General features: G+C 39.6%; 2 protein-coding genes and 1 long non-coding RNA gene across 7 annotated transcripts; 2 read left to right on the plus strand and 1 right to left on the minus strand.

Annotated features, from left to right (window-relative positions):
- The first annotated feature begins 9,453 nt into the window (after positions 1-9,453).
- On the plus strand, positions 9,454-50,562 carry LOC149802928 (renalase-like). Of its 5 annotated transcripts, none has more exons than XM_089952419.1 (7): positions 9,454-9,642; positions 11,166-11,271; positions 14,456-14,601; positions 23,477-23,650; positions 25,722-25,895; positions 48,637-48,812; positions 50,253-50,562. In XM_089952419.1, the coding sequence occupies exons 1-7, from the start codon at positions 9,510-9,512 to the stop codon at positions 50,421-50,423; spliced, it is 1,080 nt and encodes a 359-aa protein (XP_089808545.1). In that variant the 5' UTR covers positions 9,454-9,509; the 3' UTR covers positions 50,424-50,562. The 5 variants fall into 5 exon arrangements, with proteins under 5 accessions (XP_089808545.1, XP_089808546.1, XP_089808547.1 ...); XM_089952420.1 differs by having other exon boundaries at positions 9,500-9,681; XM_089952421.1 differs by lacking the exon at positions 9,454-9,642 and adding an exon at positions 9,712-9,837.
- Positions 50,563-51,641: 1,079 nt separating this feature from the next.
- On the minus strand, positions 51,642-108,092 carry LOC149802929 (marginal zone B- and B1-cell-specific protein-like). Its single transcript, XM_089952424.1, has 4 exons — positions 107,697-108,092; positions 80,139-80,248; positions 56,419-56,523; positions 51,642-54,542 (listed from the first exon to the last, which is right to left on the minus strand). The coding sequence occupies exons 1-4, from the start codon at positions 107,889-107,891 to the stop codon at positions 54,305-54,307; spliced, it is 648 nt and encodes a 215-aa protein (XP_089808550.1). The 5' UTR covers positions 107,892-108,092; the 3' UTR covers positions 51,642-54,304.
- On the plus strand, positions 58,769-105,319 carry LOC149802930 (uncharacterized). The gene is made up of 2 exons (XR_016420108.1): positions 58,769-59,496; positions 105,116-105,319. It is a non-coding gene; the product is annotated as an uncharacterized LOC149802930 (long non-coding RNA).
- Positions 108,093-142,530: the final 34,438 nt, after the last annotated feature.

Genomic DNA, 142,530 nt, shown 5'->3' on the forward strand with positions numbered 1-142,530 from the left:
GCTAGCCAAGGTTCCGATATTTTAACGCTATCTACACCTTGGCGGATCGAGCAGATTTTTATGTGCGTCTAGAAGTCAATTGCTTCCACCATTTTCGGCTGATGTACAATGCACAACTGTAAAAACGTTATTGGTTAGTTGGCATTACATACCAAGGAGGCAACTTATGAAATCCAATAGATGTCGCTAGGACAAAGTACTAAAATATCTGCTCGATCCGCCAAGGTGTAGACAGGGTTAGCACATCGGAACCTTGGCTAGCGAAGATGCCCGCTGCCTCAAAGAGACATTCGTATATAACAACCATGGTTGGTTGGTCCAGAAAAGATTTTCGTACTTCTATGTTATTTAAGTCCCATATAATAGCAATATCGCTTAAGTTCATTATAGTTATAACTTTGTATAAATTATTCTCACCAACTAATCCCTAACTCAAATATAGGTATATGTGTCAGGTGGTTATCATTTACTGATAAATTGGGGGATAAAATTATTACGGCTGAACTACCTTGGAAACGAATTATATAAAGAAGCGTGCTTTCTTCAGAGTGATTGAGATATATGTATAGAGGCGTATTGTCCTAAAATAAAAATAATTTTCACATGTGTTTCATCTTAAGAGTATTTTAATGAAATGACCATCACGTGGTGCTTCATCTTAAGAGTATTTTAATGAAATGACCATCACGTGTGCTTCATCTTAAGATAATTTGTAATGGAGTCACCTGACTATCGGGTATGCTTCTTCTTAAGAGTATTTTAATGGCGTCAGATGACCATCACGTGTGCTTCATTTTAAGGGTATTTTTAATGGAGTCAGCTGACTATCGTGTATGCTTCATCTTAAGAGTATTTTAATGGCGTCAGATGATCATCACGTGTGCTTCATTTTAAGGGTATTTTTAATGGAGTCAGCTGACTATCGCGTGTGCTACATTTTATCTTAAGAGTATTTTAATGGAGTGACCATCACGTATACTTCATCTTAAGGTTATTTTTATTGGAGTCTGCTGACCATCACGTGTACTTCAGCTTCTCTTAAGAGTATGGTGAATGGTGCGTACAGAGGAATCATGTTACATTATCCAAGCACATGTCAACAAAAACAATATATATCCACACAATCTGCACAGGACCTGCGTTTGTATTAACAGTGCCAAATCTGTGAAAAAGTTTTGCATAAAAAGACTTCTCGCTGTAATGTGACATATATTCGGTATGTGAACAATGAGAAAAACAAGCAGCATAAAAATGCCAAATAGCAAGGTAATATCAGTGTCTATATACAATCTATGGAGTATCACTTACAAACGTTGCCGATGTATTTTTTAATCCAGTCAATGTATTTATCATGGAATTAATACGATAGTAACATGGTAATATATTAACCCGGAGTATGGCATACAATTAGAAAGTGATATTAATTTTCGATTTTGTTTAGATTATAAAGTTTGCGGATTCTTTAATATCTATTTTTGTTTTCAGATCCTCCAAACTCAATTTCAACTTGATACGATACTCATCTAGATCTGGCGAGGACCAGTCTATATCTTTCTCCAAAAGAATACAAGCAATGTATTTTTCAAATCTGAAATAAGTTTTGAATATTCTACACACATCAAGTTTTGATGAAACTGCTACGCCAGAACGCCAAAATTTCATCTACTACTACTCCAGTCATTGCTTCCAATGACAGATTTACTCAACCATTAATTTGTCTCTCCCATACTTCGTGTCACAGCCTGCATTGGTATATTTACCCCATCAGTAAGCTCTCTCCAAAACGTCTGGAAAATTTAGACCATAAAACCAGCCCTTTCACATTCGGAAAACCAAAATTTATCTTGTACATTTGTAAAATATTTAGTAAAAAATGTTAAGACTATTTGGTGAATTTATAATTTCATGCCATTATATTGAAAATATTATGCTGCCTTTTCCCTTTTAAAAGATAACGCTGAAGCGCACCGTATGAGACTGCAGTTGAAGTCTATAGTTTGTCACCTAATACATTTGTCAGAAATTTCATATGGACATTTTCGACATCCTTGCACTATAGAACCACCATATCTCAAAACTAATTGTAAGTATTGGCAAAACCATAAATTAAAATAAATATAACTTTCCTCACTTTTTCGCCCTCCATTATCATGTAATTGCCTTTGTTGCATGGCTGACTAATTTCCCTTGTGCGACCTTACATTTTTCATCAGAACCCAGAGAAACACATAAGAGTGTAAACTCATTTACTAGTAATAAAGGATGATCGCCTTGAATATTTGGAAATTAATGTTCAAAAACATTACTTTGGTTTTGTTACTTTTTCCTCAAAGCCCCGATTTCACGATGATTCTTCAATTTATAAAGCAAGAATTGTCAGCCTTGACTTTTAAATCAATAAATTGGTAAATAATGCAAGAAAAGATTATGTCGTGCGTTTCAATGGTATCAGCAGTTTCAGTCTGTAAAAATGTAGCTAAATAGTTTATAAATAAAATAAAAAGCAAGTGTAATATTGGTCAAACAATGGCATGCACTAACTACAGAATGCATATATATTGACTCGATTCACTCTTGTAATTCCTTGCTTAAACAATAACCAAATTTATCACTGCTATGGTACTCTAATTTCTATCCAATACCCTACTCAGCCTCTGTCACTCACACCTTTCAAATTAATCACAGACGATAGACCCCACTTTGCAACGTCGCCGTCTTAGTAAGAGGGGTGGTTAATTGGATTTAGCTGGCGTTATCTAGAGGACGATCTCCCTCGATAATATAGTCCGGCGGGAGTGAAAAAAGAATGGAATTTCAACAGTGAACTGAGCGAGAATACTGGGAAGAAATAAAGCAATACGAGACCCTTTGAAAAGAAAATAACAAATTTAATCAGAACAAATTAATAACGGCAACTCCAATTCAAGTTAGATTATATCAATATAATTTAACAGGTGTCTAATTTGGATTTATTTCATCATCATAACGAGAGGTGAAAAGAGCGCAATGTCCACTACCTATTTGCATCACCTTCCTGTCTGGACAATATATCAACGTCTCCTAGTTCATCCTTCCTAGGTCTGTGCTTTGCCCCTTCATGAACTTCCTGGTCCTTTTATTCTGACCTCATCCTTCTTTCTCGGACTTCTTCTTCAGACTGTCCCGTCTCTCTCTCAGAAAGCTGTTCCTTAAAGGACAACATTACCCCATATTTCTGTATACCCACTCTCAAAGACGTGCATAAAATTCACTTACGTTATTCAGAGCATGTTGCTATCCACGCACTGCGTAAATTCTGACTTAGTACGGTAGGACACTGACCTCGCTTTCAGCGGCAGGTCTTAAATTACCAAACGAGCATCTATCGAATATTACCGCGTTCTTTTACATGCCACTACATGTTCGATTACTATTGCATGAAATTCACAAATTGTAACTTAGGTGAGTATCGTTAACTCATATAGTCTGTAACGTCCTAACAAGCAAAGGAAGTTATTTCACATAACCCCATGAAATCCTACACATATGAACATTTGGATCGCATGCAATCAATTCTACCAACGAAATAATAACTGTATAATTAAAAGGTAAATTGCATAACAATTCCTGCATCAACACTTTTCATGAAATTGAATAAAATAAATTGCATAATAACTCCTGCATCAACACATTTCCATGAAATTGAATAAAATAAACTGCATAACAACTCTAGCATCAACACATTTCAAAGAATTGAAGAAACGATACATAATATGGAAACCTAGCCATAGCAAACACATTTGCATAAAACAAACAATTAGATAATAGAATATTACGTGAAACTAAAATTGCGTACCTTCTGGCTGTTCCCTTTCAGATCTTCCTTATTGCTGTTCTCTTTCAGAACTTGTGCGTCCTAGCACTAAACCTGTCTTTCTTTTTACAAGACGACCACCTGGTCCCTTTCTTGTTTCACGAGGAAAGCACTACTCTCTTTATGCTTCCAGGGAGTCGAGACTAAGTTTCCTCTTCCAGGAAATTTTTAGACTAAAGAATTTCGACTAAGGTCGTCATTTTAAATTCTGATTGTTCTAAAGTGTACGCCCAAATTTAGTCTGCCCAATCGCAGGCAGCGGTCCCTAATTTTTCCCCAAAGAAATAATTCCTTTCATCAGGTTTAGATAGCTCGGAATCTGTGAACGACAGTGTGTGACAATTTCCCTTTGAAAAGATAAGTGGATATAGGTTCCTACTAAGCGGTTAGGGTTGGTAGCTCAAATGTTTACTTTGCAAGGACCGTGTTAGGATACCCCGGTCAATTTCAATGAGTTGGAATGCTGCCCCTTTGAAGTTTACACTGACATGGGTGGAGACGAAAGAAGAATGGTCGAAGTGACCCTTCACAAAGACTTTCTGGCTTAAATGCGATAAAATTTAATACTCAGTACATTCAACTTCAAAGTCTGCTGCAATTCAAAATTCGACACTTCACAACGCCATACTAAATAATGATGACTTCAGTAAGTTTAAAGATTGTTTATATATGCAAATTTATAGTGTTAATTCGGAAATGGATCCATGTTAAAAGAAACACACGAGATTCGTCGTCTTGATACTGTCTAACCAAAATGTTTAAGTTTCAAGTTTATATACAAACTTTGCTAATCGACACATTGATAATATTTGTCCGTTTCCTTTTACGTACCGCTTTATATATGACGAACGTTGCCTAAACCATAATACTGGAACTGAACTTTTATAATTTTATTAAAGGTGGCAACCCCAGCAGTCAAAAAACCATACAAACTATACAAGATAGTCTAAATAACAGGAAAATGGGCTGACAAATGGGGGTTCAAATTATCACAGGAGAAAACAGAAGTCATAATTTTTTCACCCACACGTAAAATAAATAAACCACAACCGACCTTTACAATAAACAACCAAGTAATTAAATATGTCAAATTTAAGAAGTTTCTGGGTATGTACTTCGACGAACACCTAAATTGGGGAAAACACATACAGGAAGTAGTTCAAAGATGCGATAAAGACATCAATCTAATAAGAAGCCTTAAAGGATCGAACTGGGGATCCAATCAGGAAACATTGCTAGCAATATATCGGGCACTGATAAGATCCAAACTTGATTATGGGTGCCAAGTTTACAACCTAGCACCAACAAAACAACTAAAAAAAATTAGAGCAAGTACAACGAAAAGCCCTAATTACAATCACCGGAGCATTACCATCAACTTCACTAGCAGAGCTCCAAGTACAAACAGGTGAGCTACCGCTCTATCTCAGAAGACAGGAATTAATACTGAGATATGCAGCCCGATTACGAACACAAACACTCACCCCACCCTACTAGCAATAGAGAAATGCAACATCTCCTTCAATAACACCCAAAAGCACCACGTACCAGCAGGAAAAATAGTGCACGAACTAACAAAACTACTTCCCATAGACATAAACCAAAAAGAAAAAATACAATAACTTCGATCCTGAACCTTGGTATAACGAAGATCCAAACATCAATACCTCTATTACCAAACATGGAAATAAATTAAATCAAGAACTGCAGCTGCACACTATAACATCAGAAATTTAAGCAACTAAGTATACAAACCATCTACAAATATACACAGATGGTTCAAAAACCACTAAACCCGCAAAAACGGCAGCTGCATATGTAATCCCCAAACTTAAAATACAAGTTGGTCACCGACTACCGGACCACTGTTCAATCTACACAGCAGAATTCTGGGCAATACTACAAGCACTAGAATGGGTGGAGGAAAACAAACCACCCCTAACAGTAATAATAAGCTACTTGCTAAGCGTCCTTACAACTATTAAAAATAACAATACAAACAGTAGAGGAAATTTCCTAAATCGAACCAATCTAATACTAAAACAACTGAAAAAAACAAACAAACAACAAGTAGAATTCCTATGGGTCCCATCCCACATAAACATAATAGGAAACAACCTAGCAGACGAATTAGCCAAATTAAAGCTAAGCGAACTAAACCACGTACCACTGGCATACATTGTTAGTGAAATATATAACCAAATAACAATCACGATCAATCAGAAATGGCAGGATTTTTTGGACAATACCAAGACAGGTAAAAAACTACATAACACACTTAAAGAAACCATCCGAAATAGAAAACCACCATTACTTAAAGGGAAAGAACAAAAAGTAATAAATAGAATTTACACAGGAAAAACCAAGTTGGCTAACAGCTACGGAAAACACATAGGACCAAAACCTCACAACCCAAATTGCTTCTACTGCCGGGAGCCTGAAGACCTGCACCACATATTCAACATATGTTACAAATTACGGAAAGAAAGGGAAATTTTCAAAACGGAACAGAATAAAATAGGATCGCCGAGTACATATCCAGAATTCCTCAATAGCACAAACCCCAATTTAAACACCACTCACAACAATATCATTACTTTCCTTAAAAAAACTGAAACATATACGAAAATTTAAATACAAACCATAAATAATTATTTAAGCGATATACCCTTTTAGACCAATAGCAGGGACTAGGATTCGGTTCTCTCGATCTCTCCAGTTATGAGAGGCGAGTGTGATCGACGAGAGAATCTAATCCGAAACCAGCTAAACAACGAAATTATTTAAATTACACTAATAAATACTTACATAAAATATATATATATAAAATTTGGACCAATGGCGAAGACAAGGATTCGGTCTCCCCGAACTCTCCATTTATGAGAGGCGAGTGTGATCGACGAGGGAATCTAATCCGAATCTAGCCAAAAGTATTACAAAATAGATACACTCAAAAAACAAGTACCAAATTCTGAACAATAGAAAAACTCATTCTATCAAAACTAGCCCACTGACTGATAAAACTATACAAACAAATATCATTAAATTAAAAAACACCTAGTTCAAATACCAGGAAGAAATATACAGGGGGTGGGTGGTGGGAAAAACAAAACAATCCTTCTCCACTTCTCCTAACTTAATACTCACCTAACACCCTAACTAACAGCTCCAAAAGTCTATCTTCTACATAGGTGACAGCTAAGACAAAAACTAGATATAACCATATAATCCCAAAATAGAACGTATAAGGTGGTCGCAAGAATAGACCATCAGGGATCCCCGTATTAAGACCCTAAACTTACACATATAAGGTAGTCGAAAAAACCCAACGACTATCAGGCCCGGCGGCACAATGCTGCAAATATAACAAATATATAGAACATATATTACTTGTATAAGGTAGTCAAAAAAACCCAATGACTATCAGGGCCAGCAGCACAAGGCTGCAACCAAAATTTACAACTAGATAATTAGGACCCAAAAATAATTACTCAATAAGATGGAAAAAACACCAACTCCATCCAGGGCCAGCAGCACAAGGCTGCAAAACCAATCGACAAATGCTGTCACCTAAAAGCTAACATCAACCTCAATTGACTCTATCTCTCTTAAAAACAGCACAGAGTTTTTATGATTCAAATTCCAAAGACGGAAATTTAGAACAAAAATACCCTGGATCGGAAAAACCCTGCTAACCTGTGGCAAGACAACTCCGCCCGAGCCTGACCACTTTCGCCTTTTGCCACGGACAGACATCAAAACACATACGTGCAGTGCACGCATCATAAATTAAAAATACGAACTAGATCGGGTCCAATCCCACTAGTCGCTAATCAATGCAAATGAATGACAGAGAGTGTGCTGGGTCCAATCCCACTCAAACAAAACATATGCCTTACAATCACATCGATGTGTACACAAAAGTACCTCGACCTGACGGCCCAATCAATTAGTGTTCTGTGAACACAGAAATGCCTGGAGGAAGTGACTCCATTCCTTCCTCCAAAGAGTAATCAATTAGGTGCCTGTGGCATCATAAACCAGTGGTACATGCTCAATGCGAAACGCACGCCACTATAATTCAACTCAACAACAACAAACAAATAATTTTATTTGTTGTTTGTGGAAAACTTACAAAAAATATAAATACAAAAATTATTGTGCAATGAAATTAATATTTTCTTCTCTATAACCGTTCATTTCAGTATTTGTTTACCAAATTAATAAAAGAAAAACGTTTCAACGATGTTATTTCTTACTTTAAAGTCGAATATTATAAAGTTTACAATCACAAAATCTTTGTACAAATATTTTGTACAAAAGCACAATAATTCTAATTATAGTTCTCAAAATAACTGTTTGGATACTGTTGTATCTAAAAGTTTTAACTATAGTTCTCGAAATCACTGTTTGGATAGTGTTTTATCTAAAAGCTCTAATTATAGTTCTTTAAATCACTGTTTGGATACTGTTGTATCTAAAAGTTGTAACGATAGTTCTTGAAATCACTGTTTGGATAGTGTTTTATCTAAAAGTTTTAACTATAGTTCCTTAAATCACTGTTTGGATACTGATGTATCTAAAAGTTTTAATTATAGTTCTTTAAATCACTGTTTGGATACTGTTGTATCTAAAAGTTCTAATTATAGTCCTTGAAATCACTGCTTAGATACTGTTGTATCTAAAAGTTTTAATTATAATATTATTTATAGTTTCATTAATTGATAATTTCAGGATAAATGAAACTAGTCGTTTATACGTGTTCAACTGTGAGAATATATGGAAGGTCTACATTTGGATAGCTCTGTTTTTTTACCCTAGTGCTTTATTAGTATAGATGACGTTCTAAAGTTGCGTATTTTGCATTAGTTAGATTTTTTATATTAAAAAATCGCTAGTTTTCCTCACTGGTTATACTGGCTATTTTAAAAAGACCTTGTAAACCTTATGTATTGTTCAAAGAACGTTTGATTTCGCTTTTTTTTGGTGCATGATTGATGTGTGTAATATCGGTTACAAAGTATTCAGCTTGGTCTTGCTTCAATGTACACCTTTAAACAAAAACAAAATATAAAACAACAAAAAAAACCAAAAAAAACAACAACAACAAACAAACAAACAAACAAACAACAATGCTAGCTCCGCTTGGTCATTTTCACTTTCTTGGACCTCGTACGACTAATAAAAAATGAGCCGTTAACTTATTTTATATTTTATATTTTTGGTAATCCATTCATTGCACTTTCAAAATCTGGCATTGTCCAGTTTGGCAAAATTCCTTTTCCCTATCTTAATAACTGCTGAAGATAGTGTCCTCTAGACTAATTTAGACTGATTGTTTTAGCACCAGTTAACTGTCATTTTAGTTAGCTGTGTGCTTTGATCATGCACAGTGTTCACAAGTACAATATCCGCAGAAATTTCAGCCACAGTACGTGAAAGTAACATAGAGGTATACCAACATTCTCTCCATCGTGCATGTTGCAAATGTTAATAACATCACTTTACACCCGTCACTCTCGCAGAAGTTCATATGATATCTGTAGAGCGCCCCCATATCACTTCTTGGCATATATGTTATTCTCGCAGAAATAGATGAGGTGGTCCGAATGAAATCGCTCAATGCTTATATCCCTTACGATATCAGTTAACTAATATGTTGAAGAGGATGGTGGACAATATACTTGTAGCCGGCGCTGGGATGACCGGTGCTTCTGTTGCCTCTTTTCTAAAAGAGGATTTTAAGCAAACTTTGAAACTGACAATATGGGATAAGGCCAAAGGAACTGGTACTGCGTAGAGTTACCCCTGACCTTTCCCACCCTTATGTAATGTATTTCGTCATTAATTAAACCCAAAGTGGAGTGGGAAATTTAGAAACTTAAGCAAATTTGAACAGTACTTGTATGTTTGTGAAGTCGTTTTGTTTTAGGTTGCAAACTGTATTGTTCTGTATATTTATGGTCCTTCTGCTTTCCTACTAGGTAGTGTAAATCACACAGTTATCGCCACAGGGGTTCGTTACAAAGAAAATGAGTATTCCATGAATGAAGGGATGGGGGTGGGTGGGGGTGGGCTAACCTGTAATAATATTGTTACAGGTTAGACCCCCCCCCCCCACATCCATTGATTCATGGACGGATACTCCTCATTTTCTTTGTAACGAACCCCTGTGGTTATCGCCAGCTTGCAATTCATTCAAATGACTGGAAACGACATTCACATAACTTGTGATCATATTAATTACGGGAAAATAATGTTACTGAACAGTATGCCGACTGCAAAATGTTATAGATGCTCAACTTTGCCAAATTCGCGAATATTTAATTTTAAAAAAATCTTAAATATTCTTATTTGCAGTATTTTAAGTAATGCACCATTGCAGTTGTTTTATATTTGATCAGTCTTATTGTTAACGTTTATCTCCATTGTGTGTGCAGCGTGTGTGTGTGTTTTGGGGGTGGGTATCCTCTATACTCTATACTAGTCTAGTGAGAGATGGGTGACCTTCCCAGTAAGAGATATTTACATTCTGTGAAGCAATGCCTCATTTGGCAGTGGTGTAAACATGATCTTTGTCATTTATGCAGCACTGACCATATTATACACTTAAATAATAATATAATGGTATTATTGTTTGGCAAACTGAGCTACCATGGCATTGTAGATTAGACTAATCCTTTATGAAATTGAATCAAGTCTAATTACACTTATTAGATAAATCAGTACATTCAAATGCTAACAATAAAAGTTAGTACTCTTATCTGAATTTATTTTCAAGACTAAAGTCATTTTTGTTTATCATTGGTTTGCAACTCTGAATAGCTTCCAGTTTATTAGTTTTACCACAATTTCTTTTATACTTATAACCTAAATTTGATTATAAACAAGTTTTACAATTAATTCATATGGGCATATAAATTAGAGGAGGTACTAATTGGCATTTACTGAAAGCAGCTTCCGTATCTGGACAATTTATTAACACAAGCTGGTCACTTAATTTGTTATTCAGTGGATAAACTCCACCCATGTTCTTAGTTTTGCATAAGCTAAGCTAAATTTATCACACTGGTCAATCAGTTGTGTAAACTGATGTACACAGCCAATATACTTGGTAAATTGAAACATTTTTGTACTTTGGGTTGCAAATTAAGTGCATCTGAAAAAATGCATAGACTGGAATTATAAGAGTTGAAAATGAGTTAGATCAGTATTAAAGCTATGTTTCCATGCTGGGTTGATTTGTTAGATATGGTAGAAGAGATAATAAATTCTTTTATTTATTGATTGTAATATGAACTTTATTTTTCAGGAGGTCGCATGTCCACGAGTCGTTGCAGTAAGGATGGAAAGTGCACTGTAGATCTTGGAGCTCAGTACATATCAGCTACATCAGAGTACTCACAAAAGCATGCCAGGTGATATTTCTGTATTTGAATAATTAGATTAACTGAATTCCTCTACCATTATATACTTGTTAATTGGTGAAATGTTTCAATATAGGACGTAAGTATCATTAATAGTGGTGAAGTCTGACTTCATGACTGATTCTTGATAATCTTGAACAGTTTGATACATTTTGTCATGAAATGTGTATGCTTTTGGAAACTTTATATATATATATATATATATATATATATATATATATATATATATATATATATATACAGTTTCCATTAAAGGCACTATAGATTAATTGGATAAATGTTTAAATGTTTTGATAATTTTTATAACGGTTTTCATTGCCAATAAATGTATGTGCATTAATTTCATCAGGGTATTAATTTCATCAGAGTGTACTAATTTCCTCAGAGTATATTGAGACACTACAAAACTGCATGTCCAGTCATTGGATTCAGGGCTGATCACAATTTTTCAACCACTTGTCCAGAACATTTGTTTGTCCCACCAGCATTTTCACTTGTCCCAGAATTTAAAATTCTTGCATAGCTTCGACGAGATGTATTTCTTACTCCGATATGGTATTACTCTGATATGGTAACATCTTTACCTCCTTCAGCAAGAATGGATAGGAATTTACTGGAATTCAGACCTTCTTTAACTTCTTCTCACAAGACTCAGTGAGTTGACAGAACAGAATATCTTGCTATAAGTTTGTTCTTATAATTAGCACTAAGTTTCAGTCTGTTCTTCTCCTGGAGTGCACACAGCATTTTCATTTTAGAAAAGGGTTTTTTATATTGGGCTAGAGTTAGTACTGTTCCGATTAATCAAGTTACTCAAGCATCATTCAACCAGTTTGATTGATTAATCGAGTGTGACTTTTCATGATCGATTTTCCTTGCAGTACCAGTAAATTTATTGAATTATTATTAACATTGGGTTGGAACAACCCCAAAATATGTAACTTTAATGATACATTTATAGAAATGATAGTATAGACTATGCTAAGTTAATGACAATATGGAGAATATTTTGTTTGATTCATGCTTTTTATCCATTTTTGAAACATAATGTAGCCATGATTTAAAAATAGCAAGAAAAAGTGAATGTGAACTTTTGAATTTCATGGAAGAAGCAATCAAAAGTATGGGCCAACTTTGGTTTCCAGAAAAAGGGAGATGGTCCAGCAAATAAAGACAATCAAAGCCTGACAAAAAATTAAACATGTTCATTGTTTATTAAGAGAGGAGTAGTTACTGAAGACTTAGTGGCACCCTTACATTTTATCCTTCCATTTTATGTAAATTTTCTTTCTCTGAATAACTCATTTTATCCAAATAGAAAAGATCACCTAAGTTGACAACTACTTCTACTAAAGTGATCATAGCATATTTTTTCATTTAAATGCAAGCACTTACAGCTCTCTGGCATGATTGTTTGCTTCAAGCACAATATCACATGTTGAAATCAATCAGTTAAGAAAAGACTCATTACTTTCATTTAATAAGTTTATAAACTGAATGAACATTTAAGCTGATTGATTAATTTCATTGCATTGACTCAGTGGATTGAAATCAAATTGGAGATAATGAATAAATAAATTGGAAAAATTTGAGTGGAGCAATACTTGATACAAGTTTCCCTTTGCTATAGTGGCACACTAGTTGTATGCTTTTAGCTCCATTGGTTTTAGACCAGAAGAGATAATGGGATGGCCAGTTGTCCATCATCTTGTGTCAACCAACATCCATCCTTCCATTAGCACAATTTAGTTGTTGTTACTCCTCCTAACCCACTTGGAGGATTACCATGAAATTTTACACACACAGTCCTTCCAAAGTTTAGTTAGTCCTAAATGAAAGTGGTGCAATTTTGACCTCCAGTATAGTTAACACAGTAGCCATCTTGAAAATCGTGTTGCTACTCCTGAATGGATGGTCATACCATTATGGGGGTTTACTGAAAGAGTTCTTTTAAAGTCTCGTTGGTCCTACATGAAAATCGTATCACTCAAAAATATCAGAGATGGTTTCAACATTGAGCAGTTCAGAACAAGAATCAGTCTTATCTTGAATTCCTCTAAATTCATTAGGCAGTAGAGCATCAGCCACTTCAAGGGATTCTTGTTGTTATACATTTGTACCTGTTTATATAGGGATAAACAAAGTAATGTATGAAAAAGTTAAATTTATAAAAGAAAAAATACTCCTTGAAAACTTCTGGAAGACCTTTATAAATTCTTTGGCCTTATAAACTTCTGGAAGGCCTTGCAAACTCCTTAAAGGCCTTATGAACTTTGGGAAGGCCTTATAAACTCCTTGAAGGCATTATAAAGGCCTTATGAACTTTTGGAAAGCCTTATAAACTTCATGATGGCCTTATAAACTCCATGAAGGCTTTATAAACTTCTAAAAAGACCTTATAAACTCCTTAAAAGCTATACTGTTTTACTGCAATACTTACAGCAAGATTTACAGTTCTACTTTTTACAAAACTTTTATCTTCAGGATGACCTATTATCTCGACAAAATCTCTGTCCCCCATTGTCTCTGAACAATCTCTATATATATATATATATATTCATGCAAATATACATACATACATGTGTGTTTTATACATAAAAATTTGCTGATTAGAAATTACTGTGGAATAAAAATATATTCATCCTGTTTATTTTAATAATATAGTTGACTGGTTCTATGTTCATATGAGTTTGCAGAAGTATGTGTGTGTGTTTATCCCAAACTGATTGCAGAATCATGAAAGAAATGGTTTGATTGTCGAGTTATTGGACTGTGTGTGTGTGTGTGTGTGTGTATTTGTGTGCATGTGTGAGAGAGAGAGAGAGAGAGAGAGAGGGAAAAAGTTGCTGTTTTGCAATCTTTTTGATAATATAGTGGTTATGATTGTATACACGTTGAAGTATGCTAATATCTTCTACAAAAGTGATGTTGACAAATCTTAGATCACAAGTCTTCAGTGTAAAAAAAAAGAATATACTGGTGTCTTTGAGGTGAATTAAGATTGCAGGTATCCAGTCAATTATGATTACAGGTATGCAGTAAATTAACAGATTATGAATCAGTTTTGTATATAAAATAAACAACAACTTCAATATTCAGACCTGTTGCCTTATTTTCAGTGTTTTTAAAAACAGATGAACAACACCTATATACAGAACTGTCGCTTCATTTTCAGCCATTATGAGGAGTTAATAGCAGCAGGATTACTAAAACCTATGACAGCAGTGATAGAGGGTCAAAAGGATGGAACCAAGGATGTGAAACACTATGTTACTCCAAATGGGGTTAGCTCTCTTGTCAAGCATTACTTACAAAAGGCTGGTATGATGCATTATTTTGTGGATGCTGTAACCTAATTTTTCATACTCTAATTTTCTTCAAACCAGCTATCGATGCAAATCTTAATTAATAAAATGCATCATATTTTTTTGTACATAGAACTTCGTATTTTACGTTAAATCCTTTTCCAAAACATGCTTTTATATTTTATATATATATATATATATATATATATATATATATATATATATATATATATATATATATATATATATATATACTGTATCAATGATATACCATGAGATGTATACATTTTTCATTAAAAGGAAATGAGGCTTGCCGAGTGGTTTATCATTGATACAGCAAACATACTATACATATATTTTATTTATATCACATACAAATACACATATTTGCATTTTGAATGGAGTTTGATATGCTCCGGGCAACTGTTTATTGACCGAGTGAATGAACTCCTCACATCACTGCAAGTGTGTCTGCTACAAAATGTAGTTCTATGATTTTTCTTGTTGTTTACAATCAAATATGCAAATTGATAAGTTGATTGTTTTCTTTTTGAGTTTCTATTTTTATTCACATTTATTAAATGAATATAAGACATATTCATGATTTAAACATGAAATATGTTTTTTTTTGAAGAAAGTAGTGCACTACAAACATGGTTACTTCTTGTACACTGAACCTGAACATGTCAGGCATTCATGCACTGACGTATGGAAATTAGGGTGATATAGAAACTAAGCGAAATTATGAACCAACAAGAGGTATTTAAAATATTTTAATATATTGACAGTTCATGTAAGTCATTATTCTGCTTTAATTAACATTTCTAAAGACTATTAATTTCTCTTTCTCTCTCTCTTCTCCTTTGGACGGTTTGACTAAACTTTGCTATCACTGATAGCTCCAGAGACATCATCGTATGACACAAGCAAAAATCCCCAACGCTCATATTTTCCTGGATTTTTGCCCATATCTAGCTACGATAATCCAGAGAGAGAAAGTGACCGGTGGAGGGGGCAACAATTTGGACATTTTAATATTAAATAATTAATAACCGATTTTTAGAACATTATTATTGGTTTAAGAAACACCAACAACAAATCATTAAATATGCTACAGTATGTGTGCTTCATAACCGACAAATTTAACATAAAGGCCTAGTGTCGACTGGCTATTGCAACTATGTATCATTGATATTATGAATACTGTAGATAGATCCCAAGGAAAGCGTAAACATACCATTACAATGAACCAGATTGCTGTAGGTTACTTGGTACAAGTTCAGTTTTAATGTTTTTTGACCAGCGTAATATGTTTTTCTCTCTCGCCCCAGAATTTAGTCCCTTACGCACGAGAGGGGAATGGGGAATAAAAAAAAATGATTCCAATGAAATTGTGTACCATTTTAATTCCATTTAGAAAACAGGGACTATTAATACATTTTATTGTTATTTTCATGTCATTTATGATTAATGAATGAGTAGAAATTCATCACTGCTCTGTAGGCCTGCATTTGAAAGAATGTTTATATATTCATATTATTGTGTCATGGGTGGATCACAATTTGATATACCAATAGTATTGGTATATCAAAATACTTTACACCAACACTTTAAATGCCATGTTATTTTTAATGAAAGGGTTATTGTTTTGTTAATTGAGAAGCTGTTCTAATTCCTCACCCCACACTTGTCACTTTTATCTTTATTAGTGAGAATTAATTATGATGTATTTGGGTTTTTGATGTTGTAATTACAACGTCTACCACTGTTCATGAACACTTGAACAGAGGCCTGTACAGCACGTAATAATTCAACAATATCAATAATAAGTGCCCTTCATTAAGTCAGTCACTGTGACAAAGACCCATGCCTGTTTAAAATGAGTATGGATGACATCTGATTTTTTTCTCAACCATGCAACAGCAAAATCTTGCTTTTTTGTTAACCTTTCTTTTCTTATCTCAGTCCGGTCGTCTCAGTCAGATCATCTCCGTCAGATCATCTTGGTCAGATCATCTCCATCATGGTGTCCACATGTTAGGAACTACTTTATCAGGGGATGCAACCGTTGTTGTCATCTGCTTGGCTCAGTGGAATTGTTTCCTTGTAATAAATATTAATTATTTATTGTTGATTTCATATAACACCAATCTGTTAAATGTAACAATACCTCATTACTCTCAAACATTTTATGATGTTATTTTCTGACACATATAAATTATGTGCCTTGGATGGACAGGTCATGCCACAGCCCCCATTAACATACTGCATTTTGGCTATTTATAGTGATGTCTAGCACTTGGGCATCATGCTGCAGACATGTTGCATCATGCCCCACCCAGTCACACCAGGCCAAACAGTCCTAACACTAACCTCTAAAAGCTGATCGCCAAGCAAAACAGTGGCTAATACTGTTTCTTTAAGCTTTTGGTATGACTTGGCCAGGTTTCAAACCAGCAAAATCCTGCATCTGAGGCAGACATTAACACCATTTAGGCCATCAGAACAGTTTCTACTGTTATTCTGCTTTTCTTAGCACATTATAAGACTGAATGACTTACATAATGAATGTGAAGAAATAATAGTGAGTAATGAATACTGTATGTGTGAAATATGCTAAACTATATTGCAAAAAATGAAAGGTTCTTTTAGCTTTAAAGGAAAATATTAGGTGAGAAAAATAATCTATGTTGGGGTTTGCACCAAGACAAGGAAATCTCAGTCACGGGGTTACATAATTTGTCTCCTCACTCAGCAAAGCCTCATGCATAGAGAAAATGTAACCCCTTGGCTGGGATTTCCTTGTCTTAGTGCAAACCCCACCATAGATTCTATTATTCTTGTCCAATACAAATTACATATTAGTACATGCTAAAGTAAATTATATATCAGTACATGTCAAAGTGAATTATATATCAGTACATGCCAATGTGAATTATATATCAGACCATACCAAAGTGAATTTTATATTAGTACATGCCAAAATGTATAACGTGTCAGTACATGCCAAAGTAAATTATATATTAGTACATGCCAAAGTGAATTATATATTAGAACATTATATTAGTACATGCCAAAATGCATTATGTACCAGTACATGCCAAAGTAAATTATATATCAGTACATGTCAAAGTGAAATTTATATCAGAATATGCCAGTGTGAATTATATATCAGTACATGCCAATGTGAATTATATATCAGACCATACCAAAGTGAATTTTATCTTAGTACATGCCAAAATGTATTATGTATCAGAATATGCCAGAGTGAATTTTATATTAGTACATGCCAAAATGAATTATATATCAGTACATTCCAAAGTGAATTATATATCAGAAAATGCCTGTGTGAATTAAATATCAGTACATGCCAAAGTGAATGTTATATCAGAACATGCCAAAGTGAATTTTATATTAGTACATGCCAATGTGAATTATATATCAGTATATGCCAACATAAATTATATATCAGAACATGCCAAAGTGAATTTTATATTAGTACATGCCAAAACGATTTATATATCAGTACATGCCAAAGTGAATGCTCATGCCAAAGTGAATGATGTATCAGCATGTGCCAAAGTGTGTTATATATCAGAATATGCCAAAGTGAATTATATATCAGTACATGCCAAAGTGAATTATATATCAGTACATGCCAAAGTGAATTATATATCAGAATATGCCAAAGTGAATTATATATCAGTGCATGCCAAAGTGAATTATATATCAGTACATGCCAAAGTGAATTATATATCAGAATATGCCAAAGTGAATTATATATCAGTACATGCCAAAGTGAATTATATATCAGAACATGCCAAAGTGAATTATATATCAGTACATGCCAAAGTGAATTTTATATTAGTACATGCCAAAATGTATTATGTATCAGTACATGCCAAAGTGAATTATGTATCAGAATATGCCAAAATGAAATATATATCAGTACATGCCAAAGTGAATTATATATCAGTATATGCCAAAGTGAATTATATATTGGTACATGCCAAAATGCTTTATATATCTGTACATGCCAATGTGAATTATATATTAGTACATGCCAAAAGTATTTATATATCAGTACATGCCAAAATGAAATATATATCAGTACATGCCAAAGTGAATTATATATCAGTATATGCCAAAGTGAATTTTATATTAGTACATGCCAAAGTGAATTTTATATTAGTACATGCCAAAATGCTTTATATATCAGTACATGCCAAAGTGAATTATGTATTATTATGTGCCAAAGTGAATTTTATATTAGTACATGCCAGAGTGAATTTTATATTAGTACATGCCAAAGTGAATTTTACATCTGTACATCCCAAAGTACACGCTAATATGAATTATATATTAGAACATGCCAACGTGAAGACCACAGATCATTGATCAAGTAATCAAATTGTTTCATTATACAATATAACCTGTCTTGAGGGACCTATGCTATTACTGACACCTTTCTTTTATGGCCATAATTGTCGTACTGATTTATTATGTTAGGTGCCACTTGCAGAATGTGACAACAATTTTTAGGGAACATATCCATTTCAATACTACTGTGATTGACCACATTGCAAAAGAAGAGATTGACAACCCTGACCGTTATTTAATCTTTTGTAACCACAACGACCCCTTGTCAGGGTCTGCAGGCAAAGTACCATTTGTTCCAAACTAAACTGCTATGAATGACTACATTGCAAAAACAGGTAAACACCAATGACCTGTATTGAATCCTTTTAACCATGATTGCTTAGGACGGTCTTCAGGTCAAGTTCAGATTGTTCTAATCAACACTGATTTGAATGACCTCATCTCAAAAACTGAAATAAACACCAATGTCCTTAATTTAATCCACTGTAAATACAACTGTTAAGGAAGGTTTGTTCTAAACAGAAAAAAAACTCTGTGTAAATATCAATTTTCTAAAACATACATGTAATACAGGCAACATTATATGCTACAGACTGTACACCAGACTAAAGTACATTTCAGTAACCACCATTTAAGTGCCAAGCTCATATAAATCACATGTTTAACCATTGCTTCTTCAAAAGGAGTAGTCAAGAACATGCATAGTCAGTTCAGGGGAAGCAGTCAAGGTCATACATAGTCAATTCAGGGAGAGTAGTCAAAGTCATACATTGTCAGTTCAAGGGAAGCAGTCAAGGTCATACATTGTCAATTCAAAAGGATTAGTCAAGGTCATATGTAGTCAATTTGTCAAGGGGAGTAGTCAATGTCATACATAGTCAATTCAAGGGAAGAAGTCAAGGTCATACATTGACAGTTCAAATGGAGTAGTCAAGGTCATATATATTCAATTCAAGGGAAGTATTCAAGGTCATACATAGTCACATCAAAGGGAGCAATCAAGGACATACATTGCCAATTCAAGGCAAACAGTCAAAGTTATACACTAAATTCAAAGGGAACAATCAAAGTCATACATTGTCAATTCAAGGAAAACAGTCAAGGTTATACATAGTCAATTCAAAGGGAGCAATCAAGTTATACATTTTCATTTGAAGGGAAACAGTCAAGGTCTTACAAAGTCAATTCAAAGGGAGCGGTCAAGGTCATACATAGTCATGTCAAAGGGAGCAATCAAGGTCATACATAGTCAATTCAGGGGGAGTAGTCAAAGTCATACATTGTCAGTTCAAGGGAAGCAGTCAAGGCCATACATTGTCAGTTCAAAAGGAGTAGTCAAGGTCATGTATAGTCAATTCAAAGGGAGCAGTCAAGGGAAGTTGTTGTTGTTGTTGTTGTGGGGTTTAATGCCATTTTTCAGCACACTATAGGCTATACATGGTGGTCAGTATTAATGGTAGAAGAAGAACCCAGGAAAACCCTGGAAAGAACCACTGACCCACGAGAAGTTACTGGCAAGCTTTCTCACATACCCACATTGGCCGGATCCGAGACTCGAACCCACAGAGACAGAGGTGAGATGGCAGTGATCCATGACAGAGAGCGCTTTAGACCATGCGGCAGCTCGGGGCCCCTCAATTCAAGGAAAGTAGTCATGGTCATACATAGTCAAATTAAAGGGAGCAATCAAGGACATACATTGTCAATTCAAGGGAAACAATCAAGGCCATACATTGTCATTTGAAGGGAAACAGTCAAGATCATACAAAGTCAATTCAAAGGGAGTAGTCAAGGTCATACATATTCAATTCAAGGGAAATAGTCAAGGTCATACATAGTCGATTGAAAGAGCAATCAAGGTCATACATAGTCATTTTAGAGGGAACAGTCAAGGTCATATATAGACAGTTCAAAGGGAGCAGTCAAGGACATGCATAGTTAGTTCAAGGGGAGCAATCAAAGTCATACATAGTGCAAGTGGAGCAATCAAGGTCATACATAGCCAATTTAGCGGGAGCAGTCAAGGTCATATATAGTCAGTTCAAATGGAGTAGTTGAAGACATGCATAGTAAAATCAAAGGGAGCAGTCAAGGTCATGCATAGTCAGTTCAGAGTTTCATATTGTTTATTTATCTTTTGTGAAGAACTGCACAAAGTCAGTAATTTCATTATGATACATCTTTTTAAAGAACTTCGCTCTAGAGGTGGAGCATGTCATATGTTTTTGGAGTCAATCCATAATGCATGGGGTGAATGAGATCTTTGTCTTTTAATTAGTGATTAGCAGTTTCCAGATTTAATCAACAGTGTAAAAGGTTCATGTTGCTTTTTTGTTGTTGCAGTTACAGCAATACCCACAGTATTATAAAGTAATCAATTACTACTAAATAACTGATTCCTTGAAATATAAAATTGTAATTGTGGTCAATTCCTGCACAAAAAGTAATCAATAATTGAAATTGATTTCAAATTCTGGAAAAGTGATGCAACGTTATAATTACTTAAATTACAATTACTAATTGTTATAATTACAATTAGGACCTTACAGTATAACAGCAGACAAAAAAGAACTGTTTACAGATTTTGTGAAATTAGTTAAACAATATTATATTGTGTTACATTGAACTCTTAGTGTGAAGAACATTGCTCAGTGCAAAATTTGAATTAATCAATGAGAAATGCGAGATGTGACAGACTGAACAGAAGTAAGGTAATTGTACTCCAGTATTCTGCATAAGAATACTAATTGTAATTGATTACTTCAGTGTGACATTGTAATTGTAACTGTAAGCAGCTACTACCATTTTTTATAGTAATTGTAATTTTAATTCATTACCATTACATCAATGAGTACGTCCCTCAAGACGAGGAGGACCACTTTAGTCATTCAGTGTTTGATTGAGATCGATAGGTCTCTTGGTGCACAGGTGGCTGAAGATTCCGATGTGTGCTCTGAAATGTTCTGTGGCATTGTGGACAGGGGATGGCAGCAATGCAGGTTGTGGGGTCACTGGCTTGGGCTTTCCTGGGCTGCCTCTGTTGTACTGCTTTGGCTGTGCTGTTGGCCTCGCAAGCTGCAGTGCCTTTTCCAATGGAAGAGTGCCACATGCCTCTGTCCTTAGCAGTCTGCTCCCTTCAGTAACATCAGTAATCTAAAAAAATGCTGCCCACAGACCAAGTTTTAATCTGTTATCCATAGTGCAGCCAGTTACACCCTTTGTTCATTGATTTACCAGTAACCTCTGTATGTCATCAGTGTATTAATCCTTTGGCTTTTTTCTCAGTAAATTTATTTTGTGTCTGGATGAGTTAATTTGGTTATTTGATCTGTTTTTTTTGTACATCTGTATTCCATATTTACTCAAAGCATGACCAAAGCCTCTACAATTCACCGAGTAAGAATTATCATACTTTACAGTTCTTATGCTACGCTTGAAATAGTTCTGATTTATGGACATGTGAAGTTAACTTATGGAAAGGATAAATTAATATTATGTTACTTAATTTTGCAAGTCATATGCTAATTCTATAAAATATCCATTGATAACGTTCTTGGTGTTGGTTAAAATTCAAGGCATATTTAATAATCATGAAATAACTCTCAATAGCTGTGTTGTATTTGGCTTAATTTGACAACGGCTATCATAATTGAAACAAAAATAAACTGTTTATTCAAAGGTTTCAATGATACATGGTAAATATCACAGTTGTCAGGTAACTGAACAGTGAAGATTACAATGTCTTGTAACCTGCCTGTCCATCTCCCTCCAACAGCTACAAAGAAATATCACTCTTATTACACATCATTTTAACAACACAATGCTCTTTCATCAATCTCTCTCACCCACACATCCACCCACCCACATATTTTAATTTCTTTTCCTTTTTATTAAAATTAATTGATTTTAATGTTGCAGTAACATTGCATTAAAAATGTCAGTTGCATGTAACCTCAACCATCTTAATCATGTTGCCAACACAACACACCATAACAGCTACAAAAAATAATGCTCTGAATGTTGCACACTAATACTTTGTTTCATGTCGTGCTTTCTAAGTATCACACACACACACATGCTATCACTAATGACAATAAAACCTATTTCAAATTCTTTAATTTTTTATTATAATTAGATTCATGAAGTTGATGTTGTAAGAGTGTAAGTTGTCAGTAACTTTGGCTGTCTTGATGACGTTATCAGACTTGTTGAACAGCGGAAGTATCTTTCTGCAATATGCAGAGGTTTCTTTGTCATTATTACTCATGATTGTTTACTTACTACACAAAACATGTTATCGGAAAGAATTGCATGTACAACCAAAATGAGATAAATTGTACCAGTTTAGCTTTGATTTTTTAAAGTTTTACTCTCAAGTCAGCAAGTATATTAGGTCAGTAACAAAAATTCTCTATTAGTCTCTATGAGAAATTCTAGTTAGAATCATTATGTAACTTTCTGAATGATTACAAAATTGTTGATGAAAAATCTTATCAAACTTCCTTTTACAGACCCAGAACTACATCTAGATCATCACATACAAAAGGTTGATATCGAGTCTGGTTCTCCATCAAAGATTTATGTCACCACTCAGACTGGTTCTTGTCAGGCGTTCTCTGCTCTTGTTTTGACTGTGCCAGTACCACAGGTATTGCAGCTGCAGGGCAATATACAGCATCTTATAGGTAACTCTTTCATTTTGTTTTTACATACCTTTATTCTTGGCTTGGATTACTCTAGATTAATTCTTGGCGTAGTTTTTTATGATTAGCATGACTGCTGGTGAAATATCACAGTGCTTCATATTTTATTTGCTTTTAAAAATGATAATTGAGAGTCTAATTTATCAACAACAGAAAATATTGATTGATGTTATTATTAAGTTCATGAAATTGAAACCAAATGTATACAGTGCTCAGTTGTCACAGTATATTGTGGTTTATTGTATTGAAGGGTATGTTCTTGGGTCCCATTACATTATGTAACCACTATGTATAATATAACTCAGTATATGATAACTTCACCTATAACATAATACATTTTATTACGCAGGTAAGACATAGGATCACATTACATTATGTCAGTACTAGTTTATATAAATTATCTCCCCTCACTATAAGGTACCACAGAATAATACGGTTTATTTTATATGGTTGGTATGGTCTTGTATCCCAATACATGATATAATAGTTACACTGTAATATATTTCAATATATGATGACCTCACCTATAACAATACATTTATAATACAGGTATGGCCTTGGATCGCATTACATTAAGTAATAGTACTACTGTGTATAAATCACCTCAGCATATAACAACCTCACCTATAACAATACCTTTTATAATACAGGTATGGCCTTGGATCGCATTACATTATGTAATAGTACTATTGTGTATAAATCACCTCACCATATAACAACCTCACCTATAACAATACCTTTTATAATACAGGTATGGCCTTGGATCGCATTACATTATGTAATAGTTGTTGTTGTTGTTGTTGTGGGGTTTAACGCCATTTTTCAGCACGATAGGCTATACATGGCGGCCAGTATTAATGGTGGAGGAAGAACCCGGAAAACCCCGGAAAGAACCACCGACCCACGAGAAGCTACTGGCAAGCTTTCTCACATGCCCACATTGGCTGAATCTTAGACTCGAACCGCCGCAGACAGAGGTGAGATGGCAGTGATCCGTAACGAAGAGCGCTTTAGACCACTCGGCCACTCGGGGCCCCCATTATGTAATAGTACTACTGTGTATAAATCACCTCAGCATATAACAACCTCACCTATAACAATACCTTTTATAATACAGGTATGGCCTTGGATCGCATTACATTATATAATAGTACTACTGTGTATAAATCACCTCAGAATATAACAACCTCACCTATAACAATACCTTTTATAATACAGGTATGGCCTTGGATCGCATTACATTATGTAATAGTACTATTGTGTATAAATCCCCTCAGCATATAACAACCTCACCTATAACAATACCTATAATAATGCAGTTGTGGTCTTTGATTCCCTTACATTATGTAATAGTACCACTGTGTACAAATTACTACAGTATATGACAACTTCACCTATAAAAATACTGTTAATAATACAGGTCTATCCCATTATATTATGTAATATTACTACAGTGTATACTGTACTCTTGTAGGGGTAGAAAAATTCTGACAGTTCATGCTTATTTCTGGACAACCAGCTTTGAAAATCTTGCTGCCTAGCAGATCTTTCTGGCTGCCTGGTAAATTGCAGTTGACCCCAAGATTGTTATAATCAAAATTGGTCAATAATGTCAAACAAGTTTACTTATTTATTTAATATACCAGTATTTCAGACCAGTAAATAAAGATAATAAAACAATTTCCCCTCTTTATGATGTCTTCTTGTCAATCAACATTCTACTAGTTGGCAACCCTTGACCACAAACTTATCCATATTTTTTGTTTACTTGTGTTTGCCTCATAGTTCACATTATCATTAATCCAATACTGTTCATACTGGGTCAAATCAGTCAGGGAGCTGTAAATTGTCTGCTTGTATTTTTTATTTAATCATTACCCACCTAGCCAGTATGTGGTGTTATGTGTGAGATCACGTTATACTGGGGTACATTATACAAATTATTACTCTTACACAATGTAGTAGGGTCTATGATATATTCAGCCATCTAAAAAGGATAGTGTTATACTGAAATTCATTATAGTGAGGGACCACTGTGCTTTCTAATTTTTAGCATCCCAAAAAGAAGTAAAACAGAATTTGGAAAATGTCACCTATTCCTCTAGATTTGCCTTAGGATTGTTCTACCAGCCAGGAGTTGAACTGAACTACCCATGGAGTGCTAAATATGTGACAGACAATTCCTGCATTCGTTTTGTCTCTATTGACAACAGAAAAAGAGGAGTTGGTAAGATATTAAAGTACAGGCTTCCATGTTACATTGTGTGATCATGTTATCAGTAAATCCGATTTTTTTTTACAATTCATATACTTGGTTGTTTCAGGAACAAAAAGTTTGTCATTGTTCACTCTGTAAACAATTCATAAGTCCTTGTAACAGATGAACTAATATCATGTAATTTCATAAACCCATAACATATTATTTATCTTGTTGTTGTTGTGGGTTTAATGCCATCATTTTAACATGATATATATGTTGGCCAGTATAACTGGTGGATGAACAACCTGGGAATACCCATAGAAGATTACTGGCATGCTTTCTGCGATACCCACAATGGCCAAGCCCAAGATTCAAACCCATATGGACATAGGTGAGAAGGTAGTGATCAGTAATGGTGAGACCACTCAGCTATTATTAATGTTGCAAGTGTCTTATATCAACTAAAAAGCTGTATGTAAAATAATGGGATCATACAAGGCTGAAGCTTGATGCCAGTGCAATGGATGTTGATTCCACAGCCTAACTACCTGGGGCAACATAAATCTTTATTGGACTTGTGAAGTTTAATGTTGGTAGCCCAAGTTTTATAATTGAAAAAAGACCCCCAGAAATTACATTTGAAGACTATACTCCTCACATCATCCTTGCTGGGCTGGTAGGTCAAAAATGGAATTGTCACCTACTGCTGAAGAACCAAAAGTGCTTTGTAGTCATTTCATTACAATTTCTGTCTTTTTGTTGTAAGTTCATTTAATTAGTCTTGTGATTAAAAGAATCTTGTACATGTTTTTGTGTTCTTGAAATACGTTACCGGATCATAATACCAAATGGTGAACTACTACTGTACTACCTTGCAAATCCAGCACTCCCAGGCTTAGCTGTTTTATCTAAAGAGTTAAAAGTTATCTACCCATCTAGGTGGCAGTAAGATAGAGGAATCTCTTCTTGATACAGGGACTGGTGCCAAATCTCTTGAGTACACCAGTTACTATTTCTGCTCATGCTGAGTGGCATGCTCTTCACAGACAGACAGGCCTTCAAATCCATGTGCTAGCCTTTTGGAAGTTTTCTACCTTAAAGCAAATTGAAGGCATGTTTTCTGCAAAGGGAAGTATACTCCATCTATAAATTTCCAACTTTTCTTTTCACTGTTTCTTCAATGACAGTTTCTGGCTTTTCAGGTCATCTCTTTGCCATTTTCCCACACTTTAGGTGGCCGTTGTGTGTACCAGCTCGGATCACAATTGCATCCCCTCACTGTTATAGCTGTATTTATTTAGGTGCAAGTCTGGTGTGTGAGATATGCCATAAAATTTCCACTATGGTTGGATACATACAGGTAAGGTTTTCTATATTAATCTAGTCTTAGCATCAGCTTCATAGTTATTTATGCAGCACTACTGATTAACTTGTATAGTCTGTCATCTGGCCTTTCCTACAGGTAATATTGCCTTACAATTGATATTGTAGCATCCACTTTGTAAGTATCAAGAATGATACCTCAGTGCAATTTTATGTGCATGCATGTTGTGCACTCTAAAAAACTCGATATTGCTATATATTTTCTGCCACAGTTGGATAGGTACAGATAAGTTTTTTTATGCATAGTTTAGTTATGTTACTGTAAGTGAAGCTTCATTGATTTTACTTGTATAGGCAGTCAATTGGCTTTTCCTACAGGTAACATTTCGTAGCATCATCTTCATAAGTATTAATGGTGATGCTCCGCTTTTATGGGCAGCCATGTGCACCCTTTTACAAGTAATTGTCATAGTGTCTGACTCTGCCCATACACCCTGAAGTTCATAAAGCAGGACACTTGCCACACTATGCCTGTATATGTGGTCTGCTCTGTTTTGTCTTTCAGATTTAGACAGTGGGCAATACCAGACTGACAGCCACTCTACTCTGGTTGGCAGTCTACAAATACATGTCAGATTTGCATATTATGTACAGAAGTCTATGGGGGGTACTAAAGGGGAAGGCACAGAAGCCCACCTTGCGGGACAAGGATGTCATCAGTTTGCACCATTGGGTTTGACACCATATCATTTATTAGGGAGCAACATAGAGAGCAAAAGTTTCAGTTATCATCTGACAGATCAGAATGACAGATTGGCTATGTGGATCAATATCCCGGGCCAAATACCAATCATAAGAACTGAACAACATCATGCCAACCAAGATGGCCATTTTCTGTCATAACTAGACTCTGCCGTATGACCACAATTGATCATACAGTTCCAGCCACCAGAACAACAAACTCTGTCCGGTTTCATGAACCCAGTTTATACAGGCACTCTCATGGATCAGTCTAACCCACATAATACTACTAGCCACTCCCTGTATATGATGCCCAGCTTTGCACCCAGTATCCAAGAACAATGGACTCACTTTGTTCTCAAGCCTTTGCCTCTCAAAGGGAGTCAGTACTTAGCAACAGCTTGGAGGTCATTGTACCTAGCTCAGGATGTTCTGTGAGTTAGTGAGCCACCATCATCTTGATTTTTCTCCAGCTGCCTTACAGGTAGCACAAGAGATGTTGGCTTCAATACCTTTATCCAAAGACGATGTACAAAGGCTTTGACTGAAAAAGTTTTCCATCTACTGTCTTTGGAGTTTTGTCCTTCTCCTTCCTCTACATCAACTGTTTGGTCTATATTCTAGCATCTGTTGATTATTGATTAAAAGGAAGAATCTACTTTTAAATTACTTCCCTGTTCTGGCAGAGTTACTGACATTTTGGGCTGCAAATATTATCAATTACAAAGACCCAAGTCAACTGACACTTTCTTACAAAGATGCAAGCCCTCAAACTTGAGTTGGTTGTTCTATAAGTCCCACACATCATTTTTCTATTTCAGCAGTCAGCCAAGATATCACAGCTTTGAGGATGACAAAGCCGTCCTCTGAACATATGGATTGGATGTCTTTTAATGACACACAGCAATTGGTGCACCACATCATAGCCAAGGACTCTGTGTTGGATCTGATATTTATTGTGATCTTTCAGCAGGTGGAACACATATCTTCTCCCACCCTGAGCCCCACATGACATGCATGGGAGTCAAAATGGTCCATGTCATATACAGAGCTTCCTAATGTACTGTAGCCAGTGCCTTAACAACAGCTATGAACTTACAACTGGAATGAGATGCAGTGATATTTCAATCTGAAAACCATGATAAAGTCAAGCTATGCTTACAACTTATATCATCTAATCTCTGTAATGGTCAGGTTGATGTAAAATTTGCAAACAAGCCACCAATGAGAAAAATTTCCCTACCTCACCATCTCCACTGTAGTGGAGGGATTTTCAAGGCAATCAACAAAAAGATCACAGGGACTTCCCTTGGACACAAGCCTCTGGGAAGCAGTTCTACTGATTATGCAACCACAGTTCTATTGAGCAAAAGTGGACAAGAGGCAGAGAGAGAGGGCATCATATTTGCCAGCATTCTCTCCACTAGAGCCCCCCTATCAGAATAAAATCATCTTCATGCTGACATTATTACAGATCCCAGCAGGGAAATGCTGCAATTCTTCACTGCAGTATGGGGCAAGATATGCCAAAATGACTTAAGGATTCAATGAATGGTTTCCAAGGGACTCACTATCACTTTCAATGGACCTCCTCCTTTGTCCATGGGTGCTTCATCTACATACATGGCACTCTTTGCCCTGTCATCTATTTATGTGAACTCAGTTCATTAATGCCCTTTGGTTCTCTATAAAAACACCATGACAGGTTTTAATTGCCATCCAGGAGGGAGACTACATGTCTGTGTGGATTTGGAAAATGGCATTACCTTTACATCCCCATTCACATGGCTTCTAGGAAGCTCCTGCATTTTACCCACAAAGGCACTGTTTACCAGTTCAGGGTACTCCCAGTTGGACTCAGCATTAGTCCCTAGTGTTTCACATGATTGATGGACCAGGAAATGGCTCATGTCTGGACCACCTCCATGGTGGCAACATAAACTACCTGGACTAAATTCTAGAAAAACATTGGGTGAGTTATATCTTGGAAAAGACATAATATCCCTTGAGCAGCAGAGGGGGCGAATCCGACATTTTGTCCAATCGTTATTTTGCTTAATTATTACTTTCTGCACTCAACGGATCCGGTGTAGTCAGCGCTGGTAAAAAAAAAACGACGACGTCGTTGGGGGATCGTCGCGTCGTCATTTGGTTTAATTAACACCTTCTGCGCGCCGATCCCCAGCGTCGTCAGCGTCCGGTAAGCACATCGACGACCGCGTCGATGTCATCGCCCCCTCTGCTGCTTACAATGATCTTACAAACAGAGTGATCACTAACTCCTCCTCCTGTAGATCAATTAGGTTATTTGACTGATCGGTGAGTTTAAAATTAATTCTCGTTAAAAACCGATCATGGCATCGCATATAGACCGGATTAATCGGATTCTCAACGATTAAAAATCCCGGAGGGGCTGTTGGTGAAAATGAATAAAGGATATATCCCTGTTGAGCTTGATTTGATTGATTGGTATCTACCTGGTAACTCCCTTCGATAACATCACACACTAGATTGATTGCTATCACCGATGCGATATTTACGTTGTATGGAGCAATATGCCTACCACCATCTCCGTTATCGTGTCTGAGGATATAAGTTGATGGATCGAGAAAATCATTAAGAGACTTTCTTAGTTCTGGCGCGTTGTATCCTGGAAACTTGAAATCGGGTAAATCGGCTTCTGTGATATTATACCCGGTTAGGAATTTTTGTTTATTATCATCGCTGCTATCGGATATTACTTTAACGATTCGTTCATTGATATATTCCATGTCTGATATAAGTTGATTTAACACCTCAACGTGTTTTTGTGCTTTTGTCTCTCGTAGCTGTTCTAGTTGTAATTGGTAATAATGATTAATCTCGGCAAACGCACCAGTGATATCATCTAAACGAACTGTGACCTTGGCTGACAATTCAGGAGTTTTCTTATACGGAAAAAACCATTGCATGGTATTCCTGTCTTGAAATATAAACTCGCTGGGTAATAACGTGTTTCTTATAATAGACAAATCATTCAGATAACTGGGATTAATCTCATGATACGATTGCACATTTGTGTGCAAATCCGCGGGTGGATTCTTAGGCCATCCTAGTATGGTTCTTATTGAACTGTTATAAATATCAACCATATACCCCGGTGTGCTTATTTCAATCGTCGATGATAACGTCGGTTCATGAACCGTAATAGCGATTTTTGATTCCTTTCCTGTGATCGATTTTATTCTGCGTTGAAATTCTTTATTGATTTGCTCTATTTGGTATGACCCAGTTGGTATTGTAACCTCCTCCCAGTCTGGGGTCCCATCGGGTTTATTTTTCCGTGCAAAAACCAGCGAGTTATTAGGTTGTTGTCCGTTAAATGCGTCCGCTCGAATATTAGGCCAACTGTGATATACTCGCAATTTTGCCAGCGCTATTTCCTTCACTGGAACCGGCGACGGGAAGTTCACACTGAATTCGGGTTTCGTTGACGTTATTGATATCATATTTGTTTGTACCGGAGTGGTGTTCTCCGCGATCCGCTGAAGTAATTGAAACCCTTCGGGGTTCAGCGACATTATTATTATTCGTTGTCTTTAGTGTCTAATTTCAGCAACCAGGTGGTTCCGGCTTCCAGTTGAAAATCCTCGATTTTTGACATCGCGGAGCTATACAACTGGACCATCGTGGAGAATTCAACATCGGATACGAACAAATTATCAATTGACAACGAGATCAACCCGGATAATTTCGAGTACGCGTCGGATACTATTTGATGTTTTACTGTATACTCGTTGAGTTTTTTCTGAAAACACGATGATATCTTCCTAGTGATTGCGTTGGCGACTCCAGCAACTGTTGTCATCGCGGAGACAGCGATTGGAACAGCGATCGGGGCTATCGTGGTCACCGTGGATAAAATAACACCGGTACCGGCCACTATACCCGACACCGAGTACACGACCGCGTCGATGGCGGTTATTTTTCGGCGGTATTTTTTTATTTTTGCACGGTATTGTTCGGAAAGCGTTTTCAAGTTCGCGGAGAATTCTTTTGCGGTATCGAATCGATATTGATGTGACGTCGGTGATACCTCTGATTCAATTTCCTTGGTGGTCATTTTTATTTTAAAAGAACTAGTGTTTTTAATTACTTAGATTCGCTACAAATTCCACATACCATGTAATGTTTGCCCCGGCTAGATTTCTATCAACGGCATAAATTGTAAACTTTTCAGTTGCGTTCTTGTCTATAATTGTTGATATTGTATTGTTAAACCCGGATGAACTCGACGATAATATATTAAACTGCATCATTGAAATCAGTGTCAATCGATAAATGCCCTTAACAGTTGCGGTGATATTTACTGTATTCTGTGTAGGAGTCCAATCGAATGATCCATGCCGAATTGTGTATACTGTGTTGATGATGTTCTCATGAGGGATTTTTATTTTTTCAAATTGCTCTGCTACTCTCGGTAGCCCGTCTTTAATCGCTTCAACATCAGTTCTGATTATTCCTACTTCCTGCCAATGCGCGTCTATATTATTCTTGTTCGCTGCAACATTAGTTTTGATTGTTTCTATTTCCCGTGTATTCTCGGTCATACTTTTTTTGTTTGCTGCAACATCAAGTTTGATTGTTCCTATTTCATATGTATGCACGTCTATACCTTTTTTGTTCGCTGCAACATCAGTTTTGATTAATCCTATTCCCCGCCAATACGCGTCTACATTTTTTTTGTTCGCTTCGACATCAGTTTTGATTGTTCCTATTTCCTGTGTATGCGCGTCCACACCCTTTTTGTTCGCTTCAATATCAGTTTTGATTGTTCCTATTTCCTGTGTATGCGCGTCCATATTATTTATGATCGTTGTAACATCAGTTTTGATTGTTTCTATTTTCCGTCCATGCGAGTCTACATTATTTATGATCGTTGCAACATTAGCGCCGATTATTTCTATTTCCCGTTCATGCGCGTCTACACTCCTTTTGTTTGTTGCAACATCAGTTTTGATTGTTTTTATTTCCTGTCCATACGCAGTGATATCATTTATAGTTATTGTAATCTCATCCGGCTTGGTATTTTTTTTACCAAAGAATTTATCAAAGTTGTCATCGATCCTGTTAACATTTTTTCGCAACGGGGGTAAATTGGCCGACATCTCCATAAGATCCGAAATAGCATTTTTTATTATTACAAGATTTGGTTCGTCTGCCGTCGGGGGTCCCCGAAAAAAACTATTGACAATGTCTCGCATTTCGCTGACGTGCGTTATCATCGACCTGAACTGTTCTCCATGAAAGTTAAATTCACCACGTAAACCCTTTAACGAATTTGACATGGTTATATAATTGTCGCCAAGTGTACTTATTTTTCCATTTATTGTCAAGATGGATTCACCCGGTTTGAGTCGTCCGTCGCCGGTATACAACGCGATAGTGCCCTCGGCGGCATCACGCTGTCGTATTAAAACGTCATTCAGCGACACATTACTGGATTTCAATTTACCCTGGCGGTCTTGAAATACAACTATTTCATCTGGGTCAACACTGGTTAAGTTCAACGTATCAGCGATTTCATCCTCAATTAGTTTTTTTATGTCATCGGTGGCGGGCGTTTCCGTGGGCTTTTTCAGCGCCGAAACCGGTCGTCCCCAGATATCAATCATCGTTATTGTAAAAAAAACCAGCGTTTCTAATTAACCCGCCGGGCCTCTACGACCCCACTAGTATATTCGTTTACAACCATATGAGGTGGTTTTCGCGATGATGAAATCGCCGCGAGTACGTTCAATACCTCACGGCCACATATCGGCGGGTCACTCAATTGCTGTGTTGGCAGCGTGGAATAAAAAACCCGGGCTGAACACGCCCGGGCTGAACACGCCCGGATATACCGCATAAACTCTTTCGGCGGAGCTAACCCGTATGAATCAAAATAGACGATCGCACGCGGATCAATCGCGTATGCAACCCAATGAGTTCCCGCTCCGGAGGACCCATCGAGGTTAATTATGCCGGTTTCAATATTTCTTGGTGCCGCCGGTAATTGATCCCTCATAAAAACACCTCTGAAGTTTTTTATCGCTAGCGCGTTTGCGGCGTCTATTAAATCAAAATTAGACATGGGAGTCATAGACTCCCGAGTCAATAAACGGTTCCCGGTAGTCTTAGACCCTTTCCCGAGTACCATGAATACGGGGTTCCCGGTAGTCTTAGACCCTTTCCGGCCACGGGTCGTTTATTTTTGTAGCCTTTCCCGGTTGCCTTCTTCAATGCCATCCCCGCCGCGGTACCAACGGCTCGTAACGCTGCCGCCTTAGCCACTGCTGGTGCGGCCGCGGCAATCAATGCCGGAATCGCAGCTAACAGCGGAAATATCCCACCGGTCTTTTCCATGTTTTTAATTGCTGCGGCTGAAAAATCTATTTGAACACCCTTTTTATTCTTCATCGCATCATTGAAATGTTTTATTTGACGCGCCGTCAACGATATCTTATGATTACCACCTGCCATCTGTGACGGCTTCAGCGTTATTGTGGTTCCGCATTGTTTAGCCGACTTTGATCGTAATTTCTTGACTTGACCATCAGTCAACTCTACACTGACGACACTATACGACATTTTATTGTAAACGCGTTTATGCTTTCAATTACATGTTTTCCACTGGCGCATCAACGATTCTCATTCGTCCACCAACACCTTCTAGCAGCATTGATTTATCGCTGAGAATGACAGCGACCGCTCTGTAATTAACACCAGCTGGGGCTATACGAGCTCGGAAGTGTATATCAACGACGGATTGTCTCGTTAAATCAAGATGTTCCAACGAAAAGTAATAAATCGGATACAGGTTTTTAAAATCAAGTTGTGATATTTGCAAACCAGTGTCGACGTTTTGATCACGACCCATATATGACAGCAATCGATGATACACACGTGCGACATGGTTGTCACCGTAATTAAGCTGTATATCCTCGGATGGTTCCTGTTGTCCGTTTATTCTCAGCGAAACCTCCATGACTCCTAATCGATCAAATATCATATGGCTGCGTTCTTGATTACCCAATCGTTCCCTATTCTGTAGCGCTATGAATATATGACGCGGGGCTGAAACACCCTGTTTTGATGCTAGGTGCCATGTAAACGTATCGGCGACGTTATCCTCTTTAGCATCAGTTGTTACCGCTAGCCAACTCAACAACGATTTCCCTCCCTGTTCCATAAATGCTAACAATCGTGCTTCCGTGGTAACTGATGGAGTCAGCACCGGCATCCACAATGCCATTTTAGTTAAAATGACTTTACCGGCAGCGACGCCATCAGCATGCCATATTGCATTGTTATCATCGCCCCTTCGCGTCAGCGCGATTGTATGCTTAGCCCCATAGACAACTTTTCTAACATTTCTGCAGAATCCAAATATGTGATGGAGTGGAATCGCGCATGAAAACTTTCGGCGTGGTCCTTGCAACATTCCTATTCGTGTTGCAAACCCTAGATTAAAATTATCGTTAGTACTTTTTATGATATTGAACTCAGCACCCGGTCTTGTTCTGCGGTCTGGGTTGGCTGCTTCAGCTTGATTAGGAACTGAAGTATCTCTTTCCACCAGCACGTTAATGTACTGAATATGATCAGCGTTATCGGTGGAGTCCTTTGCGAACATTATAGATGGGCCCGCCGATCTTGTATAATCATCCGAGTATCTCGCCAACCCAATTATCGTCGTTGCAACATCAACCTCGCGTTCTATTGATTCAATTTCTCGCCCGTCAATAAGATATCTGGCGCTCTCAAATAACGCCATGATACCGTTGTTGACGAAGCCAACTCGAACACGATGGTCATCTGCGTATGGTGCATTATCGGCAGCATTTGTCACGAGTTCTCCCTCGATTTCGATAAACGCTTCACACGGCAAAAAATATTTACTGGTATCTTGGACTTGAAGTTCAATTCGCGATCGTAGGTCAGGTTGCGCTGCATAATAAGAATAATATTGATAATCACGGACAGAATCATCCCTGCGTACTGGGGCGTCCATATCAAACGCGGGATCAGCGGTACGCGCAAACATTCTATTATTTATCATGTTGATGTTTTCAATTGCGATTTTTTCGTCGTAAATTCTTTGAATTTAAACCACTCCCCGCTATCGCGTTCATGAGCGCGTTGGTTGCCGCATCGGCGGATGGCGAAGTCGTCGCCAACGACTCTAATTTTTCTTCCACGGCGTTATTTATTACTTTACTGACATTTGCAGGCATCACTGTCGTTGATGGCATTACCGGTGGTTTCTGTTTTTTTCTCCTGAATTTCACCAATGACATTAGTTTGTCCCGCGCGGCTGAAAACGCCCTTCCGGCAACATCTCCAATGGCACTAATACCCTTATCACGAATAACATCAATAGCCTTCATTCCTAATTGTTTGGCTAACGGCGCTACTTTTGGAGCCATTCTTGTAAATAACCCCGCAATGGTGCTACCGAGACCATCTCCATAGTACGCGCGGTAAACAGGCAATCGCGAGTTTACCACGTAGACGAGTACTGGTTTATCATGGTTGTAGTGTATGATCATCCTTATTAAAAACACCAGTTTTCCAATTAATCATCCACGAGTTCGTCTATGAGCGTTCGATATGCATTAATGTCCATAATACCGCCTGCAAATAACCGCTTGCAAATATCAGCGGCCTCATTGATTATTTCCGTAGAGTTATTTCCGGCTCGTTTTCCTCCAATTAGTACTTCCAGCCGTGATATATCACTGAGAACACTATTAGGGCAGGTAACGCCGTAGGATTCTTTACCAACAGGGTATCCTTTTCCTTTTTTTGGTGTTCTACTCTTAACTTTCTCGAGGAATTTATCGTAATCGGGATCACCACGATGTGGTAATGCTTCTCTATGTTTACTCGCTAAATACACTATTCTTGCCCAGTTCTCCGTCGAGGTTATTTTTTTCTTGTAACCTTCATTGATATACTCATCTCGAATGCTCTTAGTTGATGTTGTAGCAACAAAATTAACTAATTCTTCATCGTCGTCGATGTCTCTAATTTGATCTATTGCGGACTTTTTAAGAACATTACGGGGTATATTTCCCTCTTTCTTTTTTTCTTTCGATGTTTCTTCGGGTGTTTCTTCGGGTATTTCTTCTTCTGGTTCTTTCGCAGTAGCACCTAATTCTTCCTCGTCGGCCATTGTAACATAAGGTTCTTGTGGTTCGGTTATAGCGAGTGGTGGTGGCCTCCGTGTTGTAGCAGCCGCTATTTTTGCAGGGAGTGTTTCTAAAGACCTTTTTGTTTGTTTTGTCTCTGCCGCTATCTTTTCAAGCGCACCAAGAACGGGTACAGTTGCCGCTGTAACATCCTTAGTCGCTTTAGTTACCGGGGCAAAGAGTTGTTCGCTTCCAACAGTAAAATCGGTTTGCATTTGTTGTCGCGTTTGAAGTTTCTCTCTCACCCTGTCTCGTAACGGTATAAACTTTTTAAGCGCTGCTAGCCGCTCTCTGGCTAGCCGAGTAGTAAGTGATTCACCTACCATTATTGTAAATTGATCCGCAATTTTCTAATTTTCCGCCGAGTGTACCATCGGGGGCTCCACGGAGTTTTCGTCTATAATCCTTCTAATGTTTTTGATCTTACTAGAAATCTCCCGGCGTCGTTCATAAACACGTCCGAGTTTTTTTCGTATTATTTCAACGGCAGTGAATAGTCCAATGAATGCATTTGCGTCATTGTGGTACAGGTTCTCATTAATCGTATGTTGTAATCGTTTTATAAAAAAGTACTCGCGGGCCAGGGTAAAACGCCCCCGTTTCGACTGTTCGTTAATAATCTCATAATCGGATAATATTTTTTCACTGTCGAGACCATCAGATAATTCAATTCCTTGATTTTTTAATTTTGAAATCTCAGTTAATATATTATTGATGTCTTCGATATTCATTATTCTTATAAAACATCTTATTTCTAATATCAAAAATTTTAATAAAATTTAATAAAATTATTGGGGGTCATTTTTGACCCCGTTTTTTGTATGGACGGTACAATGCCGTAAATCTCCACTCGAGTGTTGTGGCAGATTACAGGCATACATGGACGGTACAATGCCGTAAATCTCCACTCGAGTGTTGTGGCAGATTACAGGCATACATGGACGGTACAATGCCGTAAATCTCCACTCGAGTGTTGTGGCAGATTACAGGCATACACATATACTTAATTAAGGACATTCACATCTTGGAACCCTAAACATACATCTCCGGGGGGGAGGCCTAGGGTGACAAACGTCATCGTAGACCTCCCAGAAGATATGTTTAGGGACATCACTACATGGATGAATATATTTACAATGAAATGATTGATGGATGATGGGACGGCACAAGACAGCACAAACATAAAACGACGGGGCGGAACTCTACGGCCAATTCAACCAATCAAAAGCAACCCAATTAAATTAACCCGGTTGCATGATTGTAAACAAAAGACAACCACACGCACGGGTTAAGAGCGTGGGTTAGTTTTGATTAGTTGAATTGGCTTTCGAAAGCCCCAGGCTTATAACGAGTCATCTTATATATAAAGTGACTAATACAGCGGCGTCAGTCACAAGGTGTGTGTTAATTTGAATCCCCTTGAATCGTTAAACCCTTAAATACTTATTAATGGTGTTTCACGGCATTTAAATGAAACCAAATACTCAAATAAAACATTAAAAAAAAGAATACAGCTGTTAGATAATAGCGTGTATTTTATTAGTTTTCATCGTAAAATGATTAATTAATCGCAACATTAATTGGACTTCAAGGGACATAACTCTTGTCATGAGACGCTATCACAAAACGAGTTATCTCCCTTTGATGTTATATATGAAAATCGAATTCTGTGACCCGTCTTTTTTGAGATCGCTGTTTTAGTTATATTCTCCGCAACATCTAGAACTGATTTACTACAAATATCGAAGTATTTACCAGCCGCATTCATAGAGCGAAATATTTTTTCCTCGTGCGTTATTGTATCAAATGACTTTACGGGTTTTGCCTTTCTCATCCCTCCTGTTTTTCCAAATTTGGAATTTTGACTCGGTGTAACAGCTCTTAGATTACACAGTCTGTTATTTTGAGGACATCCATCAATGTGATCAATAACGAGACCGTCGTTGATCAGTCCGTTAAACGCTTCATACACCATCCTGTGAATAAGACAGATTTTTTTCCCAGCATTAAATCGCAAGTATCCGTGATTATTTACGGTACCAACCGGCTTCTTCAGTCTGCGGTTTCTAACAATACCGTCGCGAGATGCCTCGTAATTAACAAACACAGGGTGAGATCTGAACTCTTGGTCCATTTGTATAATAATACTACTTGTCTAATTTATTATTTGGTTTAATTATAAACCTTGCAATGTAGTCCTGAGGAGTTTTGATGACGAAGTCTGCGGTGGGGTCAATGACGGCGTTTTTAATTCGCTTGTCATAATAGCGTTTTAGTTCCCTGTATCGCTTTCCGCCACAATTGATACACAACTGCGATTTTCCTCTTACACCGACGTGGCAAACCAAGCACGGTAGGGGGCCAAGAGAGCCATTACGAACGCTTTGTAAATGATATCCGCAGAATTCACCTCTACATGATTTATTGCACGGGGTTGTCGACCCAATCATCAACCATTTGCATTTATTCATTATACTATATTCTTTCATTTAAATACTTGTTTTAATTATATGGATGAGTTCGAGAGATTAGCAGTAATTAAGCCCCGGAAAAATATTAAGTTCAATCTCGATAGAGTCCTCAAGGACACACCAAAAGCGTTAATAAACGATAGAACCCTGTTGAATAAAATACGCGATTGTATCGATGAATTCAAACGTGATGGTGCATCTCGTAGTTGGTCAACATTTCGAATTGATGGCGTTGTTGATGCTACCATGAACGACAACCGCGCAGCAATGATAATATCACAACTTGACGGTAAAAGGTATTTCTTCAGAGTAAAATTCATTGTCCGGGTGAAATCAGGCGATTGGATCATACGTGATAAATTTGAACCAGTTCTCAGCGACAAGAAAACAGTCATTGTCAGCCGCGACTCCAAGCCGGGGTTGTTAACCGGAATTGACAGACCATACTATGAACGAGCGTATCCTGAAACATCAGTTGTTTATGGAATATACCCGTTAAATAAGAAACCTGATATCGGAAAACTGAAACCGATGAAACAGTCAAAGGGGATAAATTGTGTAGCAGAACGAATAATAGAACATTTTACAAATGCATGTCGAGGAAACAAATTGACTGATTTACGACGTAGCAAAATCAACCAGTGGGAACTAACCGTAAAAGAGCGTGGAGCGACCATCAGCGACATAGCGAGATTAGAAACGTCGTTGAGATTTCCAATAACCGTTACAACGATAACCGGTGAAGTATTATACGAATCAAAGTACAAATCAAATGGGGCCCCAATCAAAATTATTGATCATAACGAACACGCATGGACGCCCGCGATCACAATATTTCCACGGGATAGAACAGTAAAGTATATCCCGGGGGAATTTTTAGGAGAGGACGGTTTTCTCGCGGAGAGGAAACTATTTGATGCTATTGCTTGCTTGTGTAAAAATGACCCTGTATCAGTGTGGTTACTTCGCAGCGCTGAAAACGACATGGATACCTTTGATCAGTTTGTAAGACCAAACGGCGAATTATATCGCACTGAAGCATTTCACAACAGGATGAAAAAAACCGCCATGGAATTTGAAGAGCATGATGAACAACTGCTAACAAATTGTTTTACGATTCCATCGGTTGTAGCTCATGTTGCAGCAAGGAAAAATGCGTGGAGACCAACGCGCAAGGAATTTCTACCGGATGTACAATCCAGTTGTTTGGAATACTATCACGGTGGACTATGGAACACTGAATACAACCGCGACGCTATGATTTCGGTTGATATGGTTGCCTGTTATCCAGCGAGTTTTCTCGGGTATGGATCCGCCGTTGAGTATTTCAAACGATTTGGACACCCCAGACATGAAATGACTCGTGTTGCTATTAATGGACCACTGCCTGATTTTGATTTAACCGGATTCGCTCGCATAGTATCATTTGAGTTCGCGGCAGGACTTCATCGCTGTTGTTATATTTGGATCGGTAGACACATGGCTGAAAAGAAGTGGTTGCCAATAGCGCTGCTACGGTATATGATTGATTGTAGCATGCTAGTTTCGTTGATTGTCAGTGACGCGATTATATCATACCGGGCGCAGACTGAAGTCTGGTTACCAGAACCGGAGCGTCTAGATAGCATAATTGACGAGTCCAGAAAAAACATTGATGCCGACGAGGAATATATCATCGAATGGTCCAGGAGGATATTTAACCAACGAAACAGAGAGGCAAAAGATCTCGGTAGAAGAATAATTGGTAAGTTTACACAAGGTGGAAAAAACTGCGATTACAAACGATATTGCTCACGGCTGATTATAGATGACGCAGAATATGATTTCGTAATCAAGGACGCAGTGGCAAAAAATAGATACGTGAACTGCAAAACAGCTTTCTTGTCCAATGGAACAAGGTTGGGTACAGTTGTTACTTACGCCGATGGAGACAGCCCGGCGTATCCACATTTGAGGGCGTCTATGCTGGGTTACGCCGCTATCAATTTATTCTCGATGATAAATAGATTTCCCGATACCGCGGTTAGAGTAGCCGTTGATTCATTTTATGTTGACGTAGCGTATAAGGGAAACGTAGCCGAGTTTACTAGTCCGGACGAGAGTTGGGGTACATGGAGAATTAAAAATGAAATACGACGCGATTATTCCCCGTCAGCAGATGTCACCGTTGAGAACAACTACTTACGCGGTGATAAATTGTCAGAATGGTCTAATGCACCATCGTGTTCTGATCCAATTTGTAGACACAAGACGGTTTATTTAAGCGGCTGTGGCGGGTCAGGAAAGACGACTTGGGCAATTGAATTATTTCGAACGCGGGCAAGTATAATCGTGCTTACACCGACCCATAGACTAGCGCGAGAGATAAAACAACGAAATGTTGACGCCGTTACTTATCACAGCTTTTTTCGATACAGCGGCGGTGAGTGGACTCCTGATCGAATGGGTGAAAAATTTATTCCCGACATTATCATCTGGGATGAGATATGTACTGTTTCGTTAGATACTTTACAAATGTTTCTTGAGTGGTTGCTGCGCGCGAATACAGCGGTAATCATGTGTGGAGATCATGGCCAACCACCACCATTTGTCGGCGAGGGTCCACATGATTGGTTAAGGGGTTTTGTGGACTATTATGAAGAAACCGATACTGATTACCGAGCACTTGATGAACAACTGCGCGAGGTTAAAAAACTAATCAGATTACAGCTGGATAGAGTTCAGTGTGAAATAATCCGCGAGGTAATTCCGGAAACGCCGTTGAATGAATTCTGGGAAACATGGAGACCAAACGATTTGATTGTAGCGAGTAGAAAGATAGTCAGAGACACACTTCAGCGGAAGTTGTTTACGTTGCATAAGGAAAAGTTTCCAACGCGTCCAGTGCCGTTATGTTATAGACCCGCGGACACACGGCGGCAGAACATTGAAGTTGAAATTCCAGGCCGGACAGAAAAACAAATTCTCGTGCTGAATGATATCGTGCTCGTTGATATCGGTGTCGTCGAGGACGCGCTACGTGCTGATAAATCCCCGTGGACGCTAGGATACGCAACAACAATACATTCCTCGCAGGGACTAACCATCACGGACACAATTGTTTGGATAGTTGATAATCGCATCGAATGGTCGAATCTAGTCTATCTTGCAGTGTCCAGAGTACGAAGGATAAATCAGCTTCGAAGAATTGTTATTGACGAAGCCGGTGACGGAGTCACTGACGAAGCCGGCGACAAAGTCACCATCGATGCAAGCGTCATTGATAGAAAACTCTCGGGTTACCGCCAACAGGATAAAAAAAAACAGCGGCGTTTTGATATTGATGCCGAATTAATAATCTCGCTACGACAACAACAGAATAATCACTGCGCGAGTTGCAATTGTATAATGAGTTGGCGTTATTCGGATAAAGACACTCGCCAATTTACCGTGGATAGGATCGATAACAGTCTCGGTCATGTCAAAAACAATGTGAGGTTGACCTGTCTTGAGTGCAATAGACGCAACGGCGCTAGTTAAGACCACGTGGTGGCAATTGAGTATCGTTAGGTATCACTTGTAGTTGCTCGCGTGTAAATCCGCGCTGAGGAGCAGTTGAATCCAGTCTATAGATCGGTGATCTACCAGTTGATCGTGTTATCGTTGATATGTTATGTGTGGTAACACTCCAAATAGGATCAGTAGCCCTTTTTTTACCGCCTTCAAGCTCTCCTGGTTCATACAGATATCTAACAGTGACATCGCCGAGAATCGGCTTGGAAACGCTATTTATTTTTGATTTTCCGGGTATATACTCGTATTTAATCGCGTCGCTGGGCTTCATGTTGATTGCTCGGGTAATCTCGTTATTTAACGCTGCAATTACACCTGGCAACCTTTTAACCCATTCACGAGATCGTTTTTCTTGGATGAATTCCTTCGCGTATTGATATCCAAATAACCGTTCAGCAAGAGTCCGATTGAATCGTTCAACAATTGCCTGATCACGATGTAGCGCAGTATGACCTCGTCGTATCGCGACGCTATGATGTTTCAGCGTTGATAAAACAACGCCGCGAAATTCACTACCGGGATCAACTTGTAATAGATTTGGCCAGCGCAGAGGGCCTCTTCGATAAATTCTTTCAAACGCAGCGGCTACTTCAGTTGCCGACTTTGTTTTTAACGGCTCCGCTTGTTTGTATCGACTCGCAACATCAACTACGGTTAGCGCGTATTTGTAACCGTTGTCATGCGGCAGAAATAGTATATCAGCCTGATGAACTTCATTAGGTACGCTGACATCAAAGCGCGAGAAGTTGATTTGTTTAGGCGGTGGTAGATAGATTTGCCATATAGCCTGTTTGGATAACCAATTAGCCGCAGTGGTCTTTGTTACCTTTGCAGCGCTTGCAAGCTTACCAATTGCGGCCTTCCCCTTCCAGTATCCTCTCGGAGAATAATAGATGGATTCCATGTTGTTATTATAAACGCTAGCGTTTTCAATTACCAGCGCGAGAAGCTCCGCTTCCAATCATTAATTTACCTTTCATAGCCGATTTTACCAACCATGAGACCAATTTTTCTTTGACGGATTTATCAGGAATAGCATTTAATGCGTGAATTAATTTTACATCCGCGATATGACGCTGTTGCAGATCGCTACTTTTGTAAGCAACATCATGAACATGACACGCCTTATCGATAGCGTTTATTGGATACTCACCGGGTTTGGGCTGATTTTGATCATCGAGTCTGATATCTAATCGTGTTCCGGGGCCACAGTAGTTATATCCTGGGAGGTGTTTTTCTCCTGGATACTTTGCCCACGGTGTTCCGGGGAGTTTTGCCAATTTGGCTGCAATATCACCTCCTCGCTTTTTTTTAAAGCGTCCCCGGGTTTAATAGAAATAAATCTAAATTTCTTTGTACCGCATTGTACACACTTACCAGTAAGCGCCGATCTGTTATTTCTTGTTGTAGCGGTTGTCATATCATTTGTGCCAGTACGCACTCTACACTTCACACAATATAGATCCATAATTTATGTATAGAAATATGAATATAATTGATTTTTCGGCGACTAAAACAAGAGAACCAGTTAAGCATGTTGCAGCGTTACCAAACTCGATCCGGATGATTATCATCGGACCATCTGGATCCGGCAAGACGCAATTGTTACTCAATTTAATAATGAGATGGATGAAGTGGGATAAGTTGTATTTGGTTGCTCCTAGCGTAGATGATCAACGATGCTACGAGGTGTTGAAAGATTTCAACGAGAATGCATCAGCGATCGCTAAAAAAAATGTTATTGAGTTTATTACGGATATCAATGATGCACCGGGTATTGATGATATTGATGGCGACGTTAACAATCTAGTCGTGTACGATGATGTTATGTTAGACAATCAAAAAAACCCAGCTAGGATATTTTCCAGAGGCAGGCATAAAAACACTGACGTGATATATGTCACTCAACGATACACTCAGATTCCAAAAGTAATTAGAGACAACTGTAATATTCTTGCTGTGTTCAACGGCGTTGATACACACACGCTACGAAATATTTGGCAGACATGGTGCGGCGGTGACATGGACTTTAATGTTTTTCGAAACTTTTTTAGTCATGCTCAGTCGACCCCACATGGATTCGTAACGATAAATTTACATGATCCTCGGACACGATATCGTATCGGACTTGACCAAATATTCGGTTAGTTGTAAATAATTTTCATTGTAAATAACCACTTAGCAGCAGAGGGGGCGATGACATCGACGCGGTCGTCGATGTGCTTACCGGACGCTGACGACGCTGGGGATCGGCGCGCAGAAGGTGTTAATTAAACCAAATGACGACGCGACGATCCCCCAACGACGTCGTCGTTTTTTTTTTACCAGCGCTGACTACACCGGATCCGTTGAGTGCAGAAAGTAATAATTAAGCAAAATAACGATTGGACAAAATGTCGGATTCGCCCCCTCTGCTGCTCCTTGTTACTCTACTCAATGTTGGTTTCCTTGTCAATCAACAGTGACAAATCCAACCTTGTACCATCTCAATATTTTGTTCCTCATGGAGTTCAACGCTCAGTAAACAGAGTATTTCTCAGGAATAAGCATTTTTTAGTAGTACAATGGTGGCTTCCTTGTTTATATGGTACAATCCTTCACCAGCTGGGTTTGTTCATTGTTGCAGTGGACCTCTTAGTGCTAGATCTCCATTTATGCACCCATTGCAGATGATTCTTTTGTCCAAATGGAGTCTGAAGCTTTGCCCATTGGACCAACTTATCACTATCTGCAGAAATATGAAGTTCTGTCTTAGAAGATGGGTCAACCCTCACTTGGCTCATATCGAGTAAACCTCTGCAGTACAACCCCTAAGGAAATAACTGTAGGGATGCAAGCACAGAGAGCTGGGGGGCACACATCATTCCATCATTCCAGGAAGACAGTGAAATGTTACCCACACAGGATCATCATTTACATACCCACATCTTTTGGGATGAAAACCATTTTGAAAGCATTACATTGTTGGCAGGAGGATCTACGTGGGAAGGGAGTTCTCATTCTGTCTGACAACTCTACTTTTGTTACATATCTCAAGCGGCAAGGTGGAACCATGTCCCGAGACCTTACATTTTTTGGGGGTATTTTCTAACGTGGTATCTTCAGTGACAATTCCTCATTCAGGTTCCTCATATTCCAGGCCGACAAGATGTATTAGTGGATTCATTGTCCCATCTGTTTTCACTCAGATATGTGTTGAATGGGGCTCGATCACTGGTCTCCCTACTAGCAACAATGTGGTATACTAGACTACCAACCTTTGTCTCACCAGTCCTGTGCAGTTAAAACTCTTTTTGTGGACTGGAATGACCTGGACACATATGCTTACCCTCCAACACCTCTTATTCTGAAGTGATACAGAAAGCAGGAGAAATGATTGGAAAAATTCTGGATCAATAACCTTATCAATCTTGCAATAAAAGTCTCTAGGAAAATTGAGATGGTCCCTCATCAGCTCAAGCAACCATAATGGCAGGTTATTCAACCCAACCCAGAGTTGCTGAACCTGTACATCTGGATCTTTTTAAACAAACCCTCAGGAACAAATTTGTCACAACCAGTGGTGGAGAAATTGCTCAAGTGGTATGGCCCTCCACTTTAAAAGTGTATGAAGGCAAATGAAAAATCTTCACACAATGGTGTGCCAAAGAACACATACCACTGCAGGCATCAATACCTCAAGCAGCTAACTTCCTGTTATGCAACTTTGATAAGAAATAGTTTGCACCAAAATCACAGGCTACCATTCCTCGATTACTGATACCCTGCATTAACATGGAAGAGAGGATATTGAACAACAACAAAAAATGGCCTATCCAACCCTCTATCCACTTTTGCTTGCACCCATCAAAAGACCTTGGCTCTTTGCCCAAAGTGCAATGTATTATGGGTACTAACCTGGCTGAACAAGACACCATTTTGAACTGCTCTCGGGAGCCTCATTGATTGACCTCTCATATAAGACCTGCCTCCTCTCTGTATTAGCAAATGGGAGGCAGAATCAGTGAAATGCATACTCTATCAGTGGACCCAAATTACATGCAGTTCTGACAAGATGGCCCTTGCTTTCACCCAGGAACAGGCTCCCTATTTATGGAGAATGAGACTTTTGTAATGAAACTCCTGTCTACTCAGGACACATCTCAAGGTCATCTATAGGACCCAGTGCAAGCTCTTAAGTGGTACATAAGATGGACAGAGCCATTGTGCCAAGGGAGATCACATTTCTTCTTAGTCCTCACAAAGGGAAAGGACAGCATATTAGCACAGACATTTTCATCCTGGATAAAGTACATTATTCATTACATATATCAGAAAATAACCCCGAACCATATGAATTTGTTTTGTATCTCACTTCACATCGTTAGGGCAGCTGCCACAAATATTGCATTTGAGCAAAAACCTTTCACTTTCATTATCCATGCTGTGGGATGGAGATCCAAGTCCATTTCTACATCTTTTATCTCAGAGATTTTTCGTTCTAAAGTCTCCACCCGATCTGGTGGGTACTATGGCAGTGACGCAAAAGGATCATTCAACAGCTTTGTAAGAACATGGCTTCACAACTTCCACTGGATTTGTGAGAGGAAGCTGCTCCCATACATATGGAGTCTATTTCCCAGTCAGGTTATCCAGAAGCTGTCTCACATACCTTAGGGGACCTAGAGATGGTCTCTCCAGGCTAAGGGGATGTATTTTCCTTCACCTCTTGCCTACTGTAAGGTATTTTGATCAGATTGGTGTATTTGAAGAAACCTATTGTTTCTGTTAAAATGTTTCTTCAATAATATTTACCTGATCATAATCCACATGCACACTCACCACAGTTACATCCGTATAGAGAGCATGTGTTCTGCTCCAGTAGTAACTGAAGTATTCACAGGATTTGGCACTTATCCCTATATCAAGGGGATATCACTTTAACTGACTCCAAGGTGGAAAGATAACTTTTAGCATTCTAGCTAAAATGTTTTAGCCTGGGAGGTCTGGCTTTGCAAGGTAGTAGTAGTTCTCCTTAGGTATTAAGATTTGGTATTATTTTTGTGAGAAAAATTTATATCATTCTTCAGTTGTTGGTACATTTTTTTACATTTAGAACTTTATTTTTATTGGCACAATATAGCCATTATTTGCTGACATGCTGTTAAATTCATACATGCATATACATTAAGGTAATATTGAAGAAACCCATGTTTTTCTTATTATGTCTTTAACTTTTATATGGAAACTGTTTTAAGGGACTTCAGAAATAAATTTTCAAACCATAATGCAAAACTTTGTTTGGTGAGGGGTAAGTCATCCAGTTGTTTAGGTTGCATTGGGGTAAGAGAGTGATGGAAGGGTGAGTGGAAGGATGATACCACACAATGTCCTGATATTTTTTAAAGGGTGAAATCAGTATTAGCACTTCCAATCAGCCTACATTTTAATTATTTTTTTCTCTTGCATTGATGTTTCATTTTCTTTCAGAGAGCCCTTACATTGGTCCTTCAATATGTGTCCACACTAGTGTTCCTTTTGGAATCCACAATGTGGAGGAGGACAAAGAGAAAGTTAAAACGGTTATAATTGAGCACCTTAAAGAGGTTTTACCTGACCTCTCTGACCCCATAGAGGTCAAAAGTCACAAGTGGAGGTATTCACAGGTAAGGAATTACAGGTGAAGGATCATACTTAAGTCATAATAGGAAAAGGAAGATATAGAAACTTTGTTGGTAGTCATAGGATTTAAATTGCCTCTCAAGTATTATCACTAAGAATTTAAATTAATGGATTTGAGATGAAGCTGTACACAGCTTGGTTCACGTCATACTTTGGTGTTGGACTAAGCTGTACACAGGTCAATGACATTCTTGTGGTTTGGGACTAAGCTATATACAGCTAGGTCAGTGACATGTGGTTTGGGATTAAGCTGTAGAGAGCTAGGTCAATGACGTGGTTTGGCACTAAACTGTAGACAGCTAGGTCAATGACATACTTGTGGTTTGGGATTAAGCTGTACACAGCTAGGTCAATGACATAACATCTAGTTTGAGACTATGCTATTCACAGCTAGGTCAATGACATATACATAGTTTGGGACTAAGCTGTACACAGCAAGGTTAATGATATGTGGTTTGGGATTAAGCTGTAGAGAGCTAGGTCAATGACGTGGTTTGGCACTAAACTGTAGACAGCTAGGTCAATGACATACTTGTGGTTTGGGATTAAGCTGTACACAGCTAGGTCAATGACATAACATCTAGTTTGAGACTATGCTATTCACAGCTAGGTCAATGACATATACATAGTTTGGGACTAAGCTGTACACAGCAAGGTTAATGATATGTGGTCTGGGATTAAGCTGTGCACAGCTAGGTCAATGACATGTGGTCTGGGACTAAGCTGTACACAGCTAGGTCAACGAAATATGGTCTAGGATTAAACTGTACATAGCATGGTTGATGACATGTGGTCTGGGATTAAGCTGTACGCAGCTAGGTAAATAATGTGGTCTGGGATTAAGCTGTACACAGCAAGGTCGATATCATGTGGTCTGGAATTAAGCTATGCACAGCTAGATCAATGACATGTGGTCTGGGATTAAGCTGTACATAGCATGGTCGATGACATGGTCTTGGATTAAGCTGTACACAGCATGGTCGATGACATGTGGTCTGGGATTAAGCTGTACAAAGCTAGGTTAATAATGTGGTCTGGGATTAAGCTGTGCACAGCTAGGTCAATGACATGTTGTCTGGGGTTAAATTGTACATGGCTAAGTACATGTCATACTGGTACATTTTTAATTATGGTAGTCATATTTATCTGTCCATGGAAAAATCTTATTTTTTAAGATTTCTCACTGCTCAGTGTTACAACTTAAAATATATTTGAGATAAAGTTAATGATCTGCAGATATAGGCAATGTGTGTTTACAGTTGGATGTAATTTTAAAGAGCTTTGCTCCACTTTTGGGAAGGTTTAATTGTCATTTAGAAACAATTTTAGTGTTTCATTCTGGTTACATAACTTGTCTATCTTTACCTTTCTTTTTGGAGGGATGGGTGTGAATCATAATCAGTACTTGTCAGAGTTTTTTGCAGGTGCAGAATTCATACCCAGGAAGTCCAGGATGTGTTGTGCTAAGTGAAAATCCACCACTGATTCTAGCAGGAGATGCCTTTACTCACTCCAATTTCGATGGCTGTATTGAATCTGCCATAGCTGTTCAGCAAGCATTGTGTGACCTTCTAAAGTCTAAGGTCAAGTTCTGAACAATCTTTAAGATAATAACAAAAGTGATATTCTACACAACCAATCTGCCAGGACAGATTTTTGCAGTAATTTTGTGTCAGTATTGTTTTATGCATATTTCAATATTTCTTCCGATTTATATTAAAACATAATATATGATTTGCTGCGTCAGTTTTCTTTACACAAACAGGTAATTAGTTCCTACTGAAATGTTCACATTTTAGTATCGTGAATCTGCAGTCCAAAGTAGGTAAACACTGTATGAAGAAGTAATATCAGTCCAGATAATTTTCAACGAAATGTTTGTATAAACGGAGAATTTGATACCATTTCATTTATATCTAATTTGTGTAACATTGGTCACCTCTTGTTATCAACATTTTTTATCACATTTAAATTACTGCCACATAACCAGGCTTCGTTTGCAGTTTTCTAGTAACAAAGTGTACTGACTGATCAAATTATGTCCCTTTATACATGGATGATTCAAACTACAGTTACCAAAGTGTTTGCCTATAACTTTGCTAGTTCTTTTTATATAGACGAAAGGAAAGGATCTTTTCCAATTTGTAAATTTTTGTAGAATTTTATGAACTTGATGGCTGTACAACAAGTATTTGCATTATACATTTTTAGTTGACCTGGCCTCGAGTTCTCCTGTGTTGGTCAACAATTGTAATTTTCCACTTCACTAAACCACTTGATATTCTTTTTACCAAATTCAGCAGAAAGCACACTGTTACGAAAGTCTTTCAAATTTATACAGATGAGGTTGATCTGTAATCAGATATGTCTGCCGTTACTAAATATAGCACAGACTGGTCTCTTGTTCAAAATCAAAATTGCATTTAGATAACATGTCTGGCTCAGAACAATTTAGCAGATTCAAGAAGAAAAACAACTGTATGCACATAAATGCATGAAATAAAAAGCCTGAATATTAGTTGATAGTGTAAATTAAACTCTGTAAATATCAGAACAAATTATATTAAGTTGCTCTTCCTGAACAATGTCTGAATATATTGAAAGTGAGACTGATATTCAAGCAGCTGCCCAGTAAATTATGATATAAAAAAACTATTTTGAAAACTCCACCTTACATGTAATAGGATTTCAATGTCATTATTAAGTGAATGAAAGTTACCATTTTTATCATGATACTTCAAAAAAAAAACTTTGAAATCATTGTTCTAAGTATCTAATCCTTAACTGCATGAGACCTGAATAAAAAGAAGAGAAAGGTTGGCACTTTTTATTGAACACACAAATATATAAAAGTAAAAACTTCTGTACAAGTATAAAATGTATTAAATTCAAGGAATGTGGACCAGGCCCATCAAAATATGCAAATAAACACTCAAACATGGAATTCTTAAAAACTTTAACATTAAAAAGCTCAACATATTTTCTCATGTACAAGTCCAACTGCAATCAACATAGACCCTGATCTGCCATCTCATAATGCACTACAGATCAGGGTCTAAGTTGTTTGTTCTACTGACTACTCCAAATAGACTCCATAGACCCAGATCTGCAGGTGTATTATGCAACAGCAGGTCTGTGTATATGCAGTTTGCACAGTGAGACTCAACATATAAGTAAGTACATATGGTAATAAAACACTGAAGGAAGATTATATGTAACTTGGATTTCAAATGTGTATTACCCAAGGATACACAATTAAGCATTTCAGAGAACAGATGATAATAAATAAAAGACAACACCAAAAAAATAACTTAAATGGTTATTAAAATTGAATTCTTGCACCAACATTTATTTGGTAACTGGAAAATTATTTCTTTGGAAAATATATCACTTGATAGTCATACCTCTAAAACAGTGTTACCTGTAGCCAAACATCAGTCACATTATGCATAATTCTAAATTTAATTTTCACTCAGTAAGGATTTCCTGGAAATATGTGTAAGGTTTTATGTTAAGAAGGCCAAGGTCAAATTTGATTTTTTACATTTTCTGACAAACTTATGGCCCTTTTTGGACTCGGAATTTTGCACTTCAACTTTGATTTCACTCATTAACTTTTGAAGGAATTAAAAAATTGAAATCAGATTTGGTACAATACTTTACATAAAGAAGACCCCTGTTAAGTTCAATTATCATGGTTTCCCAGGAAAGTTTTACAGTTATGACTTCAGCTTTTCTTGGAACTTGACCCTTAACCTTCTGCTCAGCAACATTTCAAGAACTTCATGGACTGTAACCATATCTGGAACAAAGCTTTTTATTAAACTGGCCTAGGTCATGTGTGACTTTTGTTGTTTTTCTACAAAATTTAAAAGTAACATGGCCCCATTTGATTAGGAACTTTGCCCTTAAGGATATCAAATTTGTTTAAACTCATTTCTAATTTGGGATATTGTCATGGCTTGATTCTATAACACATGAAAGACTGTATTATTTACATAAAATTTGTCAACAAGTTATTTCATCTTGCTGCATGTCATTTCTATTTGCACTAAAATATGTTTACCATAATTGAAATATGCATACCATAGCTGAAATATACATACCATCACTGAAATATGCATACCATAGCTTAAATATACATACCATCACTGAAATATGCATACCATAATTGAAATATGCATACCATAACTGAAATATAAATACCATAATTGAAACATTGCATACCATAGCCAAAATATGCATACCATCACTGAAATATGCATACCATAGCCAAAATATGCATACCATAATTGAAATATGGATACCATAGCCAAAATATGCATACCATCACTGAAATATGCATACCATAATTGAAATATGGATACCATAGCCAAAATATGCATACCATCACTGAAATATGCATACTATAGTCAACATATGCATATCTTCACTGAAATATGCATGCTATCACTGAAATATACATACCATAATTGAAATATGGATACCATAGCCAAAATATGCGTACTATCACTGAAATATGCATACCATCACTGAATTATATATGCCATCACTGAAATATGCACACCATAGCCAGAATATGCATAACATCACTGAAATATGCATGCAGTCACTGAAATATGCATACTATCAAATTATTTCTGAACAAGATGTTCTTTTTTTGGGTAAAATATTGCATCCAGAACAAAATTTTCAGAGGGGAGAGGTAAAATATTGCAAGTTTTCAGTTCTTGTCAATCTTTTTGATAGAAAATGCCACTTATATTTTCACATCTATCTATATCAACGAAAAATATATTACTAGTTTGATTGCAAATATCAGCTTGAATATTTAGACACTTTCTGCACAAACTATCTAGTTTCTGAGCTATACTGTAGTAAACTTTTTATGTTTCTTAAAAAAAACAAGGACACTATGAAACATTAAGAAAGAAAGTAACTAAAACTTTGTTTGGTGCATGAACACAACCATAAAACATGCATAAATTAATTCAACAGATGTACAAGTGGACCCTCTCTTTGACAATCACGGTCTTTTTCACAATGTATAATAGATTTATGTTTAAAAACAATAAGAACATTAAAAAATATATTTGTAGGTATTTTTTTGTTGAGAAGGCTGTTGAAAGTTTTTTAAAAGAAATACTGAGGATCATTTTCTGAAAGGGAGTTAGAAAGTACCTGATCGGCATATGATTAAGTACTGTTACAGACAAGAAACAATACAATGGCATTTTAATATGTGGGACTGAATTATACGGTACCTTGGATGTTTGACTTGATGAATATTTATATCATATTAATCTTCTCTAGAATCTAAGTTAAACTGTTTAGTTGAATTAAGTTTGTCTTTTTCTCTTCTTGCACTTAGATAAAAATTTTACTAGAAAGTATACACTTGGTAGACTTTGCAGTCTGTATAAAGGTGGAATAATCGGGGTCCTGATAAAGTGACATTCCATTGTGTTCGTTTCCATTAAAGTTCGTCTTTCATTTGATCCCCTTTGGTGTCTGCTTCAGCACTTTTATTTCTTCTCTTTTCATGTTCAGTTTTGTTTCTGGTCTTTTCATGTTCACTCAGGCAAACATCTGTCAGGCCAGGTTTTTTATTACTCTTGCAGAAAAATTGCCGCAGATTCTTATGTTTTAAATAATTCTTGTATATTGCCTCATCTCCAAATTCCTCCAAGTATTGGTAACACATTGTTCTCAACCTGTAATATAAAGTTCAACATTTATTTAAATACCAGTCACAACTTTCATACCCCTTCAACCTTGACATTAGGTACCTGCACCTTTGATCGTAACGCCCTTTATGACTTTAATATTTGACACTTCCTTCAGTTGATCAAGATCCACAGGTTGTCCCTGTAACCTTGAAGGCTGTCCCTGTAACATTGGTACTTGACATTTTAACCCAATCATCAAATCCACAAATGTTGTCCATCTTTGACCTATCTGCCTACTGATTGCAGATGTTCACTCTCACCTTGACAACTGACTGCTCCAGTGACCTAGTGGTTTGAGTGTCCATCTCGGATATGGGTTTGAATCCTGGCCAAGTCATACCAAAGAATTATAAAAATGGTACTAACAGCTGCCTCACTTGGCACTCAGCATTAGGAGGTTAGTGTAAGGACTGGTCAGCCTGGTGTCAGGATAATGTGACTGGGTGGGACATCATACTACATGTCTGCAACATGATGCCCCATCACTATAAACTGCCACACTGCAGACATCGTAGTGATATGACTGAAAAATTGTTAAAGATATGTTAAAAATCCAAATCACACACACACATCCCCCTCGGCAATTGGCAATTTTATCATTTAATCACTGGCTAAAAATGCTGCACTTGCATGACACTGAATTTATACATTTCACTATTGACTAATTGATCTGAAATCAAAACTGTTACCTCTATGTGGCCCTGGCAATTAAAAAGTTGGCCTTATATCTGAGTTTTAAATTGCCTGATAAACCTGTTTGATAAGTCTTAAAATAATCTGTCAAAGCAAGACAGGAGATGTAGTCAATATGGGAAGCAATATCATGATACTGGGTAAACACAGGATAATGATGTAACTGCTGTACCTTGTTTATCATTAACTTTATGACCATTAGATTTATGTTTTAAACAAGAGTCCCTCAAAGGGAATGAAGCTCCAATGTCCAAAATATTTCCAGATTCAAGATAAGATCAGTTATTTTTAACTGCCGAATGTTGAAACAATCTCGGATATTCTCGAATTATAACATTTTCAAGTTAGCAACTGTGGCAGCCATATTGGATGCCATGTCAGCAGCATTTTTATTTTGGACAAACAAGAAACCATTACAAAACGTAAGGTAATAACCATATGTTGATAGGACCATCCATTCAGGAGATTTGGTGATAAAATCTGCAGTATGTTCATTGTGGACAGCCATATTTGAGGCCAGACTGAAACCATATTCATTCTGGACAACTAGATTTAACTAGTCTTCCCCCTGTCGATATGACCTAAAATTTAGGAGCAGTATCCAGATTTTCAAGATGGCTGCCATGGTGACCATACTGGATTGTCAGATCAGCACCATTGCATTTAGTACCAACTGGACATTTTCTGGTAAAATTCCAATGTTGATAAGACTTTCCATCTAGGAAGAATATCAGTTTGATTTTCAAGATGGCCACTATTGTGGTCACATTGGGTATCAAATCAGCACTACTTTTTTAAGACAATTATAACACCAAAAGAAGTTGTCTCGTGAAAACCCCATGCTGATATGAGTTTCTGTTCATGAAAAGTAGCAGGAACAAGGTTTCCAAGATGACTGCTGTGCTGGCCATATTGCTGTCGGATTGGCATTGTTCTCATTTAGAACCTGAAAATTTGCTGACACTACATTAAAAATCCAAATCACACATACACACATACCTTTTGAACATGGTTCTTGTTATAAGTAGGTGTTTATCAGGAATCACATTTCATCAACTGCTAGTAATATTTAATATTTCCTACAACTTATTACAAGGCTGTCTCACTTTCTATTCCGTGGTCAGTATTAAAATGAGGAAGTACTGGACAAGCACATGGGATAACAAACCTCTGTGGCCACTTTCCTCCCCCCTGCATCACTCCAGGAACATCTTTGGTCTCTAATCCAGGTCCAGATAACCTCTTAACTTTGTTCACTTCTTTTACCCCATAGCTGAAAAAAAAATACAGTGCAAATTTTATGGATTTGTAAGTAATCAGTTGTAATGAAAATAAAGAACTCCAGAGTTTCTCCCTTACCCGAGCTGCCAGGTCTCAGAAGTATTATTTCTATATCAAAGGAACTTCTTTTAATAAAGTTTGTATTTGGAGTACACAGCAGGCACATATAAAGAGACAATACCATAGATTTAGAAGGGGGTTCAATTAAACATCCCTTTGCCAGTCAAAATAGTACATGTTTCACTCAAAAACAGAAAAAGATATTCATTTTAAACAAACCAAAGCAACCTCTTTTCAGAATCTGACCAGGTATTGAAAATTACACTTGTCTACTCATATTTACAAAAGATAGCTTTATAGTAAGGCCAAGTCTCTTTTTCAGGAGGCTCCTCTGATTGGACAAGTAAAATTATAGCCAGGTTAATCATCATGTACAGTGTAGGACGAGTCAAATTGATGCAAGTAACAGTTCCAAGGTCACATGCCCTGTAGGACCAGCAGCCAACTCAAGCTTATATAATCCCTGCCAACAGAAAAAGTCCTGGGTCCATTTGTGAGAAATGTAAGGACCTCAATCAAAGAATGAATGGAGAATGGCTTTTGGAATGTCTGTAATTAAATTATTTTATAAGACATATCACCCGAACATTTTATATTTATTTGATATAAATCAAGTCACTGAATCATTTCATATAAATGACTAAAAAGAATACAACAAACTCTAACAAGGTATATCTGGACATCAGCAGACCAAATTGAAGACAGTATATTAACGATATAAACGATGCTTGCTGATAAAATAGTGGATGTTTAACTTGGAAGAAATTATTATACAGTCGGCGCCACTTAAATGCATATCTCTTAATTGCATAGATCGCCTAAGCGCATAGCGAAAGTATGGTCCCATTTTATATTGTAAATATACATGAATTCCACTTAAATGCATACTCCATTTATATGCATACCTTGGGTCTGGTCCAGAGGCTATACATATAGGCGGAGTTGACTGTATTGTGTTTCATTTTTGTACCCTATTAGTGTTTTTGGTAATTGTAGTACACTATACTTTGATGAATGTAATTTTTGTACCCTTCTTGATGTTAGTTTTTGTACCCTGTAATTGTTGATGGCAATTTTTGTGCCTTATAATTGTTGATAGTATATTCTGAACCCTCTAATTGTTGATGGTGATTTTGAATCCTTTAATTTGTTAGTTTAATTTTTGTACCCCATGGTTTTTAATTTCCCAGAAACCTAGAAACCCAAATTATTGGTAGAGCACATTTTTTTTCACAAAGAATTTTATTCTTATCACAAATTTGCAATAAAAAGATGCACTTTAAAAAAGTAACCTGTTTTTATTCCATTAAATTTGGAACTAAAATTCTTTTATACTTTTAAACTGCTTCATCAATCTAAAATGAGAGGTTTTGGTGACAGTAGATGTTGCTGATCTGCACAGATTGAGATGGGAATTTATACTCTATGACCAAGGGAGATTTTGGTCTCTACATTTTTGTACATGGGAATCTCAAAATAATTTTTATTTTTACCAATGACAATTTTTAGACACTTATTAAAATGTGTAAAAATTGCATAAAATAATGTAATTACCAATGCAAGATCTGATTAGCTTGCCAGGATTAATTATTTGATTTTTACTACATTATTGGCCTGGTCCATCTACCATTATTACTCTAATAGAGGGTGCAGTTTCCAAATGGGGGTTGTTGAATATGTACAGTACATCACTGTCTGACTGAAAATGTTAAACATTAAGTTGTTTTGATTTTTCTAACAGCCATTGGATTACACATGTACTGTTTTAATTATCTTGACATGCCATAATGGATATATACAGATCTATAGGCTTTGATAAGGTAGGAATATCTTTTTTTGGGGGGGAAAGGGGGGATAATGGGTTAATATATTAGAAGGGGGACTTCTGTTAGAGCAGCTATGGTATTAAAAAATTGAATGGCTGCAAATTTATAAACTACAATGCAGCCAGACATTTCTATCTTGACTGCAAAGTTCTCTGACAATTAAGTGTGTGTCTCTGGAAAAGGCATATGGTACCAATTTCCCTGGCATTATATATATATATATATATATATATATATATATATATATATATATATATATATATATATATATATATATATATATATATATTATAATAATAATAATAATGTGTTTAAAGTGCAATTAAAATCAATTCATTCAACCAGCATCTATGTGCAAAATTAAACATGGTATTAAACTGCATTAAAATATGGAAATTTGCTTCATAAATTCTATACGATTCTGGAATCCCCGGAATGTTTTGCCTACATCACCAAGGAAGGTAAAAATGAACGGCACTCGTTATAAAATTGCAATTTCACAAATATAGTCAGCATATTTTTACTGGTCAACAAATAAAATGAGTCTTGCAGAAAAAGGCTTATTCTTACCGTGAGCACGTGACATCATATTTCGTTAAATGACTAACTCAAAACCGCGAGAAATACCGGCAAGTGTATAAAATGTACACCGATGTGTGCAAACAAAACTGTCTGCTGATATTTGCAGGTTTTCATAAATAGGCGATCTCATTCCCTAAACCGCTAGTCAATATCATTATAGGTGAGGGGCTAATTCATCGGCCTAAGGGGCTGGTTACAAAGAAAATTAGGAGTATCAATCAATGGGTACACGGCATGAGGGGGGCAACCAGTAACAAAGGAAGACACGAGTTTTCTTCCTGCTAGCTTGTCCTATTTTCGTCTTCTAATGTACAGCTTAACGCCAGCCGTGTTCAAGAGTAGAAAATTTTTCAAAACATCTCAACAGACCACTTTCAATTAATGATATATTGGAGAAAATTCAACATTTGTTGGGCTGATTATGAAGAATCAGTTGGTACTGGCCCGAACGTTGCTGATAGCATTCGGATACTCTTGGATTCACCTTTCAATGAAAGGTAGGTTTAGAACAGAACATTCCAAAACATATACTGAACATATTAAACATCAGGATGATTATCGTAATTTATGCTACCGTACTCATTTCAACATGGCACTTTAAAATTATCCATTTCTTCGCTATAGATCATCTGCTTGTAGTTAGCGCTGAATTTTATGAGGTGGTTCTGAACTTACCTTTCGGTAAGTCTTACGAGAAAACACAACGGGATGATAGTAAAGATTTCAAATACGTCACTGAGAAAAACGCAGTCTTATATTGTTTGTTTTGTTATTTTTGTACACTTGCTGTCTGTAATATACGTGGCATTTCTTTTACTGTGAGAATCTTAAATGTATGTTAGAATACAGCAAGAAAACAGATGTTATATTTCCCATCAAACAGATGGAATGTTACAATGTCACATTTCCAGCCGTACAGATACATCATTTGAAACTTATCAACACATTTTGAACTTTACATTGTCCCTATACGTCTCAACATGATAGTCTCAAGTTTACTGCCCTTATCGCCAGAATTGTTTCACCCTGTTTAACACAGCCCCCATTCCCTTTAGAGGCTGACGTGCCCTTCTATAAAAGTCGTATAACCAGATGACATTTTGAAGGTAGACCTGAGTGCCCCATAGCAAATACCTCTGAAAATAGTATAATGATTCATCAATATCATAAAATGTCGGCCCAGTGTGATTAGTTAGATGTTTAAGTTTAAATGTGCACGTGAATATTTTCCAAGGCCATGCAAAACTTCGTCAGTTTACATAATTCGCCAACAATAAGAATTGTCATTGTTCTACGTTGTCAGGTGAGTTTCTCTACGTTGTTTTTTTATATAAAATGTTGATTATTTCAAATTAACCAATTTTTGCGAAAGAAAAAAGTAAAATCAAACCGCCAGAATAACAAAGAGAGAGCAAATAGCGAAAGAGTAGGATTACAGTCAGGGAATAAATGAATGGGCGAATCCGAATCCCTCTCCTTACCCCAATAATCGCTGACAATTTCGGGTCTTGGGTACACCAAAGACCCGAGAGAGAGAGAGAGAGAGAGAGAGAGAGATTCACCCTTGAATCGTTAATTTTTTTCAGCATTATTATTCATTTCAGCAATAAGCTAAATACAATTTTTATGAACAATTATCGATCGTAATATTAAGGCCACCGTTCCCAAACAGAGATCTGAAATTATCAATTGTCCAGTTATCAAACTTTCGCTGCAAATTGCTGGGACACAAATGAGGCTGTTAAATATTAAAGCTTAGGTCATATGGCTTCTTGTACTATATATGACGCCTTTCCAAAAGGCGGGATCTGGATATGGCATTCTTTGCACTGAAGCCCGGTCCCTGTTACAGTACACACAATTACATTTGCATTGGACACTATTGCGTCAGAGCCTAGCTAACCATTACTGCTCAAGAATAAGCACGTGATTCGCGTTTCTGTGTTCGGTTCTTTTCTGTTATTTTCTTTATATTAAATAGCAGTGGTTGTCATTATGAATTTAACTGTCCATATCTAATCGGATTGCTTTTTCTTTGTAACAATAGGATAAATGTATGTCGTTCAGGATAAATCAGTGCATCTCGTCAAGTCTTATGCGTAGGTTAGTTCTGATATTTTTTTGGATAAACTGAAAACCTAAAATGCCTAGAAGTGTCAGTATCAACGATATCTACTTCACAGTATACTCTTTTCTGAACTTTTTTTTATAGTCAACTACATTTTAAACAGCTATGGTCCCTGACAATTAACTTCATGTTTTCGTATGTATGGAATCCTGACAGGGCCAGTCGTATTCTACGGTGCGATGTAGCGATGAAGCGATGGAATGGTGCAATGAAGTGATGCAATGAATCAATGAAGAGATGCAATGGTAGCACCATCACATCGCTTCATTGCTCCATCGCACTGTACAATACAACACGATGGAGTGAATGGCCCTAACAGGATTCCATGCATATGGGACGCTGTGTCTCTCACCACCTAACCTTTACATATGACAATACTATTTGGTACCTGAATTGCCTATTACCAGAAGATGTGCCATTTACAGTTTTTTGTTGTTTTCAGGTCCAGTTATTTTGCCATTTTTCCATCGATATTTTATCTCCACTACAGAGGATCCGATAACCAATATAGTTCAGGAACAAATCAACGTATTTTGATGCATATTTGTCATATGTATTGTCTCAATACACGGAAGTAGTGAATAGGGTCACTTTAGCCTCAATGGGAATTAGCATTACAGACCCCCTTGGGTCACTTTAGCCTCAATGGAAATTTAACATGGAGAAAAATCGTGGGTCACTTTAGCCTCAAGGGAAATTTAACATGGAGAAAAATCGTGGGTCACTTTAGCCTCAAGGGGAATTGAACATGGGAAAAAAATGGGATTTTTTTTTTAAAAAGAATTTTTTTTTTAAAAAAAGGGGTAGGCAATGGAAAGTCATTCTCTTTTCGAGAAATATGGGTGGCCCTGAAAAGGGCCTTTGGGTTTTTTCTTCTTCTAGTTCCTTAACTTCTTCCACCATCCTCTTATTTTTTCCATCATTCCTTTCTTCTTCTTTTCTGTTTCCGGCATCCAGTCCGGGTGACCCATGGCTCGGAACTTCTCTTGTATTTTCATCCAGTTAGCGTTTAGTTTCTCTAGTTCTTCCTTTTTCTTTCTATTTCTTCTTCTTTTCTTTCCTTTGACCACTTTTCTTTGATCTTCTTGACCTCTTCGGTCAGCACATTCCTCATTACTTCTTCCGCTTTCTTAAGCTTGTCTAAGCCCCATTTCACAAAAGACCAATCTGTCCATTCTACAATGTCTTCTAAAAAACACCTTACACTCGTCACATAAACTATCGCTTCTTTCAACTTACCCACTTTCACATACGGTGGGTTAATTAAACCTCTGATTCTCTTCTCCTCATCCTCTATCATTTCTTTTACAATATCGATGGCTAAGTGGAGGCTGGTTACTTGTCTTGAGACGAAGTCTTTTGTCACTGCGTGCCTCCATTCCTGTTTAAGCCTTTCTGCTACATTCAATCCATCCACCATCCAATACCAACTTCCCATAAGGTTGTTGTACAAAGCTGAAGCTGCTGGCATCTTCTTGCTTGCTTATTCCGTAGAATGAGCTCCAATGGCAAACACTGTTAATTTTATACTAAAAGAGCGGACGTGAATGAAAACATCCCCCTAAAAACATAAAATTGATTTTACCTAGATCATGACCAAAGAACGCGCGGACGTGAAGGAAAACATCCCCACTTTTCTCATTTCATATAATAAAACCCAAACTATACTCTCCATATACGCTAAGAAACAATAAAGAAACCCATAATCTACTATTCACACAAACTTACGTGAGCAGTTACAAACACAATCAATAACACACAAACACATACACCCTCATTATTTAAAAAAAGAGTTAGTGTTTATATTCACACTACTCTACCTACACACACACACACACACATTTGCAAATGTATAGTTATTTCTTTTCTAGAGTATTGGGTAGCCCTGAAAAGGGCTGTTGGTTTTTTTTTTTTTTGAACTCCAGATGCACCTATCTAATGATGGCACCTTCCTGGCCTGGCGCCACACACGCATCTTCTTCCCCAGTCTCCTTTCACCTTTCTTCTTGGGAGTGCAGAGGCGGGATGATTGGCTTCAGCACCCCAATCCTCTGTCTCTGGTATCTTGTAAGTCATCCTCTCTCCTATTTTCTTTTCCTCCTCTTCCCTCTCTCTTCTCTCCTCCTCTTCCTTCTTTATTCTTGCCTCTTCTACTATGGCTTCCGCGGATAGTTCATTTACTATGCGCCTGGCATATTCCAGGTGCATCTGGAGTTCTAGCAGTTTCACAATTCTGGTGTTCATTCTTCTGGTGGTGTTGATCAATCAACAAGGGTAGCTAGACTGCCGAGCGAGTTTCAATTTATACTGAAAGCGCGGACGTGATGGAAAACATCCCCTAAAAACATAAAATTGATCTTACCTAGATCATGACCAAAACAACGCGCGGACCTAAAAGAAACACTCACTCACTTTTTATGCTACTCATTCCTATTCTAAAAATTTTTTTTCATTAACCACTTCAATAGACTATCCACATACGCAAAGCAATCCAACCCCAAATATACTCTCCCACACCTCAAACACCAAAAAAATCATCTTAAGATTAATCTACTATCCACACCAACGTACGTGAGCTGTTACAAACACAAACACACAAACACATACACTCACACTATTAAAAAAGAGTTAGCGTTTATATTCACACTACTCTACCTACACACACTGGCAGATTGATGGTTATTTCTTTTCTAGAGTATTGGGGTAGCCCTGAAAAGGGCTGTTTTTTGTTTTTTTGTTTGCTATGGCAATCTTTTTTAGTTTCTAAGAATGCGATGTCCTCTGAGGATAGACCTTCTGGCGATAGGTCTGCTTCTTCGGAAAGAGAAGAAGAACTCTTTGGTGTCGATACGACAATCGACAAAGCCTCTGTCAGCTTCAGGTTGCTGCTGCTACTGCTGCTGCTGTTGTTGTTGTTGTTGCTGCTGTTGCTGCTGTTGCTGCTGTCTCTGAAGTCTGTACTTCTCTGTCCATTCTTCTTTCTCCCTGTTCACATCTTCTCTGAAGAGCTCTTCTATCAGGTCTTCAGTGACTTTTAACATTCTCACATTCTCTATTTCTTCTGGCTTCGGTATCAGACTGTGTCTGACCCTATGCAAATTCACGCAGGCTTCGTTGAGCTTAGCTAGTTTGGAGCACATCTTCGTAGGAGGATGAGTCGACAATGGATGGTTAGACTGGAAATAACCCGGTTCTTAAAGTCAAAGCGCGGACGTGAAGGAAAACATCCCCCACACGGTTTTCGAGCCGCAACGTTCAGTGAGTGTCATGAGAGGGATAGTAAGAAATTAAAGAGCATCAATCAAACATTCTTATAGCTAAACAAAAGACAAAGGCATTTTTTTCAAAACACAACATTTTTTATTCAAAAATCACTTAACACTAAACAACAACATTTCTAACATTTTTAACAATAATCCAACATGATAACATCAAACATTTTTTCTTCGAAAAAAAAAAAGACAAACATTTTTCTCAATTCACACTCTACTTTAAACAGGGCTGACAACGTTGTGATTTCCACTGTTGGAAATCATTAGGCCATTGATGGACACTACGTTTCCTGGCTTGAGACAAAAGATAAGCATAATGGTCACAAAACCATCGATCTACTTTCACATCGTTTCTTGAAGAAGAACGAGGCTCAAAATGAGTCACTAAATGTTCTAAGGAATAGTCCAGGCTGCGATGATGCAGAAAATACACACAATATTGTCCACACACCAAGGAATCTGTGCCTTGTAATTTCACATTATTGAATCAGGTGGTCTGAGCATTTCTTCTCATAAAGTCGATGATATCGTCTTCCACAGGGGGCAATCCGTACGAATCGAAATATTCCACACATCCTTCTTGAGGAAAGTAGACGGCTACCCAGTGGGTTCCTGGGAGATGACTGTCGTCCGTGTTGATCACGTAAGCTAGATGGTCTTTAGGTTTGCGATGAGGGAGTTCATCTTTAGCACAGACGACAGGATTGCAAGAAGCCGTATACGAACTGTGGTTCAAAAGGTAATAAAGTTCCCAGGTATCCATTTGTGTGTTGTTTTTTTTCTTCTTCACAGGTAATAATACGTTGTCAATTCGATCCTGACTTTTTGCTTGAAAATGTCTGACGAATAACCGTTTCTTGGTTTCGTCTCCTCACTTTGATTCAGGAGAGCTTCGATACAATGGATCTCTTGAGTGGTTAATGGTGGACAAGAATGTTCACGCAAGTCTTTATACCACTGGTGCAACACGTCTTCGTCCGAGATGAGACTCCAAGCTTCGTCCAGATACTCGTCCAATTTTTCTTCTTGACTCAGCATCAGGCATTTATCGTGTTGCATTTGACTGGGATGATCGTTTTGACATCCATAGCAATTTTTCTTGATCAATTCCGTCATTCTTTCCACCAAGTGTTTGGCAAAACAGCAGACTAAATGGGCTTCTTGTTCTGGCAATCTCGACTTCATCATTATATCTTCTTAGTCTTTGTCTTGGGATTCTTCTTCCACAGTTTCCTCACATTTCATCTCCAAAGTTTCTCCACTAGGTAAAGAGGGATAACAGTCTTCCATGGTTTCTAGTAATCTAGAATGACTTCTCTCAAACTGTTGATTTCTATGGTATTATCGAATTCTGCGTACAGGATGATGTTCACTGTCGCTGGCAGTGGATCTTTAAACTGAAGTTCCACACGAATCTGGCCGGATTTTATAGGGTGGAAATGTCCCTCGTCGCTGCCTTGGTCTGGAGTGAAATCAAAAGCCCACAAAGCATAGCCTCCTGCATAATCCTCGTACGTAATACCGTGACTTGTATTGGTTCCTAACTGTCCGGTGGCTTCGTACAAGGACAAGTACGATCTCAAGTAATTCTTCTTTTTAAAGTCAGGTTCGAAAGGTCTGGTACACAAGGTCTTGCCATCGCGACTGACTTCGATTTTGGACACGCCAAAGTGTTGAAAGTAGAAAGGATTTTTTTTCGGCAGCTCCGTTGAAGGATGTATTCTCGACGATACCAACGATCAAACGTTTGGGTAACTGTCCTTGGAACAGATGATCTTCGATCATGGATCGCTGTCCCTTGGGAATGGTGAAGGTTTTCACTTCCACGTGTCGTATGGGATACTTGGCGGTCGTTCTGCTCAACGTCTGACTGATGTCGTTTCCCACTTTAGGTAACACTTCCACACGGCGTACGTAGAGTCTGGCTTCTTGGAGTTTTGTTTTGTAATTATCGTCAGTATCAGCCAATAAATGGAAAGCGGTACTGCTGCGATTCAGTCTCAGGCGGACATTCACCGCGTTCAGCAAATATTTCTCTTGCAACCACATGTCCAAATGCAAACGATCCATCAGTTCTAAACTCTTTCCCTCTTTGATTTTGTCTCTTCGTTCTACAAATCCCGCATTGTGTTCTTTGGTTGGATCAGTTTTGAATGTTTCAAATTCGTCTGCATCGTCAGCTTCCCATACCACACAGGCATTGAGATGAGTGTTCTTGGCGTCTATTCCGTACGTCAAGAGATTTTCCAGGTACGCTCGATAAGGGTAAGTATCCATGCTGCTACTGACTAGTTTGTTATTCAAGTACAAGTCCACTCCGCTAAACAAGGAATGCATGAAATTGTTGACGGGAGCTACTGGTTCAGTGTCTATAGCATTTCCATCCTTATCTTGAACTTTGACTTTCAGGTACAAGCAACTGCTATTCAGATCGATGTAATCTTCGGGTTGTCCTTTAATTTCAAACTCGATGGGAGCGGAATCGGTCAATGAGGAGATGGGGTGAAATTCCACCCACTGGGATTCTTGCATCGTCATCATGGTGGGGGGCATGGCAAACAGATCCAGTTCCGACTTGGAACAAGCGCAAGATTCTCGGTGCATCATTTTTTTCTCTGTGTCTCAATAATCGAAAACGTCTAAGTCTCGAACGGTTCTTCTTTTCTTGGCCTTTCTAGCTTGAAGTCTGGTGAAAGGGTGTTTTCTTCGTCGTCTCTTTCTGCCTTGTCCTTGCTGAATGCCTGACTCGGTAGCGTGCAGGGCATTTATAGGTGTGTCTCGGCGGCCCAAAAGGTCTTTACCCGTTTGCAGCAAGACATTTTTGCCTGCCCTCATGAAAGCTTCTTTGGGGCTTTGTTTGTCGATGATGACATTTTGGAGAAATTCTTTGCCTTGTGTCAGTGCCGCGTCTTTCAAGGCGTGCAATCCGCGTGTCACTATCGGTTTCAACACTGGGGCCACCGAACGAAAGGCCGATTTCAGCATATCTCCTAAACCGTGTCCTCGCTGTCGAGCAACCCCTCGGTACACTGGATACATGACTTACGAGTCGTGAGAGAACCGTTTTCGAAAATGGAGTTTCACCGTGACTTTTCCTTTGGTGAATGGAATATTTTGTCCCAAATCTCCTTTTATAGTAATGTTGACCGTGTCCAAATACGACTTGCTGACAGGCAAATAGTGAGGATGGACAAATTCGCGGTGAACGTGGTAAGTGTTTCCACCTTCCTCGTCAGCGTTCGCGGCAGAATCCACTTTGAAAGGAATGACAAGCAGTAACGGTACGGAGGTGTGTCCCACCACGTTGTACTCCACCACATCGGAATACACGAACATCAAATTCAGTCCTTGATTCAGTTCTACTGGGGTACGAAATAACTTCCTAAAACTCTCGTTGTCGTAAACGATGGGTAATTCGTGTTTGTTCATTATGGTCATTCTCATGTTCATGTCTCCGCCCAACATGTCAAACAATTCTGGACAAAATAAGAAAGACATGATTTTACCCCCCTCAGGAAATTTTATCAGGAAGCGACGAGCTGTTTTGTGGTATTCCAGGGTGACGACACCTTTTCTGGCATCCTCCAAAGCTTTCAGAAACACGCCATTAAACCTGGTGGCTATGGTGTTGACCAAATGTTGACCACTAAAATAATAGCCTGGGGGAATGAACAAGTGATAGGTAGTGTACTTTTGATTTTATAAACGGGTTTTCTTGTCATATTTGCCATGGGTATCCAACCACTGTTGCACTCGCTCGTCATAAACTTCCACATCAAATATATTTTGATTGGGAAGGACATTGAGGACTTGGGTCGGGTGAATCATTTCTACTAAAGCCACTTCCCAATGGGCTTCGTGATCTAAGGGGATGGCCTGAGGTAATTTGGCCGTGTAACAGCACAACGTGTTGTTGGGAAACACCTCCATGGAACTGTCACTGGGTAAGGTTAAGTAAAATTGGTTTTCGTGACTCATAATTCCAGAGTTCTGTGGCTCTCCGAGAGGTTACTGGAAGTCAGAGGCGTGTCTCCGTCTAAAATGGGATTATGGTTGCTGTTGTTGGAGTGGTGACTGACACTGGCACTGGACACAAGGTTCCCGTTCGAGGAGAATTTCAGGGAGGGATTGGGAAGCAGGTAACCGATGCAACTGCTCAATAAAATGGTCCACAATTGTTTGTCTCCTTGTTGCAAACTCAAATTGGCGATGGCTGCCCCGATGACACAATACACCACGAAGATTTGGCAGAAAAAGACGATTTGCGTTTTAGGCACACGTTCTCCACACCACACGCACACGGGTTGTTTTTGTAAATCTTGCACAGAAGAACTAGGTGAAGAAGGAGTGGTCGACGTAGCTGCGTCTGTGTGAAAAGGCATGATGGTCACTTCTTTTTATAGTCGATGACTTGCGAAGCGTCGATCCAAGAATCAAAACTGGGTGGATATCCTTTCCAACGTACTTTGACTTCTTTGACACGTCGTTTGCCCACTTTACGGGTTCTGCGTTCGAGAATGCTTTCGATGTCGTACACGTCGTCTTCTTTTTTGGTGACACGTTGTAACTCGGGCAAATAAAACGTTCCTTTGAGCACTTCTCCGTTCATGTCTTCCAATTTATAGACGGTAGGATGACGGCCATGCATTCGTCCAGTGACGCGATCAATTCGGTCGTCCAGTTAGGTAAATAACCTTTGTCGAAAGTGCGTTTGGTTTTGCCAATGCGCACCCAATCTCCTACGGCCAACATTCCACTTTTCTTGGGGACAGCCCTCGTCGGGGACGTACCAAACAGACGCTCAAACACAGCACTTCGTTGTCGGGAGTCACGTCTTGCGGGGCACGTCCGATGCTTCGATGGTAAGATTGGTTGTACGCTTGCATCAGGTGCGGTAAGATGTCGATGTACTTCAGAGTGTGGTGATGCGTAAAATATTTCCACATGCGTTCTTTCAAAGTGCGTTGAAAACGTTCCACGATGCTGGCTTTGGTTTCGGGATTCTCGGTGGTAAAAAAATGAATGTCACGTTTCTTTAATTCTTTTTGGAAAGTTTGGTTCAGAAATTCGGTGCCTTTGTCCGTTTGCCATCGAAGAGGGTGACGACCGCTTTGTTTCAACACCCGTTGCAGGGCTCGTACTAACTCGCTGCTCGATTTGGAAGTCAAGGGCACGACCCAGGCAAATTTGAAAAAGACGTCGATGACACAGAACAAGTATTTGTAGCCACGATTATAGCTGGCCAAATGAGAGACATCGGCTAAGTCGGCTTGCCATTGATGATCGATGCCTTCCACTCGGGTGCGACTTCTGGCAAACTTGCGTCGAATGGGTTTGTGTAAAGTGTAGGTAGCTTGTTCTTGTAACCATCGTTGCACTTGAGATAAACGGAGACTTTTCAGTCGAGTTTTGGCAGCACGATACAATTTTTGAACTCCTGCGTAACCTGCAGGATGCGAGGGATCGTAGTAAATGCTGGTTAAGACTTTTTCCATTTTTTGTGTTGGTTGGTGTGTTAATAAGGCACCCACTCTTGGAGGATGCTACTCTTTTTCTCTTGGGGTATTTTCTTGGATTGCAATGCTTTGCGTGTGCGACCGGCAATAGGTGTTGAAGAGGAGGATGTCTGAGCGGGGGATATCGGTTCTTGTTTCACTTCTGTCTTCACTTCTGTCTTCACTTTCTTTTTCTCTTGTGATGAAGAAGGGGTGGCCATCATCTTTTTAATCCATCCAATTCTGGAGGTAGGTGGTGTTGTTAACTTGCGTACTTTTTCTGGTGGAGTTTGAAACCCTTCTTCTTCTTCTCCTTTTTCTGTCTTGGTCACGGGTAGTGGTGGTACTGGTATTGGTACTGGTACTGGTGATGGTGCTAGACTTTTCATCAAGGTCTTAAAATCTTTCAGAGTGGGTAGAGCTGTTTCGTCTAAAGCTTTCTGGTGAAAGAGTTGCAGTCGTTGCAAGAGTTGACCGTACTTTTGCGATTTTTCTGTTTCGGACAAATCTTGGCGATCCATCAAGGACTGCAATTCGTGTTGTAACTGGGACATCTCGCTCAAATGGGGATTGGGAGGTAAATGCGGGGTGCGTTGTTCTTGCCACCGATGGTATTCCATCCATCGTTTGTAAGGCACTAAAGCCAGTTTTCGTCCTTCCATGGGGTTGTCAGGGGTCGATTCTGAGATCTTGGGACTTCCGAGGGCCTTTTTATCTTGCTCCCACCAGTCCTCCCAACATGGTTCCCAAAACTCCTTTCAGTATGGGACCTAACAAGAAGGGTAAAATACCTCTATGTTGGACCAACATCTTCTTTTTTTGACGAATGGGAATTTTCTTTTGAACCATTTGGCGAAGAACGTGATGTTTGCTTAAGCATTGTTTCTGGTGTTTGGACAAAGGAATCGTGCCTTTCAAGACGTTCAAACAACATTCGCACACGGTATCGATGACCTCTTTGGAGGCCGATTGAATGAGTTTTTTTCGTAGGGGTGGAGAAGCTTTGGACAGGACAGATAACATGTCCCCATGTTTGACTAAACGTGGTGGCAGTCCTTTCCTTTTCTTTCCTTGGGGTTTTCTGGAGGGTGACATCTTTGAGTCTTCAGGAGCACCAAAAAACACTGATACCCTACTTGGTCACACACCTTTTTATACTGGAACGCGTCGCCACTGATTGTCTTTACGTCGTATCAGTTTGAGGACAGGCATGACACGTCGTGCAGGGGTACGTAACGGACTAAATCGAGCCAGTTCTTGCTTGGACAAATCCAGTAAACTTTGTAACATGCCCGATCTTTCTTGAACTTTGATTTTGGGAGAAGGTACTTTGTGAGCAGCAGCCACTGCCACTAAATTGGAAGGTCCTGCCACTGGGGAAGTTCTTTTGGGGGTCATCAACGGAGAAGTTCTTGGTGTGATCAACGTCTCCAAGTACTCTTCAGTTCTGGGTGTCATTAACGGAGAAGTGGACAAACGTGAAGCTGCCGCAGACGCAGTCACCGCCGTGGCAGGTCGTGGTTTGCGAGTGTAAGGTTGCGTCCTGGCCGAAGTGCCTCTCTTGCGACTAGTTTTCTGTGGACTTTTCTTTTTCTGGGGGCTTCTTTTCTTTTTCCGGGGTGGTGGTGGTGTCTGGTCAGAGGAGGGTCCTGCCACTGGAGAAGTTCTCCTTGGGGACCTGGTCTTTTTCTTCTTGGGGCTTCGTTGGACTTTTGTCTTGGGGATAACTTTGGGGGCATTAGGATCCCATGTTAAGAGTGAGCGAATGATGACCCCTCCTAGAGTACCGCTCCCTCCAGGTTTCAAAATGATTTGTTTTTTGGTTTGAGTGTCGATGCGGGGATCGGCCAGTTGGACCAAAGCGACTTTGTTTCGATCGAAAAAGCGTTTGGTTTGATGAGGAATCTGAATGATTCTTTGGAGTAATTGACGTGCCGTCACCGTGAACCATCGTAAGACTTCTTTGAGACTAGCTTCTAAGACACGAGCTCGTGTTTGTGGATCTTTTTCTCGACTGATGCCATACAAGGCACGAATCAATTTGACGGGAAGATGCGACTGAAGGGACGTCATGTTCGCACTGAGAGTGAGACAGACGAAAAAGGGTCTGAGGTTTTTATAGATTTTTTTATGGGGAGTGAAATGAAGTCGAGGACGGAGACGTGTACAGGACAGGCCCTCCGTCTTGGCACCAGTGGTGAAACAAGTGGGTACGAAATCGTAAATCCTCGGGAGTCGTAGGTTTCAAATCGACGAGTAAATAGGCGTGTGGCGTTTGAGTGGCATCGTCGTACGCCTGAGTCAACCAAGGCGTTCCTAACTGTTTGGCTAAGACTTGCACTTGCGATTTATCTCGAGGGCTTTTAAACATGACCACGTAATGCGCATTGAGGCTGATGGTGCGATGGGCTTTACTTTGTTGAAACAAATTTTGGGTGATGTAAACGACACTGGCATTACGGTGATGCCCTTTGCGCGTGAACCACAGTTTAATTTCTTCTTCGTCTTCTCCTAACATGTCGTCGAAATAACCAAATGGGTTAGACGGGAGTCAGAGACGATGCCATCGTCTTCTTTAGGAATGCCTTCCACAAACACGATGAAAACGCCTTGACTTTCTCGCAAGAGGCTGTACGCCGATTGCCACTCTTTGTAACACCACACGATTCGTTGAGGGGGTCGATCGATCAAATGATGTTTATGTTCGATCAAACATTTGACGAATTCGGTTTTGCCTGAACCGCTAGGTCCAGCAATGAGCATATTAAAGGGATGGCGAAGATACAAAGCCTCCCAACTGGCACGATCTAAGTGTTCGTCGATGACTTTCACAGTAGAGGAAGAGGGAGCAGAGACAGCAGAGGTAGCCATGGTGTGAGAAATGTCACTTGTGACACGAAAAACAAACAAGACAAGAGTTTATATACTTTTTCAGAACACGTTTATTGAATGTTTTTTTCAAACATGAATACGAAAGACAAAAATACATAAAAGCCAAAGGCTTAAGTACAAGAATAAAAGGCACATGATAACCATGAACGTGGAATAAACACAAGTGTCTGTACAACATGTTTTGGGTAAAGTTCTAACCAGTTCTATAGTAGGGGTAAGGTCACACAAGTGTCCTCCCGAAAGGGTCTTTCAGGCCTGTCCACGACAGTCCTGTCCTGGGTGACGGGTTCTTCTGGCACCGTCACTAACACAGGTTGAAAAGTAAGTTTTTTCCTTGAATAACTCTCGTGCATACTGGGCCATCTCTTGTGTCCAAGCCTCAAAACCCTGGTCTCGGTGATGTCCAACATTTGACTCTTAACCAATCTGGTTTCTTCTTCGTCAACGACATGGTAAGTTACTTCAATGAACAATGAACTATCGATCTTGCCTAGGGTTCCTTTTTATATACAGACCAATACCGACGTGACCGTACGGTAAGGTGAAGTGATTGGGAAGTCGCACTCGCTTCTGGTATACAATTTGATAGACTTTTTCCAAGGGTCGACTGACGATGTGGTGAGTGGGTAAACGTACAATCTTGTTCGGTTGATAGGTGGTCACTTTAAAGTTTCCATCCTCTCCCGATTGCAAGGCTTCTTTCAATACCCCAAAGTTGACCACTCGACTGGTACGATGATTCAGAGTCAGTCCTTTCACTTTGCACGTCGTGTGCACTTCTCCTTGTTTGTCCCGGTATTCGTAGCCGTAATTTTTGGGACCACCACTGACGAAACTTAGAATCTTGTCGTCGGGATGCTCGTCTGTCCAGGCTCCTAAACGGTCTCCTTCGATGTCAGGGTGCTGTTGACTCGGGTGATGGATGTAAATGCAACTGTCCGTGTCAAAGTACAGGACGCGTTCTTCTAACAGTTCTAAAGCTTCGTAAAATTTTAAGCGAGCATGAGCTGTCACGTAAGCCGCAATGATGACATTTCCAAAAGGGTCGTCTTGTACAAAGTCCAGATCTTCTTCGTAATTGACCAAGATCAAATTCTCTCGAACGACGTCCACGTGTTTCATGTATTTGGTTTTGTCGTGAATCATCTGAAAGTAGCGGGAAGGTTCTGTCAAATATTCCGTCTTGGGTAAACACGGTCGTTGTGCCATTTTTCCCCACAAGCAATTTAACATCACTTTGGCAAACGATCGCCTGCCTTCGTTTTTTTTATGTGGTCTAAAGAGATGCCTTCTTGTGCGTAGTATTTCTCTTTGAATTGTATTTGGTCTTCGGGAGTGTGACACCAGGACGGATAGCCGCTGGCTTCTTGCTTCAGTTTCAAAAAGGCATCCACGTAGTCGGCGAAAATGCCTTTCTGCGTGGGGTCACCCTTGTGGTATTGTTGTGTCTTGGGAAAGTGTCAAATTTCGTACACTTCTAACAGTTGGTATCCCATGTCCAGAGCTTTGAACAATTCTACGCTGACCCAGGTTCCCGTCAAGGCACGTTCTTCCTGGGTGTGATGGCAAGGCTGGTCTTGGTTGCACGTTTCGGCACAAGTACGGCACAAGGGAAACATCAGTTTGCCTTGACAATGGTGAGGTAAGACGGGATGGTATAGGTTCGTGGGAGGCAAAACTTTACACTTGATCAAGCCTTCGTATTGTCGAATGTTTTTCAGGTCGATGTGTTCCGTCAGCAATTGTGGGTGCCCTACAGGAAAGCGACAATATTTGCACACGTAGGGATACAGCAAACACACGTCCAAGTATTTGATTTCTTCTCCTTTCTCTTCGTCGGCTTGGCACAGCACACAGGTGGCATTGGTCCTTCCTCCGTACAAACTATCCCTCGGGCTCAGCGGGTCCATGAACTGGTAACTTTCCACGAGGCGTTTAAACTCGGGATCGGTTTTCATACGGTGATCGTACTCGTGTTCCCACATTTCCACCACTTGGTATCCTTCCTGTTCCAACTTTAAGCGCCGCTGACATGTGTCCTGGTACAAGTCTTCCATAGTTCGTTGTAAAAACTGATTTTTAGTGCTACGGTCAGGGTAACAGACGGGACATCCGTGAAATAAGCAACCGTTAAACTCGTACACGATCTTGGGGTTTTCTAAGTCCCAGCCATCGACCGAATACGTTCCGATGGTCTTTTCGCCCCCTCCGTTGCGGGCATGCTGAATCCACTTGTCTTCCTTGTTGCACCAGTAATGTAACCAACGTAGGGCTTTGACCGAGTATTGACGTTTGACATAGTGGGTCGTTTGAGGGTTGATGACAGCCACGGTGTTTTCAGGCATGAATCGTTGTCGATACACTAAGGAACACGCTTTGGCAATGGTGCAAGCTTCTTTCAAAGGATCGACCCCTCCGTGTTCCATGAACAGTTCTCGAAATTTTCCACAGCAACGCCGTAAAATGTCCTTGTCGGAACGACAATACTTTAGCATTTCTTCCTGAAAGTCGAAAGGGTCCGAGGCGTGAACCAGGTACCAAGCGTAGAAAGCTTCTCGTTGTTCGGTACGCATGTTGTCGGGGTCGTAATAGTGAGCCTCAGGTAAATGGGGTAGAACGACGTGTTGATTAGCTTCCGTATTGAAAAAGTATGGAAAGTATCCTTTAGCCATTTCTGTCATTCCAAACGTTTTAGGCATTCGACTCAAAGGCATGGCCAAATAGCTCATCGAATCTTTAAACTGCACTTGTCCCACTTGCATGAAAATGATTTTGGCTCCGTTCAAAGTGACTTTAGGACGCTCGGTGCCTTGTTCCGTATAGTATCTGAGAAGAAACTGTCCATTTTATCCGGAGAAATTGTGAGCCATCACTGTGGCATGACGATGACAATCTCCGTAACGTTCGATGTCCTCTTGGCTCCACGTCTTGTCGATGGGGTCTAAGACCCATTGGGCAAAATCGGCTAACGTCTTCGGTCCTCGAAAGATTTTTTTCACGCCCTCCGGGAATCTTGCTGCAGTGAGGGCAATGACTGAAAATAGGTTCTTGAATGCACTTCTCGCACGCTCGATGAGCCACGCAGAAATTAGGAATGTGAAAACCGGTCTCTTGCATGCATTCGAAATCGAAAAAGATGAAATTGCCTTTCTTCTTGTGACCGTCCTCTTTCTCTGGTGGGGGTTGGTATTTTTGCACGTAGCATTCGTGTTTCAAGTCCATGATGTGGTGACAAATGTGACATTTTTTCTTTCCTGAACATACGTGTGCCTTGGCATTATTGGTACGTAGGCCTTGTCCACACGTAGGGCACAATCTCAGGAGTTGACAAGCACATTTGTGCTGTGAACCTTGCGTCTTCAAATGTTGTTGGTAACAGGTAGGACTAACAAACGTGCGCAGACAAGTTGAACAAGGCACTGGTCCTTCGCTCAGACAGGGTGGAGAGGCCAAACATCCTGAGCATTTCATTCCACAATGCTTGTGTTGCTCTCGATTATTATAACCATAGTCACATTTCTCACAGTAATAAACATATCCCAGGAATCCAGTGATAGTGGTAATGGTATCGAAATGGTCATCGTGATAATAGACATGAATGTATTTTCCGTCCTTAAAGTCTTGGCCTCGAAACAACAGAGGCCCATGCATTTCTTGAGGGTGCACTTTCAAGGTGTAGCGTGGAGCTAGGACATCTTGCAATTTTTGCATTTCAGGAATGCCACAGGGTGTGTCTTTGGACAGGCCAGCTTGTTGTAACAGGAGTTCTGCTTCGTTTCGTTGTTTGGCTCGGTCCGATTGTCGAATAGTTTTCCAGGCTCTTTTCCATTCTACCGTATCGTTCTTGTTGGCATAGGTTCGTCCCACCACGATGGCACGGGCTAAACACATCTGGTCTTGAGGGTTGTTAATTTGGACGAGACTCTTTTTGGTGCTGCGAAGGTCGTTCACCAATAACATCTTTTTGCGTCCGGTCCCTTGAGGAGGAGAGACGTGGGTCATGTCCAGTGTGGCTTTTCCATCGGTGATGTCAAACTGGTCATTAGATTGTTGTACGTGTTGAATCTTGTTCATGACTTTGGAAGCGATCAATTCTGCAGGGGTGCTAAACTCGATCCAAACAGGGGATTTCAAACCGTCGTGTTGTATGGAAAGTCTCAAGCGATCGTCTTCTTTGGGTTGACATTGTCGCTTGAGTGCGGTGAGCAAAGAATCCCACACCCCAGTGATGAACACTTCTGCTTTCTCTAACGGTATTTCAGCCTTGAAATGTTTAAACTTCACTGTGTATTTGTAAGCCGTGGTTCTAAATTTTCTAGAGGAGCGCTTTTCCGTCTCTCGAATGGAATAGTATTTTTAAGGGTTGACTAAGGGTGGTGAACTTGGTTTAGAGGGTTCGGATTCTGGTTCACTCATGTCCTCTTCACAATCACTGGCATGAATTTGTGCCAAGATTTCAGCCCTGGTACGAGGCGATAGATCACGTTTCTGCCTCTTACTTTCTTCTTCTTTCTTCTCGAATGAATAGATCGTTTCATCTTGAGTGCAAAACGTCAAATGACTCAAGTTTAAACACCATAGACTAATTTATAGTCATGGCAGACCAGCGTATATAAAAGGGTGTGTGTCTTGTCCTTTCACTGTTCATTTCATTCTCAAGCCGAGCACAACGATGGAAGAGACTAGCCAAATCGAACGTTTCGTCAGAGCTTTGCGAGGGGTCATTAGAAAATTCTCTTCAGACCAGCCGACGGACTACTCTCCTTCCTTTCGAGATAAAAGTCAAGATACTTGCTATATCTGTCAGAAGAAAGGGCATTGGTCTTCAGAGTGTCCAGACCGTCAAAAAAGAAAAAAAAAACAGGGGCTAAAAAAGACAAAAGTCAAGATACCTGTTATTATTGTAAAGAAAAAGGACATTGGTCTCCAGATTGCCCAAAAAAGAAACAAGAGGAATCAGAAGAAAAGAGGAATTCTTCAGAAGAAGAGAGGGATTCTTCAGAGGAAGAGAGGGATTCTTCAGAGGAAGAAGAGGAAGAAAGAAGACAATTCTATTTACAAGAGGCAAAGAAACAGGAGAAGAAAAGAAGAAGGGAAGAAAATGAGCAAAAGACGGTGAAGAAATTCAAAAAAACAGAGAGACTAAACAAGGAGAAAGAAGAAGTCAATGAACTTTTTTAAAGTGTTATGATGTGAATTGTGAATTGGATTGTAACAATGGATAAAAGAATAAATTAATGATATAAGGTAAGTGTCTTTGAGTTTTGATTTTAAAATAAGAACGTACACTCACGCACTCATACAAAGACACGTACTATAGGGGTAAAATGGTTTTTTTTTTTTTTTTTGGCAAATTGAAAGGCTATCTCTTTTCGAGAAATGTGGGTGGCCCTGAAAAGGGCCTTTTTATTTTGGTGTAGGGGTGAGTTTAAGCAATCAACTTTAGCTGCCTTAAGCCTTTGCCACGGCCAAGGCCTACTTCTGGACTGCGTAATGTTGATGATGATTGGGTTGAAATCACTAAGGGTGGAACGGTAGGCTTAGTCACAGGGTTAACGTGTTTAGCTCGGGAAGGTCGTATTCTCTTCGGTCGTAATAAAGAACTCTGATACATTTGTTTCAGACTTCTTAACTCCGCTAAAATGTCCAACAGTACCGTGACCGTTTGATTTTCACCCTCTTGTTTCTTTGCTGCTACTTCTTCTTGCTGTTGTTGCTGTTGTTTTTTTCTTACCTCTTCTTCTTCTTGCTGCTGCTCCTGTAGGAGAAAAGCTTGTTCCGCTTCCTTTTGTCGTTGTATAAATTTCTCCAAGTCTTCTTTCTGTCTCTGTCTAAAATTCTCCACTTGCGGTAATGAAGAAGGTAACGAAGGTTCCGGAACTAATTCTTGCGAGGTAAGAAAATCCACAAAATCCCAATGTACCTCTTCTGAAAGTAAGTCCGGGTTCCCTTGGGCGGTCTCCACTGCTGGTGCACCCCAATGAATCTTTTTCTGAGTTTCCGTCATGTTGAATCACTGTCACATAGATTGACTGCACACAAGCGCTAGCGAATCTATATAGACCACGTGACGTCACAGACTGCTCTCTTCGGATTGGATGCGAGCTGACTGAATTTTGTAACGCGTGTTCGGATTGGTGAATGAACTCAATCCGTTTCAATCTTTCCTCTACCTATAAATAAGCGCAGTTCACTGCATTGATTCACCTGTTCTCGTCGCTTCAAGATGTGGACCACAGTCGAATCATCCACCCTTGTGTCTTCCATGATGTTTAGGACGGACATGCTCATGTATGTCCGGTCTAAGTGGACCGTTGTCGACAAGTCAGACACCAGTCTGTGGATACGAAGAGTGTATGTAGAAAGACAAGGTTGCCTCAAGAGGACACTGATTTATGGCCCTCGAGTAAGACGCAGCTTGAGGACAAGAAGATGCCGCAGATGCCCTTTATGTTAATGGATACATTAACATAAACCCAAAGGCCCTTTTCAGGGCCACCCATATTTCTCGAAAAGAGAATGACTTTCCATTGCCTACCCCTTTTTTAAAAAAATTTTTTTTTAAAAAAAAAAACATTTTTTTCCCATGTTCAATTCCCCTTGAGGCTAAAGTGACCCACGATTTTTCTCCATGTTAAATTTCCCTTGAGGCTAAAGTGACCCACGATTTTTCTCCATGTTAAATTTCCATTGAGGCTAAAGTGACCCAAGGGGGTCTGTAATGCTAATTGCCATTGAGGCTAAAGTGACCCTATTCACTACTCACGGATATGCTTGTTATGAGATTGTCGTTAACCATTCAACGTATTTCTCATGTAATATTGGTATGAGCATTATTTCATAGACTTGCAGATAGAGTTATATCCCCTGAGTGTTCGACCGCCCGTCTTTGGTCTCTGCAAGATAAATTATCCAACATTTGTTGGATTTCAACCAAATTTGGCATGTGACTTTAGATTGACGAGAATATGTGTGAGTTTGCTTTCCAGCGTCCTATGACATCATTTACAGGAGTTATAGTCCATCGTCCGGACTTTGGTTTCTGCATCGTAATTTTACTAAGTTTTGTTGGGTGAGACCCATCAGTTAAATATAAAGTGTTTTATGTTATTATATAGAAGTGCTACGGCTCCTGTATGCATCTTTATATTAGCAAGACCTTGAATGAATTGGATTTCCAGCATTCCACGTCATCATTTAAAAGAATCATGGGCCAGAATTCCCATCTTCTCTGATGTTTGGTTTTCAAACAAAAGACTCTGTCGAGCAAACTGTATAGAGCAGGGTACACTGCGATGCGCCCGCTGCTCTAGTTTTTACTGCAGTACACACATAAGGAGGGAATGACTTACTTTTCAAATGTGTCATCACAAACTTCTTCTGCACCTTCCACGATGTCTGCCTCTGGTAATTTCTCAAGGGACGGTCTCTTTTCATGAAGTTTAGCAAATTTAAGGAAAAACTGCAAATAAAAATAACAATTCCACTTGGCAGCAGAATTCCGCGAGGCTGTTTTTAATACAAAATATGAATATAATAATAAACTTTAGAAGACACGTCAAAGTGACCTACATGTAGTTTGGGTTATATTAAGTGATGATGGTCAAAATGTATATTTTTTTGCGCAAAAAGACCTCTTATAAGATGATAGATTTTGACTAAACTATGAATATATGCATAATGCTTAAATCACCAAGATCTTTGACGAGTTCGATAATGAGCGAGAGTATACATATTAATGACGTGATCATGCATCTAATTGGCAGAGTTTATTATTTATGAAAAACAAGGGTGTAGCTTATGATAAAGGCTGTATAGCTGGGGTGCACAACCATGTTCTGTCCGGCCCTCAAGGCAAATTAAAACAACACAGAAATCTGGCCCGTGAACAGTAACTATATTAAAGAAATTACTGTTTGCGACCCTCGAGTGGTCTTAGAAAATGCAGTCTGGTCCTTGGCCGAAAAGGGTTGTGCACCCCTGCTATATAGGATCACCGGTTTGTCGCAATCGGATCACCTCGTGGATTTATCTTGGATATACACTGATGGGAGTGATACAGTATAAATAGGGGAAAACTACCAGAAAATGGCGGAAACCTCAGTCACACACCTAGTCCGAGTTTCCTCTGACCCTTGCCACCCCATTTTTGATATTTGGACATTGATGTTTGGGTGTAGAGTCAGAGTCCACTGCCTATCGAAAAGTTGGAATTCGCCGACACCATTTGGTTTCGGCATAGGGTAGCCACTTACTAGCCGGCCTAGCAAACTTGAACGACTTTTCGTCAATAGATACCTTCATGAAATCGATAGGAATATGATTTATTTTCTCAAAAATCGCGAGCCTAGCATTCGTCATGTCTTTAAACTGCAGACAAAAGGGACGAAAGTACATGGTTGCTGAAATTTGACCTGGATCTCGCCATTTGCACTCGAGTCACATGACTATATAATCTCCCAACCTACATGTCGATGACATTAGCGGTCATATAGTCACGTGATATCAACAATAAACAAATTTCCAAAGTTGTTTTACATAGAATTTTGAAATATTATATAGAAGTCACTTAATGTCTGCAAATAAATATAATGCACACTTAATTCTCAACATATTTATTCTGAGAACAACGGTATCGCAGCAGGGTGGAGAAAACCATTTTCAACAATGTTTTTGTTGGTATCACGTGACTACCACATTGACATGTGCTCTCTGCTTAGTGAATCTGGTTTTACTTCAAGTTGATTTAACATTTACATGTTTCTGGTCGTTGTTTTCAAAATAAATATTTTGAGAAGTTTGTGTTCTTTCATTTTTCTGTAAAGATTACGTGACTTTCACTCATACGTTCGATTTGTTTTCCAACAGCAAGCCTAGAAATGGGTTATCGTTGATGTCGCATGACTCTATGACCTTTGATGTCATTGACATGTAGGTTGCGAAATTTGTATAGTCATGTGACTTGAAATGTAAATGACGAGATCCAGGTCAAATTTCAGCAACGATGTACTTTCATCTTGTCTGTCAGCGGATTAAAGATTTTAAAATGCTATGCTCACAATTTCTGAGAAAATAAATCATATTCCTATCGATGTCATGCAGGTATATCTCGATGAAAGGTCGTTCAAATTTGCTAGGCCGGCTACTAAGCAGCTACCCTATGCCGACACAAAATGGTGTCGGCGAATTCCAACTTTTCGATAGGCAGTGGACTCTGACCCTACACACCAAGATCAATGTCCAAATATCAGAGGAAACTCGGACTATCACACACGACACCAAAGTATGCAAAACAAGGCAGAACCATTGTGATAGTTTTGTGAAATTATTTGTACAAATTCAACAAATGAATGTTGTCATAATAATTGCGTGTGATGTACATGTAATGTATTTTGGTTTTAAAAAATGTAGATGTCGATGCAAAAGCAGCTATTGTAGCATTCCAGAAGTGTTTTCCAATCACCATTTGAAACGCCTACGCATGTGGCAACTGAGATTTGTAGTCGAGTTTTTTTTTTATTGGAGAAAAAGATTTAAAACCGATCAACTATTAATTTAAGAATATCAAGACGCATAGATTTCAGAAAGAATTGACAAAATAATACACATTACGGATTGTAATTAATTATTTTTAATTTAAACAAGAAAAATATAAAATATCAAATTTACAAGTGACGCTCAAAGTATATATTGTAATTTAATAATATAATGTTAAAATATCGACAAATTCAGCCCACCTAGGCCAAAAATACTGTCCATCTCTAACGCACACCAATAACTTTTGTTTCACGAAAGAAAAATTCTTGTGTGAATGTAGCATCTAATCAACTGAATTCACTGTCTCTGAAAAAAAAACAAAAAAACATACGAGTACGCCTCAATTTTGATTATACTGGACACTAGGCGGAATGGATAACAGCGACCAATGCACACCTACAAATTCACCTAAGAATCAGAATTTCTTTGCATTTTTAATTAGGGGCAAGAAAAAAGGTTTGCTTCAAGACGAACGTATTTCGCGTAAAAGAATCATACACACGCTATGAATATATTTGCAGAGATTTATTTAAAAAAAAACTAACATTTAAAATTCTTACAAAAATGGCCCAATAGAGCTTGATTTTTAATAATGTTGCCTTATTTAAATGACTGAAACGTTTGTTGCTTCTGTTATTGCATGTTGTGTGCAGTATTTTAAGCCATTGCGTTAAAGAATAGTTTTTGCATTTTCAGCACAAAAATATGCTTTCCTCCAAAAATATTTCTAAATTTAATTACTAAAATTGGTAAAAGCAAAGAAATATATCACCTAACAACAAAGAAAATTCGTGAGAAATTTGGAAGTCGATCCAGAATGATCATAAGGTGAGAACTGAACCCACAATCGTCTAGTTACATGTCAGACACTTGAATCACCGAGCTATGGCAGATACCATGTGTGAACATCTATTGTCGCAAAAGTTTCCAAGTTTCTACTCCAGAGAAGCAGCCCCCAGCGGATAACGACAGACCCAGGAATACGACTCTACTAAACACCGCAAAGACAAGGCAAAGACGCATAAAGACGAGCAAAGACCCACAAAGACAGAGCAAAGATCCACAAAGACAAGGCAAAGACGCACAAAGACAGGGCAAAGACCCACCAAGACGAACAAAGACCCATACAGACAAGGTAAAGACGCACAAAGACAGGGCAAAGACAAACCAAGACAAGGCAAAGACGCATAAAGACAGGGTAAAGAGCCACAGAGACAAGGCAAAGACGCACAAAGACAGGGTAAAGACCCACAAAGACGAACAAAGGCAAGGCAAAGACGCACAAAGACATGGCAAAGATGCAAAAAGATACAGCAAAGACGCACAAAGACAAGGCAAAGACGCAAAAAGACAGGGCAAAGACCCACAAAGACAAGGCAAAGACGTACAAAGACAGGGAAAAGACTGCATAGACAGTTTAAAATGACAGTAGTGGAAAATATTTGCTGTTGATACCAAATTTATAAAAATAAATAAATAAGAATTAAACATGTATGCTTTGCCTATGGGTTGATCATTCTTTTCTTTAAAGATCTATTTGCGCTCAACATTGTAATGACTTAGGTTAAATACCTAATGATGAATTTTGTCAAAACAGTGGAATGTTCTCATCATTATTTGTAAAATATTTATCTCATTTAAAACAGATGTAAAAAGTTCCTCGTGAGTATATGTTTAATATGTACATAGTAAGTATTGGGAAATGAGAAATGCCTAGGGACGTTATATACTTACAATACTTGAGCATATTTACTGTTGATACACTATATATATATATATATATATATATATATATATATATATATATATATATATATATATATATATATATATATATATATATATGAATTAGAAGTGTTTTGTTTACCTATGTGTCGATCTTTATTTTATAATTCAATATTTTGACATATGGAAGCTACTTCAACTCTCTCTCTCTCTCTCTCTCTCTCTCTTATTGATAAGTGAAATATCCTTATGTGAGTATCAAAATATATTTAATTAACGGTAAGAGTTGAGAGAAGGAATAAGACACGCAAAGACAAAACAAAGACACGCAAAAATAAAAAGGACAGGGCAAACACACGTAAAACCAAGGCAAAGACGATACAGAAACTTTATATACATACAATACTGGACGATATTTTCTGTTGATACAAAATTTATATGAATAAATATATACGAGTTAGAAAGTTTTGCATTGTCTCAATCGTTCGTACTTTATATATTTTGACACGGAAGTGGACTTTTCTTCAACTTGAATTGTTGAGTTGACTCTCTCTCTCTCTCTCTCTCTCTCTCTCTCTCATTTATAACAAATTGCATAAACTTGTGAACACACAACTGGTGGTGGACATTAGACGATCTATTTGTAACACCGACAATTTTAGCCTCAACTACAGATATGTCAAGTTTAAATTGGCCCATGCTGTTTAGTGAAAAAACTCTTCAAAAAAAAAAAGGACCTACTGTTTAAATTTTTTGAAGATGACGAAAGAATATTTCCGACTGTAACTTCTTCGGCATATTTCAGTTCCCGTAGTAAACCTATGCAAACACAATGATAATAACAAATTCATTAACTTTACATTTCGGAGTGATCAAACCCATATTTATCAGTATAGATTCATCCTGGATGACAGCTGTTTTGAGAAAAGGATGAGCCGCATCATTTTCTGGACTTGAAAGTAGTAAATGGGGATACCCTAGCGACAATGGGAATTAGCATTACAAACACCCCTGGGACAATCTGGCGACAAGGGAAAATTAACATGGAGAAAAATCGTGGGACAATCTGGCGACAAGGGAAATTAACATGGGAATAAATCGTGGGTCACTCTAGCGACAAGGGGAATTTAACATGGAACTACAGTGTGGGTCTGTCTAGCGACAAGGGGAAATTAACATGGGAATAGAGTTTGGGTTTGTCTAGGGACAAGGGGAATTGAATATGGGATTTTTTTTTTAAATTTAAATTTAAATTTAAATTTAAAAAAAAGGGTAGGCAATGGAAAGGCTATCTCTTTTCGAGAAATATGGCTGGCCCTGAAAAGGGCCTTTGGGTTTATGTTAATATTAATATTAACATAGATGGCATCTGTCACATCTTCTTCTTCTTCTTAAACTCCTTCTAACTGCCGGTCCATACACAAGTACCCTCTTGAGACATCCTTGTCTTTCTATGTAAACTCTCCTCATCCATTGACTAGTATCTGTCCTATCAACAACAGTCCACTTGGACCTGACATCCATGAGCATGTCCGTCCTAAACATCATGGAAGACACAAGGGTGGATGACTCAACTGTGGTCCACATCTTGAAGCGACGAGAATAGGTGAATCAATGCAGTGAACTGCGCTTATTTATAGGTACAGGAAGGATTGAAACGGATTGAATTCATTCACCAATCTGAATACGCGTTACAAAATTCAGTCAGCTCGCATCCAATCCGAAGAGAGCAGTTTGTGGCGTCACGTGGTCTATATAGATTCGTTAGCGCTTTTGTGCAGTCAATCTATGCGACAGTGATTCAACATGACGGAAACTCAGAAAACGATCCATTGGGGTGCACCAGCAGGGGAGACTGCCCAAGGGAACCCGGACTTACTTTCAGAAGAGGTACATTGGGATTTTGTGGATTTTCTTACCTCGCAAGAATTTGTTCCGGAACCTTCGTTACCTTCTTCATTACCGCAAGTGGAGAATTTTAGACAGAGACAGAAAGAAGAATTGGAGAAATTTATGCAACGACAAAAGGAAGCGGAACAAGCTTTTCTCCTACAGCAACAGCAACAGCAACAAGAAGAGGTAAGAAAAAAACAACAGCAACAACAGCAAGAAGAAGTAGCAGCAAAGAAACAAGAGGGTGAAAATCAAACGGCTACGGTACTGTTGGACATTTTAGCGGAGTTAAGAAGTCTGAAAGAAATGTATCAGACTTCTTTATCACGACCGAAGAGAATACGACCTTCCCGAGCTAAACACGCCAACCCTGTGACTAAGCCTGTCGTACCACCCTTAGTGATTTCAACCCAATCATCAGAAGTAGGCCTTGGCCGTGGCAAAGGCTTAAGGCAGTTAAAGTTGATTGGTTAAACTCACCCCTACACCAAAATAACAAGGCCCTTTTCAGGGCCACCCACATTTCTCGAAAAGAAATACAATTTCAATTTGCCAATAACTCAAAAATAAACCCCACCCATTTTACCCTTATAGTACGTGTCTGTGTATGAGTGCGTGAGTGTAGCTTCTTATTTTAAAATCAAAACTCAAAGACACTTACCTTATATCATTCATGTATTCTTTTATCCATTTTTTACAATCCAATTCACAGCACAACACTTTAATTAAAAGTTCATTGACTTCTTCTTTCTCCTTGTTTAGTCTCTCTGTTTTTTGAATTTCTTCACCGTTTTTTCCTCATTTTCTTCCCTTCTTCTTTTCTTCTCCTGTACCTTTGCTTCTTTTAAATAGAATTGTCTTCTTTCTTTCTCTGAAGAATCCCTCTCTTCTTTCGAAGAATCCCTCTCTTCTTCTGAAGAATCCTTCTTTTCTTCTGACTCCTCTTGTTTCTTTTTTGGGCAATCTGGAGACCAATGTCCTTTTTCTTTACAATAATAACAGGTATCTTGACTTTTGTCTTTTTTAGCCCCTGTTTTTTTTTTCTTTTTTGACGGTCTGGACACTCTGAAGACCAATGCCCTTTCTTCTGACAGATATAGCAAGTATCCTGACTCTTATCTCGAAAGGAAGGAGAGTAGTCCGTCGGCTGGTCTCAAGAGAATTTTCTAATGACCCCTCGCAAAGCTCTGACGAAACGTTCGATTTGGCTAGTCTCTTCCATCGTTCTCCTCGGTTTGAGAGTGAAATGAATAGTGAAAGGACACGACACACCCTTTTTATATACGCTGGTTTGCCATGACTATAAATTAGTCTATGGTGTTTGAACTTGAGTCATTTGACGTTTTGCACTCAAGATGAAACGATCCTATTCATTCGAGAAGAAAGAAGAAGAAGAAAGTAAGAGGCAGAAACGTGATATATCGCCTCGTACCAGGGCTGAAATCTTGGCACAAATTCATGCCAGTGATTTTGAAGAGGACATGAGTGAACCAGAATCCGAATCCTCTAAACCATGTTTACCACCCTTAGTCAACCCTGAAAAGTACTATTCCATTCGAGAGACGGAAAAGCGCTCCTTTAGAAAATTTAGAACCACGGCTTACACCTACACGGTGAAGTTTAAAGATTTCAAGGCCGACGTACCCTTGGAGAAAGCAGAAGGGTTTATCACCGAGATGTGGGATTATTTGCTCACCGCACTCAAGAGACAATGTCAACCCAAAGAAGACGATCGCTTGACACTATCCATAGATCACGACGGTTTGAAATCCCCTGTTTGGATCGAGTTTAGCAGACCCGCAGAACTAACCCCTTCCAAAATCATGGACAAGATTCAACACGTACAACAATCTAATGACCAGTTTGACATCACCGATGGAAAAGCCACACTGAAAATGGCCCACGTCTCTCTTCCTCAAGGGACAGGACGCAAAAAGATGTTATTGGTGGACAACCTTCGCAACACCAAAACAAGTCTCGTCCGAATTCACAACCCTCAAGACCAGATGTGTTTAGTCCGTGCCATCGTGGTGGGACGAACCTATGCCAACAAGAACGACACGGTAGAATGGAAAAGAACCTGGAAAACTATTCAACGATCCGATCGAGCCAAACAACGAAATGAAGCAGAACTCCTTTTACAACAAGCCGGACTGTCCAAAGACACACCCTGTGGCATTCCTGAGATGCAAAAATTGCAAGATGCCCTAGCTCCACGCTACACCTTGAAAGTGCACCCTCAAGAAATGCGTGGAACTCTGTTGTTTCGAGGCCAATATTTTAAGGACGGAAAATACATTCATGTCTATTATCACGATGAACATTTCGATACCATTACCAGTATCACTGGATTCCTGGGATACGGTTATTATTGTGAGAAATGTGATTATGGTTATAACAATCGAGAGCAACACAAGTCTTGTGGATGGAAATGCCCAGGATGTTTGGCCTCTCCACCCTGTCTGAGCGAAGAACCAGTGCCTTGTTCAACTTGTCTGCGCACGTTTGTCAGCCCTACCTGTTACCAGCAACATTTGAAAACACAAGGTTCACAGAAGAAATGTGCTTGTCAACTCCTGAGATTGTGCCCTACGTGTGGACAAGGCATATGTACCAATAGTACCAAGGCACACGTATGTCGAGGAAAGAAAAAATGTCACATTTGTCACCACATCGTGGACTTGGAACACGAATGTTACGTGCAAAAATACCAACCCCCACCAGAGGAAGAGGACGGTCACAAGAAGAAAGGCAATTTCATCTTTTTCGATTTCGAATGCATGCAAGAGACCGGCATTCACATTCCTAATTTCTGCGTGGCTCATCGAGCGTGCGAGAAGTGCATTCAAGAACCTATCTTCAGTCATTGCCCTCACTGCAGCAAGATTCCTGGAGGACGTGAAAAAATCTTTCGAGGACCAAACACGTTAGCCGATTTTGCCCAATGGGTCTTAGACCCCATCGACAAGACGTGGAGCCAAGAGGACATCGAACGTTACGGAGATTGTCATCGTCATGCCACGGTGATGGCTCACAATTTCTCCTGATACGATGGACAGTTTCTTCTCAGATACTATACGGAACAAGGCACCGAACGTCCTAAAGTCACTTTGAACGGAGCCAAAATCATTTTCATGCAAGTGGGACAAGTACAGTTTAAAGATTCGATGAGTTATTTGGCCATGCCTTTGAGTCGAATGCCTAAAACGTTTGGAATGACAGAAATGGCTAAAGGGTACTTTCCACACTTTTTCAATACGGAAGCCAATCAACATGCCGTTCTACCCCATTTACCTGAGGCTCACTATTACGACCCCGACAACATGCGTACCGAACAACGAGAAGCTTTCTACGCTTGGTACCAGGCTCATGCCTCTGACCCCTTCGACTTTCAGGAAGAAATGTTAAAGTATTGTCGTTCCGACGTGGACATTTTACGACGTTGCTGTGGAAAATTTCGAGAACTGTTCATGGAACACGGAGGGGTCGATCCTTTGAAAGAAGCTTGCACCATTGCCAAAGCGTGTTCCTTAGTGTACCGCCAATGATTCATGCCTGAAAACACCGTGGCTGTCATCAACCCTCAAACGACCCACTATGTCAAGCGTCAATACTCGGTCAAAGCCCTACGTTGGTTACATTACTTGTGCGACAAAGAAGACAAATGGATTCAGCATGCCCGCAACGGAGGAGGCGAAAAGACCATCGGAACGTATTCGGTCGATGGCTGGGACTTAGAAAACCCCAAGATCGTGTACGAGTTTAACGGTTGCTTATTTCACGGATGTCCCATCTGTTACCCTGACCGTGACACTAAAAATCAGTTTTTGCAACGAACCATGGAAGACTTGTACCAGGACACTTGTCAGCGACGCCTAAAGTTAAAACAGCAAGGATACCAAGTGGTGGAAATGTGGGAACACGAGTACGATCACCGTTTGAAAACCGATCCCGAGTTTAAACGCCTCGTGGAAAGTTACCAGTTCATGGACCCGCTGAACCCGAGGGATAGTTTGTACGGAGGAAGGACCAATGCCACCTGTTTGCTGTACCAAGCCGACGAAGAGAAAGGAGAAGAAATCAAATACTTGGACGTGTGTTCGCTGTATCCCTACGTGTGCAAATATTGTCGCTTTCCTGTAGGGCACCCGCAATTGTTCACGGAACACATCGACCTGAAAAACATTCGACAATACGAAGGCTTGATCAAGTGTAAAGTTTTGCCTCCCACGAACCTATACCATCCCGTCTTACCTCACCATTGTCAAGGCAAACTGATGTTTCCCTTGTGCCGTACTTGTGCCGAAACGTGCAACCAGGACCAACCTTGCCATCACACCCAGGAAGAACGTGCCTTGACGGGAACCTGGGTCAGCGTGGAATTGTTCAAAGCTCTGGACATGGGATACCAACTGTTAGAAGTGTACGAAATTTGACACTTTCCCAAGACACAACAGTACCACAAGGGTGACCCTACTCAGAAAGGTATTTTCGCCGACTACGTGGATGCCTTTTTGAAACTGAAACAAGAAGCCAGCGGCTATCCTTCCTGGTGTCACACTCCCGAAGACCAAATACAATTCAAAGAGAAATACTACGCACAAGAAGGCATCTCTTTAGACCACATAAAAAAAACGAAGGCAGGCGATCGTTTGCCAAAGTGATGTTAAATTGCTTGTGGGGAAAAATGGCACAACGACCGTGTTTACCCAAGACGGAATATTTGACAGAACCTTCCCGCTACTTTCAGATGATTCACGACAAAACCAAATACATGAAACACGTGGACGTCGTTCGAGAGAATTTGATCTTGGTCAATTACGAAGAAGATCTGGACTTTGTACAAGACGACCCTTTTGGAAATGTCATCATTGCGGCTTACGTGACAGCTCATGCTCGCTTAAAATTTTACGAAGCTTTAGAACTGTTAGAAGAACGCGTCCTGTACTTTGACACGGACAGTTGCATTTACATCCATCACCCGAGTCAACAGCACCCTGACATCGAAGGAGACCGTTTAGGAGCCTGGACAGACGAGCATCCCGACGACAAGATTCTAAGTTTCGTCAGTGGTGGTCCCAAAAATTACGGCTACGAATACCGGGACAAACAAGGAGAAGTGCACACGACGTGCAAAGTGAAAGGACTGACTCTGAATCATCGTACCAGTCGAGTGGTCAACTTTGGGGTATTGAAAGAAGCCTTGCAATCGGGAGAGGATGGAAACTTTAAAGTGACCACCTATCAACCGAACAAGATTGTACGTTTACCCACTCACCATATCGTCAGTCGACCCTTGGAAAAAGTCTATCAAATTGTATACCAGAAGCGAGTGCGACTTCCCAATCACTTCACCTTACCGTACGGTCACGTCGGTATTGGTCTGTATATAAAAAGGAACCCTAGGCAAGATCGATAGTTCATTGTTCATTGAAGTAACTTACCATGTCGTTGACGAAGAAGAAACCAGATTGGTTAAGAGTCAAATGTTGGACATCACCGAGACCAGGGTTTTGAGGCTTGGACACAAGAGATGGCCCAGTATGCACGAGAGTTATTCAAGGAAAAAACTTACTTTTCAACCTGTGTTAGTGACGGTGCCAGAAGAACCCGTCACCCAGGACAGGACTGTCGTGGACAGGCCTGAAAGACCCTTTCGGGAGGACACTTGTGTGACCTTACCCCTACTATAGAACTGGTTAGAACTTTACCCAAAACATGTTGTACAGACACTTGTGTTTATTCCACGTTCATGGTTATCATGTGCCTTTTATTCTTGTACTTAAGCCTTTGGCTTTTATGTATTTTTGTCTTTCGTATTCATGTTTGAAAAAAACATTCAATAAACGTGTTCTGAAAAAGTATATAAACTCTTGTCTTGTTTGTTTTTCGTGTCACAAGTGACATTTCTCACACCATGGCTACCTCTGCTGTCTCTGCTCCCTCTTCCTCTACTGTGAAAGTCATCGACGAACACTTAGATCGTGCCAGTTGGGAGGCTTTGTATCTTCGCCATCCCTTTAATATGCTCATTGCTGGACCTAGCGGTTCAGGCAAAACCGAATTCGTCAAATGTTTGATCGAACATAAACATCATTTGATCGATCGACCCCCTCAACGAATCGTGTGGTGTTACAAAGAGTGGCAATCGGCGTACAGCCTCTTGCGAGAAAGTCAAGGCGTTTTCATCGTGTTTGTGGAAGGCATTCCTAAAGAAGACGATGGCATCGTCTCTGACTCCCGTCTAACCCATTTGGTTATTTCGACGACATGTTAGGAGAAGACGAAGAAGAAATTAAACTGTGGTTCACGCGCAAAGGGCATCACCGTAATGCCAGTGTCGTTTACATCACCCAAAATTTGTTTCAACAAAGTAAAGCCCATCGCACCATCAGCCTCAATGCGCATTACGTGGTCATGTTTAAAAGCCCTCGAGATAAATCGCAAGTGCAAGTCTTAGCCAAACAGTTAGGAACGCCTTGGTTGACTCAGGCGTACGACGATGCCACTCAAACGCCACACGCCTATTTACTCGTCGATTTGAAACCTACGACTCCCGAGGATTTGCGATTTCGTACCCACTTGTTTCACCACTGGTGCCAAGACGGAGGGCCTGTCCTGTACACGTCTCCGTCCTCGACTTCATTTCACTCCCCATAAAAAAATCTATAAAAACCTCAGACCCTTTTTCGTCTGTCTCACTCTCAGTGCGAACATGACGTCCCTTCAGTCGCATCTTCCCGTCAAATTGATTCGTGCCTTGTATGGCATCAGTCGAGAAAAAGATCCACAAACACGAGCTCGTGTCTTAGAAGCTAGTCTCAAAGAAGTCTTACGATGGTTCACGGTGACGGCACGTCAATTACTCCAAAGAATCATTCAGATTCCTCATCAAACCAAACGCTTTTTCGATCGAAACAAAGTCGCTTTGGTCCAACTGGCCGATCCCCGCATCGACACTCAAACCAAAAAACAAATCATTTTGAAACCTGGAGGGAGCGGTACTCTAGGAGGGGTCATCATTCGCTCACTCTTAACATGGGATCCTAATGCCCCCAAAGTTATCCCCAAGACAAAAGTCCAACGAAGCCCCAAGAAGAAAAAGACCAGGTCCCCAAGGAGAACTTCTCCAGTGGCAGGACCCTCCTCTGACCAGACACCACCACCACCCCGGAAAAAGAAAAGAAGCCCCCAGAAAAAGAAAAGTCCACAGAAAACTAGTCGCAAGAGAGGCACTTCGGCCAGGACGAAACCTTACACTCGCAAACCACGACCTGCCACGGCGGTGACTGCGTCTGCGGCAGCTTCACGTTTGTCCACTTCTCCGTTAATGACACCCAGAACTGAAGAGTACTTGGAGACGTTGATCACACCAAGAACTTCTCCGTTGATGACCCCCAAAAGAACTTCCCCAGTGGCAGGACCTTCCAATTTAGTGGCAGTGGCTGCTGCTCACAAAGTACCTTCTCCCAAAATCAAAGTTCAAGAAAGATCGGGCATGTTACAAAGTTTACTGGATTTGTCCAAGCAAGAACTGGCTCGATTTAGTCCGTTACGTACCCCTGCACGACGTGTCATGCCTGTCCTCAAACTAATACGACGTAAAGACAATGAGTGGCGACGCGTTCCAGTATAAAAAAGGCCTGTGACCAAGTCGGGTATCAGTGTTTTTTGGTGCTCCTGAAGACTCAAAGATGTCACCCTCCAGAAAACCCCAAGGAAAGAAAAGGAAAGGACTGCCACCACGTTTAGCCAAACATGGGGACATGTTATCTGTCCTGTCCAAAGCTTCTCCACCCCTACGAAAAAAACTCATTCAAACAGCCTCCAAAGAGGTCATCGATACCGTGTGCGAATGTTGTTTGAACGTTTTGAAAGGCACGATCCCTTTGTCCAAACACCAGAAACAATGCTTAGGCAAACATCGTCACGTTCTTCGCCAAATGGTTCAAAAGAAAATTCCCATTCGTCAAAAAAAGAAGATGTTAGTGCAACGTGGATGTATTTTACCTCTCTTGTTAGGCCCCATACTGAAAGGACTCTTGGGAACCATGTTGGGAGGACTGGTGGGAGCAAGATAAAAAGGCCCTCGGAAGTCCCAAGATCTCAGAATCGACCCCTGACAACCCCATGGAAGGACGAAAACTAGCTTTAGTGCCTTACAAACGATGGATGGAATACCATCGTTGGCAAGAACAACGCACCCCGCATTTACCTCCCAATCCCCATTTGAGCGAGATGTCCCAGTTACAACACGAATTGCAGTCCTTGATGGATCGCCAAGATTTGTCCGAAACAGAAAAATCGCAAAAGTACGGTCAACTCTTGCAACGACTGCAACTCTTTCACCAGAAAGCTTTAGACGAAACAGCTCTACCCACTCTGAAAGATTTTAAGACCTTGATGAAAAGTCCAGCACCATCACCAGTACCAGTACCACCAGTACCAGTGACCAAGACAGAAAAAGGAGAAGAAGAAGAGGAAGGGTTTCAAACTCCACCAGAAAAAGTACGCAAGTTAACAACACCACCTACCTCCAGAATTGGATGGATTAAAAAGATGATGGCCACCCCTTCTTCATCACAAGAGAAAAAGAAAGTGAAGACAGAACTGAAGACAGAAGTGAAACAAGAACCGATATCCCCCGCTCAGACATCCTCCTCCTCTTCGACACCTATTGCCGGCCGCACACGCAAAGCATTGCAATCCAAGAAAGTACCCCAAGAGAAAAAGAGTAGCATCCTCCAAGAGTGGGTGTCTTATTAACACACCAACCAACACACAAAAAATGGAAAAAGTCTTAGCCAGCATTTACTACGATCCCTCCCATCCTGCAGGTTACGCAGGAGTTCAAAAATTGTATCGTGCTGCCAAAACGCGACTGAAAAGTCTCCGTTTATCTCAAGTGCAACGATGGTTACAAGAACAAGCTACCTACACTTTACACAAACCCATTCGACGCAAGTTTGCCAGAAGTCGCACCCGAGTGGAAGGCATCGATCATCAACGGCAAGCCGATTTAGCCGATGTCTCTCATTTGGCCAGCTACAATCGTGGCTACAAATATTTGTTTTGTGTCATCGACGTCTTTTCCAAATTCGCTTGGGTCGTACCCTTGACTTCCAAATCGAGCAGCGAGTTAGTGCGAGCCCTGCAACGGGTGTTGAAACAAAGCGGTCGTCACCCTCTTCGATGGCAAACGGACAAAGGCACCGAATTTCTGAACCAAACTTTCCAAAAAGAATTAAAGAAACGTGACATTCATTTTTTACCACCGAGAATCCCGAAACCAAAGCCAGCATCGTGGAACGTTTTCAACGCACTTTGAAAGAACGCATGTGGAAATATTTTACGCATCACCACACTCTGAAGTACATCGACATCTTACCGCACCTGGTGCAAGCGTACAACCAATCTTACCATCGAAGCAGCGGACGTGCCCCGCAAGACGTGACTCCCGAGAACGAAGTGTTGGTGTTTGAGCGCCTGTTTGGTACGTCCCCGACGAGGGCTGTCCCCAAGAAAAGTGGAGAGTTGGCCGTAGGAGATTGGGTGCGCATTGGCAAAACCAAACGCACTTTCGACAAAGGTTACTTACCTAACTGGATGACCGAATTGTTTCGCGTCACTGGACGAGTGCATGGCCGTCATCCTGCCGTCTATAAATTGGAAGACATGAACGGAGAAGTGCTCAAAGGAACGTTTTATTTGCCCGAGTTACAACGTGTCACCAAAAAAGAAGACGACGTGTACGACATCGAAAGCATTCTCGAACGCAGAACCCGTAAAGTGGGCAAACGACGTGTCAAAGAAGTCAAAGTACGTTAGAAAGGATATCCACCCAGTTTTGATTCTTGGATCGACGCTTCGCAAGTCATCGACTATAAAAAGAAGTGACCATCATGCCCTTTCACACAGCAGACGCAGCTACGTCGACCACTCCTCCTTCACCTAGTTCTTCTATGCAAGATTTACAAAAACAACCCTTGTGGGTGTGGTGTGGAGAACGTGTGCCTAAAACGCAAATCGTCTTTTTCTGCCAAATCTTCGTGGTGTATTGTGTCATCGGGGCAGCCATCGCCAATTTGAGTTTGCAACAAGGAGACAAACAATTGTGGACCATTTTATTGAGCAGTTGCATCGGTTACCTGCTTCCCAATCCCTCCCTGAAATTCTCCTCGAACGGGAACCTTGTGTCCAGTGCCAGTGTCAGTCACCACTCCAACAACAACAACCATAATCCCATTTTAGACGGAGACACGCCTCTGACTTCCAGTAACCCCTCGGAGAGCCACAGAACTCTGGAATTATGAGTCACGAAAACCAATTTTACTTAACCTTACCCAGTGACAGTTCCATGGAGGTGTTTCCCAACAACACGTTGTGCTGTTACACGGCCAAATTACCTCAAGCCATCCAGTTAGATCACGAAGCCCATTGGGAAGTGGCTTTAGTAGAAATGATTCACCCGACCCAAGTCCTCAATGTCCTTCCCAATCAAACTTTTTTTGATGTGGAAGTTCATGACGAGCAAATGCAACAGTGGATGGATAGCAATGTCAAATATGACAAGAAAACCCGTACACAAAAGTACACCACCTATCACTTGTTCATTCCCCCAGGCTATTATTTTAGTGGTCAACATTTGGTCAGCACCATAACCTCCAGGTTTAATGTCGTGTTTCTGAAAGATTTGGAGCATGTCAACAAAAATGTCACCATGGAGTACCACAAAGCAGCTCGTCGCTTCTTGATGAAATTTGAACGGAGTAAAATCCTGTCCATTTTATTTTGTCCTGAATTGTTTGACATGTTGGGCGGAGACATGGACATGAGAAAGACCATGATCAAGAAAAACGAATTACCCATCGTTTACGACAACGAGTCTTTTAGCAAGTTATTTCGTGCCCCGGTAGAACTGAACCAAGGACTGAATTTGATGTTCGTGTATTCCGATGTGGTGGAGTACAACGTGGTGGGACACACCTCCGTACCGTTACTGCGTGTCATTCCTTTCAAAGTGGATTCTGCCACGAACACTGACGAGGAAGGTGGAAACACTTACCACGTCCACCGCGAATTTGTCCATCCTCACTATTTGCCTGTCAGTAAGTCGTATTTGGACACGGTCAACATTGCTATAAAAGGAGATCTGGGACAAAATATTCCATTCACCAAAGGAAAAGTCACGGTGAAACTCCATTTTCGAAAACGGTTCTCTCACGACTCTTAAGTCATGTATCCAGTGTACCGAGGGGTTGCTCGACAGCGAGGACACGGCTTAGGAGATATGTTAAAATCGGCCTTTCGTTCGGTGGCCCCGGTGTTGAAACCGATGGTGACACGCGGATTGCACGCCTTGAAAGATGCGGCACTGACGCAAGGCAAAGAATTTCTCCAAAATGTCATCATCGACAAACAAAACCCTAAAGAAGCCTTCATGAGGGCAGGCAAAAATGTCTTGCTGCAAACGGGCAAAGACATTTTAGGCCAACGAGAAACACCTATAAATGCCCTGCACGCTACCGAGTCAGGCATTCAGCAAGGACAAGGCAGAAAGAGACGACGAAGAAAACACCCTTTCACCAGACTTCAAGCTAGAAAGGCCAAGAAAAGAAGAACCGTTCGAGACTTAGACGTTTTCGATTATTGAGAAAAGAGACAAAAAAAATGATGCACCGAGAATCTTGCGCTTGTTCCAAGTCGGAACTGGATCTGTTTGCCATGCCCCCCACGATGATGACGATGCAAGAATCCCAGTGGGTGGAATTTCACCCCGTCTCCTCACTGACCGATTCCGCTCCCATCGAGTTTGAAATCAAAGGACAGCCCGAAGATTACATCGATCTGAATAGCAGTTACTTGTACCTGAACGTCAAAATTCTAGATAAGACTGGAGGTGCTATAGACGATGAAGCAGTAGCTCCCGTCAACAATTTCATGCATTCCTTGTTCAGTGGAGTGGACTTGTATTTGAATAACAAACTGGTCAGTAGCAGCATGGATACTTACCCTTATCGTGCCTACCTGGAAAATCTCTTGACGTACGGAATAGATGCCAAGAACACTCATCTCAATGCCTGTGTGGTATGGGAAGCTGACGAACCTACCAAGTTTGAAATATTGGAAACTGATGAAAAGAAAGACAACAATGATGGATTTGTAGAACGAAGAAAGAGAATCACGGGAGCCGACACAAGTTTAGAACTGATGGATCGTTTGCATTTGGACATGTGGTTGCAAGAAAAGTATTTGCTGAACGGGGTGGATGTCCGCCTGAAACTGAATCGTAGCAGTGCCGCTCTCCATTTGATGGCTGATAGTGACGGTTACAAAACCAAAATCCTAGAAGCCAGACTCTACGTACGCCGTGTGGAAGTGTTACCTAAAGTGGGAAACGACATCAGTCAGACGTTGAGCAGAACGACCGCCAAGTATCCCATACAACGCGTGGAAGTGAAAACCTTCACCATTCCCAAGGGACAGCGATCCATGATCGAAGATCATCTGTTCCAAGGACAGTTACCCAAACGTTTGATCGTTGGTATCGTCGAGAATACAGCCTTCAACGGAGCTGCCGCAAAAAATCCTTTCTACTTTCAACACTTTGGCGTGTCCAAAATCGAAGTCAGTCGCGATGGCAAGACCTTGTGTACCCGACCTTTCGAACCTGACTTTACCAAGAAGAATTACTTGAGATCGTACTTGTCCTTGTACGAAGCCACCGGACAGTTAGGAACCAATACCAGTCACGGTATTACGTACGAGGATTATGCAGGAGGCTACGCTTTGTGGGCTTTCGATTTCACTCCAGACCAAGGCAGCGACGAGGGACATTTCCACCCTATAAAATCCGGCCAGATTCGTGTGGAAATTCAGTTTAAAGACCGAGACCCTGATGAAACGGTGAACGTCATCCTGTATGCAGAATTCGATAATACCATAGAAATCAACAGTTTGAGAGAAGTCATCCTAGATTACTAGAAACCATGGAAGACTGTTATCCCTCTTTACCTAGTGGAGAAACTTTTACTGTTGCATGGTTGTTAAAAAATGTTAGAGTTGTTGTTGTTTAGTGTTAAGTGATTTTTGAATAAAAAATGTTGTGTTTTGAAAAAATTGTTTGATGTTATATTGTTGGATTATTGTTAAAAATGTTAGAGTTGTTGTTTAGTGTTAAGTGATTTTTGAATAAAAAATGTGTTTTGAAAAAAATGCCTTTGTCTTTTGTTTAGCTATAAGAATGTTGGATTGATGCTCTTTCATTTCTTACTATCCCTCTCATGACACTCACTAAACGTTGCGACTCAAAAACCGTGTGGGGGATGTTTTCCTTCACGTCCGCGCTTTGACTTTAAAGGAGACCAGAAACCAATGGAAATATAGAATAATAATAAAAGTACTAATGCAGAAAACCTTATTCTGAAGTATCATCTGCGACCGTAATGCCAATATTTAAATACTGGCCTATCTTCTAGGAGCTGAATTTCCGTGACCTCGTATGCAAAATTTCCGCGCCTATTCGGTTACTTTCGGGATGTGACGTCATAGTAGCGACTCCAGCAGCCCAAGTGGGAGTTGCCAGAGTAAAAGACAATACCGTTTTGCATTGCTTACGGGTGTAATAGAACATTAAGAAAAGCCTGTTGACATAAAAAAAATTCTTTTCCGAAAGATAAAGGAATAATGAAAGAATGGGTACATTATTACAAACGAGTCGATTTCAAAGCAACACCATACAGCACTATGTGCTCGTTACATTTCTCAAAGGAATGTTACGAGAGGGATCATGACAAAATAGCAGCTCAAAGATACGCAAATGATAGGCCTAGACTAAAAGTTGGCGCTGTTCCAGACATACCTTTTGACATTTAAATCCTGGAAAAAGTGTTAAATGTGTGAGTTACGAAAGGAGGCAGAAGGACGAGTAAGTGACCACAAAATGCAACAATCAATCCACATCTTTTATCTAAAAACAGCAGTGCTAAAAACAAATCTGATAGTCCGACACCCTGGGCCCCTTCTGGTTTTAGTTCCGGCCCATCCTGTATTCAAAGTGAGGTGCCCGTCAGGCTTGTCGAAACAAACATTGTTTGCCTGAGGAAACTTTGATTGCGCTGGTGAAATGAGTAAATGTATTTTCAAGACGTTGACATGCATGCCTTAACACGGCACAATTTAAATCAAATCACCACTGTCCTAGGTGAAATTTAGATTTGATTTTAATCAAATGGAAACTTTGCTAAAAATAAGATTCTAAACCTGTCGTGTTTCGAGAAAACACAATTTTCAGTAATCTTATAAAAATTTAAAATTTACCAAAAAAATGCATTGTATACATGTAACATGCATAAACTGTAATCTGTAATAATTGGAACTGATATAAAACTATTCCTTGGGCAGTTTAAAAAGCAGCGATTTAAAAGAAAGAGGTCAAAGTTTCACATTAACTGTCTGACAACAGGGGGCGACTATTGACCCCCCCCTCGCCCCAATGTGCGACCGCCCATTTGACGTGCCTTTTCTCCATGTGATACGCCTTATTATTCCCCCATGACAAGCCCCTTTTGCATATTCTGGTCAGTTTTGGCTAAATTGCAAAATAGCTAAAGTTTCGATTTAAGTACGCAAACGATAAAACTGGTGTGACTAATGAACATAATCCTTATCCTTGCATTGATCTTGTGAAAAGGACTGCCCTTCGGACATACTTCAAAGAAACCATGTTCGACAGTGGGTGTATGCGTAAGCACCAGCAATTGATTACCAAATAAACGATGCCTATTTTGTTGTTACTTACGATGTCATGGACTTAATTTTAACAGTTCAAATCTGCAGTCACAAGTTACCGTACTGTTTTTCTCACGTTTTATGCCCCACCTTATTTCCTTGGGTTTAAGTCTTAATGCATGTAACACTGTTTGCTGAATAAAATATTTATTCAGAATTAGTTCTTTAGGGCCACATATATTGCATCATATATTTTGTTTTATTCTTTGTAATTTAATCATGATAATTAAACTTTTCATATACGGTAGAGGAATGTCAGGTGTTAACTGGCCGAGTGTCTTTGGCGGAAATGGAGATGCGATTTTGTTTGCAGAGAAAATTTCAAAGTGATCATTCATTTAAGCTAATTGGTGACAATTTTATTCTTTTATTTTTTTTAATACTATAGTACTGTTGTAGTTCTTTAAAAAATCTGAAATTTACTTGAATAATGTTTAATCTTCACGTTCTATTTACTGAAGAAGAAAAAAACCTGTTGTATGATATTAATTATTTCGTCCAGTGCCGGTTTAGACGTGTGTGCGTGTGATTTGAATTTTTAACGTAGCTTTAACAATTTTTCAGTCATATCGCTACGATGTCTGCAGTGTGGCAGTTTAGACTGTGGATTGCATACGTTATACTTAAAAATGGTTTGGGGTTGGGTTTTTTTTTCTGACAAATGAAAATTGACAGACATAATGTAATAATCGGGACTTCGCTGCGCAAAACTGAGAGATATTACGAGATCGGGAGGTAGATGAGGAAATACATGTACCCACAAAATCAGGAGGTTTTTCCCCCGGCTTGAGAGTTGACAGGTATGAACTGTCCGGGCTTGTGGAATTTCATTCAGGACTTTAGTTTATTTAAGTCACCAGTCCGAGGCCTGTGCTTAACACATTTCTTTTAGCACTTACCAGTACAGTACATAAACTATTATATCAGATTGCAGATTCAACTTTTGAATGTGCAACCCAAATGTGGTCTCCTGTCTGCCTCGCCCGCCAATGTTTATGTTTGTATTCGAGGACTCGCTAGTATAGCGTCACGGTACCACGTGATCTGTCGTCTCATCAAAACTCGGAAAAACCCGGCAATTTACGGAATCGTGGAATCTTCCACGCAATATAATCACTATCCGCTTACGATATTTAATTTATAAACATTGCAGTCGAATTAAAATCTGTAGAGAATTACATACGTAAAAGAAAAATTTTGATTTCTAGTCTCCTTTAAGAACCGGGTTGTTTCCAGTCTAACCATCCATTGTCGACTCATCCTCCTAAGAAGATGTGCTCCAAACTAGCTAAACTCAACGAAGCCTACGTGAATTTGCATAGGGTCAGACACAGTCTGATACCGAAGCCAGAAGAAATAGAGAATGTGAGAATGTTAAAAATCACTGAAGACCTGATAGAAGAGCTCTTCAGAGAAGAAATGAACAGGGAAAAAGAAGAATGGACAGAGAAGTACAGACTTCAGAGACAGCAGCAACAACAACAACAGCAGCAGCAGCAACCTGAAGCTGACAGAGGCTTTGTCGATTGTCGTATCGACACCAAAGAGTTCTTCTTCTCTTTCCGAAGAAGCAGACCTATCGCCAGAAAGTCTATCCTCAGAGGACATCGCATTCTTAGAAACTAAAAAGAATGCCATAGCAAACAAAAAAAACCAGCCCTTTTCAGGGCTACCCAATACTCTAGAAAAGAAATAACAATCGATTTGCCAATGTGTGTAGGTAGAGTAGTGTGAAAATAAACACTAACTCTTTATTGATAGTGAGAGTGTATGTGTTTGTGTGTTTGTGTTTGTAAGTGGTTAAGTAAGTTGGTATGGATAGTAGATTAAAATGATGTCTTTTTTTTGGTGTTTGAGGTGTAAATTTGGGGTTAGATTGGATTGCTTTGCGTATGTGGATAGTCTATTGAAGTGATTTATAAAAAATTTTAAAATAGTGATGGGTAGCATAAAAAGTGAGTGAGTGTTTCTTTTAGGTCCGCGCGTTGTTGTTTTTTGGTCATGATGTAGGTAAGATCAATTTTATGTTTTTAGGGGATGTTTTCCTTCACGTCCGCGCTTTCACTATAAATTGAAACTCGTTCGGCAGTCCAGCTACCCTTGTTGATTGATCAACACCAAAAATGAACACGAGACTGGAGAAACTGTTGGAACTTCATTTGCATCTGGAATATGCCAGGCGCATATTAAATGAACTGGCCGCGGAAGCCATTGTGGAGGAGGGAAGGATAAGAGAGGAGGAGGAAAGAAGAAACAAAGAAGAGGAGGAGAGAAGATATAAAGAAGAAGAGGAAGGAAGATACAAAGAGGAGGAGAGAAGATACAAAGAAGAGGAGGAGGAGGAAAAGGAGAGAAGAAGAAGAAATTTCAGAATCCCAGAGAGCGAAAATTGGGATTCTGAAGCGACATATCCTGCCTCTGCTCTCTCCCCCAAAAAGGTAAAAAGTAACTGGGGGACAAGATGTGTATGTGGCGCCAGGCCTGGAAGGTGCCACCATTAACCAGGTGTCCATGAAGTTCCAAAAAAACAGCCCTTTTCAGGGCTACCCAATACTCATGAAAAGAAATAACGATCGATTTGCCAATGTGTGTAGGTAGAGTAGTGTGATTATAAACACTAACTCTTTTTTAAGATAGTGTGAGGGTATGTGTTTGTGTGTTGGTGCTTGTAAGAGCTAAGGTATGTTTGTGGGAATAGTAGATTATGGGTTTCTTTATTGTTTCTTAGCGTAGGTGAAGAGTATAGTTAGGGTTCTGTAAGCGCTCACGTACGATTGTGTGGATAGTAGATTATGGATTAGTTTATTGTTCTTAGCGTATGTGGAGAGTATAGTTTGGGTTTTGTAACCGCTCACGTACGATTGTGTGGATAGTAGATTATGGATTTGTTTATTGTTTCTTAGCGTATGTGTTTGTGTGTTTGTGTTTGTGTGTTTGTGTTTGTGTTTGTACCCGCTCACGTACGATTGTGTGAATAGTAGATTATGGATTTGTTTATTGTTCTTAGCGTATGTGAAGAGTATAGTTTGGGTTTTGTAAGCGCTCACGTAAGATTGTGTGGATAGTAGATTATGGATTTTGTTTATTGTTTCTTAGCGTATGTGGAGAGTATAGTTTGGGTTTTTATTATATGAAATGAAAAAGTATAGTTTGGGTTTTATTATATGAAATGAAAAAGTAGGGGGATGTTTTCCTTCACGTTCGCGCGTTGTTTGGTCATGATCTAGGTAAGATCAATTTTACGTTTTAGGGGGATGTTTTCCTTCATGTACGCGCTTTAAGTATAAGAACCCACAGTATTCGTCGTTCAAACCATTCTGCAAAGAATAAAAAAAGAAGATGCCTTCTAACCAAATGGACAAAATACAAACATTACAAGACGTTTTAGACAACTTAGGAATGATGGAGCAGATGTTAATAAGACTGGTTGAAGACCATTATTCCTATAGTCCCCATCGTGTAAAGATGGAAATTAATAACTTAAAAAAGGTAAAGGACAAGATTAGTGGTGTCATGAAAGAGATAAAGGAGGAGAAGGAGGATGAAGAGGAAAGAATAAGAATAAGCAAATGGAACGAAAAGATTGAAAAAGAAGAAGAAAATGAGAAGAGGAAGAAAGAAGAGGAGGAAGAGAAGAAGAAGAAAGAAGAGCAGGAGAAAAAGAAAGAGAAGAAGAGAAAGAGTGTTGGAGATAAAATAAGAACTTGGTGGAAAAAAAGAAGAAATTAGAAGCAGAAGAAGAAGAAGAAAACCCAAAGGCCCTTTTCAGGGCCAGCCATATTTCTCGAAAAGAGATAGCCTTTCCATTGCCTACCCCTTTTTTAAATTTAAATTTAAATTTAAATTTTAAAAAAAAATCCCATATTCAATTCCCCTTGTCCCTAGACAAACCCAAACTCTATTCCCATGTTAATTTCCCCTTGTCGCTAGACAGACCCACACTATAGTTCCATGTTAAATTCCCCTTGTCGCTAGAGTGACCCACGATTTATTCCCATGTTAATTTCCCTTGTCGCCAGATTGTCCCACGATTTTTCTCCATGTTAATTTTCCCTTGTCGCCAGATTGTCCCAGGGGTGTTTGTAATGCTAATTCCCATTGTCGCTAGGGTATCCCCATTTACTACTCTTGAATGTGTCTGAAACATGTGCTTTCAGTCACGCATTAAATAGTCAGGTGCTAATTTCTGTAATGAGTATTCCAAAACTCAAGACCGTTAAATTACTGAAATTCCATCAATAACACAATGTCTCTATATTTTGTCAGTTACAACTATAAAAAGCTCTCAAAATAGATTCTTTTTACTAAAATCTGTCTTTTATTATCAACCAATCCCGGCCAGCCAAACCCATATATACTCAATTTTATCTTCGTCCATTTCCAGACTGATTCCAATTTTTCCATACAATTAGTACCATGTGTCCATCACAGTGTCAAAACCTCAGAACCTTGAAAGAAAGCCTAACCGGAAGACAGTTTGGGACGGCGCGACGCACAAATGTGAACTAGCTTGTATGTATATATGCATGATATATGTGTTCAATTTAGATACAAGAAAAGAAAATGAAAATACATTTTTAAAAAGAAATTTTAGCCTCTTTTATCTTTTCTCATTTTATTTTCTACGTATGAATGTTGAAACAAATAATCATGAAAATATTACAAATAAAGCAACAAAGTTTGTTTTTACAAAACACCAAAGAGATAGAAAAAGTGAAATACGGAAAGACTGTGTACAAATATACGAGATCCATCATTTCAGCTCTACATTAAATGTATACAGGGTATAAAACCAATGAAATAATGAGCTCTCTATTGTGCTTCATTTACATTTTTTTGTATAGATACATCTCATTTTTGGCGTATGTACCATGTCACTTGTTCACCTTTAATATATCATTTAAAATTTGCATTTGTATCTTCATAATTTTTGCATCAATTTGTCATTTGTTTATACTTAAATACTTAAATAGTGGATTAATTTATTAACATTTAATAATATGTACTGGGGAATCTAAACTATAATTATCAATGCTAGTAACAAAATTTCATACAAATTACATTATTAACTTCAAACGATGCACATTTTTAATAATATTTGATAAACATAATTCAGTAAATTGCTATGTTAACATTTGAATTCAAGAAAAACAAAAATTCACACATTTTTATGTTTTGGTTAATTTTGGCTTGACACATTCGCAAGTTTGTACTTAGGATACACAAAAGTCAAAATTATGGGACTTAGAAAGTCCCGGATACATATCTGTGCTGATCCATACACAGTGTATCCACTAGGGGTGCAAGACTGAGAGTAAAACATTTCCTTGGTATCAAAAATGGGGGTCAGACTGAGAAAAAATAAAACTTTGATATCATAACTGGGGGTCCAATTATAACTTTGGGGGTAAAGGGAAACACTGATACAAAAAATGTGTAGTATATGCTAAAGAAATTATACTAAAAAAACAAGGCAGTTAAATACTATCCAATAACGTTTTTGAACTCTTTGCTTGTCTAGGCCTCGTCTTTCCAAGTATTTACGGTCTTTGTCCTGTCTTTGCGCATCTTTCCGGTGTACTCTTAACATCTACAACTATCAACACATAGATTATATAATATGTCTTATGTGTCTTTAAAAAAAAAACATGTACAAATAACAGGAATTTTCAGTAAAAGTTTAAAAATGTATTTGCCCGATACTCTTTTTCACAATACTTTCTTTATGTATATTTAAAAAAATATATATACTCCATGGAATTTACAGCATCGTGGGATAAAATGATACATGGAGAATAGCAACATTACAATTTTAAAAAAATTGGAATCGACATTTACCAATATTGCCAGTTTAAAACCTGTATTGCCGTCTTTGCTGTGTATTTGCATGTCTTTGCCCATCGTTGACTGTACTCTAATTATAAAACTATCAACACACAGACTATATACAAATTCTTTATATTTCTTTAGATGAAACATTAACCAATCACATGACATTTTCGGTAATGTAAAGTTTTAAAACGTCGTTGCGCCTTTTCTTCTCCCAATACTTACCGTGTGTATATTAAAAATATATACCATCACGGAATTAACCGCCTCACCATTAAATGAGATAAAATGTTACAAATAACAATAAGATGATTCCATTTTGTTGACAAAATACATTTTCATTATTTACAAGGATTTATTACAACTGTGAGTGCAAATAGACATTATTAAAAATTATGGAGGATAAACATTTCTATTTTTATAAAATTGGAAATCAACATCCAGTATTTTTCACTAATGACAGTTTAAAATGTCAATGCGCCGTCTTTGCCTGTCTTTACGCGTCTGTGCTCTATCTGTGTGCGTCTTTGCGATGTTTAGTACTGCCCCAGAAATCCATGCTGACTGCACATATTTGTAATGCAAAGCAAGTGTGCATCTTAAGTGTGGAGCTTTGAACAGTTTCATAGTTTTAAATGGTATTTCCCAGAAATAGGAAGCGATCTGGGGACAATGCTGGTTGTATCAATTACTTGGCTTTTTATACAGAGAAAGGGGTCCCATATATATGGTCTAGGAGAGAAGATAAATGACACCATCATTAGGCCTATCATACAATGTAGCAAAGTTCAAATTCTAGGCCTGTGTGCTTCTCCATTTTCATTACCTGTTCAAGTTCAAAACATCTGCAAATTTACGTTAACAGGCCGACTTCAGCTAAGCAATACCTGCCAGGTCCACTTAAATCTATTGCTTATGCTGGCGAATTTACATTATGCGTGATTCTGAAATTACCTTTCAAAATATATTGCATTATGTAACACCGACTCGCTTCCCACGAGCTGATTTTTAGTTGTCAACAGACCGAAAGTATCTCATATCTTTTAATATACAATGGAAAGAATGGGGTGGACGGAAGGAAGGAATTCAAGCAGAGTTTTGTCTTAGAAAAAAAGAAAGAAAGAAGACTTGCTTACCTGGTAAGCTAACACATTGCATGCATCACACTTTAGATGTGACGGCATATGAACGCTATGGTATTCCTCATCGCTCAAAGTCGGAGTTTGGAAACTTATGATTCCAGACCCGTCATCATTCTGGACGACTTTGCCCCATACGTGGCCCCCACTACACATCCATACAACTGCGACAACCACGATTACTGAATTCATTAGAAACGCTTTTTAAACGACGATTTGTTTAACATTGGCAACAGTACAGACATAAGTACCATGCATAAATTTCCATGGGCTCAGTACTTATTTCAATATTTTCTGATAAATTTGCCGCCGACACGTAAGCAGAGATAGGAAGCCACAGTCAATTCTCCACGTTATTGCGCATTGAATCTGCGCGCGAAGGATAATGTGATTTCCGCGTCCTTTATTCCCTGGTTGCAAGGGGCTCCATTGGGACACAAGTACGGTGTTATTATGCCGCGTTACTCATTTTTTGGCTATGAACACATAAAGTTTTCAAGATTAGGAAGATAAAATTTGACCTAAATCGTATGTAGATTGTGCTTGCATAATCTCCTTGCTAAATGCCAGCTGGGTATTCATTTCTAACTAAAAATATTGATTTTTGAGGAAAGTATTCACAGAGGATTTACATACAGTGATGAATATCGAATGTTTTAATAATTTATGCTATATATAAATGTTAAATTTTTTAATTAGTTCTGCTTGTTTTTTCTTGTTTGTTTTTTTAGCAAGGACTCTATACATTATATTTTAACTTCTAATCCATTTTTTTAATCCGTAGGGAACCGACTAATCCATGGCACTCGCATCTCACCTTTGTCTGTCTGGGTTAGAGTCTCGTCTCGGCCAACACGAGTATGTGAGAAAGCTTGCCAGTAGCTTCTCGTGGGGTCTGTGGTACTTCTTGGGTTATTCCACCGCCAGATATACTGGCCGCCATGTGTAGCCTATCATATGATGAAAAATGCCGTTAAATCCACACACACACAAAAAAAAAACAACTTTTAGCATGTAAGAAAAGCTGATGCAACTTCTTAACCTTTTAGTGAATCAGTTTGCATTCCTTCTTTACTTTTTTTTAAACAAGCCAAACCAACCAACCACCCCCTCCCAAAAAAAACAAACAACAACAAAACAACCAAACAAACAAAACATTTATTAAGTAGCTTATCATGTATGACTAGTGTACGTAAGAACTCATTCATTTTGGTGACAAAAATTATCTTTCGACGTTAACGTTTGTTTTAAGGAAAAAGAAGCGGAGGTGGTCATAGTTAGCGACATGGGACGCAATAGAGCCAAGGAAGAAGACAAGAGTCCATTATTTGCCACAATGACCAATAAATACCTTTTGAATGACCGCCTTTATCGTAATTGACAAAGAGAAACTTTATTAATCCACAATAATTGAGGGTTGAACTTCATTTGAAATTCTATCCATGTTACAAGGCACTACAAGTTGTACTTATGAACCGGGCCTGTTAAAGGTCGATAAAGAAAAGGATTGCCAGTATAAAAAAAATAATATAAACCTCTCAATGAATGGTAAACAAAGCATACATACTCCTTTATGTGGTAATCTCTGTACTGAGCAGTTTTTCTACCTAATACACTGCTGGGTAAAACAATCTCTTTTAAACCCCTTACAGTGCCTAATACTGTAAACTTGGGTTAAATAAGCTCTTTTTTTTGCGTTCTTTGGACTGACATTTTATATTAAAATAGGCCATCTGATATGTTTATCAGGTGCTCAAATCAGCTGATGATCTTAAGGATTATCTAAGTGGGAATAGTACCCCGACACATTCTAACGTTGTAAGTAATTAGGCTAGAATATATTCACACGAAATGTGGCATGCAGATGGTTCAAGTTTCATACAATTAAAGTTCATTGTGAAAGGGACAACTTTACATGCGCATTTAGTGCACCATTACACACAAAAGTAACCGACTGACAATAACCAGCCCTCTTGTTTAATCAAATTTTTTTACCAGATATCTCCAGTGATAGGTCTTCTTTTCAATATCCGCATTGATGTCGATGGTCTAACCATTTTCAGCAGATATATCAAGGTTTTTAGTGATTTATAAAATTTCACCACTGAACTGCAACAACCGTGGTTGGCCGTGAATTGTCGCAGCTGTGAGTTTCTAGATGACAAAGTACCAGGATCGTCCTACATGCATCAATATACATATTTTTAAACAAAATTGCATTTTGTGCCATACACGGCAATTAGATTTGTTTTCAAAACATAGTTAAACTGACACGCACACAGTTTTTCTGTGTCAAGACACAAACAAGGGTATATGTGTATTTCGTATGCTTTGAACTGTCGTTACATTTACTTGATCACAACTGTCACAACACGATTCCGCGTGATGCGTATGACTTCGGACTTCATGGCTAAAGTAGCTACCGAAATCGGACTGGATTTCCGAGACGAGACTGCACGATGAAATGTAAACTTTAGAAAACATTAAAGACAGCTACAGGTGAGTTATGATGATCAATTTTGAAAACAATTTTCAATTACCTATTTTCTTCAAATCATTTTTTTTTCAGTCAACCTATATAGATATTCAAAATCAGAAGGGAACTTTGTTTGGTTTATAATCTGAAATTTACATTGGTGGCTGTGGAAGCTATTGCGTCACAAGATGTGAACTTAATATATAGTTATGATCTGGAAAACGAATTTGAAGTGGCTTACCTAACTAAAATAGATTGCTCCTGTTTGTTTTTTGTTTGTTTTTCTTGTTTTTGTTTTCTTGTTGTTGTTGTTGTTTGTTTTAAATCACAACATGGATGAGTCAAAGGCACTAGGGGACGAGATAGTAAACTCAACTGAATCGCATGAAATGGAATATAAGGAGTTGCCTTCCCATAATGTTCCTTTTACATTCAAGTAAGGTCTCACTGGATAGTTTCGTATTTTGACACCCACCCACCCCAATTTTTAAGGAAGAAGGCATGAACCTAATTATCACAAGTCTAGCATTTATAAATTCACACATAAGCTGAATCTATAATGTGGTTTAGATTTACTTTGAGTTAGGCTTGGAAATAGGTTGGCTTGTTGGTGACTGCCTGTCACAGTTAGATGAGCATTGGAGATCAAATGCGTAACTTGAGCTGCAAATGAGCTGCCGACTTGGCTTACGTATTTATGTGTGTCTGCTACAGAGGCAAATATCTAAAAATCTAGATGGTTGAGGGGTGATGAAAAGTATGCTAATTTGTTATAGTACTGGTGAACTTTATTCATGAATAAGGCACATACTGATTCTTTTAGCTGTCTTGTCACAGAAAAATATTCAAAATAGCTATTTTTTGTCAAAAATGAATGTAAAATTTAGGGTTGGTGGCAGTGTTGGTTCAGTATAAAAACCACCAGTTGCATCAGGAATTAACCTGATTACTGCAGTCAAAATCTCACATGTATGCTTTCTGCAAAAATCATTAATTTGTTTTTATTTGTACCTTCAGTGTAAAATTATTCTCATTTTTCTGTAATTGGTCACTGTCGGATGAAAATTCACCAGATAAACTATCCAGTGAGACCTAATGAACCTGTAACTGTAATGAACCTCAGTACTGACCTCATGAAGACATTCACAACGAAAAACGCGTTAGAAAACTTGTTCCAAATGTCCATTTACATGATGATATGCAAATAAAAACCAGTAACAAAAGGTAATTCCTACAATTTCTCTTGGATTTGTGTACGTTTCTTCGTCCGTGGTGCGTCATCCTACAATACTTTGAGCTTCCTCGTTAAAAAATGCTGAAAAGAATGAAACCAACTCTCATCTTATTGACAGTCTTTCTTAAGTTATGACAAATGATGCCAGTCCACAATCATATATGGTCGCCGTTATTAGTTTATAAAAAGAACTTGAAACGACTTCTTCTCACAAACCAATCAGTTTGTACAGAAATAATGTCGGCTTGAAGGGCTTTCATAATTCATAAAACAGATGCCGCTCCTCTGTCAAATATGGTAGTAGTTAAGTGGGGCGATTCAGCGACAATGGGAATTAGCATTAAAATACCGCCTTGGGCCTGTATAGCGACAAGGGAAATTTAACATTAACCACCCTGGGCCTGTATAGCGACAAGGGAAATTTAACATGGGCAAAAATCCCTGGGCCTGTATAGCGACAAGGGGAATTAACATGGGGAATATATTTTGGGCCTGTATAGCGACAAGGGGAATTAACATGGGAATAAATTGTTGGCCTGTATAGGGACAAGGGGAAATTAACATGGGATTTAAAAAAAAAAAAAAAAAAAAAAAAAATTAAAAAAGGGTAGGCAATGGAAAGTCAATCTCTTTTCGAGACCTATGAGTGACCCTGAAAAGGGCCTTTGGATTTATGTTAATATGCCCTTAACATAAAGGGCATCTGCGGCAGCTTCTTGTCCTCAAGCTGCGTCTTACTCGAGGGCCATAAATCAGTGTCCTCTTGAGGCAACCTTGTCTCTCCACGTACACTCTTTGTATCCACAGACTGGTGCCTGACTTGTGGACAACTGTCCACTTGGATCGGACATACATTAGCATGTCCGTCCTAAACATCATTGAAGAAACAAGGGTGGATGATTCGACTGTGGTCCACATCTTGAGGCGCCGAGAACAGGTGAATCAATGCAGTGAACTGCGCTTATTTATAGGGGTAGGAAGGATTGAAATGGATTGAGTTCATTGACCAATCCAAACACGCGTTACAAAATTCAGTCAGCCCGCATCCAATCCGAAGAGAGCAGTCTGTGACGTCACGTGGTCTAAATAGATTCGCTAGCGCCTGTGTGCAGTCAATCTATGCGACAGTGATTCAACATGACGGAAACTCAGAAAACGATTAACTGGGGTGCACCAGCAGTGGAGACCGCCCAAGGGAACCCGGACTTACTTTCAGAAGAGGTAAATTGTGGATTTTCTTACCTCGCAAGAATTTGTTCCGGAACCTTCGTCTCCTTCTTCATTACCACACGTGGAGAATTTTAGACAGAGACAGAAAGAAGAACTGGAGAAATTTATACAACGACAAAAGGAAGCGGAACAAGCTTTTCTCCTACAGCAACAGCAGCAAGAAGAAGAGGTAAGAAAAAAACAAGAAGAAGAAGTAGCAGCAAAGAAACAAGAGGGCGAAAATCAAACGGTCACGGTACTGTTGGACATTTTAGCGGAGTTAAGAAGTCTGAAACAAATGTATCAGACTTCTTTATTACGACCGAAGAGAATACGACCTTCCCGAGCTAAACACGTCAACCCTGTGACTAAGCCTACCGTACCACCCTTAGTGATTTCAACCCAATCATCATCATCAACAGTACGCAGTCCAGAAGTAGGCCTTGGCCGTGGCAAAGGCCTAAGGCAGTTAAAGTTGATTGCTTAAACTCACCCCTACACCAAAAAAGGCCCTTTTCAGGGCCACCCACGTCTCTCGAAAAGAGATAGACTTTCAATTGCCAATAACTCAAAAAAAAAAAATTTTTTTTTACCCCTATAGTACGTGTATATGATTGCGTGAGTGTAGCTTCTTATTTAAAATAAAAACTCAAAGACACTTACCTTATATAATTAATTTATTCTTTTCTCAATAGTTACAATCCAATTCACAATTCACAACAGAACACTTTAAAAAAGTTCATAGACTTCTTCTGTCTCATTGTTTAGTCTCTCTTTTTTTCAATTTCTTCACCTTCACAGTCTTTTCCTCTTCTTCCTCCTCACTTTCTTCCCTTCTTCTTTTCTTCTCCTGTTTCTTTTTCTTCACCTGGCTGCTTTCTTCCTCTGAAGAATCCCTCTCTTCCTCTGAAGAATCCCTCTTTTCTTCTGACTCCTCTTGTTTCTTTTTTGGGCAATCTGGAGACCAATGTCCTTTTTCTTGACAATAATAACAGGTATCTTGACTTTTGTCTTTTCTAGCCCCTGTTTTTCTTTTTTGACGGTCTGGACACTCTGAAGACCAATGCCCTTTCTTTTGACAGATATAGCAAGTATCTTGACTTTTATCTCGAAAGGAAGGAGAGTAGTCCGTCGGCTGGTCTGAAGAGAATTTTCTAATGACCCGTCGCAAAGCTCTGATGAAACGTTCGATTTGGCTAGTCTCTTCCATCGTTGTGCTCTGTTTGAGAGTGAAATGAATAGTGAAAGGACAAGACACACACCCTTTTATATACGCTGGTTTGCCATAACTATAAATTAGTCTATGGTGTTTAAACTTGAGTCATTTGACGTTTTGCACTCAAGATGAAACGATCCAACTCATATGAGAAGAAAGAAGAAGAAAGTAAGAGGCAGAAACGTGATCTATCGCCTCGTACCAGGGCTGAAGTCTTGGCACAAATTCATGCCAGTGATTTTGAAGAGGGCATGAGTGAACCAGAATCCGAACCCTCTAAACAAAGTTCACCACCCTTAGTCAACCCTGAAAAGTACTATTCCATTCGAGAGACGGAAAAGCGCTCCTCTAGAAAATTTAGAACCACGGCTTACAAATACACAGTGAAGTTTAAAGATTTCAAGGCTGAAGTACCGTTAGAGAAAGCAGAAGTGTTCATCACTGGGGTGTGGGATTCTTTGCTCACCGCACTCAAGCGACAATGTCAACCCAAAGAAGACGATCGCTTGAGATTTTCCATACAACACGACGGTTTGAAATCCCCTGTTTGGATCGAGTTTAGCAGACCCGCAGAACTAACTGCTTCCAAAGTCATGGACAAGATTCAACACGTGCAACAATCTAATGACCAGTTTGACATCACCGATGGAAAAGCCACACTGGACATGACCCACGTCTCTCCTCCTCAAGGGACCGGACAACGCAATAAGGTGTTATTGGTGAACGGCCTTCGCAGCACCAAAAAGAGTCTCGTCCAAATTCACAGTTCTCAAGACCGGATGTGTTTAGCCCGAGCCATCGTGGTGGGACGAACCTATGCCAACAAGAACGACACGGTAGAATGGAAAAGAACCTGGAAAACTATTCAACGATCCGACCGAGCCAAACAACGAAGTGAAGCAGAACTCCTGTTACAAACAAGCTGGCCTGTCCAAAGACACACCCTGTGGCATTCCTGAAATGCAAAACTTGCAAAATGTCCTAGCTCCACGCTACACCTTGAAAGTGCACCCTCTAGAAGTGCTCGGACCTCTGTTGTTTCGAAGGAAAGACTTTAAGGATGGAAAATACATTCACCTTTATCATCACGATGACCATTTTGATACCATTACCAGTATCACTGCATTCCTGGGATACAGTTATTACTGTGAGAAATGTGATTATGGCTATAACAATCGAGAGCAACACAAACATTGCGGATTGAAATGCTCAGGATGTTTGGCCTCTCCACCCTGTCTGAGCGAAGGACAAGAAAGAGTACATTGTCCTGCTTGTCTGCGCACGTTTGCCAGCCCTGCCTGTTACCAACAACATCTGAAGACGCAAGGTTCACAGCAGAAATGTGCTTGTCAACTCCTGAGATTGTGCCCTACGTGTGGACAAGGCCTACGTACCAATAATGCCAAGGCACACGTATGTTCAGGAAAGAAAAAATGTCACATTTGTCACCACATCGTGGACTTGGAACATGAATCCTACGTGCAAAAATACCAACCCCCACCAGAGAAAGAGGACGGTCACAAGAAGAAAGGCAATTTCATCTTTTTCGATTTCGAATGCATGCAAGAGACCGGTTTTCACATTCCTAATTTCTGCGTGGCTCATCGAGCGTGCGAGAAGTGCATTCAAGAACCTATTTTCAGTCATTGCCCTCACTGCAGCAAGATTCCCGGAGGGCGTGAAAAAATCTTTCGAGGACCGAAGACGTTAGCCGATTTTGCCCAATGGGTCTTAGACCCCATCGACAAGACGTGGAGCCAAGAGGACATCGAACGTTACGGAGATTGTCATCGTCATGCCACGGTGATGGCTCACAATTTCTCCGGATACGATGGACAGTTTCTTTTGAGATACTATACGGAACAAGGCACCGAGCGTCCTAAAGTCACTTTGAACGGAGCCAAAATCATTTTCATGCAAGTGGGACAAGTGCAGTTTAAAGATTCGATGAGCTATTTGGCCATGCCTTTGAGTCGAATGCCTAAAACGTTTGGAATGACAGAAATGGCTAAAGGGTACTTTCCACACTTTTTCAATATGGAAGCCAATCAACACGCCGTTCTACCCCATTTGCCTGAGGCTCACTATTACGACCCCGACAACATGCGTACCGAACAACGAGAAGCTTTCTACGCTTGGTACCAGGCTCACGCCTCGGACCCTTTCTACTTTCAGGAAGAAATGCTAAAGTATTGTCGTTCCGACGTGGACATTTTACGGCGATGCTGTGGAAAATTTCGAGAACTGTTCATGGAACACGGAGGGGTCGATCCTTTGAAAGAAGCTTGCACCATTGCCAAAGCCTGTTCCTTAGTGTACATGCAACGATTCATGCCTGAAAACACCGTGGCTGTCATCAGTCCTCAAACGACCCACTATGTCAAACGTCAATACTCGGTCAAAGCCCTACGCTGGTTACATTACTTGTGCGACAAGGAAGACAAGTGGATTCAGCATGCCCGCAACGGAGGGGGCGAAAAGACCATCGGAACGTATTCGGTCGATGGTTGGGACTTAGAAAACCCCAAGATCGTGTACGAGTTTAACGGTTGCTTATTTCACGGATGTCCCGTCTGTTACCCTGACCGCGACACTAAAAATCAGTTTTTACAACGAACCATGGAAGACTTGTACCAGGCCACTTGTCAGCGACGCCTAAAGTTAGAACAGGAAGGATACCAAGTGGTGGAAATGTGGGAACACGAATACGATCACCGTTTGAAAACCGATCCCGAATTTAAATGCCTCGTGGAAAGTTACCAGTTCATGGACCCGCTGAACCCGAGGGATAGTTTGTACGGAGGAAGGACCAATGTCACCTGTTTGCTGTACCAAGCCGACGAAGAGAAAGGAGAAGAAATCAAATACTTGGACGTGTGTTCGCCGTATCCCTACGTGTGCAAATATTGTCACTTTCCTGCAGGGCACCCACAATTGCTGACGGAACACATCGACCTGAAAAACATTCGACAATACGAAGGCTTGATCAAGTGCAAAGTTTTGCCTCCCACGAACCTATACCATCCCGTCTTACCTCACCATTGCCAAGGCAAACTGATGTTTCCTTTTTGCCGTACTTGTGCCGAAACGTGCAACCAAGATCAGCCTTGTCAGCACACCCAGGAAGAACGGGCCTTGACGGGAACCTGGGTCAGCGTAGAATTGTTCAAAGCTCTGTACATGGGATACCAACTGTTAGAAGTGTACGAAATTTGCCACTTTCCCAAGACACAACAATACCACAAGGGTGACCCCACGCAGAAAGGCATTTTCGCCGACTACGTGGATGCCTTTTTGAAACTGAAGCAAGAAGCCAGCGGGTATCCTTCCTGGTGTCACACTCCCGAAGACGAAAAGACATTCAAAGAGAAATACTATGAACAAGAAGGCATCACTTTAGATCACATCGAGAAAAACGAAGGCCGGCGATCGTTTGCCAAAGTGATGTTAAATTGCTTGTGGGGTAAAATGGCACAAAGACCGTGTTTACCCAAGACGGAATATTTGACAGAACCTTCCCGCTACTTCCAGATGATTCACGACAAAACCAAATACATGAAACACGTGGACGTCGTTCGTGAGGATTTGATCTTGGTCAATTACGAAGAAGATCTGGATTTGTACAAGACGACCCCTTTGGAAATGTCATCATTGCGGCTTACGTGACAGCTCATGCTCGCTTAAAATTGTACGAAGCTTTAGAACTGTTAGGGGAACGCGTCCTGTACTTTGACACGGACAGTTGCATTTACATCCATCACCCGAGTCAACAGCATCCTGACATCGAAGGAGACCGTTTAGGAGCCTGGACAGACGAGCATCCCGACGACAAGATTCTAAGTTTCGTCTGTGGAAGTCCCAAAAATTACGGCTACGAATACCGGGACAAACAAGGAGAAGTGCACACGACGTGCAAAGTGAAAGGATTGACTCTGAATTATCGTACCAGTCGAGTGGTCAACTTTGGGGTACTGAAAGAAGCCTTGCAGTCTGGAAAAGATCAACACTTTAAAGTGACCGAACAAGATTGTACGTTTACCCACTCACCACATCGTCAGTCGACCCTTGGAAAAAGTCTATCAAATCGTGTACCAGAAGCGAGTGCGACTTCCCAATCATTTCACTTTACCGTATGGACACGTCGGTATTGGTCTGTGTATAAAAAAGAACTCTAGGCAAGATCGATAGTTCATTGTGACTACCAAGACTAAGCGAACAAGATGAATAATTTGAAAGAGACATCTTTCCAGTTTGGGGATTGTAAAAAAGTTGTATCTTCCTCTAGTGTGACTAATATTGGATGGATAAGACCCAGGCATTGCGACGGAAAATGTCCGGAAGTAAACTGCGATTGTCCATGTGGTTACCATTGTAATTGCGTAACGGAGTTTGCAGACGAGTGCGATTGTGAGCCTTGCGATGGGTACGATGCTGTACGTTGTGACCTTAGCGATGCCGTAAAGCATCATGGGAACTTTGTTCTCACTACCCCTATCATGGAAAGTGATGCTGTGCGTGTCAAACCTGAGGGATGCGAAAGCGATGCCACTCGTCCTCTTGGACATTTTACTGGGTTTCGTTTTAAAGGGGGATGTTCACCTTCACGTTTACCTCCCTACGGATGTCATCCAGCCCTGAGCAAACTCCTGTTCATGTCACCCAACCCTCATCGAAACGAACCTGTGAAAGACGAATATTCGTTTCCTGTGCGTTTGTCGGAATACTGCGACTTTGAAAATCGTCTTCAATCGTTCAAAGGAAAATGGCCTAAGCATCTGGGAGGACCGACCCCTGAAGAATTAGCCAGAGCCGGATTGTTCTACTTGGGCGAAGGAGATAAAGTCAGGTGCTTCAGTTGCGGTGTGTCACTTCACCACTGGGAACCGCAAGATTCGGCCTACGTAGAACACGCTCGATGGTCACCGAATTGTCATTACTTACCCTTAGTGGGACCGAGACATTAAAGTAACTTACCATGTCTTTGACGAAGAAGAAACCAGTTTGGCTAGGAGTCAAATGTTGGACATCACCGAGACCAGTATTTAAACTTCATTTCAAAAACGATATTGAATCATTACCTAAAGAACTGCAAGAGAAGATTTACAAGGAAGTTTGGCAGGGATTTGCCAGAGTGAAATCTAAATGGGTGACTGTAGAACTTTTGTGCCGAGAAATTCACAAGAGGAAAGTGAAAAAAGTCAACCAGTGTGTTAGATTTCTTTGGGTCAAGTGTGCATTCGTCCTACTGTAGTACTCTAGACCGTTTACATCAAAAGAGTTCAGTGACATTCTTGGACGTTACCCTGAATGGCAGTGGTCAGAAATTACTCACTATGTGGATTACTTTTGCTCTAGGAGAAGATTGTGAATTGTACGGACTGACCTATTCATGGATACTTTGCTAGAGAACATTCGTGCTTTGCCTGTGGAGTTGAGAGAATACATTTACCGAGAACTGATCAAAATACAAGTGAAACGCAAACGCAAAGTTATTCATCCGTTTTTAAATTATGCTCTGTTCCAAAGTATAAGAAGACTGATTATGAGTGGATATTACATCAGCCACAAAGGTAAACGAGGCTATTGGCCACCACCCAAGGATTCCAAAAACAGTGTATATACTTATGGATACTTTACAAGAGAACATTTTGGACTTGCCTGTGGAGTTGAGAGAACGCATTTACCGAGAGCTGGTGAAAATACAAGTCAAACGTAAAGAACAATTGCATCCGTTACGTCACCAGATCTTTAACCACTGGTACCTGAATGGTATAAAAGAACTGATTCGTCAGAAATTGTTTCAGTGGTCAGACCATGTTAGTGAGTTAGTGAATGAACGAAATGTTCATCATTTTGATTACTTCGAGATTCACCTAGAGCAACGCATTGAGGAAGACGAGTTAAAGGATTACCAACTATTTTACGTGGAATCTGCTTAATTGAAGAGAAAACTTCTAATCGAAGTTTGAACTGTAGGTTACAGTATTCTAGATTTCCTACTGGAGAACGAAGATGTCTGGGTAGAATGTACGTGTATTGCTTCCGAAAGCCACGGCTTATGTCACGAGTGATTGAACAGATTCCGTGGAAGGAACTCAATGACCATATTCAAACCGTGGATCATTACCATCGATTATTACAAGAACTGTATCCATTCAATTTGGGTCGACAAGTGGTGTGTGTCTTAGTGACTTGTTTTCTAGGATTTCATTTACCAGCCTTTTCCTTGTGGACTCTTTACGATCAGTACTTACCACACCCCCACGGCCTTAAATGGTCACGAAAGACTCCTTTTGCTCAAAGCCTTGCGGTTTCATCTGGATACTTCTCGACCTCTACGGGAAAAAAAGATTCGTCAACTTTTAGCTACCCAAGACGTGTATGACGATGTGAGTGTAGCTTGTGACATACACCCTCATTGGACAGATGTCCGTGCCTGGAAAGAATGGGGTTTTGAGGCTTGGACCCAAGAAATGGTCCAGTATGCACGAGAGTTGTTCAATGAAAAAAGTTACTTTTCAACCTGTGTTAGTGACGGTGCCAGAAGAACCCGTCACCCAGGACAGGACTGTCGTGGACAGGCCTGAAAGACCCTTTCGGGAGGACACTTGTGTGACCTTACCCCCTATAGAACTGGTCAGAACTTTACCCAAAACATGTTGTACAGACACTTGTGTTTATTCCACGTTAATGATTTTCATGTGCCTTTTATCGTTGTACTTAAGCCTTTGGCTTTTATGTATTTTTGTCTTTCGTATTCATGTTTAAAACATTCAATAAACGTGTTCTGAAAAAAAGTATATAAACTCTCGTCTTGTTTGTTTTCGTGTCACAAGTGACATTCCTAACACTATGGCTACCTCTGCTGTCTCTGCTCCCTCTTCCTCTACTGTCAAAGTCATCGACGAACACTTAGATCGTGCCAATTGGGAGGCTTTGTATCTTCGCCATCCCTTTAACATGCTCATTGCCGGACCTAGCGGTTCAGGCAAAACCGAATTCGTCAAACGTTTGATCGAACATAAACATCATTTGATCGATCGACCACCTCAGCGGATCGTGTGGTGTTACCAAGAGTGGCAATCGGCGTACAGCCTCTTGCGAGAAAGTCAAGGCGATTCCATCGTGTTTGTGGAAGGCATTCCTAAAGAAGACGACGGCATCGTCTCTGACTCCCGTCAAACCCATTTGGTCATTTTTGACGACATGTTAGGAGAAGACGAAGAAGAAATTAAACTGTGGTTCACGCGCAAAGGGCATCACCGTAATGCCAGTGTCGTTTACATCACCCAAAATTTGTTTCAACAAAGTAAAGCCCATCGCACCATCAGTCTCAATGCGCATTACGTGGTCTTGTTTAAAAGCCCTCGAGATAAATCGCAAGTGCAAGTCTTAGCCAAACAGTTAGGAACGCCTTGGCTCACTCAGGCGTACGACGATGCCACTCAAACTCTACACGCCTATTTACTCGTCGGTTTGAAACCTACGACCCCCGATGATTTGCGATTTCGTACCCACTTGTTTCACCACTGGTGCCAAGACGGAGGGCCTGACCTGTACGCGTCTCCGTCCTCGACTTAATTTCACTCCACAAAAAAATCTATAAAAACCTCAGACCCTTTTCGTCTGTCTCACACACATTTTTGAACATGACGTCCCTTCAGTCGCATCTTCCCGTCAAATTGATTCGTGCCTTGTATGGCATCAGTCGAGAAACAAAATCCACAAATACGAGCTCGTGTCTTAGAAGCTAGTCTCAAAGAAGTCTTACGATGGTTCACGGTGACGGCACGTCAATTACTTCAAGGAATCATTCAGATTCCTCATCAAACCAAACGCTTTTTTGATCGAAACAAAGTCGCTTTGACCCAACTGGCCGATCCCCGCATCGACACTCAAACCAAAAAACAAATCATTTTGAAACCTGGAGGGAGCGGTACTCTAGGAGGGGTCATCATTCGCTCTCTCTTAAGATGGGATCCTAATGCCCCCAAACTTCTCCCCAAGAAAAAAGTCAAACGAAGCCCCAACAAAGAAGAAAAAGACCAGGTCCCCAAGGAGAACTTCTCCAGTGGCGGGACCCTCCTCTTACCAGACACCACCCCGGAAAAAGAAAAGAAGCCCCCAGAAAAAGAAACAGAGAAAAAGTCCCCAGAAAAGGAAAAGTCCACAAAAGAAAACTAGTCGCAAGAGAGGCACTTCGGCCAGGACGCAACCTTACACTCGCAAGCCACGGCGGTGACCGCGCCTCCGGCAGCCTCACGTTCATCCACTTCCCCGTTGATGACACCAAGAACTGAAGAGTACTTGGAGACGTTGATCAAACCAAGAACTTCTCCGTTGATGACCCCAAAAACTTCCCCAGTGGCAGGACCCTCCAATTTAGTGACAGTGGCTTCTGCTGACAAAGTACCTGCTCCCAAAATCAAAGTTCAAGAAAGATCGGGCATGTTACAAAGTTTACTGGATTTGTCCAAGCAAGAACTGGCTCGATTTAGTCCGTTGCATACACCTGCACGACGTGTCATGCCTGTCCTGAAGTTGATACGACGTAAAGACAATCAGTGGCGACGCGTTCCAGTATAAAAAAGGCCTGTGACCAAGTAGGGTATCAGTGTTTTGGTGCTCCTGAAGATGTCACCCTCCAGAAAACATCCCTCTTCTAAACAACCTCACGGAAAGAAAAGGAAAGGACTGCCTCCTCGTTTAGTCAAACATGGGGACATGTTATCTGTCCTGTCCAAAGCTTCTCCACCCCTACGAAAAAAACTCATTCAATCAGCCTCCAAAGAGGTCATCGATACCGTGTGCGAATGCTGTTTGAACGCCTTGAAAGGCACGATCCCTTTGTCCAAATACCAGAAACAATGCTTAGGCAAACATCGTCACGTTCTTCGCCAAATGGTTCAAAAGAAAATTCCCATTCGTCAAAAGAAGAAGATGTTGGTCCAACGTGGAGGCATTTTACCCCTCTTGTTAGGCCCCTTAGTGAAAGGAGTCTTGGGAACCATGTTGGGAGGACTGGTGGGCCAAGATAAAAAGGCCCTCGGAAGTCCCAAGATCTCAGAATCGACCCCTGACAACCCCATGGAAGGACGAAAACTAGCTTTAGTGCCTTACAAACGATGGATGGAATACCATCGTTGGCAAGAACAACGCACCCCGCATTTACCTCCCAATCTCCATTTGAGCGAGATGTCCCAGTTACAACACGAATTGCAGTCCTTGATGGATCGCCAAGATTTGTCCGAAACAGAAAAATCGCAAAAGTACGGTCAACTCTTGCAACGACTGCAACTCTTTCACCAGAAAGCTTTAGACGAAACAGCTCTACCCACTCTGAAAGATTTTAAGACCTTGATGAAAAGTTCAGCACCATCATCACTACCACCACTATCACTACTACCATCACCAGAGATGCTACCCCACGAAGACCTGAGGAAGAAGAGATGCGAGAAGTGTTTCAAACACCGTCAGCAGCTCCCATTTCGAGTAAGATTGCAGCATCCTTGTTGACCCCGTCCCCCACACCCCAACGAGAAGAAATGAAAGCTTGGGTTAAAACGATGATGTCCACTCCTCCTTCGACAGAAGTGAAAAAGAAAGAAGGGAAACCAGAAGTGAAAAAAGAAAAGAAGACCAAAGCCATTCCATTGCCACCTCCACCACCACTACCTTCGACTTCTACTCCGGTAGCCCATCGGACACGTAAATCCGTTTCTAAACCACCCTTTCGACCCACCCAAAGTAGCATCACCGAAGAGTGGGTGACTTATTAACACACAAACAAACACAAAAAATGGAAAAAGTCTTAGCCAGCATTTACTACGATCCCTCCCATCCTGCAGGTTACGCAGGAGTTCAAAAATTGTATCGTGCTGCCAAAACGCGACTGAAAAGTCTCCGTTTACCTCAAGTGCAACGATGGTTACAAGAACAAGCTACTTACACTTTACACAAACCCATTCGACGCAAGTTTGCCAGAAGTCGCACCCAAGTGGAAGGCATCGATTATCAATGGCAAGCCGACTTAGCCGATGTCTCTCATTTGGCCAGCTACAATCGTGGCTACAAATATTTGTTTTGTGTCATCGACGTCTTTTCCAAATTTGCCTTGGTCGTACCCTTGACTTCCAAATCGAGCAGCGAGTTAGTGCGAGCCCTGCAACGGGTGTTGAAACAAAGCGGTCGTCACCCTCTTCGATGGCAAACGGACAAAGGTACCGAATTTCTGAACCAAGCTTTCCAAAAAGAATTAAGGAAACGTGACATTCATTTTTTTTTACCACCGAGAATCCCGAAACCAAAGCCAGCATCGTGGAACGTTTTCAACGCACTTTGAAAGAACGCATGTGGAAATATTTTACGCATCACCACACTCTGAAGTACATCGACATCTTACCGCACCTGGTGCAAGCGTACAACCAATCATACCATCGAAGCAGCGGACGTGCCCCGCAAGAAGTGACTCCCGAGAACGAAGTGCTGGTATTTGAGCGCCTGTTTGGTACGTCCCCGACGAGGGCTGTCCACAAGAAAAGTGGAGAGTTGACCGTAGGAGATTGGGTGCGCATTGGCAAAACCAAACGCACTTTCGACAAAGGTTACTTACCTAACTGGACTACCGAATTGTTTTGTGTCACTGGACAAGTGCATGCCCGTCATCCTGCCGTCTATAAATTGGAAGACATGAACGGAGAAGTGCTCAAAGGAACGTTTTATTTGCCCGAGTTACAACGTGTCATCAAAAAAGAAGACGACGTGTACGACATCGAAAGCATTCTCGAACGCAGAACCCGTAAAGTGGGCAAACGACGTGTCAAAGAAGTCAAAGTACGTTGGAAAGGATATCCACCCAGTTTTGATTCTTGGATCGACGCTTCGCAAGTCATCGACTATAAAAAGAAGTGACCATCATGCCCTTTCACACAGACGCAGCTACGTCGACCACTCCTTCACCCAGTTCTTCTGTGCAAGATTTACAAAAACAACCCTTGTGGGTGTGGTGTGGAGAACGTGTGCCTAAAAAGCAAATCGTCTTTTTCTGCCAAATCTTTGTGGTGTATTGTGTCATCGGGGCAGCCATCGCCAATTTGAGTTTGCAACAAGGAGACAAACAATTGTGGACCATTTTATTGAGCAGTTGCATCGGTTACCTGCTTCCAAATCCCTCCCTGAAATTCACCTCGAACGGGAACCACGGGAACCTTGTGTCCAGTGCCAGTGCCAGTCACCACTCCAACCACAACCAGAACCCCATTTTGAGCGGAGACACGCCTCTGACTTCCAGTAACCCTTTGGAGAGCCACAGAACTCTGGAATTATGAGTCACCAAAACCAATTTTACTTAACCTTACCCAGTGACAGTTCCATGGAGGTGTTTCCCAAGAACACGTTGTGCTGTTACACGGCCAAATTACCTCAGGCCATCCCCTTAGATCACGAAGCCCATTGGGAAGTGGCTTTGGTAGAAATGATTTATCCAACACAAATCAAAAACATCACTGAAACTCAAAACACTTTTGACGTCGAAATTCTGGACCCAATAGTGCAGCAAACCATGACGGCCACTTCTCAACATAAATCACTTCCGAAGACCCCAATACCCCGCAGCAGCAGTGACCCTTCTCCTCCTTTTTACGTTTATCACTTTAAAATTAACTCAGGCCATTATTTTAGTGGTCAACATCTGGTGGAGTCCATCGCTGACAAATTCTAAGCAGCATTTGACAAAGTTCTGACCGGACTAAAAAAACGTGTCACCATTGAGTACCACAAACTGTCTCACCGTCAACTCATCAAATTTGAAAGTGAGGACAAAAGTATACGTATTAAATTTAGCCCTGAATTGTATGACATTTCGGGTGCAGACCTCAATTTGGTCAAGGATAAGCACTCCAAAAAGATTGAGAAAGCAGAGATTAACAACAACGGGCATTTTGCGAGGTATTTTCGTTTCCCGGTAGAACTGAACCAGGGACTGAATTTGATGTTCGTGTACTCCGATGTGGTGGAGTACAACGTGGTGGTACACACCTCCGTGCCGTTACTGCGTGTCATTCCTTTCAAAGTGGATTCTGCCACGGTCACTGACGAGGAAGGTGGAAACACTTACCACGTCCACCGCGAATTTGTACATCCTCATTATTTGCCTATCAGCAAGTCGTATTTGGACACGGTCAACATTGCTATAAAAGGAGATTTGGGACAAAATATTCCATTCACCAAAGGAAAAGTCACGGTGAAACTCCATTTTCGAAAACGGTTCTCTCACGATTCGTAAGTCATGTATCCAGTGTACCGAGGGGTTGCTCGACAGCGAGGACACGGTTTAGGAGATATGTTAAAATCGGCCTTTCGTTCGGTGGCCCCGGTGTTGAAACCGATGGTGACACGAGGATTGCACGCCTTGAAAGATGCGGCACTAACGCAAGGCAAAGAATTTCTCCAAAATGTCATCATCGACAAACAAAACCCCAAAGAAGCCTTCATGAGGGCAGGCAAAAATGTCTTGCTACAAACGGGTAAAGACCTTTTGGGCCGACGAGACACACCTATAAATGTCCTGCACGCTACCGAGTCAGGCATTCAGCAAGGACAAGGCAGAAAGAGACGACGAAGAAAACACCCTTTCACCAGACTTCACACGTCTAAAGCTAGAAAGGCAAAGAAAAGAAGAAGCGTTCGAGACTTAGACGTTTTCGATTATTGAGAAACAGCAACAAAAAAAAAATGATGCACCGAGAGTCTTGCGCCTGTTCCAAGTCGGAACTGGATCTGTTTGCCATGCCCCCCACCATGATGACGATGCAAGAATCCCAATGGGTGTAATTTCACCCCGTCTCCTCTTTGACAGATTCCGCTCCCATCGAGTTTGAAATGAAGGGACAGCCCGAAGATTACATCGATCTGAATAGCAGTTACTTGTACCTGAAAGTCAAAGTTCTAGATAAGAATGGAGGTGGTATAGACGGTGACGAGAAAGTAGCTCCCGTCAACAATTTCATGCATTCCTTGTTCAGCTCAGTGGACTTGTACTTGAATAACAAACTGGTCAGCAGCAGCATGGATACTTACCCTTACCGTGCCTACCTGGAAAATCTCTTGACGTACGGAATAGATGCCAAGAATACTCATCTCAATGCTTGTGTGCTATGGGAACCTGACGAAGCGACCAAGTTTGACATAATAGATAAAGACAATGACGGCTTTGAGGAAAGACGAAACAAACTCAAAGATGGAAAGAGTTTAGAACTGATGGATCGTTTGCATTTGGACATGTGGTTGCAAGAGAAATATTTGCTGAACGCGGTAAATGTTCGCTTGAGACTGAATCGTAGCAGTACTGCTTTCCATTTGTTGGCTGATGCTGATGCTACTACTGGTGGCAATCCTAAAAGCAAAATCGAGGAGGTCAAACTCTACGTACGACGCGTGGAAGTGTTACCCAAAGTGGGAAACGACATTAGTCAGACGTTGAGCAGAACGACCGCCAAATATCCCATACGACGCGTGGAAGTGAAAACCTTCACCATTCCCACTGGACATCATTCCATGATCGAAGATCATCTGTTTCAAGGACAGTTACCCAAACGTTTAATCCTTGGTATGGTCAAGAATTCAGCCTTCAACGGAGACTTCACTAAAAATCCTTTTAAGTTTAAACACTTTAAGGTGAAGAAAATCGAAGTCAGTCGCGATGGCAAGACCTTGTGTACCAGACCTTTCGAACCTGACTTTAGTGACACGAAGATGAATTACTTGAGATCGTACTTGTCCCTGTACGAAGCCACCGGCCAGTTAGGGACCAACACCAGTCACGGCATTACGTACGACGATTACGCAGGAGGCTATGCTTTGTGGGCTTTCGATTTCACTCCAGACCACGGCAGTGACGAGGGACATTTCCACCCTATAAAATCCGACCAGATTCGTGTGGAACTTCAGTTTGCAGAAGAAGTGAAAGAGACAGTGAACGTCATCCTGTATGCAGAATTCGATAATACGATAGAAATCAACAGTTTGAGAGAAGTCATTCTAGACTATTGGCTATGGAAGACTGTTATCCCTCTTTACCTAGTGGAGAAACTTTGGAGATGGAATGTGAGGAGACCATGGAAGGAGAATCCCAAGACAAAGACGAAGAAGTTGTCATGATGAAGTCGAGATGGCCAGAACAAGAAGCCCATTTAGTCTCCTGTTTTGCCAAACACTTGGTCGAAAAAATGACGGAATTGATCAAGAAAGATTGCTATGGATGTCAAAACGATCATCCCAGTCAAACTCAACACGATAAATGCCTGATGCTGAGTCAAGAAGAAAAATTGGACGAGTATCTGGACGAAGCTTGGAGTCTCATCTCGGACGAAGTCGTGTTGCACCAGTGGTATAAAGACTTGCGTGAACATTCTTGTCCACCATTAACCACTCAAGAGATCGATCGTATCGAAGCTCTCCTGAATCAAAGTGAGGAGACGAAACGAAGAAACGGTTATTTGTCAGACATTTTCAAGCAAAAAGTCAGGATCGAATTGATGACTTATTATTACCTGTGAAGAAGAACAAAACAAAACATGGATACCTGGGAACTTTATTACCCTTTGAACCACAGTTCGTATACGGCTTCTTGGAATCCTGTCGTCTGTGCTAAAGATGAACTCCCTCATCGCAAACGTCAAGACCATCTAGCTTATGTGATCAACACGGACGACAGTCATCTCCCAGGAACCCACTGGGTAGCCGTTTACTTTCCTCAAGAAGGATGTGTGGAATATTTCGATTCGTACGGATTGCCCCCTTTGGAAGACGATATCATTGACTTTATGAGAAGAAATGCTCAGACCACCCGATTCAATAATGTGAAATTACAAGGCACAGATTCCTTGGTGTGTGGACAATATTGTGTGTATTTTCTGCATCATCGCAGCCTGGACTATTCCTTAGAACATTTAGTGACTCATTTTGAGCCTCGTTCTTCTTCTAGAAATGATGTGAAAGTAGATCAATGGTTTTGTGACCATTATGCTTATCTTTTGTCTCAAGCTAGGAAACGTAGTGTCCATCAATGGCCTAATGATTTCCAACAGTGGAAATCACAATTTCATTCACAACGTTGTCAGCCCTGTTTAAAGTAGAGTGTTAATTGAAAATAAAAATGTTTGTCATTTGAAAAAATTGTTAGATGTTATATTGTTGGATTATTGTTAAAAATGTTAGAGTTCTTTGTTAGTGTTAAGTGATTTGGAATAAAAAAAATGTTGTGTTTTGAAAAAAAAATGCCTTTGTCTTTTGTTTGGCTATAAGAATGTTGATTCATGCTCTTTGACTTCTTACTATCCCTCTCATGACACTCATTGAACGTTGCGGCTCGAAAACCGTAGAGGGATGTTTTCCTTCACGTCCGCGCTTTGACTTTAAGAACCGGGGTAGTTTCCAGTCTAACCATCCATTGTCGACTCATCCTCCTACGAAGATGTGCTCCAAACTAGCTAAGCTCAACGAAGCCTTCGTGAATTTGCATAGGGTCAGACACAGTCTGATACCGAAGCCAGAAGAGATAGAGACTGTGAGAATGTTAAAAGTCACCGAAGACCTGATAGAAGAGCTCTTCAGAGAAGAAGTGAACAGGGAGAAAGAAGAATGGACAGAGAAGTACAGACTTTAGAGACAGCAGCAACAGCAACAACAACAGCAGCAGCAGCAGCAACCTGAACCTGACAGAGGCTTTGTCGATTGTCGTATCGACACCAAAGAGTTCTTCTTCTCTTTCCGAAGAAGCAGACCTATCGTCAGAAAGTCTATCCTCAGAGGACGACGCATTCTTAGAAACTAAAAGATTGCCATAGCAAACAAAAAAAACAGCCCTTTTCAGGGCTACCCCAAACTATAGAAAAGAAATAACAATCGATTTGCCAATGTGTGTATGTAGAGTAGTGTGAATATAAACACTGACTCTTTTGTGATGTGAGTGTATGTGTTTGTGTATAGGATTGTGTGTTTGTAAGTGCTCACGTACGTTTGTGTGGATAGTAGATTAAGATCATGTTTTTGGCTGTTTGAGGTGTGGGGAGAGTAGATTTGGGGTTTGATTGGATTGCTTTGCGTATGTGAATAGTATATTATTTGTTTAATAAAATGTTTTAGAATAGTGATGGGCAGTATAAAAAAGTGAGTGTTTCTTTTAGGTCCGCGCGTTGTTTGGTCATGATCTAGGTAAGATCAATTTTGTTTTAAGGGATGTTTTCCTTCACGTCCGCGCTTTTAGTATAAATTGAAAATCGCTGGGCAGTCTAGCTACCCTGTTCATTCGTTAACAAGACAATGAATACCAGAATTGTAAAGCTTCTAGAACTCCAGATGCACCTGGAATATGCCAGGCGCCTGTTAAATGAACTGGCCGCGGAGGCCATTGTTGAAGAGGGAAGGATGAAAGAGGAGGAGGAAAGAAGAAAAAAAGAAGAGGAGGAAAAGGAGAGAAGAAATTTCAGAATCCCAGAGACAGAAAATTGGGATTCTGAAGCCACTTATCTCGCCTCTGCACTCCCAAGAAAAAAGGTAAAAGGAGACTGGGGAAGAAGATGTGTGTGTGGTGCCAGGCCACGAAGGTGCCAGCATTAGATAGGTGCATCTGGAGTTAAAAACAAACAGCCCTTTTCAGGGCTACCCAAACCTTTAGAAAAGAAATAGTAATCGATTTGCCAATGTGTGTAGGTAGAGTAGTGTGAATATAAACACTGACTCTTTTTTTTCCTTTTGTGTGTGTGTGTGTGTGTGTGTGTGTGTTTGTGTTTGTAAGCGCTCACGTACGTTTGTGTGGATAGTAGATTTGGGTTTCATTTTAATGCTTTGAGTGTGTGAATAGTAGATTAGGGGTTTGTTTATTGATGCTTCACGTATGTGGATAGTAGATAATATATAATGAGAAAAGTAGGGGATGTTTTCCTTCACGTCCGCACGTTTTAAGTGATGATCTAGGTAATATAACTTTTGGGCTTTAGGGGGATGTTTTCCATCACGTCCGCGCTTTAACTATAAAACTAACAGTGTTTGCCATTGGAGCCCATTCCACGGAATAAGCTAACAAGAAGATGCCAGCAGCTTCAGCTTTGTATAACAACCTTATGGGAAGTTGGTATTGGATGGTGGATGGATTGAATGTAGCAGAAAGGCTTGAACAGGAATGGAGGCATGCAGTGACAAAAGACTTCGTCTCAAGACAAGTAACCAGCCTCCACTTAGCTATCGATATTGTGAAAGAAATGATAGTGGATGAGGAGAAGAGAATCAGAGGTTTCATTAACCCACCGTATGTGAAAGTGGGCAAGTTGAAAGAAGCCATAGTTTATGTGACGAGTGTAAGGTGTTTTTTAGAAGACATTGTAGAATGGACATATTGGTCTTTTGTGAAGTGGGGCTTAGACAAGCTTAAGAAAGCGGAAGAAGTAATGAGGAATGTGCTGACCGAAGAGGTCAAGAAGATCAAAGAAAAGTGGTCAAAGGAAAGAAAAGAAGAAGAAAATAGAAAGAAAAAGGAAGAACTAGAGAAACTAAACGCTAACTGGATGAAAATCCAACAGAAGTTCCGAGCCATGGGTCACCCGGACTGGATACCGGAAACAGAAAAGAAGAAGAAGAAAGGAATGATGAAAAAAAATAAGAGGATGGATAAAGAAGTTAAGGAGTTAGAAGAAGAAGAAGAAGAAGAAACCCAAAGGCCCTTTTCAGGGCCATTGATAGGTCTCGAAAAGAGAATGACTTTCCATTGCCTACCCCTTTTTTTATTTATTTTTTTTTAAAAAAAATCCCATGTTAATTTCCCCTTGTCCCTATACAGGCCCACAATTTATTCCCATGTTAATTCCCCTTGTCACTATACAGGCCCAAAATATATTCCCATGTTAATTCCCCTTGTCGCTATACAGGCCCAGGGATTTTTGCCCATGTTAAATTTCCCTTGTCGCTATACAGACCCAGGGTGGTTAATGTTAAATTTCCCTTGTCGATATACAGGCCCAAGGGGTATTTTAATGCTAATTCCCATTGTCGCTGAATCGCCCCACTTAACTACTTATGGTCGTCGTCATTAACTACAGGAGTGGTGCGCAGTTCGCTCATATAACAATACCCCCGCCTTCCACACTTACCCCATGATGGAGATGAACTTACAGTAATTTAGGACTACCATATTCGAACTTTCGCAAAGAGGACGCTCGTGAGAGTGGGCGTATCGGTATCAGCGTCTGTATCTGTACATAGATTTAAAGACCGAAAAGGAGGACATCTCCAGGAAAAAGAGGACGTATGGCAAACCTAAGTAATTTTTTAAAAAGTGCACAACTCTTCTTAAATTTGTGTGAGTACAAAGATTCGTTAACATGCATATCTTCTGACCATGACCAAAATATATGCTAACTGGTATATCAATCCACTAAAACTCACAAAATGATATAATATACTACATTCATCTGTACGTAACAAAGGAGGGCAGTAACTCTAACAAATATGTTCGAGCAAAAAACAACGGTATAATTTTTGATGCAGACCATTATGTACCAAGTTTCATATTAATCCATATTTACATTGCACAAGAAACTGCGAAACTAGTTGCGCTAACGAGATTGTGTTTTACACTGTATTATGCTGCAGAATAGAAAGGGAAATAACTGTATAAAACAAATTAAGGTAGCAAAGCGATTTGTCTCAGTATAAGCATCTTCAAGTCATGACCAAAATATATACCAAGTTTCATGTCAGTCCATCAGAACCTGAGGAATTAGTTACTCGAACAAAAATACGTTCATGTGCATCCAGCTGCAAGACAAAAAGTGTAATAAATCTAACACGAAGCGTGTGAGCAGTGTGATTTGTCGATATACGCATATTCAGATCACTAACATAAAATTTACCAAGTTTAATCGCAGTATATCATAAGCTGGCGGACTAGTTGCGATAATGAGATTGTATCATATACCACAAAACAAAAAGGGCAATACATGTAACAAAACTTGTGGAAGTAAAGTCATTTGAGATATGTGCACCTTTCGACCATGGCCATTATATTTACCAAGACTAATGGCAATAATTCAAAAACTTCGCTAACGAGATTGTATCGTGCACTACACAGAACATGAGCAATAACTCTAATATACTCTTGCCACTATAAAAAAAAAAAACCACATCAAAATCGCTTGAATTACGTCATACTAAAAATCTATAAACTTTTAAACGACGTTTCAAAAACCGTTTAACAGATTTTGACAAAATTTGACAAGGCATTTTGGCATGAATATTTTGGTTTGGTTTGGTGCTTCAGGGCACAGCAACACGTGTAAGTTTTTTTTATAATGCCGAAGAATTGAAGTAGAGTGCCTTGCCTAAGGACACACAAAGGTATCTGACCCAGGCTGATCCGGTGGTAGGATTCGAACCAGTACCCTTTTTAGTCACGAGACCGGCACGCTAATCAATGAGCCATCGCTGGTACTTCTAGCATGAAGAGATATTATTTTGATACCGCCATCAAATGCGCCAGCCGTTAATAAAGAATGGATAAAACTTTTAAACGACTTCTCAAAGACCGTTTTGCTTATCAATGGCTGCCTTTGGGGAGGTATCTTCGTTTTACAGAAAAAAAACTCTTCTCACCGTTGTGACCCAACATGACTTTTCACGCTGTTGAATGGGCCAGTAAAAGTTCCTCTTTAACACGATCGATAGAGCGGGCACTTTCATTTATGTGCTGCGGATTATTACATTGTTTTGTTAATGACGCATTTTTTTTTTTTGTTGCGAACTCGTCAATAACGACGAATTCTACGTACAGACAGTCCAAGCCAACCTAAAACTATTGTGATGAGACAATACTGTATATTATTACGAGTATAGAATGGTGTCTTCTCTGTTATACTAAGTTTATCGGTAGCACGACATGTATACACTGGGAATCGTGTGTGTATATTGATAAATGTGCACACATAAACAATCGCACGAATAAATAAATACATAAATAAACAACAAAAACATGGCAAACTAATAACAAACGTACAAATACCGCACATACAAGCCTTAGCTACCCGACGTAAAGCAGCAGCTGTAAAGACGTGTTGATTAACCCGGTGACACGGAGAGCAAAACTCTCCAAAAAGAAATCCGGTGACTATGACGTACAAGTGTGCGGCATTGATGTTGGTGAATTTTGTATTTCAACATAACTTGACAGAAAATTCATATATTACAAATGATGGGGAGCGGAGCATTTGTCTTTTGTAAACAAATTTCAAGTAGATATTTAACACCGTCAAATCACGACGTCGTATTAGGTGAATGCTGACAGCGTTAGAAGTTTGAGAATGAGCTTCACTTAAACAAGTAGAATTTTGATATGGTATTTTGGCATTCCTATATAGAATCTAATATCTCTGTTCTATTCATATTCATTAAGTTTCTTGAACAACTTTTATTATTTTCGTATTCAATTTGTGTAAAAAATGTAATTCGGCATTTATTAGCAAAAGGAACACTCCATTTTTGTTTTGTTTCTATTCTGTACTGGGTCGCCATAATAAACATTGGCATTCATTTCCTATCAGAAATGATGAACAATTGCTAGAACTTGTTCGATGTCTATCGATCGATGCTATTAACGCCTAACTGAACCACAATAACTTTGACAAGTATCCAGAATTAACGCCTAACTGAAGCACAATGACACTGACGAGTATTCAAATTAACGCCTAAATGAAGCACAATGACTTTGACGAGTATCCAAATTAGCGCCTAACTGAAGCACAATGATTTTGACGAGTATCCAAATTAACGCCTAACTGAAGCACAATGACATTGACGAGTATCCAAATTAACGCCCAGATATTAAGTCCAGGTGCATTTTATATGGTTTCATTTTCCAATGGACGGACTCTCTCTCTCTCTCTCTCTCTCTCACACACACACACACACACACACATTAAAATTCAAGCACACGAATTCTTATAATTTTTATCCACCTGATGATATGAATATGTACCTACCTTCTTGCAGACGCACAAATGGAAAGAGAGTTCGGAAGAAATAAAAATACTGTATTTATTCGAATAAATTCGCCAGACGCGTCTACAAGAAGAATTTCTACTGGATATTAGCCTATCGATCTTTTGAAAACTTCTAAATATATAAATAAATTATTACACAGTAATGGCAGACACATATTAAACATTATGCAACATAAACCAGTATCCTTAAGTCACAGTGTAACTGAAAATGCAATCTTATAAATCGTTAATCAAAACTTTGTATTCATGCATCAAAATATTTATTATTATTATTATTATTATTATTGCGTTTGCGGTAATTATTACAAAAGATCTAACTATATAAAAAACATTCTTGAGAAGAAAAAAGTACAAACAATCATGATAAAAGCAACTGAAGCTGTTACAGCAACAAATACATACATATATAATCATTATCTTATGACAGTAGTTTGTTTAGAAAGAATAGTAAAGTGATGTTCTTGAAGGATTATGGTTTCATAATTCCCATGTCACGTGTTTAGGCTCGAATAAACAGTAACACAAGAAAGAGTGAAAACAAGAAGCTTTAAAAAAAAATGCAATAATTTATTTCCCTGGAGAAATTCTCTAAAAATAAAAAATATGAACTTACGGTTTTACGGAATCAAATCCAAAAAATAATCCTAATAAATAGTCCTAATAACAAAATGTTCTACTGATTTCAAGTTCGAATCACGACGAAGAATCCAAGATATAAGACGATTAGTATGCTGCAACCTGTAGTGTTGAAGTCTACAGTTCCTTGTAGAAACAAGAAGTATCACTCCGGTTTCTGATAGCTGAATAAATTTTTATTAAAGAAACTGTTCTTGTTCCACAATATTACATGAACACACGTATTTTCCAGAAAAATAACATTATTAATCCTTTTGAATCCAAGTAATTTGAAATAACTCCAAACCAAGTAATTTGAAATTACTCCAAACAGCACAACATACAACTAACAGTTTAAAAGCCCAACTTCAACTGAGAATAAGTTTCCAAAACAGAGGTTATATCTTATCCTAAAACGTAAACAAAGAGTCACGTGATCATCTTCTGGACGCTTATAGAACGCAAGTACTTGTTAAAGATCACGTACATTCAGTGTGACCCTGACCAAAACCAATCATTTTACTCTAAGAAATAATTTTTTGTTTGTTTACATCTTAAACCCGAAGTCACATCATGACCTCGACATCAACCAATCATTTTAAAATAAAGATAGAACTTGTTTACGTGTTTTGCCACAAATTGTGAAACAAGGTCAGGATTTAGATCAACACTTGATGTTTATAAACTAACAGTCAAGGTCAAACTACTTTCTGAAAGAAGTATCATCTCTAGTGAATAAATTTACTTTACAATATCATGTAATGAAAAATAAAAATAAAAGTTGACAAACAATTAAATTGAATATATATATATATATATATATATATATATATATATATATATATATATATATATATATATATACAAAATCAGATACAAGTAAATAAATCAAATATACATAACATAATTCTTTCTTAAGTTCAAAAGATCTACAGTAAAAGTGCTTAAATTTTGTACAATTTCTGATTGTTACTTGAAAGTATATAAAATCTGACCATATTTGGATGCCTCCAATACTATGTAGGTATAATTGCGTCTATATTACATGACAAACTGCCGTTCTAATACACAATGAGATTCGCCATCTGTCGCATTACAAAATCGACGTGTTCTTTTCTCATATGAGATTTGTTTGTGGCTTAATCTATCTGTTTCAAATTGCTTATGTACTTAACCCATCTACCTGTTTCATATGAGATTGTGGCTTAACCCACCTACCTGTTTCATCAAGAGACTGCGTGTGGTTTACCCCAGCTAACTGTTTCATCATGAGATTGCGTGTGGCTTAACTCATCTACCCTGTTTCATCAGGAGACTGCGTGTGGCTTACCTCAACTGTATCATCATGAAACTGTGTGTTGCTTAACCCATCTGTTTCATCTTGAGATTGCGTGTTGCTTAACCCATCTGTTTTATTTTGAGATTGCGTGTTGCTTGACCCATCTGTTTAATTTTGAGATTGCGTGTTGCTTAACCCATCTGTTTAATTTTGAGATTGCGTGCTGCTTAACCCATCTGTTTCATCTTGAGATTGCGTGTTGCTTAACCCATCTGTTTTATTTTGAGATTGCGTGTTGCTAAACCCATCTGTTTCATCTTGAGATTGCATGTTGCTTAACCCACCTGTTTCAACATGGAGCCTATTAGTAGAGGCGCACGGTCTTATCTGTATACCGGTTTACAACTGTATTTTATTTTTCGGTGTTATGTACCATGGTACTTTTTCACTGTACCGCGACGTCGGTAGGTTCAGTCAATAAGGAATATAATGACATTCATCAGGAATCTTGTCACGACTTAACTGTTATTAACAAAGTGTTTAATTATTCGTGACTAAATAGTTCAACAATTTTTAATGGTGAAAAGCATAAATATGCTTTTATTGCATACCCATTTAACGTCACATGGTCGATTTGGCGTTCGACACATATGTCAGATTGTGATTCGGTATCGCGCAACTAAAATTTCTACATCGCACACTGTCACATGCCTCCTACGGTATTATTTCTAATACCGGAGAAAGATGGACAATTAAAATTTTAAATAACTCTGAGCCCCTAGTCAGCAATGCCGACAGTCTATGTATATAAATAACTCGAGGGTGGAAAGTATAACAATTTAATAAAATATAATAAATGATTTAAATAATTCCTGTGTCAATTTGTCAAATTCAACTCTCTTTCAAACTATTACAATCGATGACCTATTACAAATATCCAAATGTCATCGCATAAGAGAGAGTGTCATTTCCGATGGTTGACCCAGTTGCTCATCTGTCACTCCTCTAGTCATCTTTTTTACTCCGGTACCCTCGCTAGTGTGCTCTCCTGGCACTTCCGGTGCTCAGAGTCACGTGCTCCTTCCGGGACTGCACATCAACCTCTGACGTCACTATGGCGTCTCCTTTTCGCGCTCTTTGCGCCTTTCCCATGTTCTCGTTCATTGGACGTCAAGTCTCCACTTCCACCCGGAAAGCTTTCCATAGAGTGTAGAATTAGAGGGGACGAATACTCTGGTCTCTCTACCATACTCTAACAAAAATTCACCACTCTTTCACAGACCATTTATCAGAATAATGGCAAATGAATTAACAGGTCAACTCACGCACTCACTTCTAAGTATTGTAGTAAAGGACACAATACACTTAGATTTCAGTTCAACAATCTAGTATACGTAACAATGTATCAATCTTGCAAATTCCGATTTATGAACGTAGTAAGAATATTGCAAAGATATGTTACCCTAAGAAGCCTTCGTTCTCAGATCCCAACCTCGAATTCCATGCGAATTTCTTCTCTTTTACGAGCGGCAAGTTTTCCACTCAGAGTACAATCTATACTTTCTGTGATCCTTCTTTGGCTGGGTTCACCCATGTACGAATTTCAAACATGAATTTAGTCCGAAAATAACGGCTTGCTTGCCTTGAAAATCCACTCTAAATTTGAATATCTTAGTTTTGATTGGATCCGGTCTGGTCTCTTTGAAACTGCTTTGCTGGTCACTCTGTTTTCCCATTTTCCTCCAGTCTGATAGCTTTCATGTCAGTAGGGAATCATGGGCGATTTGCAACAAAAATCCTGTCTGTGTACTCTGGCTCTTTGACTACGGTCTAACAAAGAGACGAGACGAATTAAATATAGTAGATATATGTGTACATGGAGGCAGTGACAAATTTTCCCACAACGTGACACACACCCAGTCTGGAATTACTTTTACGACTTGAAATGTTCCAGAATTGTCCACTTATAAAACATCGGGATTAATTTATTGTTATATATTTTATGTCAACACACGTTTATACTTTTAATAAATGCGATCATAGTTGTCAAAATGGCGCTTTGCTGCTTAAAATAATGGGGGGGGGGGACCGCGAGTATCGACAAGTTTACGGGTATTTTACGGTATCTGCTGCAGAGAAATTATAGTTGAGGTTGACAACAATATTTGTGACAAAATGTTTGACAACGAGTTCCTAAATGAAGCTGGCGTGCAGAGTGACACGAAAAATGACAGAGAGGAGAGACAAAGTATATTGCCGATGAAATCTTTTATTGAAAGTTTTATAAATTCATAACAGTAAGAAAGTCTTAAGAAGTTATATCGAGATTCATGGCATATTAACAAATGTCGCTACATTCGGAGAAAACTTTACCCTTGTTTAATTAGACACTTAAATGGGTGCCTACCTCGTGCTTCGATAAAACCGTTGAAAGAATATGTGACTACAAATGGTAATATGATATAAATACAAAGCCACATAAGCTCTTTGTTCCGGGATAGAAAAATCCATCTCTGCCTGACGACGTTGACATATTCCTACGCCGCATCAAACTAGTTCTTTCCGCATCAAAATAGTTCTTTCCGCCCACTCAGAACAAACATGTATGTAGTTTGGGCTATATACTTATGATCCTTTAATCACATGTTTGACACATGTCACGTATGCCAACACGGTGGTCAAATTGAATGTTGTGAATCATAATCGGGCCAAATCCAACGTTTGGAAAAGTTTCGGATAAAAAGAGCGCACATGTCATGTTTTAGCTATTTACTAGAGTCTGTGAATGTGTTCCGTATATGTATTCCTTTGTAGGGCTGCGAATCATCCTACAATTGTCAGGGACGCGCTTGGTTTTTGTCTGAATTTACATAATTTCTCAAGACCACTAAATATTTTCTCGTTTGTTGCGTAAGTGTATTTTATGTTTACTGACCCTCCTTAATAAATATCTTTCCTGGATATTGTCATTCCGTTTTAAGTTTCCCAACCTATTATAACAACAGCGTAGCTAGTAAATTGTAGGCTTCAGTATCAACACTTCAGATTTTTATAAATAGTCTCTCGAAATGTCAGCACTATATATTAACAGTACCAGTTATAATGTAAGCTTAATCACCGTACTTTAGTTCCACCTTTTAGACTACAGCTTATAAAACAATCACCGCGGCGTGGTGGCTGTGATTTTCTTTTTGAGCTGAAATATTTTCTTTTCTTTTATTTAAAGATAATTATGTTTTTCTCTCCAAATAATAGCATGGGTATATTATGGTTGTATTTTGCTATAAATCAGAGCAGAAGATTTTTCCAACTTTTGACAGACGGAAATATAACCCAAAAAATCTCAGACCCTACATAAGAAATTTGAATAGATGGTTACTAATAAAATTGATGTATACCGTGGTACTTATCGCGGTAGGTCCAGAAATACCATGATAAAAGATTTTCAGTGGTACACAGCACTACTAATATAGTTAGCGTAATTAAACAATTAATAATCGTCATTAAAATATAAACTTGTTATGATAACTGTTTGAAAGTGGAATTTGTAGCCCATCTTCACCTGCCAAGGTTCCGAGATGATAACCCCATCTATATCTCCGCGGATCGAACAGATATATTGATGCTTTGTCCTAGAGACATACATGGGATTTCATAAGCTGTCTCCCGTAATATGTAATACCAGCTAACCCAGAGGTGAGCAAACTTTCCAGTGCAAGTGCCGCATACACAAATTTACACCTTGTCGCGGGCCACATAGTTCATTAAGTAAAATAATTAATATTTGAAATTGCAAAAACAAAAGGTTTTTCTAAATAACATCATAATTAATTTTCAGTTGTTAATATGTTGTTAATATTTGAAAACTTAAACTTAAACTTCAAAAGAAGCACATTTATTTGATAAACAGAGTCAGTGCGAATTATGATTTGTTCCTAGGACTTATGAAAACCCTTGGCGGGCTGCATGCGGCCCGCGGGCCGTAGTTTGCCCACCCCTGAGCTAACCAATAGCGTGTTCATTGTACATCAGCTGAAAATTGTGGAAGCAATTGACCTAAAAAGGGTACTTTGTAAGTTTAACATCGAAAGTATGACTATGTACCTGAGGAAAGCCATTACAGGTCTATTTGAGTGAAAGGTGTTTGTGCAAACACTGACCGGCAGTGGAAAATAGCTTATTGATCAGACCATTCAAGTGGTGTGCTCCCTTGGTCTCGATCATGTAGGAACAGTGTTCAAATTTGAACAACTTAATTTTGATTGGATGCGGTGGCTTGCCGCCTCATCCAATGAAATTCACAGACCCGAAGCATATAAATATCTGCTCGATACGCCAAGGTATATATATGACTATCACACTGGAACCTACGCTAGGGATGATGTAGGTTGCCTTTCTCTGCGTAATTATTCCTGCCTATAATTCCAATTTTGAGTAAAATTGTTTTGCCAGCTTTGTTTTGTAAATGGTATGAAAACATCAACATTACTGTTCCTATACATTGTTGAAACCAGCTGAAAATTTATCGGCAGAAAGTTTAGAGTGTTTGCCAAAAGTAAATAACTTTAACATTCTGGAAAAGTTTTGATCTTTGATGTTTTTATTTCAGGCCTTTAGCACATTAACATTTTGCAAGTCAAAATATTGTGTTCTACAATTTCTGACAACGTTCTTGAACCTTGATCTTGATTCGTACAAAGTAAGTCTGTTTTCCGCTGTTTGTACACATCCATAATAGTTGCTCTTTTTCTAAAATTCCTTTAAAGTTTCTGCAACCTAATGGCTATATTAAGTTGATTGTAGCCTAATGGCTACATCAAGGTGATTGCAGCCTAGTGGCTGTATTAAGGTGATTGCACCAAATGGCTATATGAAGGTGATTGCATCAAAATGGCTATATGAAGGTGATTGCAACCAAATGGCTATATCAAGATGCTCACAACCTAATGGCTGTATTAAGGTGATTGCATCCAAATGGCTATATCAAGGTGATTGCAACCTAATGGCTATATGAAGGTGATTGCATCCAAATGGCTATATCAAGGTGATTGCAACCAAATGGCTATATCAAGATGATTACAACCTAATGGCTATATCAAGGTGATTGCATCCAATTGGCTATATCTAGGTGATTACAACCTAATGGCTATATGAAGGTGATTGTAACCAAATGGCTATATCAAGATGCTCACAACCTAATGGCTGTATGAAGGTGATTGCACCAAATGGCTATATCAAGGTGATTGCATCCAAATGGCTATATCAAGGTGATTGCAACCAAATGGCTATATCAAGATGATTACAACCTAATGGCTATATGAAGGCGATTGCAACCAAATGGCTATGTCAAGATGAGTACAACCTAATGGCTATATCAGGGGCGGGAAACTACAGCCCGCGGGCCGCATGCGGCCCGCCAATGGCTTTCATGCGGCCCGCCATGGGTTTTCATGCGGCCTATGAACAAGTCATCATTCGCACTGACTCTGTTTATGTTACTCTGTTTACCAAATAAATGTGCTTCTTTTGAAGTTAAAGTTTAAGTTTTCAAATATTAACAATATATTAACAACTGAAAATTAATTAGATGTTATTTAGAAAACCTTTTGTTTTTGCTATTTCAATATTAATTATTTTGCTTAATGAACTATGCGGCCCGCGACAAGGTGTAAATTTGTGTATGCGGCACTTGCACTGGAAAGTTTGCCCATATGACTATATCAAGATGATTACAACCTAATGGCTATATCAAGAT

Source organism: Sinohyriopsis cumingii, chromosome 3 (genome assembly GCF_028554795.1).
Source record: "Sinohyriopsis cumingii isolate HCF-2022 chromosome 3, ASM2855479v2, whole genome shotgun sequence".
Taxonomy (NCBI): domain Eukaryota; kingdom Metazoa; phylum Mollusca; class Bivalvia; order Unionida; family Unionidae; genus Sinohyriopsis; species Sinohyriopsis cumingii.

Bases quoted from the DNA above. Each gene is read 5' to 3' on its own strand.
- LOC149802929 (XM_089952424.1), bottom strand. From the start codon at position 107,891: ATGAATTCAGTAATCGTGGTTGTCGCAGTTGTATGGATGTGTAGTGGG. The intron at 80,249-107,696 runs GTAAGCAAGTCT...TTTTATTTGCAG, and splicing joins GCAATGTGTTAGCTTACCAG to TTTTTCCTTAAATTTGCTAA. The intron at 54,543-56,418 runs GTTTGTTATCCC...TTTATATTACAG, and splicing joins GGAGGAAAGTGGCCACAGAG to GTTGAGAACAATGTGTTACC.
- LOC149802928 (XM_089952419.1), top strand. From the start codon at position 9,510: ATGTTGAAGAGGATGGTGGACAATATACTTGTAGCCGGCGCTGGGATG. The intron at 14,602-23,476 runs GTATGATGCATT...TTCCTTTTACAG, and splicing joins GCATTACTTACAAAAGGCTG to ACCCAGAACTACATCTAGAT. The intron at 23,651-25,721 runs GTAACTCTTTCA...TCTAATTTTTAG, and splicing joins CAATATACAGCATCTTATAG to CATCCCAAAAAGAAGTAAAA.